This window comes from Balaenoptera physalus (genome assembly GCF_965194825.1).
Source record: "Balaenoptera physalus genome assembly, chromosome: 2".
NCBI classification, from domain to species: domain Eukaryota; kingdom Metazoa; phylum Chordata; class Mammalia; order Artiodactyla; family Balaenopteridae; genus Balaenoptera; species Balaenoptera physalus.
In genome coordinates, this window is record NC_138883.1 from 111565138 (window position 1) to 111709316 (window position 144179).

The window sequence follows — 144179 nt, forward strand, 5'->3', positions numbered from 1 at the left end:
GGGCAAACCCACCCGAGAAGCACACAGCACCCAGGTTCCTGCTGGAAACCCTGACCCTGGATCTAGTCTTGAGGAAACGTCAGACAAATCAAATAGGGTGACATGATGTGAGGCATCTGGCCTGGACTTTTCAAAAACGCCAATGGCATGAAAGGAAGGAAGAAAGAAAAGGTCTGGAGAACTATTCTAGGTTAAAGGAGATGCAAAAGGTGATGCTTGGCTGGATCCTGAGTAGGATGGGGAGGCTACGAAGGGCATTATTGAGACAATTGGACAAATTTGCATATGGAAAGTACATTAGATAACAGTATGACAATGTTAAATTTCCTAAGTGTCATCACCGTATACGGACGGTGTAGGGAAATGTCCTCATTCTGAAGAGATATTTGCTGAAATACTTAGGGAAGAATACAATGATGCCTGCAGCTAACTCTCCAATGGTTCAGAGATAAAGTAAATGTAGCAAAATTGAATCGAACAGAATGCCCAGCACAGGGCAGATCTCAGTCCTGGCGAGCCACTACCCCACCAGGCCTCGAGCTGCCTCAGCCCTGTCTCCTTTTCCTTCCACCCCCTCCCCTGAGCCGCCTTTCCCAGAGGAGGTGGCCACAGGGGAGGCTCTGGGAGAACGGCAGGAATCAGGCCACAAGCCGTCTCCCTGATATTCAAGGCTTCCCCAGACTCATGCTCCAAACAGCCTCATTCCACCTCTGCCCACACGCCCTGGACCCTCATTCGTTACAGACACACGTGGGCCATCCCCCTCCTCCAATCTGCTCACACAGTTCCCTTAGCCTACAAAGCCACCCTTCCCTTTCCTGTCAGTAAAATCCAACTTACCCTTCAAAGAAAGCCCACTTATGTGCTCAAAGGCCTACCTCTTTCCCAACCCAAGGAAGAAGCGTGCTTTCCTGGAATGGCTCCCCTTGGGCTGTTATCCCACTCTGCGATGCCCAAGTCGATCGGTCACCTCCATGAGCCTGGGAGCTCCAGTTCGCAGGGACCAGGATGCAACCACCCCTGTGTCTCCAGGACATATCGAGGGCCTGATCCATAGGAGACACTCTCCATGTGTTTACTGCCAAAGGATTAGGTGCCAGTACGGATCTGCTGCCATTTTGGAGACTAGTTAAATACACGTTGGTATGTTCATATAATAGAATACTATGCCGGTATCAAAAGAATGACTTGGATTGGTATGGAATAATCCAAGTTATAATAATAAGTGAATGCAGTGAGCTACTTACTATTTGTGTAAGAAAAAAAGCATGTATACTTGTAGTAGCAAAGGTTGCCTCAAGAGGGGGGCAGCGGGGGCTAGGGGGACGGGGAGGGAGTGAGAGTTTTTGAGTTTGTGCCTTGCATATGTGAACCTATTTAACAAATCTACATGATTTAGATTTATAATAGAGCACCCACTCTTTGGGGGAGGTTCAGGGAACCCCAGAAGTTGGGTGCTGAGGAAAGAGGGGAGAAGCAGGTGAGCACTGCCCCCGGTGGAGGAGGAGTCTGGACTGCTTGCCTGCGGCTCTTGCTGGAGGACCGTGACCTTGAGTCCTGAGCCAGCAGAGGCGGGCAGCAGCCTCCCAGAATCCTCAGCGCCATAGGCACCTCTCACTTATTCGAGTGCCATCCTCTGGGCCCTGCAGCATCTTATGCCATGACTTCACTGGAAATGTCCTGCCTCCATTTTCACGTGTGGAGTCCTACGCCCACCCAATTCCTTCTCTGGCCCAGTGTTCCCCTAAGGCCCCCGTCAGAGTCCTCCCTCTCGCCATCTTGCTCCCCGACGTCCTCAGTGTTTGCTCCGAAGTCCTCAGAGCTGAGCGGGCCCAACTGAGAAGGAAAAGGAGGGAAGGGCATCTAGAGATTTTGGCCCTGCTGGCCTTTCTCAGGCCCAAGGCTTCCTGCTGCCCAAGCCCTTTGCTTGTTCGTGTGTTGGGACAAAGGGCTGCCCACCCCAAGCCCACACTCCCCTTTCGCTACCGGGAAGCAGTGGGAATTTCATGCCTCCTGGGACGCCTTTGCACGGGGAAGGGACTGGAACGTGTATATAATAGGATGCATGGTTAAAGGAAAGTTATTCTGCCATTTGTTAAAATGGTTAAAGCAGGTAAGGAAGACTTTATTCAGGACTATTGCTATAGGTGTCAAGACTATCACAGTAGCGGGGAGAGATGAGGCTCAACATTGGGTACAGCAAAGACAGCCAGGGTTTATAGCCAACAAGCAGAATGAGGGGTCAGTGGATGGAAAATTACCAAGAGGAGACATCAAGGGGAGGGGCGATTCTTACTAAGCCAACTTAACAGGACTCTTGCTGAAGGCAGGCCAGGGTGATCAGATACCAAGCGTGGAGGAGCCTCACTAAACTGATTTAGCAGGATTCTTGCTAAAATTGGGTGAGGTAGGCCAAAGACAAGGCCCAAGGACAAGGCCTAGTTGAAAAGAGGGCTCAGAGGAGCTTGTCTGAAGTTTGGTCAAGGAGAGAGTCTTTGTCACATATTATAGGATCTGGGGAAAATTCCCCTTTTTACAGCTGAGGAATGGAGGCCCAGAGCAGTCATTTGCCTGGGGTCTGCTTTAATCCCCCTCACCCCCAGGAAGCTCAGCCCCAAGACTCCTGCTGCATCTGCCCCTGGCCCACAAGCTGTGGGTGAAAGGGCCTGAGCTCCAGCCCCGCTGTGACTGCCGACTCATTGCTGTGTGACCCTGGTTTAGTCTGGCCCATCTCTGGGCCTCGCAATGGGACCCAAGAACAAAGCCACCAGAGTCCTCTGGCCAAGCCATGGGAGCTCAGGGGAGCCGGGTGGTCCAGGCCTAGGACAGGCAAGGCAATAATTAGCTGAGAGCTCCTCTGGAATGTTAAGTACCCAGCCCTGGAATGCAGCTCCCGCTGGCTGCAAATACCCCCCACCATCAGACAGGCCCTGCAGTGAAGATAAAAATCAGGGTGGGCAGGCACTGGGGACCCTGTCTTGGGAGCCCTCCCCTACATTTCTCTGGCCTCTCCCAGGGTCTCCTCCATTTGGAATTCCCTCCATCTTAGGGCTCGCTTGGAACAAGCCTTTGCAGATGTGGTAGGGGCTTCTAAGATGACCCCTGCCTCCTAGATCAGTATAATCCCCTCTCCTTCAGTGTGGGCTAGACCTAGTGACCGCTCCTGACAAACGGAGGACAGCAAAGTGATGGAATGTCACTTCTGATATTAGGTTACAAAAGGACCACGCCTTTCATCTGGGGCATGCTTTTGCTCTCTCTGAGGGAAGCCAGCTGCCAAGTTGTGAGCTGCCCAACAGAGAGGCCCATGCAGCAGGGCTCCGGCCAACAGCCAGCGGGACCAGCGAGGCCAGCAAGGAACTGAGGTCTGCAGTCCAGCAACCCACGAGGCACCAAATCCTGCCAATAAGCACGTGAGTGAGCTTGGATGTGGAGCCATCCCCACGTGAGCTCAGATGACTGCAGGCCTGGCTGACAGCTTGACTGCAGCCTGTGACAGACCACGAGGCAGAGGGCCAGCTAGGCTCTGCCCAGACTCCTGACCCACAGAAACTGACTTGCCCAAGGTCACAGAGCCTGGGACTGCCAGGTCCAGGATTGGAACCAAGGTTTTCCAACTCTCAGCCCAGTGTGCAGGGCCCCAGCCCAGTGTTCAGGGCCCTAGACCAGTGGTTCTCAAACTTTAGTTTGCATCAGAATCATCTGGAGGGCTTGTGAAAACCAAGAGCTGGGCCCCATCCTTGGGGTTTCTGATTCTGTAGGCCTGGGTGGGGCCTGAGAATCTGCATTTCTGACAAGTTTCAGGTGGTGCTGATGTGGCTGGCAGAGGACCACACTTTGAGAACCAGTGCTCTAGACTCTCTGTCTCCCACATCACTCTCCTGATGGGCCCCCAAAGCACAGACCAAGGGCAATTTGCCACGTCCCGAATGCCTGTCTAGGCACCATTTCCTCTGAGGGAGTGGGGTGTGGTTGAAAGAACCACAGAGGGCAGTGCCCTGTCTTGTTCATCTTTGCAACTGTTTCTGACCCATAAAACCCACAGATACACGTGACATTCCACAATTTTATAAGGTTACATTTTGGGAAAAAATTAATTTCTTTTTATCAAAACCATACCAAAAATATTTTATTTTGTTCAGATGATCAAATATTATATGCAGAAATCGTTTTGTTAAGGAAACTACCAATGGGACCTCAATAGGAAGTGAAATAATTCTCTCTCTGCTGTAATGTTTTCCATGTTTTGCCACTAGGGGCTGGCTTTATCCATCATTGTATTTTACCTTTTGGGCACTAAACCTTCTTAAAGCTGTTGCTTTGGATACTAGGTCATTGGTAGATCTGTTGATATAGATATAGATTCATATGTGGATGTGGATTCAAATACAGATACAGCTGCAGATATAGATACAGATGAAGATGTAGCAGTGATGTTCCCTGAGGAGAAAGGACATGCTCCCTCCCTCTGCCCAGAATGGGGATGGGGGGGGCAGCCAACTTGGACACATCAAGACGGCAGAGCAATAAGGTGGAAGGGGCCTGGATGCCTGGACAAGCTCGGGGACTAGGATCACCATTTCCGTCCTGGACAATCTACCCCTAGGTCATCATAGGAGAGAGAAGTAAACTCCACTCTGCCGTGGCTCTAATACATCATATGCACGTGTCCCCCCAGCAGCCCACAAGCTCCTTGAGAGTAGGGCTAGAACCCCTGTCTTTCTTCCTACGGCTCTCAGAACAGGGCCTAGCACAGTTCAGTTCTGGTTCTGCCCCTTAGTAGCAGGCAACCCGGGGCAAATGACCTCCCTGGCCTCTTCTACAAAATGAGGCTAAAAAACATTCTCATAAGATTCTCATCAAGCTTAGTGAGATGATGTGCATAAAACACTTAGCCCTGTACGCCTAATAGGACCTAAATAAATGGTGGATATTATCAGCAGTAAGTTTTCAGAAATCGGATCCTGTCCCCTCCCACCCTGCTTTAAAACCCGACTTCCCTTAAGATAACATCTAACCTCCCTACCATGGCCCTAAGACCTTCTATGCTTCAATCCTGACCACCTCCCTAGTCTTATCACTCATACCGTGAACTCTACAGCCAGATAGAGTTGCTCTGGCATCCCGTCTTTTCCAGGGACTTGTCCAAAGGTCAGAGTAAAAGGTGAGAAATGGAAAGAAAAAAAAAAAAAAAAAAGTGAGAAACGTACCAAGTCCAAATGACCCTTGAAAATCCCTTAAACTGCACATAGGTACAGTATCCAGACGTAGTACCTCTCAGTGAGGCAAGTCCAGAACAGGTTTCCTCCAGTGTAGAAACAGGGGGCTATATCTTCAGTTGAGCCCCAGATAAAGTAGCTGGCTTGTGTTTAGGGGCCTCATGAGACCAAAAGTATGTGTCTTTCATCAGTATCACATTCAGAATGAAGCGTTCATTGGTTCTTCTCTCCTGTACTCCCAGTCCTTGTAACATGCACTGCCTCTTACGTCCAAGCCTTTGCACATGCTGTTCCTTTCGCCACCAACCCCCCCACCCTCCCTGCCTCCCCCTCCACTTGGCCTGGCCCATCCGCATTCCTCCTTCAGGCCTCTGTGCAGGTGCCACTTCCTCAGGGAAGCTTTTCCTAACTTCCATCCCCTGAAACTCCTCTGTCCTGTGCAGCAGGCCTCCCACTATACAGTCAGCCCTCCCTCATCCATGGCGTCTGCCTCTGCAATTCAATCAACGCTGTATGGAAAATATTCAGAAAAAAACTCCAGAAAGCTCTAAAAAGCAAAACTTGAATTTGCTGTTGGCCCGGCAACTATTTACATAGCATTTACATTGCATTTACAACTATTTACATGGCGTTGTATTAGGTATTATAAGTAGTCTAGAGATGATTTAAAGTACACTGGAGGACGTGCGTTTGTTATTTTGGAACTACTACCCCATCTTATATAAGGGACTTGAGCACCCCTGGATTTCGGTATCAACAGGGGTCCTGGAACCAATCCCCGCAGCCCTCACACGGGAGCGATGACTGTATATTTTTGCGTGGTTGCCTGTGGGTCTTTTCTAAGAAGTCTTTCCTTCTCTTTCGTTCAGTGCTCGGTCCCCAGCGCCTAGCACAGAATTTGGCGCACAGGCGATGCCCGATAAATGCTCACGGAATGAATGGGCCCATGAGGAAACGGGTGGCAGTAGTCTGGGATGCCTTTGCCTCCATCAGCCAGCATCCTGGGGAGGGCAGGAAGGGGGAAGGGAGCACTGCGGGGGCCTCTCCTTCCCCATCATCCTCCCAGACCCTTTCCCTGCCCAACAGGGCGCCACTGGCCTGTCCCACACCCTCTCTGCCGCCTGCCCAGTGACCTAATTATTGTTTTTTCTTCCAGCCCCGCGGAGGGGAAAACAGAAATTCCTGGTGGATGACACAGGCCCGGCGGCCGCCTGAGAGCCGAGCACGGGACCGGCTGGGCCGGCTTCGCCCGCCCTGAACCCACCGCCTGCCCCGCCACCAGGGCCGCGGGAACCCGTCATCAGCCTAAGTACAGAGCGGGCGGCCGGGCGGGCGGCCGGGAAATTGCCGGTTCCCACTGACCCGCGGGGCCTGCGGGCGCCCCGAGTCTGGGGGCCCGGGGCGGGCGGGCCGGGGGACCCCGGGGGGCAAGAGCGCCCGGGCTGGGTTGGCCCGTCCTCACTACCCTCCGCCTGGCAGGCCCGCGGAAGGGGAAGGAGCGGGGGTTCGCAGGGGCCGCGCTCGGGCAGCTGGGGTGGCAGGGGGCGGCGGGAGGCGCCAGCGCGGGGGTGGGAGGGGAGGAATTTGAGCGGCTCGGCCCAGGGTGCGGCCCCGGCGCGAGGCCAGGGCCCTGCGGCGCACAGCACAGCCCAGAGTGCTCTGCGAGGGCTGGGGGGCCTTCAGCACCCCTTCCCCTTTCTGGGCGCCGCCCCCACTCTTACAAGGAACATTGGGCTCGGAGCCAGACTCGTGGGGTCGCGCATCCCCACCCCAACGGGCTGCTTCATCTGCCATGTGCCATCTTTCCATCCGTGGGCCCTTGATGCTGGAGGGAACCTCAGTTTCCCCATCTGTGAAATGGGTTACCATCTAGGGATGACTGAGATGTGCGCGGGTTCACTCTCCTCTATGCCCAGCAGATAAGAGATGCTCCATTTTTCTTTCAGTTATTAAGGGAAAAGGCACTCAGTCTCTCATGCCTTCCCTCAGCAAATACCGATTGAACACCTACTCGGTGCTGTGTTAGGCTTTGGGTTATAGTGATGAACAAGACAGATAAAATCGTACATTCTCAGAGGAGACAAACAACAAGCAAACAATAAATGAATATTCACATCAGATAAGATAGTGCTTCAGATGGTGATAGGTGTTACTATAATGGGCTAAGGAGAGTGGGAGGAGTTGTTCAATTTAGACTCAGTGGTCCTAGAAGGAAGGTCTTCTTGGTCAAGTGCCCTTTGAGCTGAGATCTGAGTGAAGTGTGGGAGTGAGCAAGGCAGTTACCTAGGGGAAGGCTTTTTGGATAAAGCAGACAGCAGGTGCAAAGGCCCTGGCTCCCCTACCCACCTCTTGTTGGGTAGATTCTACCCAACCTTGTTGGCAGAACCCATCTCTCAGGTTCCTGGGCTTCTGAAGCACAAAATACTCCCCTTTCTACCTCAGTCCATGGGAAGGAAGCATGGAGAGCAGATGTGAAGTCAGACCTGGTTTTAAATCCTGGCCCTGCTACTCCCAGCTTTGTGACCTTACGTAAGTCACTTAACCTCTCTGAGTGGTAGTTCTTCCATCTGTCAAATGGGGAGAATAATGGCATGTTTCTTACAGGCTTGTGTGTGGTGTCAGTGAGGTAACACTGACACGCGGCAAGCCCAGACTTGGGCGTATGTATGTGCTCGAATGAATGGTCTGTGGGATCCCTAGGAAGACCTCTGTTTTCTTCATCTGAAAATTAGGTCTCTCTCTGACTTAGAGTGAAAAGTTTGGGCTAAACTTTTCCTGGTCTTGGTGGTGATGGGGAGACGTGGTAGAATTGTGAGCAGCTTGGGCAAACTCTCGGAGACAGTTCGTAGCTGTGGTCTGGTGTTGGTCACCCTCTGGGACTCAGAGCCCTGTTTACAGAGAGAGAAGCAGAACACAGCTCCCCCACTCACCTGCCCAGATTATCCAAAGCCCAGCCAGGCATTCAGTGGAGTTCAGAGAGGAAACGTCTAGCAAGCCCAGGTCAGAGCAAAGGTGTAACACTGGCAAAGTTCATATTTTATGTCATCAACCTCTTCCTTGGCTCCGTCTCCCTATATCCCTGGATAAACTTGTCCTTCCTTGGGAAAGAACAGGAGGTCAGTCATACCTGAGGGAGGATTTCAGTCTTTGGAGATAGTTCTGCCACAGTCCTGCATTTGACACATGGGACTCTGAAGCCCAGAGAGGGCAGGACTTTGCCAGAGAATACACAGCAGTCCTGAGGTATGAGAATTCATGCCAGCAGACCTTTGATCTAGGGCTGTTTCCTCACTGTACTTCATGGCCAAATTCCACCCATTTTATAGAAGGAAGAAATGAGGCCCAGGGTTGTAATGTGAATCAGCAAAGGCTTCCCAGACCAGCAAGTGGCAGTAGGGAATGAAGAATGTATTCTAGGCAGGGGTGGAAGGAGCTGGGAACCTTCCTGGACCCCTCAAGTCATTCATTCCCAGGCCCATCTTTTTTGAAGATGATCTCTAAGACCCCCTAAGGGAAAAGTCATTTGGGGGGATCTGTGACCACTGGCTCCCTCTTCTTACCCAGGAATCCTAAACTCCCCCATCCTGAAGGGCCAGCCCAACAGGTACCCAAGTGCACATTGGTGCCCTTGTCCATCTGGCTCCACTGAGAGCCGGCTGTGATGGCTGAGTTGCTGTAGTGCCTGGAGGCCACCAGGGCACCACCTCACCCCAGCCAATGGCTCTAGACCAACGCCCTGGCCTGCGGGAGCTTTATCTCAGAACATGAACATGGCAGCCGGATCTGGCACCAAAAGCCCCTCGTGGCCTGCGACTTGCCACCAGCTGCTCCTGGGGGTTGCTTTTCATTCATTCATTCATTCATTCAACAAGTATTTCTGGAGGGCCTATCAGGCGCCAGGCACTGTGCCACATATTGAAGGTGGAGCGGCACACAAGATTGTGAGGCCTGGCCCTCCGGAGGTCACATGCTAGCGTAGGGGACAGGCAATAAACAAATACACACAAAATATTAGGTCGGATGGAGGGGACAGCGTGTGATAGGGCTGCTCTTTTCAACTGGGAAATGAAGCAGAGGCCCAAAGAAGTGGGGGAGGGGCCACGTGGCTGTCTGAGGCAGGAACAGTTCTGAAAGTGGGAGCTGAAGGTGGAAAGGCCAGTGAGGCGAGACCCCGGCTGGCACTTTCAGGGTGTAGCAAGGAAGGCAGTGTGGCTGGAATGAGTGGGAAGGGAGAGGGAGGGTATGAGACCGGCGAGTGGAGGGGCCAGACCCTGCGTGTTCTTTACAGCTCTGAGTTGCTGTGCTTATTCTGTGTCTGCCTGGGAGTGGAGCTGTGCCCTCCCAAGGCGGCTTGGACATGCCAGGAGCCGATTACAGAGCAGGCTATCGGAGTCACCCCTTTGCTTCCCCTCTCTTTTGGCTCCCTCCACCCTTGCACCCCCTTCACCTGTTCTAAAAAGCAGGATTAGAGAGAATTTGGAGTCAGAAATCTCTGGATTCCAGACCAGGCTCCATGACTTAGTAATTGTGTGAGCTTGGTGAGTGATTTAAACTCTCTGACCCTTGGCCTCTATGTCTGTAAAATGGGGCTGAACATACCTACTGCCTAAATAGCTATGAAAGCTAAGCGTCCACCCACCCCTGACCCTGTGGGTGTGCTCCTAGGTACTTAACCGAGGGAGGTAAATGTGCATGTCCAAAAAGGCACGGGCAGGGCGATCCTGGGGGTTGGTCACAATAGCCCCGAAATGGAATCAACTCTGGCGTCCATCAGCAGAAGAATGGCTAAATGAGGCGTGGTATCGCCCTGCAACGGAATAATACTCAACAACATAAAGAAACTGCGGAGAGACGGATGCAACAACATGAATGAATCTGACATGCTGTTGAGTGAAAGAAGCCAGGCGCAAAGAATAGGTACGTGTTACTCCATTAATAAGAAGCTCAAGAACAGGTAAAGCTAATCTATGGTGAGAGAGGCTAAGATAGCGGTTATCCTTAGGGGTTGCGGACTGGAAGGGGGCTTGAGAGAATCTTCTGGCGTGTTGGAACTGTTTTTTGTCTTGATCTGGTTGTCACACAGGTTGATACGCATGTCAGAGTTCATTGAACTTGAGCTCCATGAACGATTTGAGATTCATGTGCATCGTGCTTTGTATATTTCAATGAAAAGGTAAAAAGAGAAAAGTGCACTACCTGGAAAGCTGGTGAAGAGTAAATGAGATGGAGAATGTAGTTGTGCGTGTCTCAGAATCGGCACCTGCGGACATTCCCTGCTTCCCAGTGCCACTCTGAGGGGCAAGGACTGCCTTCCAGCACCCGTGTCCTGTCATGGACCAAGCATTAGCTAGGCTCAGATGGTGCCGTGCTGTTAGAATTGAGGGATGGAAGGGGACTGGGTCTTTTTTTTCTGTTGCTTTGCTTTGTGATGAGAAGATTATAGTCTTTATCATTAAATGTGGTAACTCGCTGGTGCTCAGGTCCCCAGGACTGGTGTGCAGTGGAGACCCTGAAGTGGGGAGCGTTCCGCTTTCCTGGTCGGGGGCCGATGAGATGGCATTGAGAGCATCCCCTCTATTTGCAGATGGGCAAGATTCCCCAGAGAGAGCCTTGAGGACCCCGGGTTCACCCAGCAATGGAGTGACAGAGCCCCACCCTCACCTCTCATTGGCCCACATCCAAAATGCCCTCAGGATCAACTGGCTGGGGACAACTGTATCACTTCCATCCTTCCACCCTGTCCCGAGGTCACTGTCCCAAGCCCAGGGAGGGGAGTGACATCCCCAAGGCCACACAGGAAGTCTGCAGCAGAGCCAGGCAAGGCCATGGGCAGAGGGGAGAGTGAGAGGCTGAAGGCTTGGGCCACCAACCAACCTTCTCCCTTATGCCCGGGGGGACACGGCCCCTCCTGAGCAGAGGCTGGGGGTGTGTTCCTTCTGCTCTGAAGAGGGAGTGCATCTATAGTATTCATGCGGGGAGTACTTGGCATGAGGGGGGCTTCTCTGCCAGGTACTGTGGAGGGTGAACCCCAGCCCCGCAGCCCTTCCTATCTTGGGGCCACGATCCAGGGTCCACCTCCCCTTGGTGCCACTCCTTTGCCTGCTTCCAGCAGAAATGTCACAGACTGGCCCTGTTTTCAACCTGCATGAACTTGGTCTGACACAGGCACCGCGGTAGGTGTGAGGCGGGGGCAGCTGGAGGGAGATTCCAGAGATGAGTGACCCAGCCCAGGACCAGCCCGGGACTCATCTCTCACTTCTCACCTGCCTCCAAGTGTCAGTTTCAGTGTCACCTCCTCAGAAGGGCCTTCCCTCCCTGACCTTATGTCCCGCTTCCCGCCCTCTCTCACAGCCCGTTCTGCTTCTTCACCACCCTTGTCACTCACCTGTAGTTCTCTCTTCAGAGGTCTGTCTCGCCCCACAGGACTGTAGGCTCGTCCAGGGCAGGAGCTGGGTCTGTCTCATTCACCGCTAGGCCCCTGTGCCTGGCACATACGTGTAACAGTAGATGTTTGAGGGAAGGATAAATGAATGCACGAGGAAGAACTGCCGTGGCAGGGATGTAGACACCAGGGGAGGGAGTGCCAGGGAAGGAAGGGTTTGTTCTGGGGTGTGTGTGTGTGTGTGTGTGTGTGTGTGGTGGGGGGGCCACCTGGGCTGAGCTGTGTGACTGCAGGGGTTTCAGAGGGAGCTGCCATAGGTGGGGGAGGGCAGGAGGCCTCTCCTGCAACCTCTGGAACTCAGGTCCTTCCTTTATGAGCCAGAGGCCCCCTGCGAAGCTATGCCGAGTCCCTGCATCCGGGAGAGGCAGCGCCTGGGTCCACAGATGCAGGAAACCTGGGTCCCCTCCCTCCACAGCACTCCAAACAAGCGGAGCTGGAGAGACATTCCTCCCCCTGGGGGCGGGGGGGAGGCAGCCCAGGCCTTCTCCCCCTGGACACACTGGCCCTTGGACAGGGACTCCTCCCTTGGGGCTTCTCTCCCTGGGAGGCCTTCGAGGGCCCCTAGCCCAATCCTCAGAGAGGGCCAGAGGCCTGCCCTGGGTCACACAGGGAGGAGAAGCCGAGCTGAGACTCACTTCCGGCCTGGGGTCTCCAGCTCCCACCGTCTATGTTGTGTAAGGGTCTCATTCAGCTTGGTCAGCACAGAGCAGGCAGCTCTCTGCAGTCAAACTGGGAGCCCAGTGTCCCCACGCAGTCTCGGGGAGCAGGGCTGCTGCCGTCGGGGGGCATCTTCTCTGGCAGTGCCCCCAGCCCATACCTGCTCACCTGCACCATGCTCAGGATGCAGTGAGGGCTGACTTCAGAAATGCCTGTTCTCTGGGCCTTGTCTTCTGACCCCCAGGGCGGGACCTGTGCCTCCTCCACCAGATCCAAGACTCAAGGTCCCAATTCTCTGGCCCTTTGGCAGTGAGTCTCACCCAAGGCTGGCTAGCACCCCCTCACATACCTCCTACTCCAGGCCAGACCCCTCTATAGGCTGGGGGTGCAGGCCTGGGTCAGGTCAGGGTGGGGTAGATCTTCCAGCGCCCTCTTCCTGGAAGCTCCTATACTCGTGGGCCATGTCTTATTTGTTCCTGTGCCCCCTGCACCCATCCTAGAGCCCGGCATAGAGTGGGCTCATGTGACATGAAAAAGGTGACTCGGGATGTCATTTGAGGGGTTCTAGGAAGAGATTCCAGGCTCCCCCAATGCCCCTCCCCCAACTCCCCAGGAGCCACAGTCTGGAATTCCACTGAGAGAGGCGCATGGCTTGACATTCTCTTCATGGGAGTAAATGAGAAGATTATTCTGCTCCTGGGCCCAAAGGCCTCAGGAAATTCTGAGAGCCAGACTGAAGATACGGGCGGGGAGGGGTCTGCCAGCCTGGAAGAGAAGGGCTGAGACCCCAGGGAGGGGCGGACCTGTGGAGACAGGCCTGGGCGGCAGGGGCCCTTGGGGCTGGCGGGAACAGCAGGGCCCGTCTGGGAGGGAGCCTCTGACAGACGCTTTATCAGGCCCTGTCGCCGGCGTTATCTGTGGCTTCTCAGCAAAGAAGGAGCCACAGTCCTCAGCCACCCTCAGACCACTCCAGGCCTGGAACAAAGCAGCCGAGTCAGCTGGCAGCCCCATGGCTCCACTGTTAGACCGTGGGTTCTGCAGCCCTGGGGCCCACGTGGGGTGTTCAGGCGGGTGGCTGACCCGGCCTGGCGACGGCCCGTCTACTGGGACTCCCCCGCCAAGTACCGGCTGCCACAGGGACCCCCTCCCTGGAGCCTGTCTGCAGAATGGGGATGGGGCACCGGGTCACCCCAGCCCCTGCAGGGCCCGGCTGAAATGTCAGCCACAAAGGACGGGACACAGAGGGGCCTGTCCAGGAACAAGGGCCAAGTGTTGGCATGGGATGATGGCCGGGGCTGAGCTGGTCAAATGTTTACTTGGAACGGTTCAAGTGGACACCCTCCGGCCACGGGGGCAGCTGGCGTCTGGCACGGGGCCCTTCTACCCACCACCACAGGGCACTGCAAGAGTTCAGACCCATCCCAGATGGGCTCGAATCCCAAAGCACCCAGAGGGGGCTGACAGCACCTCCCCATCCCTACCCACTGTTGGGGAGAGAAAGAGCTGGGAGGGCAGATTCAACCTCCCTTATTCTGGAAGCACCCGCTTCTCTGGCCTCCTGCAGGGCTGCCGTGAATGGTTGGGCAGGTTGTGCTCTGCAACAGGACACCTTTGCCACTGAAGCAAGTGGACCTGAAATCCTTGCAACTGGGCGAGGAGCTGCATCAGCCCAGAGGGTGCTTTTTTGCAACTGTCTGCTAGGAGGGGGCACCTTTGTGTGCCGAGCGTTGTGGACATTAAGATGACAACATGGCTCTTTTGGTAGGACTAGCTCATAGTCGGTTACAGATGGGGTCGCCTGATATAACACAGGATGCCCAGTTGGAATTGAATTTCAGGTAAACAACAAATACTTTTGTAAAGGTATAATTGTGTCCCATGCCATATTGTAATGTCTGAACGTAATGGGTGAATAAAGTCTGGTCAAATCAGACTTCCCCCCAAATCCCCCTCAGCACATAGGGTTCTAGGGGTCATGAAGGAGGCTGTGGGAGGCTGAAGAGAGGCCAGTGTGGCTGGAGAGGAGCCTGAGAGGTAACAGGGGCGAGGTGGCGTGGACTTGGAGGCTGGGGTTCCCTGAGACGAGGACACAGGAGGGTTGGAGCAGGGGACTCACGTTGTAACAGGCTCCCTCTGGTGGTGGTGTTGAGAATCGTCTGGAGGGGCCCGGCCGATGCAGGCTGACCTGTGAGGTGATTGCAGCCATCCAGGCCAGATGACCAGGGCAGTGGTCGTGAAGCTGGAGACAGATGGCTGATTCTGGACACAGGAACTTTTTGTTACGGAAAACATCAAACATGTACAGAAGTAGTAAGAATAGTACAAGGAATGATACAAGGATGTCCCCATCACCCACTTTAACCATTATCAGCTCACAGCCAATTTTGTTCATGCAAACCTTTCACCCCTCTTGACAACTGGATTATTTTGAAACAAATCCCAGATATCATATTATTTCATCCATAAATATGTCAGTGTATATCACTGAAAGATAAGGCCTGGATATATTTGGAGGCAGGAGCCACCAGGAATTTGCCCCAAGACCTCAAGCAGCTATTAAGAGACAGGAGACCCCTGACCTCATGAAACCCATTGCTGTGCAGTTAGTTCCCCGGTCTTAAGACCACCTCTCCTAAAGCTTTCTCATGTTTTCCTCCTCAGGCATCCTGTCTCCCATCCTCCTGTCTGCGTGCACTCCTAGCATGATGTTCCTTAGGCTGGGGTCTTGGGACGCTGGCATTGACTCCCCGTTGAAAACTCCTGCCTTTTCCCCAGACCTCACAGCAGCCCGAAGCCTCTCCTCTTTCTGGTCTCTTGATAACAGGACTGTACAGTGTCTGGAACTGAGGCTCCCTACGAACTCAGGAAATGCAGGCACTCCGGGCGAATGCGAGGGAAGCCCTGGGAAGTCACAGAGTGAGGGACAAGGACAGAGATTCAGACATCAAGTAAGTTCAGGGAGGCTCTTTGCTTTCAGAAGGCCACCCCCCAGGAAGCAGCCTGGCTTTACCTGTAATTTACTTGGAGATTTTGCGTGGGTTCCTCCCCCTCTCTGGGCCTGGTCATGCAGGGCTTCTTTTTTAAAAAATTATTATTTTTTAAATTTAATTTTATTTACTTTTGGCTGCGTTGGGTCTTCGTTGCTGCGCGCGGGCTTTCTCTAGTTGTGGTGAGCGGGGGCTACTCTTCGTTGCGGTGCGGAGGCTTCCCATTGCGGTGGCTTCTCTTGTTGCGGAGCGTGGGCTCTAGGCGTGCGGGCTTCAGTAGTTGTGGCACGCGGGCTCAGTAGTTGTGGCTCGTGGGCTTTAGAGAGCAGGCTCAGAAGTTGTGGTGCACGGGCTTAGTTGCTCCGCAGCATGTGGGATCTTCCCAGACCAGGGCTCGAACACATGTCCCCTGCATTGGCAGGCGGATTCCTAACCACTGCACCACCAGGGAAGCCCCCATGCATGGCTTCTACCTTCTCCCCTCCTCTCAGATTCTGCTCCCCAAAGTCCCTGGGATTAGAGGAGTTGAGGGGCAAAGCTGGACTTGGGGAGAGGATGCTGGGAACATGATAACTTTGGACCCAGCCACACACACATTGAACCCTGTGATGCAGGCATAGTAGCCCCACTTTACAGAAGAGGAAAGTGAGGTGCAGAGAAGTAAAGACACTTGACTAGGATCCCCTAGTTTGTAGGCAGCACGACCGGGACTTGGGTCCAAGGCCAAATGCTCAGTGTTGGTGCCCAGGTGCCCCCATGTTTTTTGAGGCCCCACCCCAGGGCAGGGCCCTCCTCAGTAGGCCTAGTTCCTCTAGTGCAATCCAGATTCTGGCCATTCTGCCACCTCTGAGCCTCCTGAAGCCTGATGCTCCTCCCAGCCTCCTCATGGTGACACTGGGAGGCTGACCCACCTTCCTACTCCTATCATTTTCACTCACTTAGCCCTGCCGAGGGCTGGACTCCATGGACACCAGATACACCAACACGTTTCTCTCATTTCATCCTCACAGCAACTGAGTGGGGTGTTATGCCCATTTTACAGATGTGGAAACTGATGCCCAGAGAGGAGCAGAGGCTTGCCCAAAGCCACACAGCCCCACTGTGGTGGAGCCAGGATTGAGACCAGAGTTCTCTGACTCCACGTGCTCCATCCACTACATTGCAAGGAATTGGCTCAGAACAGTAACCCAGTGCCATTTTGTTGTCCTGGCTTCCGGCAGCCTTTTTTTTCTTCCCCAGATAACTCCCCCATCTTAGTTTCGCCTACGTAATCACACTCGATCTTTCTAATAATTGTGGGAGGCAGGTATGATGACTGGGTTTTATAGGTGAAGTGCCACACGTGTCTCCAGGGAGACTGTGTTCTGAAACTTCCTGAAATCTCCCCAAGGCTTGAGTTGCTCCCTTGAGCTGCCCACGGATGCTTACGTTCTTCTAGCACCCCCTGCAGTCTTTCAACGACATTGACTCACCCTGCTGGGTCATTTAGAAAGCTTTTCCTGCAAAGTTATCTTTCCCCTTTTAAGTCAATGCCTCCCACGGTTGCCACATCTGGGCCTTCCCCTCACAAGTTTGGACCCCCCCTTGTCCCTCCTTGGTCCCCATATTCAGCAACAGTTAAAACACATGTGCCTTCTGTAACTCCGTCTTCAAGAAACTAGGATATTAACAAAGACTTAACAAACTACGGAGGTTGTCAAGCTTGAGAATCACAAAAGTGAATCTGCGTTTCCACCTACCCAAGAGCTCTTTGGGGTGAGATCCGTGTTCTCCCATCAGGTTAGACTAATTGTCTTCCAGGGAAGGGGCAGTGTCTCCCGCAGGGTCCCCATGCCCTGGGTCGAGGCCCTGCAGAGCAATGACTCTGGCTGTGGGTGGAGAGAGGTGTCTCTGGGCTGCCCACCACCAAGCACGTGGGTGGCACTCCATGCCCAAAGCAGAAGGATGGGAGCCCTATGTTTCCTGAGGCTCAGGCAGGACATAGGAAGGGCAGGAAAGACCTGGGGGGGAGCCACTTTTGGCCCCTCTCTGAGCACCCGCCTGTCTCAGAACTCAGAGGAACTTGAACTTGGGCAGCAGTGGGACTGAATCCTTCCACGAGTGAGCAGGTTTGGACTGAAGCTATTGTTCCTGGAGGTGGCAGCCAGGGACTGGGCATTCACTGTGGGGAAAGGACAGGGTCAGGAGAGGGGAGGAGGAAAAAGGTCAGCTGATGTCAAAGGCCCATGGTCTCGGGGACTCCACCCTTGGTCACCCCCCACTCTGGGCTCCCATAGGTCCCCCAACCTCCATCTCAAACAGGCCCATTCCCACTCTCACCTACTGCTCTCTCTGGGTTCTCTTTGTTCACTCATTCATCCGGCATTCAATCAGCATTTAATTCATCATCTACCAAGTGCCCGGTTTTTGTCTGTTTGGGGGAGAGTTTATTGAGGTACAATCCACATATTGTATATTCACCCCTTTTTAGTATATGAGGTTTGGCAAATGTTTAACAGTAGTGTAAACACCACCATAATTAAGCTGTTGAATATATCCACCAATATTTCCTTCCTGCTCCTTTGTTATCAACACCCTCCCACTCCTAGTCCCTGACAGCCTCTGATCTATTTTCTGTCCCTATAGTTTTGCCTTTTCCAGAATGCCATGTAAATGGAATCGCACAGCAGGTAACCTTTTGAATCTGGCTTCTTGTACTCAGCATAAATGCTTTCGAGAGTCATTTGTGTTCTGTGTATTCGTAGTTGGTTCCTTTTTTATTGCCCAGTGAGTTGTATTTCCATTGTATAGATGTACGTGGTGTATTTATCTGTTCACCCATTGGTGAACATTTGGATTGTTTCCAGTGTTTGGCAATTATGAATAATGCCACTGTAAACACTCCATGTGTAGGTTTTTGTGCAGACATGAATTTTCATTTTGGGGGGGAAGCTACCTAGAAGTGGGGTTGCTGAGTCATATGTAAGTGTATGTTTTAACTTCAGAGGAATCCGCCCAACTGTTATCTGGAATGGCTGTACTAGTTTCAAAGTAATAATAAACTTTTAAAGTCTAAACTCTAACTTGAGTTGTCAAGACTGACAAATGCCAGGAGGAATTCTATTCCTAACTGGAAGCATCCCTTTTGGGGCAAATGTTAGTTTTCATTTCTCCAGGTAAATATCCAAGAGTGGGGTTGCTGGATCGTAGGTAAAGTGTATCATAAGACACTGCCAGACAGCTTTCCAAGATGCCTGCACCATTCTGCGTTACCACCAGTCATGTATGAGTTTCAATTTTTCCACTTCCTTACCAAATGCCAGGTTTGTTTTTTTTTAACATTTTATCATGAAAATTTCTAACATCTAAGAAAGTAGAAAGAATAGTACTTTAATGACCCTCCACTTACTCACCAGCAGCCTTCCGCTACCTCCTCATCAGCCTTAGATCTTGTTTCCTCACCCCTCCCCAACAATGACCAAATTATTTTTGAAGCAAATCCCAGATGTCATTTCATTTTATTCATAAATATTCAATATTATCTTCCCTGGAGAAAAGGGAACCCTCTCGCACTGTTGGTGGGCATGTAAATTGATACAGCCCCTATGGAGAACTGTATGCAGGTTCCTTAAAAAACTAAAAATAGAACTACCATACGTCCCAGCAATCCCACTACTGGGCGTATACCCTGAGAAAACCATAATTCAAAAAGAGTCACGTACCACAATGTTCATTGCAGCACTATTTACAATAGCCAGGACAGGGAAGCAACCTAAGTGTCCATCGACAGATGAATGGATAAAGAAGATGTGGCACATATCTACAATGGAATATTACTCAGCCATAAAAAGAAATGAAATTGAGTTATTTGTAGTGAGGTGGATGGACCTAGAGTCTGTCATACAGAGTGAAGTAAGTCAGAAAGAGAAAAACAAATACTGTATGCTAACACATATATATGGAATCTAAAAAAAAAAAAAAGGTTCTGAAGAACCTAAGCGCAGGACAGGAATAAAGACACAGACGTAGAGAATGGACTTGAGGACACGGAGAGGGGGAAGGGTAAGCTGGGACGAAGTGAGAGCGTGGCATGGACTTATAAATACTACCAAATGTAAAAATTTTTTTTTTAATTAATTAATTTATTTATTTTTGGCTGTGTTGGGTCTTCGTTTCTGTGCGAGGGCTTTCTCTAGTTGCAGCGAGCAGGGGCCACTCTTCATCGCGGTGCGCGGGCCTCTCACTGTCGCGGCCTCTCCTGTTGCGGAGCACAGGCTCCAGACGCGGAGGCTCAGTAATTGTGGCTCACGGGCCTAGTTGCTCCGCGGCATGTGGGATCTTCCCAGACCAGGGCTTGAACCTGTGTCCCCTGCATTGGCAGGCAGATTCTCAACCACTGCGCCACCAGGGAAGCCCCCCAAATGTAAAATTAATAGCTAGTGGGAAGCAGCCACATAGCACAGGGAGGTCAGCTCGGTGCTTTGTGATCACCTAGAGGGGTGGGATAGGGAGGGTGGGAGGGAGGGAGACGCAAGAGGGAGGAGATATGGGGATATATGTATATGTATAGCTGATTCACTTTGTTATAAAGCAGAAACTAACACACCATTGTAAAGCAATTATACTCCAATAAAGATGTTAAAAAAAAAACACATTAATGATGTCCCACCTAGCCAATCATTTTTTTAAATAAATTTATTTATTTATTTAAAAAAATATTATCTTTCCATGGTACCGTTATCACACCTAAAATGTGTGCCATTATCCCAGTTAATATCATCGTATGTCTAGTCAGGTCTCCCATTTTCCTGATTGTCTCCTGAATGTCATCATTTTTCTTTTTTTTTTTTTTTTACAACTTGGGTGTTTGAATCAGTATGCAAATAAGGTTCGGACATTGTGATTGGTTCATGTGTCTTTTAGTTACTTTGCTTGGAAGTCATTTGGAATAGTTCTTCTCTTTGTGGTTATATCACTAACTCAATGTATAGACTTGTTTGCTTCATTTTACTTCCATTTTTTATGAATTTGTTTAAAAATTTTAAATTTTATTTATGGTTCCAAAGTCTATCATACAGTATATATTTACAAAGGTCTAACTTTTATTTGTGCCCTCCTCATTCAATACCCCCTCCCTAGAACTGTTAATTTTAAAAAATTATGCTTTATCCTTACATTGATTTTCATATATACACACACATATATGTGTGTTCCTTACATTGATTTATATATATATATACACACACACGTGTGTGTGTATGTACATATAACATACACAGATGTCTCCACATATATTCGTATCCCTCCCTCCTTTTCTTAGTTAAGTGTGACCATACAGGCGCACTTTCCTCCACCTTGTTTGATTCATTGTACATCTCGCCCTGCGATCTCACCCACAGTGGTCTGTTGAGATGTCCCCTGGTCTTTGCCGCCAGAATCTTCCTTTGTGCTGAAAACCACAGTCCCCTGCTGGTGGACATTTTCCTTCTTTCCAGTCCTTTGCTGTTACAAATAGAGTTGCAGTAAAAAGCCTCACGCTTCCATCTTTCGGCGTACCGGTTGGAGTCGATTCCCAGCAGTGGGATTCCCGAGTCCCAGCTTGAACACACATAGTGATTTTGCTAGCTTTTGCCCAATTCCTTTGCAAAGGGATCACTCCGTTTTGCATTCCTGTTAGCTGCACAGGGCTTGTTTCCCCATGGTCTCCCCAGCAGAATGTGTTGCCAAACTTTTGGATTTTTGCCCATCTGATAAGTGGGAAACAGTATCTCAGAGTAGTTTCAATTTGCATTTCTTTTATTTGATTGAGGTTGATCGTCTTTTCATATGGCTAAGGGCCATTTGCATTTCTTTTTCTGTGAAGTGTCTGGTGATATTTTTAGCCCATTTTTTCTAGAAGGTTGTTGGTTTATTCCTTCTCTACTTTTATTTATTTGTTTATATTTTTTTTATATCTTCTAATTCCTGTACCTTTTTTTAAATATAAATTTATTTTATTTTTGGCTGTGTTGGGTCTTCGTTGGTGCATGTGGGCTTTCTCTAGTTGCAGCGAGCGGGGGCTACTCTTCGTTGCGGTGCGCAGGCTTCTCATCGCGGTGGCTTCTCTTGTTACGGAGCACGGGCTCTAGGCTCACGGACTTCTATAGTTGTGGCTCGCGGGCTCTAGAGCGCAGGCTCAGTAGTTGTGGCACACGGGCTTAGTTGCTCCGCGGCATGTGGGATCTTCCCGGACCAGGGCTCGAACCCTTGTCCCCTGCATTGGCAGGTGGATTCTTAACCACTGCGCCACCAGGAAAGCCCTCCTTCTCTACTTTTAGAAGCTGTTTATAAATTAGAAACATTAATCCCTTGTCCATGATAAAGGTTCAGGTATTTTCCCCACTTCATCATTGGTCTTATTTGTTCATTCATTCATTCATTCACCAATCTCAAGCCACCTGATGCTGGGGATGCAGCAGCTGTGAACAGGGTGGTCCTGAGGGACTCCACTGCCATGTGATGCCCAAGCCAGACCCTTGGACTGATCCTGGACAGTCCCTGCCCCTCCCCGTGCTGTCCTTTCTGCCCCCTGACCCCTCTCCTGCAGCCCAGTGACCGCCCTTCCTGAGTCCTGCCCTGCTCAGGCCCTCAGCACCTCCTAGTCTGTGCTCAGTGGGGGCCAGAAAGGGAACTGAGTATCTCTCTATCTCCCCCAACATGCCTGGCACCTGATGAGTGAGGGAGTGAAGAAAGAGCAAGTCAGTGAATGAATGACTCTTAGGAAGATGAAACAGCCTCTCAGCCCAGGAAGCCAAGTCAGAGGGGAGCTTGGAAAAGCACCTTTAGGGTCAAGATTTCTTAAGCCCTCACATTCTCTTCAGACCTAATTCAGGTCAGAATTGCTACTCTCAAATTGCTCTCAGCCAATATATAATACTGCTGCATTTCATGATTTAAAAACATGTCTGCTTATTGTAAAAAATGTGGAAAATACCGAGAGGTACAACAAAGAAAATAGAAATCACCCATTACCCAGAGTAAACCACTGTGGACATTTCATTCAACTTTCTTTTTTTACTTATTTTATTTTTACATCTCTATATTTACATATTTTACATATTATGTTTTTTACATATTTTATATTTATATATACATGCACAGGCACACAATACCCCTTAACAGTATAACGTACATATGTCCTCATGGCGTTAACCTTCAGCACGTCATCATGATTTTAACTGATTGTATAATATGCCTTGAAATGAATGTATCATATCCTATCACCATTACTTAACCTCTCTGTGTCTCAGTTTCCTCATCTATAAAATGGGGATAATAAGTGCTTCCTCGTAAGTTCCTTGTGAGGGTTAATTGTGATTCCATTCATGGTAAGCACTCAGGGGGTGTTAGACAATGCCATTATTATTATTACTATCATTTCCTAATTGTGGACATTTAAATTCTAATTTTATTCTATTGCAAGTAACACCGTAATGAACCTCTCTGCTCATGGGACTCCCACCTCCAAACTAAGCACCCCGGTGACAGAATATGAGCAAGGCTTGCTGGGGAGACCCCTTGGCTGAAAGTTAGGACAGCAGGCATTTGCCACTGGAAGCCTGGGGACAGGGCAGTCCAAGCAGGGGAACAGCATTGGTAAAGGCTCAGAAGCTTGAAAGATCGTGGGAGCTGTGATGTGTTTGGTTTGACCACAATTCTCGTCCCCATTTTACTCCTTTCTGGAGTAGCGGTGGTGTGAATGCTGGGTGTGCTGGCCCAGGGGGTACCTCTTTCTCAGGCTTAATCCTGTTGATTTTCAAGTTGAAGTTTATGAGCCATCTGCTCACATCCAGCTGTTGAGGTGGCCACTTCCTCCTCCTTCCCCTTGACCACATCACTCTGCTCTCTGAGCATGGGTTTCCTCATAAGTAAAACAAGGCAGGTGGACTTGTTGGTTTCTACCCTCCCTTCTGCCTGGGGTGGGTGCTTAAGCCCACTCTGGGTTCTCTCTTTGCTGGGATGCTGGAGGCGCCCTCTGGTGGCCAATATTGGCCATGCAACCCAGAAATGGGCTTGGCAATCTGCCTGGCCCTCTGAGTGGGTTTAAGTGTGCATGTGGGTGTGAGTGTGCCTGTGTATTGGAATGGTACACAGGGGATATGTGACAGCCTCATGATACATACAATTCAGAGCTTTTCTAACTCTCTGATGGCAAAAGATGGCGAAAATTTTCTGGGGCCTTCCAGGGGCACCCAGGGTTGCAAAATTTCCTGGGGCACCCATCTTACTAGTACACATTGAGAACATTACTCCTCTGCTCAAAATCTCATCCTTAAAAAAAAAACAAAAAAAACTCATCCTTGTCCCTCTGATGAGCAGGGTAAATATCAAACTCCTGGCCAGGACATTTAGGGTCCTTCAGAAGCTGACCCCTGCTTGTTACCAATGGCCCCTGTGGCCCCTTTTTTCACTCTTGTCTTTCTTTCCTGTCCTACTCCAGGCAAGCTACCTGACCCATTCCCATCTTCTAGTCTCTGCTCATGCTGGTTCTTTTTCCCAGAGTGTCCTACCCTCTCCTTTAATCCCCATAGCATCTTTCAAGACTTGGCTAAATGCAACCTCCTCTAGGAAGACCTCTTGGATTTTTCCACTTGGGTCTGAGCTCTCCTTCCTCTGAACCTCCCAGTAAATACATCTGTCTCCTGGTATACAGAGAACTAGGGCTTACCCAGGTAACTCGGGTTGAAGATATCCAGTTCAGTAGACCCTCAGATATGGCGCAGACTCCATGTCTGAGTCCTTCCAAACATTGGTATCCAGGCTGCCCTCTGCAGAGCCCTGACTCCCATCCTCTCCTCCACTTCCTCTGAGCCCTTGGCTTTAGCCAGAAGGGGCAGCTTTCGTGGAAGGAGGTCTGGTGGTAGAGGAGAAAGACATGAACCTTGGGCCAGACTCCTATTGGACACTGCCATTCAAAAGGCAAATGGCTGCCCAGCACACAGCCTCCAGCTGCTGAGCTGTGTGTGGGAGGCTGGTCTCTGGGTGAACGAAGGGTCAGATCCAGTCACTGCCCAGCTCTTTCCTTCAAGGACAGGAGTCATAACTGCAGCCCTAGCAATAATGCTCTTGGTTATTTGTAGAAGTCTGCTATTGTCAGTTTGTTGTGCTCTCTAACATGAAATTCTCATACAACCCATTTGTAGATGAGGAAACAGGGGATCAGAGAGGCTAAGTAACTTGCTCAAGGTCACACAGCTCTGAGTGTGAATGCTCAAACTCAGTCTCTGCTTTCCAAGCATCTCCAAATCCTGTGCAGTTCCTGGAATACTCTGCTGTCACTGTGTCTTGCACAGAGTAGGTGATTAATGAATTCCTGGATAACAAAACACGGACATAATGAACATATAGCTATCCCTTTCTGCTAGTCTTCCAGGCTGCCTCAGGTCCACATGTTCACCTTTGTGTGTGGGAAGAGTCCCAGAACTGGGATTGTCCGAGAGGGGAATGGATCCAGGGGGCTGAAGGGGTGGTGGTACCTGGATCCCAGGAGGGGTGAATTCCCTGCGTCTGGGTTTTAGGGGTAGTAGGTCTTGGGCATGGCGAGGACTGGCACCTGCTGGCCCACTGGCCCAGCTGGTGTATGGCCCATGGATGTTGCATAACTTCAGAAGCCACAGAACGGTGCTGTGGCCAGGACTGGCCTGCAGGGTAAGGACCTGGAATTAATCCAGATTCCCTGAGGAGAAGATACCAAGACAAACGAGATGTGCAAGAGATTTATTAGGGGACATATCTGTAAGGGGAAACGGGGAGGGAGCCAGGGGACCCTGGGAAAGCATCCGACCTTGATGCGGATCTGACCCCGATGTGAAGGAGGAAGGGAAGGGGAGAAGGCTGAAAGGAAGCATTTTTGACTGTAGAGGATTCTAAGAAAGTTCTCAAGGCCAATGGGAGTCTTCTAGCCAAGACGCCTGTCAGAGGGGTCCCACCTCTCCTCAAAATGGGTCTCCTTTGTATTCCTGCCACGCGCAGTCACTGGTGTGTGGGAAGCACAGCCTCCGCAGGCACGACTCATGATGTGCCTAGTGGTGGAAAGGCAGGCATCATAAGTGATGGTGAGAAAACCCTTTCTGCAGTGGTGCTGGTGTGAATGCTGTGTGTGTTGGCCTGGGGGTTCCTCTCTCTCAGCCTTAATACTACTGACTTTCAAACTGAAGTTTAAGAGCAATCTGTTCATGTCCAACTGTTGAGGTGGCCCTCCCTCCCCTTGACCACGTCATCCTCTTCTATGAGTCTCGGCTTCCCACATGTAAAATGGTCATTAAGGCCTAGAGCGCACCTGCTGAAGCCATTGGTCAGTTTCGTTCCCCAGGTAGAGATCTGAGAGGGGCTTTCTCACGGCCGCCGCACTGGCCTCCCGGGTCCTCCTGTCACCAGCCTGGCCTGGAGAACAGCCACAGGTGCCCACAGCTGGAGGGAAGGGGAATTTGGGCCCCTGGAAACCCAGGAGAGAAGCTGATTGGCCCAGCCTGGGTCAGGGGTCTGGCTCTGGTCCAATCAACTATGGCCAGCGGGTGGAGCCACTTGCCAGGCTGTCCATTCTGTAGGGCCTCGGGAGGCTGCTCTCTGAAGTGCAGGTGTCATTTATGGGGCAAGGGCACTGGCAGGGCAGGTGAGGCAGTGCAAGGTGTTGGTGGCATTCTTTTGCTGAATGTGTCAGTGTGACACATCCGGTGGCTCCATGAGGCCAGGAGCTGGACTTTTTTTTTTTTTTTAATTTACTTATTTTATTTATTTTAGGTTGTGTTGGGTTCCACATTGCTGCGCGCAGGCTCTCCCTAGTTGCAGTGAGCGGGGGCCACTCTTTGTTGCGGTGCACGGGCTTCTTACTGCAGTGGCTTCTCTTGTTGTGGAGCACGGGCTCCAGGCGCGTGGGCTTCAGTAGTTGTGGCTCACGGGCTCTAGAGCACAGGCTCAGTAGTTGTGGCACACAGGCCTAGTTGCTCCGCGGCACGTGGGGTCCTCCCGGACCAGGGCTCGAACCCGTGTCCCCTGCATTGGCAGGCGTATTCTTAACCACTGCGCCACCAGGGAAGCCCCAGGAGCTGGACTTTTGTTTGTCGTGGTGCTGGGGCCTGTGCTCTGCCTCTCCCCAGGAGGGTGTGGGCTGGCCTGACCCGCTATTGCCCACCCTGAATGGCTGGCCTCTGCTGGCCGGAACAGGCACTATGCCTACCTGATGGCCTCCACCCCAGGGAAGGAACTTCAGGATCTGTCTTCCCATTAGCCTGGAAGCCCCAGGTAGGCAGGGAGCACTGAGATTAAACAGCCCAGGCTGTAGTCTTGGGTTTGGGTCTGGCTCTTCTACTAACTTGAGCAAGTTCCTTCTCTCCTCTGACCTCAGTTCCCTCATCTGCGAAGTGGGTATCATCACACTGAGCTTGTGGAGAAGAGGCTGTGTGGTGTGGAGGTTTGGGGCTCAATGTTCAAGCCAATTTGAATTCAGCTTATCCAGTTACTTGCTTTGTGACCTGGGGCAAATTAATCACTCTCTAGAAGCCTCAATTTTCCCATTTATAAAATGGGAATGAAGAATCTCTCTTTTGTTCTTCAAAAGGTAATGTGCTCTGCACCAGCTGGGGGTACACTCACTCATTTCTTATCCTCTCCTCTTCCCGGACCCCAGCCCTCACAGCTCCCTGGCTAATGAGTCAAGCAGTGATCGGTGTCAGGCCCACAGTAGGGACTCAACCATGCAGGAAGAGTGGGAATGTACTGCAGAGCTCCTGCCCGGGGGGCCGCCACATCATCCATTCAGAGTTTATGGAGTACTTCCTGCCTGGCAGGTAAGTCCTGGCCCTGAGGGGTTCCCGGGCACTTCTGCACAGGGCAGGCTGTGTCCTTCTGTGTGAACACTCACTGCAGGCTTGAGAGGAGCCTGTCTTGGATGTCTGGACATCTGGACATCAATCCAGTCTTTGCTACTCAATGCCTGTGTGGCCCCCCAAACTAAACAAAGATTCCATGAGTTGGGGAGGGAGGAGACTCATGGGAAGTGAGAGGAGAGAATGGATCTCGCCGTTGGGTCTGGGGATCCAAGCATGGAGAGGCCTTGGGCCTCTGGGGCAGCCGAGGAGGTGGGAGGAGCCTGGACCTCCTTGTGCCATGACAGGTACTGGAGTAGAAGCGGAAGTCATCTGGTGGGCACGCCTAGGCGGATGGGCCTGATGTAGCCTCACAGAGCTCCCAGGAGCAGCACAAGGCTCCTGTGTGCCCAAGAGGGTTTCCCACCGCCTGGAGAGGTCTGGATTCAGCAGTGTGTGTCTGATATGGCCAAGAGTGGCACAGACAAGGCACAGAGGGTGGGAGGATCTGGAGAGGCGGAGGTGGAGCTCAGAGGGAGGCCTTTTGTGCTCAGTGGGCACCAATGTCTGATGTCCAGACATCTTGTGGTAGGACAGCAAGGCAGATGCCCAAGAACTGCATCTTCCTCGTGTTCCCCCTCCCCTGCCTCAGCACCACATAATCGCCAACCCCAACCCAAGAACTGAGATGTAGTCTTGACTACGATGAAGAGTGCTCCATCCAAGTGAAATGAGGGCTCAAAATAGAAATACAATCAGCTAGATAAGAAAGTTCTACTTCTCATGTACCTTGGTTTGTAGTCTGAGATTTGTACCTGCCACCCAGGGATAAAGAGGACGTGACACAGGTTCATACAGGTGAGAAGAGGTGGCTTTCAAAGATAATCGAACTAACATTAGTCTTTACATCTGTAATGCCGGACAACAAAACTTCCACAGATTATTAGGGAAAAGATCTGTGATCCAATTCTTTGTCCCAGTCAAGATACCATTAATTCTGTCAGGGCATTTTTGGGGCTCATGAAGACTGAACAAAATACTCAAAGAAATACTCAAACCAAATGAAACTGGGTTACAAGAGAGATTTCAAGATATGGGATGAAAAAGCGTATAGGAAATAATAGGAAGAAATGACTACATATAGTTAAATCTAAATGAATGATGATGTGATTAATAATTTGTGATTTTTTAAAGTATAGATTCTTGAAACAAAGCCATTCTGTAAGGGAAAACTTATTAAGAGTCAGAAATGAAATGATCGAAGTCCGCAGTATCCAGTGGGGCAGCCACTAGTCACAGGTGGCTCTTTACGTTTAAATTAATTAAAATTAAATACAACCCAATATTCAGTTCTTCAGATGCACTAGCCACTTTTCACGTGTTTAATGGCCACACATGGGTAGTGGTTACTGTATTGGCCATTGGACATAGAACATTTCTATTGTTGCAGAAAATTCTTTTGGACATCACTGGTCTAAATTATCCAAATAATATAACAAATCCATGGAGGGGAAAGGATGTTTTGGAGAGTAGAGAATAAAAGTATTCTAAAGATCTTTTAAAAGGATAGGGGAGAAGTAAACAGGCAAAACCAGCAGCAAAACTGAAAAGCAGAGTCGAAGTTCTAAATAAGCAAGTGGTGATGGTGGTGGTGATGGAATTTGACATAAGGAAGAAAGAGAAACTTGACCAAGCCAGAAAAGGCAAAGGAGAAAGAGGGAGAAAAATATAATCAGTGGTAAATATGAAATTAGACGGGAGAAATAAAACTAAGTTCATGGGCTTCCCTGGTGGCGCAGTAGTTGAGAATCTGCCTGCCAATGCAGGGGACACGGGTTCAAGCCCTGGTCTGGGAAGATCCCACATGCCGCGGAGCAACTAGGCCCGTGAGCCACAGTTACTGAGCCTGCGCGTCTGGAGCCTGTGCTCCGCAACAAGAGAGGCCGCGATAGTGAGAGGCCCGCGCACCGCGATGAAGAGTGGCCCCCACTTGCCGCAACTAGAGAAAGCCCTCGCACACAAACGAAGACCCAGCACAGCCATAAATAAATAAATAAATAATTAAAAAAAAAAAAAACTAAGTTCATTAGCTATCACAATAACCGTGATCTGGATGAATTCCCCTATCGGAAGTCAAAGATGTCATTTCCAATAGATATATAGAGAAAAATCCACTGGGACAGAATATCTAAAATGCTAGATAATTTATATCATAGCTTAGATGACAAAAAATAAGGGAAGTGTCAAGGTTCGGAAGCATCAGGAAATCTTGAGTCCACAGAGGTAAACATGTTTTGGAGCCAGCATTTGCCCAGAGGGTATCTGCCTATCTCTGGTGACTCAAAGTCTGGCTTTAACAGGCTACACAGCTCATGGAACAGAAGATAATTCCTGGGGCCCAATCAACGTGAGAAATAGGGCTCCTGCATAAAGCTAGGATCACAAAGGGCTAGTAAACTAGGAAAAAAAAGTGTCTACAGAGATTTGTCTGTCTCTATCTTCACTGGGGTTGGAGCAGAGGAGAGAAGGGTCTTCCCTGAGAATCTCTGGACAAGCCCAATTTCAAGTGGGTATGCTGCCAGAATCACACTGCCTATCTTGTTCCCCATGTTCCCCTCCTCCAAAAAATTAACTAAAAATGCAATCTAAAGTGTTCCCCAGATGCCTGATGAAGCAATTGCAAATGCTCCCTGGAGAAACACACTTTAAATCTAGGCTTCAAAGAATTCTCACAGATAAACTTCCAAGGAACAGGAAGTCATAGTGAAAAAAAAAAAAAATCATTAAACAGAAACTACATGAAATGAGTGTCAGCAGAAACAACATTGCTGAATCAGACCAACAACGATTGAAGATATTGGAATTATCTATTATAAAATATGAAATAATTATGTGTGGTTTGCTTAAAGAAGTTAAAGAGGTGATAGGATATATGACAGAAGAATGACAGTATCAAAACTGATCAGTTGAATTTGAGAAAGAACCAAATAGAACTTCTAGAAATGACAAATATAATTGAAATTAAAACCCAATGGTTAACACAACAATGTAAATCAACTATAACTGAATAAAATAAATTAAAAAAAAAAAGCCAATGGATGACAGACTAGCTCTGGGAAAGATGGAGTAAACACACACTGTCTCCTACTGAATTCAATTATAAACCCTGGATAGAATGTATGGACCAGCTATTTGAGGACTTGGAAAGTAAATGGTATCCAATAGATGAGAGAAGGAAACAAGAATTTGCAGTACAAGTGAACTGGGGTGAGTATCTCATTTTTTTTTTTTTTTCTTCCCTCCAGTATTGCCTGACCTAGACTCAAAAGCAGCCTGAAACTTGGAAGGGTGGACCAGGTAGGGGCAGAAAGAGCTTCAAGATAGAGCTTTTGGTCTGAAGAGTAGGAAAGGGGCTCCTAAGGATCAGAGGGAGAGCTTTCCTGTTTATTTTTTCTTTTCTTCCAAGATCTCCCATTCCAGCCTTCAGGCAATCTTGCAGTGGTGGTAGTGGCAATGGTGATGACACCATCAGCCAAGAAGGTACCTAAAATTCCAAGAGAAAGAAAACCTTCTCTCTACCAGAAGACCTGTGACTGCAAGAGCCTGGGCAAATTCTCTTTGCTTTTCCCCCCACTCTCTGTCCTCCCACTGCTTAGCCCCAGACACAGAGGCAGTCATAAGAAGTGCATAGCAGAACTGAGAAACTAAAGCCCCAGATTTCTGGCTGGGGGACTGGGAATGGAGGCCTCAGGGATCCAAAAAATGTTGGGGTGATTGTGAAAAGGAGAGAGCACAAGAGAGTAATCCCATAACTTTGTGTGTGAACTTCCGGGATCACCTCCAAACTGTAGATGTATGGATTTGATCCTAAACAGAATACCAAAGGTTTTGAGAACTGAACTATGGGGCAGAGCACCACCCAGATCCCAGACTGGCCACCGATGTTGCACATGTAGGATACGTTTGAACAGCACTGCAAAAGGCTTTGAAAACTTAACTGATATTGGAGCTGGAGCCCACAGAGAGTGGGTTGAAACGTATGGCCTGAACCTAGCCTAGGTCAATATATGTATAAATCAACATTCTCCTTAGTAAACAAGACCCAGAGTCACATAACATGATATACAGAATGTCCAGGATACAATCTAAAATGACTTGGGCTACAAAGAGCTAGAAAAATCTCAACTCACAGTAAAAAGGCAATCAATAGATGTCAACCCTGAGAACACACAGATGTTGAAATTATCAAAGACTTTAAACTATCTGGGGACTTCCCCGATGGCACAGTGGTTAAGAATCCGCCTGCCAATGCAGGGGACACGGGTTTGAGCCCTGGTCCGGGAAGATCCCACATGCTGCGGAGCAACTAAGCCTGTGTGCCACAACTACTGAGCCTGTGCTCTAGAGCCCGCAAGCCACAGCTACTGAGCCTGCATGCCACAACTACTGGAGCCTGTGCTCTGCAACAAGAGAAGACACCGCGATGGGAAGCCCACGCACTGCAATGAAGAGTAGCCTCCGCTCACCGCAACTGGAGAAAGCCCATGCACAGCAATGAAGACCCAACACAGACAAATATAAATAAAAAAGAAAGAAACTCAGCAAATTTCAAACAGGATAAACTCAAAGAAACCACCTCCCAGATGCATTAGAATCAAACTTCTTTAAACTAAAGACAAAGAAAAAAATCTTGCAAGTAGTCAGAGAGAAAAAGCACACATCTACAGCAGAACATATCTTTGAATGACTGTTGATATCTCATCAGAAACCAGAGGCTAAAAGGAAGTAAAACAACTTTTTAAAAAATTGAGGTATAGTTAATTTACAATGTTGTATTAGTTTCACTTTGCTGTACACTAGAAACTAATATATATAATATATAACATATAATATATATATATATATTCTTTTTCAGATTCTTTTCCATTATAGGTTATTACAAGATATTGAGTATAGTTCCCTGTGCTATACAGTGGGTCCTTGTTGTTTACCTGTTTTATATATAGTAGTATGTTTATGTTAATCCCAAACTCCTAATTTATCAGTCCCCCCCCCACCCGTTATCCCCTTTGGTAACCGTAAGTTTGTTTTCTATGTCTGTGAGTCTATTTCTATTTTGTAAATAAGTTCATTTGTATCATTTTTGAAGTGCTGAAAGAAATGAACCACCAACCCAGAGTTTTATATCTGGTGAAAATATCCTTTATGAATGCAGGTAAAATAAAAATATCCTCAGGTGAAGGAAAATTAAGAGACTTTGTTGCCAGCACACCTGTTCTAAAATAAACCCTAAAGGAAGTTCTTCAGATGGAACGGAGGTGATACCATAGGGAAACCTGGAACATCAGGAATAAAGGATGAACAACAGAAATGGTAAATAGCTGGGTAAACAGACTGTTTGCCTTCTCTTGAGTCATCTGAAATATGATTGACAGTTGAAAGCAAAAATTATGGCATTGGTAGATGAAGTTTTCAATGTAGATCTAATATATGACAGCTATAATATAAAGGAAGGAGGGTAAAGGGACTTACATAGTGGTGAGATTTCTACATTCCAGTTAAGGTGGTAAAGTATTTCTCCTAAGTAGACAGTGAAAAGTTAAGTATGTATATTGCAATCACAAAAAAATTAAGAATACAGTAGAAAATACAACAGATAAACCAAAATGGAATACTAAAAAATGTTTAACCCAGGGACTTCCCTGGTGGTGCAGTAGTTAAGAATCCACCTGCCAATTCAGGGGACATGGGTTTGATCCCGGGTCCGGGAAGATCTCACATGCTGTGGAGCAACTAAGCCCGTGCACCACAACTACTGAGCCTGTGCTCTAGAGCCTGTGAGCCACAACTACTGAGCCCTCATGCCACAACTACTGAAGCCCGCACACCTAAAGCCCACGTTCCACAACAAGAGAAGCCACCAAAGCAAGAAGCATGCACACCGCAACGAAGAGTAGCCCCCGCTCCCTGCAACTAGAGAAAGCCCACACACAGCAACAAAGCAGCCAAAAATAAATAACATAAATAAATTAATAAAAAAAAATTTAACCTGAAGAAAGAAGGAAAGGGGAGACAGAGGAACAAAAAAACAGAGCAAACAGAAAATAAATAATGAAATGATAGAACTAGGTCTAAACATATCAATAATTACATTAAATCTATACACACCAACTAAAAGAAATGATCAAAATGGATTTTTTAAAAAAGATATAACCATATGCTGCATAGAATTATATCGATATAATGATATAGATAGGTTAAAAGACTAACATACATGTACTAAAAATAATTGAACAATATTCTTTATTTTATTTATTTATTTATTTAATTTATTTATTTTTGGCTACGTTGGATCTTTGTTGCTGTGCGCGGGCTTCTCATTGTGGTGGCTTCTCTTCTTGCAGAGCACGGGCTCTAGGTGCACGGGCTTCAGTAGTGGTGGCTCGCGGGCTCTAGAGCACAGGCTCAGTAGTTGTGGCGCACGGGCCTAGTTGCTCCGTGGCATGTGGGATCTTCCCAGACCAGGGTTCGAACCCATGTCCCCTGCATTGGCAGGCGGATTCTTAACCACTGCACCACCAGGGAAGTCCCTGAACAATACCCTTTAAATTGGTGAATTTATGATATGTGAATTGTATCTCAATAAAACTGTTAAAAAAAGATTAAGATACACCATGGCAACACCAATCAAAAGAAAGTTGGAGTGGCTATATTAATATCAAAGTAGACTTCAGAGCAAAGAAAATTACTTTGCTTCAAAATGAACTTCAAAATGCATGAAGCAAAAATTAATCAAACTGAAAGGAGAAATGGAAACAGGACTTCAAAATGCATGAAGCAAAAATTAATCAAACTGAGAGGAGAAATGGAAAACTCCACAGTTAAATTTGCAGACTTCAACATTCCTCTCTCAGTAATTAATAGAACAGGTAAATAGAAAATAGCAAGGATATAGAAGAACTGAGCCATAAACCAGCTGGATTAATTGAGATTTGCAGTAGAAAACAAATTCTTTCCAAGTGTGCAAAGAACCTTCAGCAAGGAAGACCTTATCTTGGGTGATAAAACAAGTCTTAACAAATTTATACTGAAATCATACGAAGTATATCATTTGATTAAAATGAAATCAAACTAGAAATTTATAGCATAACAATAATTGGAAAATCTCTAAAACTTGGAACTTAACACATGTATAAATAATTAATGGCTCAAAAAGAAAGTCTCATGGGAAACTAGAAAATATTCTGAACTGAATCAAAAAATAAAACATACCAAAATTTGTGAGATGCATCTTAAGCATTGCTTAGAGAAAAATTGATAGTATTTTTTTTTTTTTTTTTAAATCTATTTATTTATTTTTGGCTGCATTGGGTTTTCATTGCTGCGCACGGGCTTTCTCTTGTTGCGGCAAGCAGGGGCTACTCTTCGTTGCGGTGTGCGGGCTTCTCACTGCAGTGGCTTCTCTTGTTGCGGAGCACGGGCTCTAGGTGTGCGGGCTTCAGTAGTTGTGGCACTCAGGCTCAGTAGTTGTGGCTCTCGGGGTCTAGAGCGCAGGCTCAGTAGTTGTGGCACACGGGCTTAGTTGCTCCGCGGCATGTGGGATCTTCCCGGAGCAGGGCTCAAACCCCTGTCCCTGCACTGGCAGGCGGATTCTTAACCAATGTGCCACCAGGGAAGTCCAAATTGATAGTATTAAATGACTATATTAGAAAAGAAAAAAGATCTCAAATCAAACATCTAAGCTTTCACCTTCAGAAACTAAGAAAAGAAGAGAAATATAAACCTAAAGCAAGGAAATAATAAAGAGCAGAATTCAGTGACATAGAAAACAAGAAAACAACAGAGAAAAATCAATGTAACAAAAACTTGCCCTTTGAAAAGATGAATAAAATTGATAAACTTCTAGGTAGACTGACTAGGAAAAAAAAGAGAGAAAACACATATTACCAACACCAGGAATGAAAGATGAGTTATCACAATAGACCTCACATGCATTAAAATGCTAATAAGGGAATAATAATACAAACAATTCTACAAAATAAATTGACAACTTAGATGAAATGAATGAAGTCCTTGAAAGCCACAAACTACCAAAAACTCATCCAAGAAGAAATAGATAAATTGTCCTATATTTATTAAAGAAACTCAATTTATAGTTGCAAACCATCTGAAAAAGAAAACTCCAGACCCAGAAGATTCCACTGGCAAATTCTACCAAGTGTTTAAGGAAGAAATCAAACTGATCTTTTCACATATGCTATCTTCCAGAAAATATAAGAGAAGGGAATACTTCTCAACTCATTTATTTTATTTTATTTTATTTTTTTATTTTTGGCTGCTTTGGGTCTTCGTTGCTGCGCATGGGCTTTCTCTAGTTGGGGTGAGCGGGGGCTACTCTTCATTGCGGTGTGCAAGCTTCTTATTGCGGTGGCTTCTTTTGTTACGGAGCACGGGGTCTAGGCGCGTGGGCTTCAGTAGTTGTGGTGCACGGGCTTCAGTAGTTGTGGCTCACAGGCTCTAGAGCACAGGCTCAGTAGTTGTGGCGCACAGGCTTAGTTGCTCCGCGGCATGTGGGATCTTCCCGGACCAGGGCTTGAATGTGTGCCCCCTGCATTGGCAGGTGGATTCTTAACCACTGCGCCACCAGGGAATTCTTCAACTCATTTTTTGAGGCTACCTTTATCTTGATGCCAAAGCCAGACAAAGATAATACAAGAAAAAGAAAGCTACCTATCAATACCCCTCATGAACATAGATACAAAAATCCCCAACAACATGTTAACAAATTGAATCCAGCAATATGTAAAAAATAAGTGGGTCTTATCTCAGGAATACAAGGCATTGAAGATCAATCAATGTAATCCACTATATTAACAGTCCAAAGATGAAAAACCACATGAGTATATCAATGCAGAAAAAGCATTTAACTAAATTCAACATCCATTCATGGACATCCATAAAATACTTCTATAATATCCACAAAAACTCTCATAAACTAGGAACAGGGGACTTCCTTAAACTGATAAAAGGCATATACAAAAAACCTATATTGTACCCAATGGTAAAGACTGAATACTTACGCCGTAGGATCAGGAACAAGACAGGGATGTTCATTCTCATCATTCCTATTCAACCTTGTCCTGAAACTCCTAGTCAGTACATTAAGGCAAGACAAATAAATAGAAGGCATACAGGTTGGAAAGGAAGAAATAAAACTACCCATGTCTGCAGATGACGTGATTCTATATAGAAAATCCCAAGGAATCTACAAAAAAATCTAGAGCTTATAAGAGATTTTAACAGATTTTATCTGCAGGATACAAGATCAGCACACAAAAATCAATCATATTTCTACATACTAGCAATGAACAATTGGAAACAAGTTTGAAAATTGTTATTTACAATAGCACCAAAAAATGAAATAATTAGTTATAAATCTTACAAAAGACTTGCAAGATCTGTGCTGAGACTGCCCCCTTTCAAGGGGCTCTCCTGGAAGTCTCATGCAACAATCTGTTGTCACATCTCATTGACTGTGTCACATGGGCACCCATGGGAAGGGTGCAAGGGAAGCTGGGAAATGCTCTGCATAAATTTTCACTGTTATGGTCCTGAGGTGGTTCCAAGACCACATAAGCAGAGACTGGCAGCTTCCTCTGGGCAATTTTGGGAATATTGTCTGTCTCAGAGTGGATAAGAGTGGATCACTATGGAGGACATTTTTTCCTTTCCAAGATGTCTGGCTGAATGGACAAGGAGAGCAGCTTCCAGTAACAGCTGAGGGCGTGAACGTCAGATGAGCAATCAGGAGAGAGAAGAGCTGCCTGGAGGAGGAGTCACTGAGGCCTGGCAGCAGTATGTGTGCTAAGTGGGCCAGGGCCACCAGTCAGTGCCCACTGAGGCCACAGCCAGAGTCCCTCCTAAGGAAAATGTCATGTGCTCCAGGTAACCTCGTTCTGTCCTGAGTGACCCTGTGCCACCCTTTGCCCCTTGGTCTCAGCTGATTGGACTAAAGCCTGGCACCTAACCCGTGAGCAGCCAGTCCACAGGAGGGCCAGCCACCCACACCCTTGCTCAAAAAATTATCTAGCCATTCAGATTGCCTGGTTCAGGAACTTGACCTGACTGTACAGAAAGAACTTGCAGGTGGGAGCAGAACAAAAGGATGTAGACACTGGGGCAACGTTCTGCCACTGGGGGCCTGGTCTTGTCCTGGATTCCTTGTGGTCTCTCAGCAGCCTGGCCCATGGCGCTCCAGCTCAGATTTCCATGAGCTTCCCTCCCAGCTCCCGGTGCAGTCATCCCCACCACCAACTCTCTCCACCTGAGCTAGAGGGTCTCTGCTGCTTGCAACCAAACATAGCAGCCCTCAGCAGTTTTAAATCAAGGTCCTCAAGTGTTTCCTATAGAAATTCAGGAGATTTGAATAATGGAATCAAAGTCAAGCTTTTGGGAGTTCTTCCTGGGGAGGGTGAAACATCTGACATTGTTGTAAATATTCTTGCAAATTCATTTAAAAAGTTCAGCATCGAAGATAGAATTCTTTGTGCTTGCAAGTATAAATATAAATTTTAGTAGAACGCAGCAGCATGGTAAAAACAATATTCATATCCAATTAGGAAATTCATGGAGCAGAAATGAACTTGGAATCGGTGTGGTGCAAATATAATTGAAAATTGGGATAAAACAAGCTGTGATGCTATATCAATTGAAATGGAAACTGTAGTTATCTGTATGTACACACACACATACATAGTGATTACACTACAGTATTTTCGTGGCAAAGGTGTTTAATATAAGACATATTTCATTATGGCCACAGGGCCAGGACTAGGGAGAGGGGAACAAGGCACCTGCCTCAGGGGCAAAGTTTAAGGGGCAGCAAAAAACTCAATAATCAAGACAAATAGTATTTTAATGCTATATGTATTTTAAAAATCAAAAATAAATGCAAAAACCATGATGAACAAAATATCCAAATTCTAAATAAACAGAGGATCAGTATTGTCAATTTTCTTTCTGCCTCAGGCTCCAGCATGACCTGGCAGAGCCCTGCACAACAGTATGTTTTCTCTTTTTGCTGTCTGTCATCAGTCACAATTTTTAAGTGTTTGATCCTTGGAAGAACTTTGTAAATTATTTTAAGTGTTTACAATGGAATTGGACATTTTGTAAATGAATCCTCTAAATTTTGTTCAAAAGCAATAGAAGACCTTTAATCAGAGTGTTCAACAAGGGTGCCAAAATAAACTTTAACTTTTATCAACTTAAGGTACTATAAACAAAGCTTTCATCAAATTTCAGTTATTTCACACGAGGAAACATTTTCATATATCCCTCAAAAGCAAGGGAGTTGCTGAACAAATAAAGTAATGAGAACGCAAACGGTGGCCAAGATTTAATTTAGAGATTCTCGAATTTTTCTTTGGAATGCTGGGATTTTTGGGAAGAATATTTTGATGGAGTTCCTATCATAAATTGGGAAAATTTATATTTTGTACTTGGATTGAAGGGAAGACAGAGGCTTATGGTTTTGCCACATTTACAACTGGCAAAATATTAAAAAGAATTATAAAGTCAACTTATATGAGAATTTTATCTTCTCATAATATTTGTTAAAGAAAGGTATTCTAAATGGAAATACACTGCGTGTGAAAATATTGGGGCTGAAATAGTTAACCATTCCTACCTAAAGAAATTAGAATTGAGAATGTCCTCCATTTAGCAGAATCTGCTCTGAGCTTATCAGGTACCTCTGCAGAAAAACTATATCCCTATTAAGAATATTGTAATCTATAGAGAAGAGTCCATGAAGGGTGTCAACAATTTCCATTTTATTAACCATAGTAACTTTGAAGATAATTGCATGCAATTCTTTGAGGGGGAAAAAAGAGACCATATTTCTTTTTTTTTTTTTTTGCTTATTTTATTTTTTAACATCTTTATTGGAGTATAACTGCTTTACAATGTTGTGTTAGTTTAGACCATATTTCTTAAAAACACATATTCTTTAGAAAAATACCAGTGACAGAATATTAGAAACAGATATGGCTAAGAAATTGATTAAAGTAAATGAATGTATAACCAAAGTTCTTCTTTTTATGTTACTTTTAATGCTCAGATAATAAACACAAAAGTTTAAAAAAATTTAATGTACATATTAAGTAACAATTTAATACATGATTTTAAAAATAAACTTTACATTTTAGAATAGCTTATAATTACAGAAAAAAATTACAAAGATGGTACAGAGAGATTCCATAAGTTCCACACTCAGCTTCTCCTGTTATTAACATCTTACATTAATATGCTACACTTGTTATAATTAATCAACCAATATTGATACATTCTTATGAACTAAAGTCCATACTTTATTCAGATTTCCTCAGTTTTTACCTACCATCTTTTTTTCTGTTCCAGGATTAAAGGTACATACTATCAACATAATTTATCATGGTTGATGTTGTCCTTGATCACCTGGCTGACATAGTGTCTGTCAGGTGACTCCCCTGTAAAGTTACTCTTTTCCCCTTCCCATCCTGCACTCTTTGGAAGGAAGTCACTATGCACAGCCCACACTTAAGGGTTGGGGTCTTATGTTCTCCTTCCTAGAGGGGGGAGTATCTACCTAAATTATTTGGAATCTTTTTTCCACCACAGATTTGTCTTGTCTTCCTTGTTTATTTATTTATTCAATCATTAATTTATAGCACTATGGACTCATGGATATATGTTTTATGCTTTGGGTTATAATGCAGTACTTCTTTATTTGTTTGGTTGCTTACCTTGTTCCAGCTCTGGCCATTCTTTTGGTTGGCTCCTGTGTCTTTCTGATATAGTCCTTGTGCGGTTTTCGTGGGAGCACCTGGATTGTAGCATTTTAGACAACTTGGCAATTATATTTTATATACTGATTGATTTTTAAGGAAGGAAAATTAAGTGTAATCCAGTCTAAGATTTTATCCTTATCCTTGAAAGTGGCTGGAGACCAATCCCACCGGGTAGTGCCCTCTCCAGAGCCTGGAGGAAGATCATACCTGGATGTCCCAAGGTTCTGGGACTACCCCAAGGGCTCAGCAAGCCCCCAGCAGCCCTCTGTGGGCTCCCTGTGGGAGCACTGCAGGGCCAGCCCTGGAAAGCCCTGGGAGGTATTGAGTCCAGCTCCCCAGATCTAGAGATGAGGGGCTGAGGCCCAGAGGGAGCAAGCTGCTTCCTCAGGGTCACAGGGTCCAGGCCAGGCCTTCCCCAAGCCATGCATTACACCGTGAAACTCACACTGAAACTGACAGAGGCAGGGCTCCAAACCTGGGCCTCTTTTCTTCCCCTCCCCAGGGCAAGGGGCATTTTAGAGGAGAAATCCCAGGAGAGCCAGGCCTAGGTTTGCTTGGAGTGGATCTCCAGTCACAGCCTCACCCAGGCACTCCCTTCCCAGGAACCGGGCAGTGTGGGTTACTGTTAGGGCCTGCACCCCAATCCTAGCTCCCCCATTCACTTACTTCAGGACCTTGGGCAAGTCACTTCACTTTTCTGAGCTTCAGACCCCTTATCTGCAAGTACAGGTAGTATTAATACTTCCCTCGTGGGGTTGGCAAGAGGGTTAAAGGCTCTAATGTGTGTAAAGGGTTTAGGATCCTGACGTGGAAGGTAAGTGGCACATAAACAATAGTTTGTTGTTACTGCATGTTTTATTATTACTAATAAATGCATTCCAAGGGGCACCTCAGTTTTGAAAGTAAATGATGTGATCATGAAGACAGATGGATTAGCAGTTTGTAAAACCCCCAAACCCAGCCAAACTACGATGGAGGAGGCTGGTGGTGCCCAGAATTGTGACCAAATGGTTCTCTGTGACTTCAGATGATGAACCTGCTGCAGGTTTGCTGCGGGAGCTCATAAAGTGCAATTGAACAGAGTGACTGCTGAGGGTGGGCTGAGGCTGCCTTCCCACCCAGGCCATCCACTGCCGGCACTGCCCAGCCTCCCAGCACGGGGCTCCCCAGCCCTCCCCTCCGCCCTGATCCCAGCTGGGAGGGAAAGGTTACCTCACTGGCTGCAGCTAGGCTGCAAAGGGAGGCTTTGAGGGGACAGCGGCAGATGGCAGCTGCACGCTTGACTGTGCTGGAATGCTGTGTGCATGGAGACGCCTTAGTTACCAAGCGCCCAGTTCTGCAGGCTCTGCACACACCCACACATGCACTTCCACGTGAGGTGGGAAGAATTATGGCCCCCAAAGAATTATGGTGCAAAGATGTCTACATCCTAATTGCAGAACCTGTGAGTATGTTACCTTACTTGGCAAAAAGGGACTTTGCAGATGTGATTAGGGAACTTGAGATGGGGAGATGATCCTGGATTATCCAGGTGGACCTAATGTAACCACCGGGTTCTTTACAAAGGAAAGAAGGAGGCAGGAGAGAGAGAGATTTTCTGTTGGCTTTGGAGATGGAGGAAGAGGCCACAAGGTAAGGAGTGCAAGCAGCCTCTGGAAACTGGAGAAGACAAGGAACAGATTCTCCTCTAGAGTCTCCAGAAGGACACAGCCCTACCAACCCATTTTGGACTTTTGACCTCGAGAACTGTAGAATAATTAATTTGTTGTTGGTTTAAGCCACTATGATTTAAACCACTAAATGTTTTAGTACACCTTTTATATTCAGCATTCAGATCGAGAAACAGAATGTTGCCAGCACCCCCAAAACATCAGCCATTCACAGATCACCTTCCTGATTTTTGCCTCGTCCACGTACCACTACATGCCACCTTTGGCATTTTTCTTACAATTATTTACTTAATATTTTTCTTTAAATATTTACACCTCTACTTAACCGGATCTATTTGAAAAGAAACTTTCTATCACTTTGTTGAAAGTTAAAAACCATTACAATGACCCATTATTTATGGTAAGTATTCTATTTGAAGGCAAGTATAAAAATAATTGTTACTAAATTCCAGCTAGACCCTCCTACCTGCTGGAGGCTCTGGACCTGAGGGCTGCTCTTTCTTTATTTAAAAGGGCAGTTAGGGACTTCCCTGGTGGTCCAGTGGTTAAGAATACATCGTGCAACGCAGGGGACACCGGATCCATCCCTGGTTGGGGAACTAAGATCCCACATGCCATGGGGCAGCTAGAGAGCCCACGTGCCGCAACGAAAGATCCCGAGTGCCGCAACTAAGACCCAACACAGCCAAAAATAAATAAATAAATAAATTTTAAAGAAGAATTCTTAAAAAAAAAAAGGGCAATTAGCAGAAGGATTTGAGAGGTGTTAAGGACTGACTTGCACCACGCCCAGGCTTTCACTTGTATCTGATCATAAGGATCGAAAGATAAATGAAAAGGAACTTTAGATAATGCCATTTAATGCCAAGTCTGCGTCTGCCCCTCTCACTTATGTCCCAGGCCACCAGCATTTACCCCCAACTCATGAAAAAGCAGAGGGCTCGTTTCTGACTCCTCTCAGAAAGACCTGCAACTCACTAGCTGTGCAAGCCCAGATGGGTGACTTAGCCTCTCTGAGCCATAGTTTCTTCACTAGCAAAGAATGAAAACACAGCTGATTCTCATTATTCGTGGTAGTCATGGTCTGTCAAGTAGTTGGGAACACTGAATACCGAGCCATTATTCCTAGGGAAAATACAGGATTAGGTTTCTTTGAGCCTCTGGTCACATTTTTTCAATTGATCAATACCTAACCTTGTTTTATGTGTATTTCTGTTCAGATACCTTATTTAATATATATTGTTGAAAATGAACATACCTGTTTTCTCTGTAAGGCACATCACAGCCTTCATTCCGTTAGGAATACTAGAAAGCACTCAGCACTATGCTTGGGGCCATTTAAAATAGCAGATTGGGACTTCTCTGGCGGTCTAGTGGTTAAGACACGCTTCCACTTCAGGGGGCATGGGTTGGATCCCTGGCGGGAGAACCAAGATCCCTCATGCCACACCATGCGGCCAAAAAAAAAAAAAAAAAAGAAATCACCAACAAAAAGCACAAAATTGTGAAGAGCTCAGCAGTAAACGGACCACGGAAAGGACACGTTAACAGTGCGAGCTGAAACAGGAAGGCGGAGCATCGATCGGCTTGCTGGACTTCAGCTGGGAACGTGCACGGGGGGCCACTCTGCGCATGTCCGCCAGCGACCCTGAAGGCACAGTGAGTATTGATTGGGAGTTAAAACACATTTCATTGAGCAGGCGCGTTGGCAAATCCGGGATCCGTGAACAATGAAGATGGAGGGCAGCACCAACTTCCCTGGATCATCTCGAGTGTTAACAAGGTAATAGAGGCCTTCAGCAGCTTCCCCATGGTGGGTCTTCAACCCAGGGAGTCTTATAGCTTGTTGTTTGCTGCTAGCTGGTTCTGTGGCTTTAGTGCGTCAGACTCAGGGCTGGGAGGTACCTGCTTTCAAAACGGGGGTGCTCTGAGGCCAAGTGACAGGATGTCCGGGGAAGCCCAGCACCGAGCTGGCACTCAGAGGCTTTGTTGGACCAGACTTGAATTTTCTGCAGCTCCTTTAGTTCAGCCTGAGCAGCCCATGGGTATGCCTGCTCCTGGGCCAGGGATGGTGGAGGATACCCAGGGTAAGTGCTGTGGGCTGGACCCTGAGAGCAAGGGCCTCCTTAAATTTTGCGCTCTGGACATCTCTCCCCTCAAACTGGTGCCGGCCCTGGCAGCTACCTGGACGGGTTTTCTAGGAAGGCTGGTTGAGGCCAGGTGGTGGAGGGAAGCAGGGTATAGGTGCATTTTATGTTTAGGGTAGTAGGGAGCCATGGAGGTTTGCGGAGCAGGCCTGTGGTCGGGATGAAGCCGGTATTCTGAAGGCAGCTTTGAGGAGGGGGGCTGCAAACAAGGCTGGGGGCAGCCTGCCTGGTGGGTGGGACAGACTGAGAGAAGGCAGCTGCTGAGGTCTCCTGGGTCTTTCGAAGCCTCATATTTCTCCCTGTGTGGTGGCTCCCGGGAGCCCCCTGATGAGGATAGGAGCAGTGGGCACTGCGGGCACTGCTCCTCTCCCTGGGGCTTCATCTGCCAAAGCCACCAAGCGTGCAGGCCTCCCCAGTGCTTGACAACCAGTCCTGTTCGCTGAATTTTGCATTAAGAAAACTGGTCACCAACGAGCAGCAGCTGGGGAAAGTTTCACCAGCACTGCTTGGGATGTGAACCAGGCAGACCCAGAAGCGTGGGGGTGACTCCCTCCAAAGTCTCCCACTGCAGGCGTACACTGGCCTGCACACATGCGTTTGTGCATAGCACCCCCGAGGGCCCATATGTAAGTGCACACCTATCAACACTGTCAGACTGATTCATAATGTATAACACACACAAGAACGCCGTGTGCCACACCCACAGGCTGACAGGACACAGCATAACTCAGGGCTTCAGAGTCAGATCTGCAATTTACTAGGGAGTTATTAATCTTCCCAAGCCTCAGTTTTCTCATCTGTAAAACGGGGATAATAATAGAACCTCCCTCAGATGTCTGCTGCAAGGGTCGAATGAGATTGTCCATGTACAGTGCTAAGCATGGCGGCCTCCCAAATGATAAGCACGCCATCAGTAGTAGCTGTTAGCATTTCTGTTATGATGGTGAGGACGTACACCACACAGACCAGCACCACGGACATCCTCCTCCTCAAACTCCTTAATCTCTGCCTCCTACCGTTTTATAACCTCTGCGTGGGGAAGGGCTTAACGGGAGGGCCTGTGGTTCTCTAAGCAGCTTTTGACCACTTACTTTTTTTTTTTTTTTAATGCTATTCTTGTCTGCTTACATTCTTTTTATGTATGTATGTATGTATGTATGGCTTTGTTGGGTCTTCGTTTCTGTGCGAGGGCTTTCTCTAGTTGTGGCAAGCGGGGGCCACTCTTCATCGCGGTGCGCGGGCCTCTCACTATCACGGCCTCTCTTGTTGCGGAGCACAGGCTCCAGATGCGCAGGCTCAGTAGTTGTGGCTCACGGGCCGAGTTGCTCCGCGGCATGTGGGATCCTCCCAGACCAGGGCTCGAACCCACGTCCCCTGCATTGGCAGGCAGACTCCCAACCACTGCGCCACCAGGGAAGCCCCGACCACTTACTTTTAAACTGAGCACAGTGGACTGTTGGTTTCTCACTTTGGAAATGGTAGATCTATCCTGTTAGGGGGGTGAACATAAACTTCCGTTATAAAATCCTGCAGAGAGAGGGGAAAGAAGCAGGGCTGAGAGATGAAGGGGAAGACCAGAGGGGGACCCGTTTCTGGTTTCAACCTCCCTGAGGCCAGCTGCCGCTCCTTGGGCCCCTCCTAAACCACATTCATGGCCTTCCAGCAAATTCCCCTTTCTCATTAAGTAGCTTTAGTTGGATTCTGTTATGTGCAGCCAAAACCAGGCCAAGGCTGGGTGAGCGAGATGTGGCTCCTCCCTTCCCAGAGCTCAGCCCAGTGCAGAGATAGGAGGCGAACAGGAAACGACCACCCTTCGGAAAGTGCTGGGACGGGGGAGGGACTCGGAGCCACGCTTGCCAGTGGGGAAGGGGTTTCTCCACGGAAATGTCCTCTGAGGTGAGGAAGGGGGGAGGAGAGGGCAGCCACAGCAGGGGGCACAGCTCATCAGACACCCGGAAGGGAGCCTGGCAACGGTTTAAACAGAACATCCGTATCTGTGTCTTTATCCAGATCACAAACATTAACAATCCCTGCGGCTTCACCGCCCCCAGTACCTCTCGCCTCCTGTGGTCGTGGTGGAAACAGTGTTATTCTCCCATTTCTAGGGGCAGAGCTCCAGATTCAGACAGCCCTACCTTTTCTTCCAGTAGATTCCTGCAGATACTCAGAACCTAGAACCCCAGGCTGGGGTGGTGCTGCAGCAGCCGTCTGAGGCTGTGGAGAGAAGGGGAGGACGAGGTGCCTGTGTCCTCGGCAGAGGCAATGGGGACAAGGGGACCCAGTTCAGGAGGCAACAGAAGGCCTCCTGAGCCGGGGTGGGGGGGGTGGCGAGGGGAGTGGCAGGGCTGAGGGGAGGATTGGAGGCTGGCAGAAGGAGCTGGGACTGCAGGGCACGTTAGGGAGGCTCTGGGGAAGCCTTTCTGGGCACTGAGGGCCTCTGGTCAGAGGCAGCGCAAGGAAGGGCCTGGGGGAGATTTGATGGCCTACTGCATATCCCCAGTGACACACCCCAAGTTGGCGCACCTGAACCTAATTGAAAAATATTTATGTCTACATCTTGGAGACAGAGAGAGGGAGAAGGCGAGTAATTACTTCGTGCACCAGGTGCCTAGCGTCATCTCATTTCATTGTTTCAGCCGTCCTGTGAGGCAAGTACTCTTATTCTCAGTTTTCAGATGAAGGAACCAAGACTCAGAGAGGTGATGCTACATGCCAAGGTCACACAAGTGGCCACAGCGCTGCCACGTCGTTGCCGAGCAAGGGCTCGTGTGTCTGAGGTGCAGAGAGCCAAACTCTGACAGCAGGGTTTGCAGCAAAGTGAGGGTTTATTTGCAGGGAGCCAAGCTAGGAGAATGGGCAGCTCATGCTCCAACGACCCGATCTCCCCCATGGCTTTCAGGCAAGGGTTTTTAAAGACAGTGTGAGGGGAGAGGGTCGTAGGAAGCATGATCAGCTCGTGGACCTTCTTCTGATTGGTTGATGGTGAGGTAACAGGGTGTTTTAGGAATCAAAATCTGGTTCCAACCAGTCTGGGGTCTAGTGCTTGTGGTCAGCATGTAGTCCCATCCTCCCTCCACCTGGGTGGGAGTCTTAGTTTCTATAGAACAACTCAAAGATATGCATCAGATTGTTATCTGTATGCCCTGAGGAGGCATTAGGAGGCCTGTGACCCTGTTGTCCTAATAGTTAACTGCTTGAGTCTGCTCTTTGGAACTCAGGGAAGCCGAGGAGACTAAAGCCTTTTTCTACAAACAAGAAACGGGGGATGTGGAGGGGTTTTTGTACCCTGGAGGGCCCCGAAGGGTCCTGCTTAGTTTCAATCCCCCCTTTTCTTTGATACTCCTCAATCCTGAGGGGAACAGGGGCGGGACAAGAAAGGGAATAAAGTTTTGGATGGAGAGGTTAATCATAAAATCAGTAGGGGAACTGGGTTTCAAAGTTATGGTAAAACCACTGCAGTCCTGCCCTCATCTCGTCAGCAGACCTGCTGAAACGCAGCCTGTGCTGCAGAGAGGAGCATGCGCCCTGAGCAGCCAGGAGAAGCCTGTTAAATACTCACATGCCTTCCTCACGAGCTCATCACCCAGGCAACAGCCCCATAGTATTATTATTATTTATTTATTTTAATTTTAATTTTATTTTTGGCCACGTTGGGTCTTTGTTGCTGCGCGCGGGCTTTCTCGTGTTGCGGTGAGCGGGGGCTGCTCTTCATTGCGGTGCGCGGGCGTCTCATTGCGGTGGCTTCTCTTGTTGCGGAGCACGGGCTCTAGGCACGCGGGCTTCAGTAGTTGTGGCTCGTGGGCTCAACAGTTGTGGCTCGCAGGCTCTAGAGCGCAGGCTCAGTAGTTGTGGCGCACGGGCTTAGTTGTTCAGTGGTATGTGGGATCTTCCCGGACCAGGGCTGGAACCCGTGTGCCCTGCGTTGGCAGGTGGATTCTTAACCACTGCGCCACCAGGGAAGGCCCCCCCATAGTATTACTGTCCTCATGATTCCCCACCTCCTTTCCCAGAACCTATTTACTCTTTGTTTATACATACTTCTAATAATCGGTGTGGTGGAAAGAGCACAGATCAGTCACAAGTCCTGAGGCAAGTCTGTTAGCATCTCTCTGTGTCTCTTCCCCCATCTGGAAAATTGAGATAAGAATAAGTGCCTCGGGACTGAGGTTTTCCTTCAGGTCAGAGGATCGTAAGGTCATGGTGTTCTTCATAGACCACTATGACATTCAAACATACATAATTCCATAATACAAAAGCACATTGATGGAAGAAAATATAACTATGTATCATGTCTGTAGGATAGTGTATTTTTTTTTTTAAGTATACATTGAACCTAAAATCAAGAAAATACCTCTCTTTAAATTAATTTTTTTTTTCTCTGTACACTGGGAAAGTCTCACTATATGATGTTTTAGGCAGGACACCCGGGTCCAGCTCATCCCACAAGTGCCAGTTTGAGAACCCCTGGGCTGGAGGTGGGAGAGTAGTCCCTGCCTGACCAATCACCTTGCTGTGTGACTTTGGACAAGTCACTCACCTGTCCTGGGCTTTTGTTTCTCCTGGATGCAGCAAGGGGGTGAGGGTGGCCTAGAGATCATCCGAGGTCCTTTTCAGTTCCAGCCTTCAAGGATGGAATCTGTTCCTGCATCTCAGTGTCACATTCAAGATCCCATGGACCAGGGGCAGCTGTGAATCCATCTTTTCCTCTAGTTCCCCATCTGTGCATCTATTCCTGCCCTATGGGAAACCATACATGGGAGTCTTGGGCCAAGGAAAGGCTGTTCCTTCCCCTCCAGGAGACCCCTAAACAATGTCTGAGGGGATCCAGGCTATTAAAGTAATTTACATAGTAATTAACAAGGTTCCATTAGTGGATTCCTGGAGCCAGAGCACTCTGCTTCCATTTCCCTTTAGGGGTCCACGGTCCTGGGCTGGGACTGAGGTTTGCTGGGGTTTGGCTGGTGGAGCAGTGAGGGGAAGAATTTTCCATGCTCACGTGTCCTAGCCCCACACCCAGGGAAGAGAAGCAGTGACTGTGCTCGGGCCCCAGCTGGCTGGGTAATGAGGTCTGGGGCGAAGGGGCACCTCGTGAACACTTCAGTCCTGAAACCCCAGGAAGAAAGGCAACCATGAGTCTCACAGCCATTTGTCTGTTCTGCAGCCCAGGGCCTAGTGCCTCCAAGAACTCCTCTTTCAAGATGACACAAAATTTCTCATGTCCTTCTGGGCCTCCTGACGACAAATTGTATGTGTGGCCACAGTAAGGTGCCAAGCTTCCCTGTTATCACCCCTTTGAGCCTCTCAGCAACCCTGTGAGGCAGATGTTAACTCTTCCATTGTGGGGTTGAAGAAACCTATGCCCAGAGAGGTGAGGTAACTTGTCCAGAGTCACACAGCCTGAAATAGCAGAGTGGAACTAGAACCTGGGTCCTCCGACACAATCCGGCTCTTGCCACTTGGCCAGTGGTTTCTAAACAGCTCTGTGGAGCCCTAGGGGACTCTCAGAGTGGTTTGCCTCAGGATAAGGGATCGTCGAGAGGACTGGCAACTCCACCCGTGTGTCCCCCACTTCAACCAGGGCAGTTATTTACATGTTAGACGTCTAGGTGGGATTTTGTTTGGCTTCCACAGTTAGAAAAGCTTTTAAAATCACTGCACTTTTAGAAAATTGTCCCAGGAAGGGACCTGTCACAGGGCCACTTCCTTGCTCATCTCTGACAGTGAGTGGAGGCCCGTGGAGCTGTGTAATGTGGCAGAATTGGCCTTCTGAGGCTCTGGTCTGGGGTCCCAGATCCCTGGCCTTGGTCTCCCCATCAGGCTTCCTGCAGGTTAAGCCCGCTACCCGCTGCCTGCCCAGCCCCTCCGGCTCCCTTCTTCTCCCACCAAGCCTGGCTGGCCTGCTGTTCCCCTGCCCCATCAGCAGCCTTCTCACTGCTCTGTAAGAGCTGCTCCTTGGCTCCGTTGTTTCCATGACCAACCAAGGAAAAAGACAACAAAGATGGGGAAAGGACAACGATTCTGGGGTCTCCACAAGTTTTGAATGATTTTCCTACACTTCTTCACTCAGCAAACATTTCTAGAGCTGTAAGAGCCAGCATCTGAGGATAAAAATGTCCCTGAAGGCGGTGCGACAGCCGCTGGAGGGCAGCGGAGGCGGCGCGGCCCGTCCTGTCCTCACCATGAGGCCACAGCAGGCGCCAGTGTCTGGGAAGGTTTTCATTCAGCGAGACTACAGCAGTGGCACCGCTGCCAGTTCCAGACCAAGTTCCCCACGGAGCTGGAGAACCGGATTGACAGGCAACAATTTGAAGAAACAGTTCGAACTCTAAATAACCTTTATGCTGAAGCAGAGAAGCTCGGGGGCCAGTCCTATCTTGAAGGCTGCCTGGCTTGTCTGACAGCGTACACTATCTTCTTGTGCATGGAAACTCGCTACTAGAAGGTTCTGAAGAAAGTCTCCAAATACATTCAAGAGCAGAATGAGAAGATCTATGCTCCCCAAGGCCTCCTCCTGACAGATCCCATCGAGAGAGGACTTCGAGTTATTGAAATTACTATTTATGGAGACAGAGGCATGAGCAGTGGAAGATACACCATAGAATTAAAGGCCCACCTCCAGCTGGGACCCTCATCTGTCCACCAGCCGACCGCAGAGTGTCCCCCACCTCCTCTCCAGAACATCATTCCTTTGTATCTGCTGCCAGATCCACGGTGCCATTCGCTCCAAGGACTGACTTTCTAGAATTCCACACGTGGAGTGACCTCTCGTCGCTCAGCATCCACTTTGTGTCTCCAAATTGTGGAGGACTCTGCAATCTTTTGATTAGTTTTTGAGAAAACGCAATGAAGCATATCACTTTTTTAATTCAAAGCCATTAATAAAATATGCAGTTGGTGAGCCCAACGCAGGTTATTTCTTACCTGCCACCAGTGTCAGTGGTTCTCGTCATTCCTTGGGTTTCAGCAAGTCGTAAACTTGCCAGTGCTCAGTCTTACCCCCCCAAATTCATAAAACGCTTTTCTCCAGGATTTTGGTGAAGGGTGGGCTGTGTCTGGTTTTGCTAATGCATCTCCCAGATTTCAGAGAATTACCAGTTTTGCCATGACTCAAAGCTTAAAGATCAAGTTCTGCCGTTCAGTTTCTCAAACTGAAGCTCATTGGAAAAATAATGTATAATGTTACTTGTTTTATTATAGCAATTCCTGATGAAAGCAGTATTTAATGCAATTTCCAGGTTTTTGTTTTTTGGGGTTTTTTTTTTTGAGAATTCTGTTATTAACTGCATTACCTTGAACATTGGGAAGATGTGGCATGTGTTGCTTGTCCCTTATTAAAATAAGTAAGCACAATAAATTGGATGCTAAACCATCAACCACAAATGTCCCTGCTGTGTCCCTGAATGAGCAAGTGTTAATAAATATTTTAATTATCGTTTTGTTATAAATATAACTTAAGAGAAAAAAATTTGATAGGAATAATACTATATATTGCTAATTTTTAACTATCCCTACTGGCAAACCTTATGATTCCTAGACTTTCCTCATATACGGTATTCAGTGCACAGAAATATTATGATTGGTTCAAGTTCAGCAAGTTAAGTGATTTCCAACTAAAACTCTCAAGTTTGGGTCACTGTTTCTAGTTCTTCTTTTCGGCTGTGTGTTCTTAATATTGGGGCTTCCTGTGCCCTTCATCTTTGGGGTTTGAGAGAACTGTATCTGGGAGAAAGTTAGGACATATACTAGGAGAGAATGAAACGGTTAAAAGTTTTACTTTCAGAGATATTGTAGGTGCTAATACTGGATTTAACCTTTCAGATTTAATTTCTTTTATGGGTCTGTTAGTTATTCAGTAAATCCCATAGCTCTATGTAATATTTTAATTGTATGAAACTTGTTACTTTATAGCCTATAATAGTGTGTCTGTCTGCCTTTTAAACCCGTTGCAATAACTTTGCTGAAATATTAACACATTAGTAAAACTTTTCTTAGACAAACAAACAAAAAAATGTCCCTGAGCCCGAGTCTGGCCCTTGGAGAGCTAATGGGAAGACATAGTAGAGACTCATCACGGTGGTTCCCGGGGGATGACACGCTGGGTGCAGTGCTGGAGGGTGTGCCAGACCCCGTGGAGGGGCAGGAGGAGTGGGTGACTCCTGACGGTGAGAGCGTGGCAGATGTCAGGGAAGGCTAAGCGGAGCTGGAGAAGCCTGAGCCCCTTGGAAGGCGGAGGAGGAGTTGGCCTGGGGTGGGGTCCCCGAAGCACTGTCTAGCTAGAGGGAGCGGCACGTTTGGGGGCTCGAGGCAGGAGAGCAGAGGGCATTTCATGTGGTTTCACCTACGCGTATGAGGCAGAGTGGAGGAGCAGGGCCTGGGGAGATGGGCGGCCGCCAGGTGAAGGTGCCGAGGAAGGGGGCCAAGGCCCCCAGGCCTTCTGCTGCCCACTCCCCTCTGCAGCTCCCTCCACAGGGCCCCTGTCCTCAGGGCATCCCGAGAGGCCACTTAGGCTGTGGGTAGAGGTCAACAGGGGATTCATAACCCAGGGGCACCCCGACATCAGTGCCTGACTGCCCCCGTACCCTGGGCCTTACCTACTGGCCTGCTCCTGGCTGCTCTCCTGAGACCTGGGGAAGAGGTGGGGAAAGTCACAGCTAGTGAGGTAGCAGCTTCTCCTTTTCAGGCCTCAGTCACTCTCTAGGTATAGCAAGGGGGTTGTCACAGATGATGGCTAAAGCCCCTTCTGGCCTGGATTCCTCCTTTACAGACAAGGAAAGTATTTCAGTTTGGCTCCCCCCAGGAAATGGAGCCCGAAACCGGATTTGGGTGCTAGTAGTTTATTTGGGAGGTGATCTCAGGAAGCGCCAGTGGGGATGTGAGAGGGGGAAGGAAAGGAGAGAACACAGGGTGCTTGATGTGCAGAGGACCCTGCAGGCGACCGGGGCTCCGTGTAATGCACACCTTCAGAGTTGTCCTGCTCAAGGGGCGTGCTAACATCCTAGGCTTGTTGTATCAGATATTCAGCATGATGCATGGCACCGAGTAGGTACTCAACAGCAATTTGGACTGCTGAAGAACGTTCAGGAAACCACATCGGCTGGCACGCCAGAGGGAGGGGTGGTCACGGTGGGGAGCCTGCAAGAACCATCATGAGTCAAAGGATCACGTCCCTCCCCCACCCTTCCCACCAACCATGCCCCCCTCCACAGGTCTGAGGTCGGGGTCAGGTTGCCCCCTCCCCCCTGCACTTTCCCGCATCCCTGAAGCTCTGAGTCAGGTTTCCCGCCTCCTGCGATTTCACAGCTCCCCGCCAGCCAAGCTGTTTTGCAGACCCAAGTTGGTAATGACAGATTCTTCTCTCCTGGCCCTCCGCTGGCGAAACCACGGAAAGTATTTGAAACACGCAGCCTGGGAATGTGCAAGCTTCCATTCGCCGGGCTTGGCAGGGGCCAGCGATTTCTCAGCCAGCACTTTTGACTAAGACGTTTACGGCTCAGGTTTCCCAGGAGCTCGTCAGCTCAGTTTTTCAACAGCATTTATACTTTTTTTTTTCCACCCTTCAGAACATTAACCCTAAAGTAGGTTCTGAATCATACAATCCCTGGAAGCATGGCTCTCTCTCTGTTAGAGGCATGGTTTTGGATGGGCCTCCTCAGCCTGGGACGGGGATCTCCTGCCCAGCAGGGCTCCTCGGGCCCAGGCGGCGTGAATCAGAGGATTCTCTGCTGAAAGGGATCCCCAGAGGACTTCCAGATCTTCTGCCTCTAGAGAGATCTGGTTAACCCATTCCAGGCCTCTGCAGCTTTGATTTTAAAATATCCTCTCATAGGGTTGAAGGAAGGGAGAGAGGATGCAAAGACCACAGACTCTGGACCTGGGTACACCTATGTGTCAATTAGGCATCTGCTCCCACTGGGTTTCATCATCTGTAAAATGGCAATAATACTGTAATACCCACCTCCAGGTTATCGTGAGGTTTAAATGGCAGCACAGGAAATCACCTAGTACAATTCCTGCACACAGTAGGTGCCCAGAGTAGTTTCCTCTCTTCCTTATTTCTTGGTCACTGATGCTACAATCTCATCCCAGAGTTGTTTGGTGAATGAATGAAGGTCTTGATACACCTAAACACCCCCTTCTTCTCCTCTCAAGGCAAAACTATGGAACAAGTATTTCCTGAGCATCAGTGCTGTGCAAAGAGCAGAACTAGGCCTTGTGGTGACACCCCGATGCCAAAGTCCCTGTTGTAAAGGAATTTCTGGTCTAGCGAGGGAGCAGGCACCACGGGAAAATGGCAGGTGGATAAAATGTCCACAGGAGAGACAGTCACAATGATTTTGCTCACTTGTTTACATACATTCACTCATTCCTGCAAGAGGCATTTACTGCAGGAGGAGGGCCTGGCCACCCCTTGCCCCTGGTGGTGATTCTGGGGGCTTCTAAAGCAAGCTCTTTCCACTTTACATCCCTGGTTCTGTTTGCTGTGACGTGATACTTGGAAGTGCTTTGGAAATTCAAGGGCTTGCTGTTCCCTCTGCCTAGAACACCCTTCCCAGCTCACCCACCCCTTCTCTGAGAAGCCCTTCCTGACTCTCTGAGGCACATTCAGCTGTCCTGTCTCTGAGCCCCCCAGCACTTTAGTCATAACAGGGGTACTGCCCCCTGTGCACTGTCTTGTGATAGGCTGTTTCCAAGTCTGCCTTTGAGGAGACAGCACACAAGCACCAGGTACTGAAAGGGAAAATGGGGTGCCTAGGTTGGGCTCCCTAAAAGCAGAGCCAGAGATGGAGATTTGGACACACACGGCTTATCTTTTTTACATTCTTAAGAAAAAGCATTTATTATTTGTCATCATCCTTATTTTCATAACTAGAAAAAAGGTTGGCAAATGCTTAAAGGAAGTATGTTGTATGCATCTGTGTGGCTGTAGGAATATGCATTGCCCACAATACACAGCTATTTTTATCTACTTAGGGCAATCACTTCAAATCTTTTTTTTAAATTTTAATTTTATTGGAGTATAGTTGATTTACAATGTTGTTTTAGTTTCAGATGTACAGCAAAGTGATTTGGTTATGCGTATACATATATTCATTCTTTTCTCATATAGGTTATCACAGAATACTGAGTACAGTTCCCTGTGCTGTACAGTAGGTCCTTGTTGGTTATCTGTTTTATATATAGTAGTGTGTTCATCCCAAGCTCCTGATTTATCCCTCCCCACTACGTTTCCCCTTTGGTAACCATAAGTTTGTTTTCTACCTCTGTGACTCTATTTCTGTTTTGTAAGTAGGTTCATTTGTACCATTTTTTTAGATTCCACATATAAGCGATATCATATGATATTTGTCTTTGTCTGACTTCACTCACTATGACAATCTCTAGGTCCATTCGTGTTGCTGCAAATGGCATTATTATTATTATTATTATTTTTTATGGCCAATATTCCATTGTATATATGTACCACATCTTCTTTATCCATTCCTCTGTCGATGGACATTTAGGTTGCTTCCATGTCCTGGCTATTGTAAATAGTGCTGCAGTGAACACTGGGGTACATTTATCTTTTCAAATTATGGTTTTCTCCAGATATATGCCCAGGAGTGGGGTTGCTGCATCATATGGTGGCTCTGTTTTTCGTTTTTTAAGGAACCTTCCTACTGTTCTCCACAGTGGCTGCACCAATTTACATTCCCCCCAACAGTGTAGGAGGGTTCCCTTTTCTCCACACCCTCTCCAGCATTTATTATTTGTAGACTTTTTTTTTTTAAGTTTTTAATTATTTATTTATTTATTTTTATGGCTGTGTTGGGTGTTCGTTTCTGTGCGAGGGCTTTCTCTAGTTGTGGCAAGCGGGGGCCCCTCTTCATCGCGGTGCGCGGGCCTCTCACTATCGCGGCCTCTCTTGTTGCGGAGCACAGGCTCCAGACGCGCAGGCTCAGTAGTTGTGGCTCACGGGCCTAGTTGCTCCGCGGCATGTGGGATCTTCCCAGACCAGGGCTCGAACCCGTGTCCCCTGCATTGGCAGGCAGATTCTCAACCACTGCGCCACCAGGGAAGCCCCCTATTTGTAGACTTTTTGATGATGGCCATTCTGACCGGTGTAAGGTGGTACCTCATTGTAGTTTTGATTTGCATTTCTCTGATAATTAGTGATGTTGAGCATCTTTTCATGTGCTTTTGGGCCACCTGTATGTCTTCTTTGGAGAAACATCTGTTTAGAGCTTCTGCCCATTTTACTGATTGGGTTGTTTGGACCCACACAGCTTATTAAGGGGCAAGTTCTCCAGAGAAATGAGAGAGGGAAGCAGGATGGGGCAGCAAGGATGCGGGTGCAGCTGGAGTCCAGCCTTAGCCTGGTCCATGGGGAGCTCTGGAGCGGGAACTGCACCCCAGAGCATGACCCCCAACCCCTTCAGTCCATGGGGCAAGACTCTGTACCCCTGAGTCACTTAGTCTGACGTCAGAGGGGCAGGCGGAGGTGACCTCCCAGGTGAGGTGGCTCCTCTTCGGCCAAAGGCAATTCTCTGTGGAAGAGGGTGGCTGTCAGCTGTAGCTGCCAACGCTCCTAGCGGGGGTGGGGGGGGGAATGGGGGGGCACCCACAGCATGGTTCTGGGAGGGGGAAGGGAGGGGAGGGTCAGGAAGGAGCATCAAGATCTCCACCACATCTTTTCCAAAATGGTGTACAAGTTGTGTGCATTTGTCCCCCATCCTCGTCGTTTGCTAAAAGGACTCACAGGCAAGGACAGAGGTGCACACCTACGGGTGGGGGCAGGGCCCGTGTCCCTGAGAGCTTTGGGGATGGGGAGGGGCAGCAAGGAGAGGGCGGGTCCTGGCTTGTCACCATTCACCTGACCGAGTGCCCCGCTGTCCTTTATGTACCAGTGGCCCTGACCTTTCCCGCCATACCCAGGCCCACCACGTCTTTCCGTCCTCTGAGTACCCTCCGCACTTGACCACAGACCAAGCAGGCTGTGAGCACTTGCTTTGCTTCCCTAAGGCAAAGCAAATTCTTAAAAGCAAAGCCTTCATCTTATTTTGATTTTCCAAGTGGCTGTCTCAGTGCCTTGGCACTTACTGGGTGGCCAGTAAGTATTATTGAGTAAATAGGCTAACAGAGGCCTTAATTTTCCTATGAGGTCGTGAAAAGGGCCAAGACCCCTTCTGATGGCAGCATTTGCCAAGGGTGCCCTCGTGCTCAGGCAGGGCCTGGGCTGTCCTTGCTCTTCCCACTCCAGCACCCCCAGCCCCAGCCAGGCCTGAAGCCTCCGCATGGCCCTACCCGCGTCCTGGGGGGCAGCCTCAGGCGAGGGTGGCCAGTGGGACATGGCGAGGGCAGGGAGCTCCTGCTGGCCTGGTGCACAGACTCCTTGGCCTTCATTTGTATGAAATGTGACTCCATCACTCAAAGCCTGCGCCTGGCCTTGGTCCGTGCAGGTAATGATGATACAGGCTCATTTATGCAAGATTATCCTTTTATCACATTTCCAGACTCATTTGTGAGGCTCAAGTTTCCCCCCGAGGGCGTCATCAAGCAAGTTAAGTTGTACTATTTCCCTCCTGCAGAGAACTGGCGGGGGCCTCCCTCGTTGACGGATGAGGCCCGCTGCCTTTGCCAAATAGGGTCGGCGTGATGGATCTTTTACTTGTGAATATTATAGCTGGAAATTAGCATGTTTATTGAGGTAGAATGTGTTTGTTTACATTCCACTACCCATGGCATTACCTCTTATGACCTGACTTATTTAGTTGAGGATAAGCACAAATGATCTGCATTTGGGCACCCACAAAATAATTAATGAACTTCCAGATACAGAATTCAGCCTTAAGTAAACACACCAGCGAGGTGAGTGGGGGCAGAGTGGCTGGGAAGAGCTCTGGGGTTTTGGGTGGTGAGCAAGGTGGAGCGTCTGGTACTCGAGGGATGGAGACAGGGCGGGGATGTGGGTTCAGGCGTCCTGTGAGGGGCACAGGACGGGTGCCCAGCCTGGCTGTCGAATGGAGGTGACTTCTGTCAGTGGAAGAGGGAGAGGACAGGCAGAGGACCAGGATTGTGAGCCGTTTTCCCAGGGATTCTCCTGGGCTCCCTCTTGATTGTCTTGATGCAGGAGTGAGAAGGACGGCCCAAGTGTGCAGACTAAGGGTGGGGAGGGACAATGCTTGGGCAAGGATGATGGAGACCCATGTGAGTGACGATGGGTCCCAAGAGGCCAAGTGACCAGCTGGAGTCTGCTCCCCTCCTAACACTTTCACCTTTAACAGCTTTGAAACCTAGCTTCTCTTTCCATCCCCCGGCTTGCCAGTAGGCCGCACAACCTGGGATGCAAACGCTCACTAACCCAACATCCTCTTGTTTTAGAAGAAGAATCTGAGGTTCAGAGAAGTGGAAGGACTTAGTTGCGGTCTTGGAGGCAGAGGGAAAACCGCCACCGCCTCCCTGTGGCTTTAAGCCTGATGCCTGCCTTGTAAGAAGGCGCAGAGAGTGTATCCTCTAGGGTGTTTCTTCAGGGACTCAGGAAAGCTTTGCCCCCTGTGCCTGGCCAGCAGAGGCCTCAAATTTCACCCTTAAAACCAGCTACCTTTGTAGTTTAATCCCCTTTAAAGAGCAGATGCTCCTGGGAAGGGCCTTGTTCTTGGTCCTTGCCTCCCCAGGGTGCCGAAGTGACCTGTGAGAGACCGAGGGAAGCAGGAGAGCTCATGGTTGAGGGTCAAAGCCCACAAACAGCATGACTGAGAGACCCAGGAACAAACTTTTCCCCCTGCATAAATTTTTCCAAGTGAGCAAAGCCATTCTCATTGTCCCCCAGCTCCAAACCCTGAACGTAAAGATGGGAGGGGTGTCCTGTCTGGACGTCAGAAGCAGACAGACCTGGGTTGTAATTCTGGCTCTACCTCTTCCTAGTTCTGTGACCTCTGTGACCTTGAATGAATCATTCGAACCCTGTGGTCTCCATTTCCCCAGCTAGAAAACAGGGAGGGGAGTTTTAACACCCACCTGTCAATGTCACTATAAGATTAAAAGAAGAAAGTATCTACCATGCTTAGCACATGGTAGCACTTGGTAACTGTCCTTGAATTAGTGGTCATTAGTATCATTATTTTCCTTCTCAAACAAGGTGCTGTAACCTACCCTGGCTTTCCCATAAGTGGGAATTGATGGAAGGGATTGAAAGAGAGGGAGAGGGAGACCGAATCCCTCCATAATCCCCATCCCTTTCCCCCTGTTGGGTCCTGATGTGGGTGTGTGGGCCCTTCCCATGGAGCCTGCAGAGTTCCCACATGGTGGAGTGGGACAGAGCCAGGTGCCAGACTGGAGTTTGGTCCATCTGAACCACATATCTCTCGGGGATCAAGGGAAGCGTGATGGTTCCAGATCTCAGTCTCCTCATTGGTGAAATGGGGCCAGCCTCACTGCTAACCTGGGAAGCAGGCAGGTCCACAGCTAATTTGTCTCCGAATCACCAGCACCCAGCAGTGTCAGGCATGCAGGAGGTGTTCAATGGTGGCGAGATGATGGGCAAATAGACTGGACGCTATAGATCAGGTTTCAGAAAACTTTTTCTGTAAAGGGCCAGGTAGTAAATATTTTAAGGTTTGCAAGCCATACAACCTCTGTTGCATCTACGCAACTCTGTCCCTGTAATGCAAAAGCAGCCGTAGACAAGGTGTAAACCAACGAGTGTGTCTGTGGTCCAGTAAGACTTTATTTATAAAATCAGCTGGTGGCTGGATTTGGCCATAGCTCTTGACCTCTGTGTAGTGAGGCCATGGCAGTCTTTGGATTCAGACAGCTAGGCTGAAATCCCAGTACCTCCACTCTTTAGCTGTGTGACCTTAGGCAAGTGACTTACCCTCTCTGAGCCTCCATTTCCTCCTCTGTAAAATGGAGGCCACTGGCCTGTGCTTTTTTGGTATTCCCCTCACCATACCTACTAGGGCTGGGCTCAGAGAAGGAGCTCAGGAAAGACATGCAGATTGGCTAAAAAAATGATCTCTGACAAGAATCACAACTCTTGATGAGTGTACTGCACATTCAACTTACAGAATGGGTACAGTATTGTTATTATTATTATTATGCTCACTTTATAGATGAGAAAACCAAGGTCCAGAGAGACTTAGAGAGTCATTGTCCAAAGGTCACTTTCCAAAGGTCACTGTCTTTGTCTATTTGGGCTGCCATAACAAAATGCCATAGACTGGGTGGCTTATAAACAACAGAAATTCATTTCTCAAAGTTCTAGGGGCTGGAAAGTCAAGATCAAGGTGCTGGCAGATTAGGCGTTTGGTAAGAGCTCACCTCCTCATAGATGGCTGTCTTTTCACTGTAACCTCACATGGCAGAAGAGGCTAGAGAGTTCTCTGGGGCCTCTTTCCTGAGGGCACTAATCCCATTTATGAGAGCTGTGCCCTCATGACCTAATCACCTCCCAAAAGCCCCATCTCCTAATACCAAAACATTGGCCCTTAGGTTTCAACATGTGAATTCTGGGGGGGACACAAACATTCAGTCTAGAGAGTCAAACAATCAGTAAGGAACAGAACAGGGATTCAAACCAGATATTTCAGCAGCAAATCCTTGAATTTTCCACTATACCAGAGCTGTCATAAATAAACCTCTTCCCCAGTCTGTCTCCTCCTACCGTGGACAATCAGCAAATGGACTCCTGTACAGGCACTTGGAAAGTATGTAGACCAGGGGCCTCTCTCTCTGTGAGAAGGGGCTACTGCTTATCTCCTCAGGTTCTGAGACTTACAGGCTAGAAATACGGGGTTCTTGGTTCTGTAGTGAAGATCCTGAGCTGAGGTAGCCGACTGGGGCTGGAGTCAGGGTGAGGGTAATGTGACATTGTCACAGTCTGAGGGATCTCTCCTGGTGCAGAAAGGGAGTGAGCAGGCAGTTTTGACTCACTCAGAGATCAAGCTTTTACAGTTCTGATAGAGAAGGAAACGCTGTATTAGTGAGGAGTAGCATTTGGCATCAAGTAACCAAGACCACCGAAAGCTAAGGCTTAACAAAAACAAAAACAAAACAAAAGATAAGGCTTATTTTTTTCTCATGTGCTGCAAAATCCAGGGAGGTCAGGGCTGGAGCAACAACTCCACAATGGCATCTTCTATCTTTCTGCTCGGCCAGGTGGCTCTGCAAGTGGCTTCCACCCTTAAGGTCACCTCATGGTCACAAGATGGCTGCTGGAGCTCCAACCATCAGGGTCACATTCTAGGTGGAAAGGAGAAGGGTGGAAGGGGTGCTTGCCAGGTGAGTCAGCTCCCTTTTAAAGGAGACTTCCTGGGAACCCCATCCAAGAAGAGAACAACTTTGACTTTCATCTCATTGACCAGAATTGGTCACGGGGCTAGCCCTACCTATAAGGGAAGTTGGGAAATATGGATGTAGTACATTGCTGCCCCAATCAGGACTGTGCTAGCAAAGAAGAAGGGGAGAATGGATATAGGGTGGCTAAACCTCAGTCTCTGCCTCCTTCCCCTAATTTGCCATCTGTGTAAAGACCAGGGAAGGAAGGAAGTTGCCCAAGACCACACAGAAAGCTAGGGGCATGCCTGAGACCAGACCCCAAAGTTTCTGACTCTGAGACAGATGCTTCTTCCACTGTCTCCATTGCTTCACTCTGTAGCCACACCTGTTCACGAATAATAAGGTTATTATAATTTATCAAGCATTAACTATGTGCCAGGTACTATGCTAAAGGCTTTCCAGGCATGTTCCATTCAATCTGCTACCAGTCATTTGAGGTGGGCATTACTATTATTCCCATTTTACAGAGGAAGAAGCTGAGGCTCAGGTAAGTGAGGTGACTGCTCCAGGTCCCAGAGCTCGTAAGGGTTGGAGTGGGCTTGAAACCCAGGTTCTCAGCCCTGGCTGTGAGCAATTCAGTGCATGTGATTGAAATGAACCAGGGACATCCCCAGTAGGCTGTTGAGTCAAGGTGGCTTTCTCAGTGACGCTGTACCATCAGGAACACCCGCAGATGACCCCAGTAGTCAGGCAGCAAGACACGCACCAACCGAGGGGGCTCCTGACTCCCCATCCACCTGGCCAGCCTCTGTCTCTGCAGCTCCTCATTCCAGCCAATTACCCCTAATGGAGTGATATGAAATGTAACTAACTTGGGGAAATATCTGTATACTTTAATTAAATCAGTTCACAATTAGCCATCTGAGTAATGAGGCTAAGGTGTTTTATTTCCCTGTGAGCCAGCGGGCCAGGGAAGCCAAAGGCAGGGGGCTTTTGTGCGAATAGCATGGTCCTAGTGACAAACTCCTTAGGGGTATGGAGGCAGGTGCTGGAAGCCCCAGGAGAGGATTTGGCCCAAATCTACTATGATTAAATAAATACAGCACCTCAGAGAGGAGCTACTAATTTGTGGGACTAAATTTTTAATGGCTACAGCTGGTTTTTCATACTAAAGAAATACCAGGGCCTTTAATCCAAACACCTCTTGGCAAAAGGCTAAAAATTACACATGTGCACTGTGTGACCCCGAAGTCCCCAGATGTGGTAAATGCTTGGCTGAGCAGGTTGGCCACTGTCCAGCAAGAGCTCCCTAAAGACCTCCAGGGGCAGGGTCAGGACCAGGGTAGGGCGGGTGAGGCCTTTGCATTGGGTACAAAATTTAAATGGGTGCCAAAATACTCAGCCATGAAATAATATTTTAATGCAACATATTTTATTTTATTTATTTTATTATTTTTTGTTTGTTTGTTTTGGGGTTTTTTATTGTTATATATAACAATATAAAATAATGCTTGTCACTGTCAAAGAGTAAGGAACAAGATAAAATCATCTGTAATTACACCACACAGAGATAACCGTTGTTTACATTTTCCTTATTAAATACATTTTTTTTTTTTTAAAGAAATTCACGTTCTTTAATTTATTTATTTATTTATGACTGTGTTGAGTCTTCATTTCTGTGCGAGGGCTTTCTCTAGTTGTGGCAAGTGGGGACCACTCTTCATCGCGGTGCACGGGCCTCTCATTATCGCGGCCTCTCTTGTTGCGGAGCACAGGCTCCAGACGTGCAGGCTCAGCAGCTGTGGCTCACGGGCCTAGTTGCTCCGTGGCATGTGGGATCTTCCCAGACCAGGGCTCGAACCCGTGTCCCCTGCATTGGCAGGCAGATTCTCAACCACTGCGCCACCAGGGAAACCCTAAATACATTTTTAATACAGTATTTCAGTTTCATTTTATTATTTTATTTTTATTTTAAAATATTTATTTATTTATTCATTTTTGGCTGCTTTGGGTCTTCGTTGCTGTGTGCGGGCTTTCTCTAGTTGCAGTGAGCAGGGGCTACTCTTCGTTGCACGGGCTTCTCATTGCCGTGGCTTCTCTTGTTGTGGAGCACAGGCTCTAGGTGCACGAGCTTCAGTAGTTGTGGCACGTGGGCTCAGTAGTTGTGGCTCGTGGGCTCTAGAGTGCAGGCTCAGTAGTTGTGGTGCACGGGCTTAGTTGCTCCGCGGCATGTGGGATCTTCCCAGACCAAGGCTCGAACCCGTGTCCCCTGCATTGGCAGGCGGATTCTTAACCACTGGGCCACCAGGGAAGCCCTAAATACATTTAAATAAAACAAAAATAAGATCAAATTATTTACTGTTTAAAATCTACTTTTCATTTAGCTATAAATCTTTAAAAAATCTTTCAAGGAATTATGTAGTCTCATTTCATTTTTCAAAGATACACAATATCACATTGTATTGATTTTTTAAAAAAATAAATTTATTTATTTTATTTATTTATTTTTGGCTGCATTGGGTCTTTGTTGTGGCACATGGGCTTTTCATTGTGGTGGCTTCTCTTGTTGCAGAGCACGGGCTCTAGGCGCACGGGCTTCAGTAGTTGTGGCACATGGGCTCAGTAGTTGTGGCTCAAGGGCTCTAGAGCGCAGGCTCAGTAGTTGTGGCGCATAGGCTTAGTTGCTCCGCGGCATGTGGGATCTTCCCGGACCAGGGCTCGAACCTGTGTCCCCTGCGTTGGCTGGCGGTTTCTTAGCCACTGTGCCACCAGGCAAGTCCCTGTATTGATTTCTTTATCCAATCCTCTGTGTATAATGCAACATATTTTTAAAAAATGAAAATGAATGTAAAAAAATGATAAAATTACAAAATTTAAATAAAGATGGGGTTAGTATCAATGCCATGCCATGCTGAGGCATATCAGAGTCTGGAGCCAAGGGAACAGTCAGTAACACTGATACTGTCTTTATTTAAAAGTTTGAGGTTTTGTTCATTATGGACTTTTTTGCATTGATTTTGATTTTTTAAAATATTACATTAAAATATCATGTATCTTGATTATTGTGGTTTTCAAGGCCTCCTTAAATTGTGTTCCCAGAGGTGAGGGCCTCAGTCTCCTAACCCTAGTCCCAGCCCTGCCAGCTGGGTTGTCCCTCAGAGTTTGTGTCTTATCTGGTAAAATGGCATTCTGTGTGCCACTCCAGGACCCAGCTGGGTTCTTAGGGCCTCTAAGTTGCAGACTTTATGGGTGGCTGAGACAGGGGTGACACTTGGAACCCTAGACCAGTAGAGCAAAGTGCAGCCTCATGATTGCTCCAGCAAGACCCAGAGACAGGAAGCAACTGGCCTGAGGTCACCCAGCAACTTTGTGGTAGAGCTGGAAATCAGTTTCCTGATTCCCTACAGGGCTTTTCTACTCATCAGAGGAGAGAAGAGCCTTTAAGATGACCCAGGGTGAAAGCCATCGTAAGCCACCCTTCACATTGGGAGGTCCTAATAACATGACCCAGGGTGGATGGTGCTGACTGGCTAACCCAGTCCCCACACACAACCCCTTCTCTCTCCCAGTGACTGGTGCAGAGATGGCCACGTGACCCAGTTCTGGCAATTAAGAAACAGAAATCATTGGGTGGGGCTAATGGGGACAGACCCAGCTGATGTCCCTTTGGCCTTTTTTGCCTGTTCCTCTTCCCCCTTCATGTCTTGAACTGGCCCTCTGTGTCTGGAGGTGAACATCTGCCCCGTGACCTTGAGGACAATAGCCAGATGCTAAGGATGGCAGAACAGAAAGAGAAGAGGAGCCTGGGTCCCGAGGCCCCTTTAACCCTCTGTTCCAGCCCTGGGCTGCCTACTGCATCCCTTTTACAGTGAGTTGAAATTAACGCTCTCTGCTCAAGCCACAATTAGCTGGATTTTCTGATGCTCACAGCTTGAATGCAATCCTAGCAACTCTATCACCCATGGTGACAAGAGCAGCTTTTGGTGAAATTCATTTGATATTCACATGGCTCACTCCCTGCTACATTTAGGTCCTTGCTCCCTGTCCCCGCCTCACAGAAACCTTCCCTGACCACCCTAACACAGCAGCTCCCATCACTCTCCGTTCTTTTGCCCTGATATTTTTTATGAGCCTTATCAGTCATTACCTGACATTACATTATGTAATTTTTTGTTTTTTGCCTCCTCCAACTGGAATTAGTTCTGTGCAGGCCAGGCTCTTCTGCCTTGTGTCATGGCTGTATCCCCAGTGCCTAGAACAGTGGTTGGCACGTAGTAGGTCCCCAATCAATATTGTTGAATGAATGGACGGACATACTGCAGACTGTCTTTACCTGTAGTTACAGAGAACACCACGGAGCCAGAGTATTCCAGGGAATCACCACATGTGAGGGACAGTCTGGAGAACCTTTCATGAGACCTGGAGAGGAGACTGGAATTGCCCAGTTCTCTAGCAGCCAGGGCTAGACTCCCGGTCTCCTGAGTCCCCAGTCGGGATCCTGTTCCCGACCGCACTCTGCCCAGACTCAGACGGTCATCCCTGCAGTTGCCCCCCAGTTCCCAGCGGAGTCAGGGAACAGGGTGTGGAACAGACAGTGAGTTGGGGAACCAGAAGAGGCAAGGAGAACCATGGCTGCGTGTGGTCAGGGAGATTTCCTCATGGATAAGGCGAGGCTCTGCCTGTGAAGAAAGGGCAGAGTTTATGGGCAGAGGGGTCTTTGTTATTCATGGAAACCAGTGGGTGCGTGAGAGGTGTTCAGAGGAAATTCATTCATTCTGCACAGTTTTGGGGGAGCCTTTATTATGTGCCAGATTCCTCACATAATCCATTTCTTTTAATCCTCACAACAACCCTATGAAGGAGGCAGTAGTTTTACTTCCATTTGGGAGTTACGGAAAGAGGTACAGAGAAGTTAATTTGCCCAGGCTTACATAGGAAGTGATAGAGTTTAAACCCAGGAGTGGATGTCTCCTTCTACTATAAGATATGCAAATTACTTATCATTGGATTCCTAGGAATGGAGTGTCAACGGATAGGTTTGTGGGTGGGCTTACAAGAAAGGGGGCCCTGGTATCCCTGGGCCCCCATCACAGTTGGGCCCTGACTTCCTCTTTCCTGTGAAAATCCTTCCAGTATTCAAAGAAAGCCTTCTGACCCCTGCAATCATTCATGCATTCATTCTTTCGACAAATATAACCACACCTTCTCGTCTCTCAGGTGCTTTAGTGGATATTGGGGATGAGAAAGTGAAAAGAATGTGGTCCTTTCCCTCAAAGTTGTCCACCAGGGACTAGATCTGTCCCAGTTTCCTTCTGTAGCTCAAGCTAGAAGGTTACTCATAGCAAATGACTGCAGCATCCTGACCATCTTGGTCACTCATCCCAGAGTACTTAGTGGGTCCAGCACCACCACCATCTTTACCACACTTGCACTAATACCACCTAAGCGGGCACTAGTTCCTTTAGCAGCTATATACCATCTTTAGTAAGGAATCAGCTTATGTATTATTGAAACCACAGAGAGGGACTTCCCTGCTAGCACAGTGGTTAAGAATCTGCCTGCCAATGCAGGGGACACGGGTTTGAGCCCTGGTCCGGGAAGATCCCACATGCTGCGGAGCAACTAAGCCTGTGCACCATGGAGCCTGCACTCTATAGCCGGTGAGCCACAACTACTGAGCCCACGTGCCACAACTACTGAAGCCCGCCTGCCTAGAGCCCGTGCTCTGCAACAAGAGAAGCCCCCGCAACGAGAAGCCCGCGCATCACAACAAAGAAGCCCCCGCTCGCCACAACTAGAGAAAAGCCCGTGCGCAGCAATGAAGACCCAACGCAGCCAAAAATAAAGTAATTTAAAAAGAAAAATAAATAAAAATAAAACCACGGAGAATTTCAAGAAGAACCCGCTGTCAAACCAAGTATTTCCCATCCTATGCTTAGCCAATTGACTGAACTTAAATGGAAAACTTTACATTTTTGTCTGTTAAATGTCACCATAATGCATTCAGCCTATTTTTCATAGGCTGTTAAATATTTTTCCAACCTATATTTTGTCACTCAAGTGTTTCTGCCATGCCTGGAAATGTGGAAAGTCTGCTTTTAAGCGTCTTCATTCAAGGCAGTAAAATGTAGAGTAGAACAGAGTTAAGGATGGGCCCTACAACATTTCACCAGAGGACTCCCACTCAATTGTGCCATATTCTTTGTGTGGGGTTGATTAACCAGCTGTGAATCTGTATACGTAAACTCTCGTCTTGCCCCATCTCTCCATTTTGTTCAAAGGCTAACAAGAAAGACAAAATGCGGGAATCAAAATGCATTGTGTGTAAAGCATCCCATCAGAAGGGAAATCAGGTGAGCTTGGCATGGCTTTTCCTAGTGAATCCCCACTAATTCCTAGTGGTCTCCAATTCTGTTTTTCTAACTGCTTGTAAACTAGAGGAATATTATCAGTTGCAAAAGGAAGTTCTATAAAGGGAAGCAACAACTTTGCAGACCAAGGATGACATGATTCCATTGCAGCAGGAGACCCAGCTTCCCCCACGAGCAGCAGGAGGAAGTACAGACATGGTAGATACTAGCAAAGGAAGCTACGTCAGGGCCAGTGTGCCAAGAACAAAACCACAAGAGGTTTTCCACAAGAGCACGATTTAAAAACCGAAGCTGCAAAAGATAGTAGAAACAGAATGAGCTGGAACATTTGCTCTCATCTCGGGATTCAGCCCATCCAGGACTGCTAGGACCGAAGTGTGCAGCCCTGCACCGAAGGCAGGTTATATACAAGAAGACATCATGCAGCACTGGTTCTTCTGGGATCTAAGGGTACCAGAGGGAACATGACAGCAGCCAGAGCTGTGGGGTGTCTTCAGGAGCAGCTCCCCTTGCCGTCACTGAAAGGAGCTGGCTTTTGAATACAGCTGTGCCCCCTCAAGTCCTGGTTAATTGCCACCTAGGCATCCTACCTGCAAATCTCACTACAACTGCCGGAGGCGGTATTTGCCATAATTGATAGAGGTTGGGTTTTCCAAAACACACCACCTGGTGGCTGCTGTTGGAATCACAGGACCAGGGTTAACAGATAAGCATTGGTAAGGATAGCAATGCAAAGGATGAAACGTTCCAATTACAAGCGAGCATGCCAACTTGCTTTAGTGTTTGTAGAGTCACAGTAGCCATAAACAATTCCAGGTGGTGAGAAAAACCACTTGTGGAGGGGAAACAAAAAAGACCAATGGAAAGAAATGTAATAGGAGTGTTTGTGTGTGTTGGGGATGGGTGGAGGGGTTGTCCAGACAAGACAGAAGCCAAGAGGGAGAAATTTAGAAGGAAAGGAAAATGGACCAACTTAAGGAGATTGGAGGAGTTCCCGATCTGTGTTAGACCTCAGTTAATTCTGTTACTCTTAAGGGTCTCCCTCACTTTACCACTTAATTTAATTCAACTTAATTTAATTCAACAAGCCTATATTGAACACAGAAGTGCTTCACAAGAGGTGGGCGGTCCTGAGCCATCAGGAAGAGCTGTCTGCAGTTCTTCCTCAGGCTACTCAGAGAGTTTAGCCCCTGAATTCTGTGACATGCTTGGGGTTTTGGGGAAGATGTCTTCCTACCTCATGCATTAAAAAAAAATTTTTTTTAATTGGGTAAAATACATATAACGTAAAATTTACTACCTTAACCATTTTTAAGTGCATAGTTCAGTAATTTTAAGTACATTCACATTGTTGTGCAGCCATCACCACCATCCATCTTCAGAACTCCACTCATCTTCCCAAACTGAACCTCAGTAACTATTAAATACTAAATCCCCATTCCCCCCTCCTCCCTGCCCCTGACGACCACCATTCTGCTTTCTCTCTCTATGATTTTGACTATTCTAGGTACATCGTATAAGTGGAATCATACAATGTTTTTGTGTGTGTGTGTGTGACTGACTTACAGTCACAATGTCTCCAAGGTTCATTTATGTTATAATTTGTGTCAGAATTTCCTCCCTTTTTAAGGCTGAATAACATTCCATTGTATGGGTATATCACATTTTATTTATCCGTTCATCCCTTGATGGACACTTATAATTTGTGTCAGAATTTCCTCCCTTTTTAAGGCTGAATAACATTCCATTGTATGGATATATCACATTTTATTTATCCATTCATCCCTTGATGGACACTTGGGTTGTTTCCACCATTTGGCTGTTGTAAGCAATGCTGCTATGAACATGGGTGTGCAAATATCTGTTTGAGGCCCTGCTTTCAGTTCTTTTAGGTATATACCCAGAAATTAAATCACTGGATCATGTGGTAATTCTATTTTTAACTTTTTGAGAAACCACCATTACTGTTTCCACCACAACCTCATGCATTTTTGTGAGGAAACGCCAACCCTACTCAAGCCAAACACAAAGTCCCCCAAGGAATGAGAGTTGGAGAATTCCTGAGGTGGAACTCCATCTCCAGGTGGGAAGGAAGGGCTTATGTTTTTCCAGATTCACCTCTTGCTTCTCTCCTTTGTAACGCCCACCTTGGACATGACCAAACTTCAAATCCACCAAGGCTGGCTTGGAGAAGAACCTTGACTTTCTTGGTGGATTGGAAGGGTTAGGGGCCCAATTAGTTGGTGATGCCCTCTGTCCACATGAAGCCTAATCCTCTTGACCCTGGGGAATTTGGGGTCCATACTGAGGACTCAGCAGAAACAGAAGGAAAATCAAGCCTTAGTGTTGAAGGAAAGACTCACAGAACTATTATCTCCTGCCCTCACAGCACCTGCCTTGCTGGTGAGGAGGACAGATCCTCTGGGAACAAAAAAAACCCCGGAGCTCATTCCTGCCATTGCTCAATTCCCCTGCAGAGGGCAGCCTGGCACAAAGGAAAGTCCAGCTTTGGAATCAGAGAGACCTGAGTTTGAATCCTTCCTCTGGTGCTTACTGGTCATATTACCTTAGACGTGTTTCTTAATTTCACCAAGACTCATTTCAGAGTGCACAAGACCAGCGATGATCATGTCGACTTTTTCACCGTCGCTGTAAAGATGACATGACACGGCAGGTGTCGAGTGCCAAGTGCAGCCCCCAGAACATAGGGGTTCCATGGATGTTACTTTTCTTCCTTCCTTCCTCACCAGTCTTTTCTCAATTATTGACTTTGTTCATGTTCCTCCAGAGTTTTCACCTCTCCAGGCTACCAGGGCCAGTCTTCGGGGGCTGTTCTCACCACCAGTGGCTCCCCCTTCGATTATTTCCAGTTGAATTCTTGGTCCAGCTGGTCTTCTCCAGATTAGCTCAGACACATCTCTCTCAGGCCTCCCAATTCAATGACTGACTGGGGCGTGGGGAGGGGCACCGCCCCCTGTGGGGCCTAATTCCAAGGTAAGGCACGTGCTCTTTGCTCCAGTGTCTCCTCTGGCTCCCGGCTCTGTGTGAGGGGAGGTTGCCCAACCCAGGTGAGCACAACCCGCCCAGCCCCGACCTTGTCTGGCTTTTGTTAGATTGTGTTACAACCTTAACGTTAGTTAACCGTAGAGGACTTTGGGGGTGTGTGTGAGTGTGAGTGTGAGTGTGACTCTGTGTGTTAATAGCAATTTGTGATAGATGCCATTGGCTCCCGCACATTCAATAACACCCACGCTCACAAAAAAAAGAAGTGGGGAGGGGAGTCATTTTTATGGGAGATAACATAACTGCTTGCAATTTGGCTATTCATTGTATCTTTGGCATTTTATGTACTGCATTAGCAGAGGCAATTTCATGCATATGGATATAATGCATTAAGTGGAGGCATTTAAATATAGTGAAACTAATTTTATGATGATTAGTTGAAGGAAAACATTGCGTTCGTATCATCTATATAGAAGCCAATTTGCATGAAAATGCCCAAAGTTGCTATGCCAACATTTTCTGTGCTGCTGGTTGGGGTCGTCTCCGAGTCAAGACTTTGTATTAAAAATCGGTCTCCAGTGCCCATGTCTTTTAATTCATTGCAAGCTGTAGGCCATTTGCTCACAAAGCGCTCGCAGTAAAACAAATGAATAGCTAAAATACTCATTTGCATGATTCCCGTTTGAAAACGATTCCCCTGAAATTAAAAAAGCGTGTTACTCAGTTGTGAAGATGGATGGGCCAGTGAGGCAGGCAATTAATATTTTCGGCGTTCTCTTTAAAGCCCTCCCAAGACTGAGAACAGCACATGCCAGACAAATTGGGCCCCAGAACAGTTTTAGGGCCTCAGCGGCAGCAGCTTGCTTCCACTGTCTCCCCTTTATTGTCTCACTTACATTATGCAGTAATTAAAACTATTTACCATTCCTACTTATCCGCCATCTGCTACCTCGGGAGGTTCCTCTTCTTTAGAAAGCTTCTTAAAGAGCAGCAAGAAGAAGGGGAAGGCTTGGCCCTGACTGCGGAAAGGGGCTTCAGGGGGTCTTTCCTCTCCTCCCGGCGGTGTCCACCTGTCCCTCTGTGGGAGGAATGAAGGAATGATGGAAGAGGTCGTGTAGTGATGCTGAGTTTCTGAGTGAGTTGGTCGTCGGTGGTGGAAGGGCTAGAGCACAGCTTCCTTCCTCTTTTGGCGGGAGTCCTGGGTTAGATCTGGGGTGATCTAGGGGGAGCAGAGGCCTGGATCTTCTCACCAATAACTGCAAAGGTCTGGGGGTTTTGGCCATGTGGTTGGGGTCTGGGGCAAAGCCACCCACTACAGTTGTTCAAGTTGTTCACTGCACAAGTGTGCCCAGCCCAGGGGGCTATAAAGGCTGAAGTCTCTCCTGTGATCCATGCACCAGTCTGACGTCCTGCAGGGCCGTGTCTGCCCCAAGGGGGTGCCTTCTTCGGATTCACACAAAGGTACTCTAGGACCTCAATGTGGCCTCGTCTGAGAGAAGCCATTTTGAAAGCAACCAAGTTGCTGCCTCTATTCTGTGGTGACAGATGCCTCCCAGACTGGTTCAAGCCTGGGACCAGCCCTGCACGGGCTTAGCGTTTGTTTGCCGAGGCTGAGCTAGGATTGTCCAAAGAGCTGCGTCTTCTGCGAACATTTCCATTTCCTCCTGGGCCCGGCCCCCAGAGCCAGCACAGACAGAGGAACCAAACTCGGCAGGAAATGCGGACTGACTCTCTCAGCAGGACAAAGGGTGGGCCCGGAGCTTGCAGACTTGTGGCCACTGGCTGCCCCGGGAGGACCGCGTCTGCATGGAGAACGCCTGCTGCTTCCTCTTCTCTCCAGAGCCTGCCTGGTGCTGGGCACATAGCAGGTTTTCCAAAGTACTTGTTGAGTTAAGCCAACAGTGAAGCTTTCAGTTTTGACATCACTGCCCAGTCACGAAGCCTCCTCTGAAGCTTTATCTGGGCTCACATCTTGCCTTCTTGATAGTGTTTTTCTGGAACTTAACCAGAGGGTTTGGATTTGCCTAGAACTCGGCCCCTTGGCTGTGACTTTTCTGAGTCCACTCTTCACTGGAGGCCTCGGGGCCATGCACGCAGCACATGCGTCTGCCCTAGGCCTGGTACCCCCTCCCACGTCTTCTCTCCTGTAACTTCACCTCTGCTTTTCCCCGTTCCTAGGACATGGGACCTTGCTTGCCTAGGTCCATAGAGACAGCTCTCTTGGCCTCAGCTAACTTTCGTGGGTTGGCACTTGGCCTAGCTGTCACAGTCTCCCTCTCCAGGTGACTCTGGAAGCTCTTGGCATTGGGCAGATCAAGAGCGCATGCCTGGCCATTCATAAGGAAGTGATAATGCTTTACAGACAGTGTTGGTTTGGGTTCCACCAGGAAAGGTCAATTTCAGACCAGAGCTTTGTCCAAAAATGCTGTGGACTGTCTCTGAAGTTAGTGAGTTCCATGTCCTCATCACTAAAGATACGATGGCATCTGGGAGTCACACACTGGAGTCTCCACCCCTAACACAAAGACCCCTGCCAGGCACTGGGAGCTCTCCCGCTGTCTAGACTAACCAGAAACTCATGCTCACTAATGGGACAGAGAAGGACCGTTGGTGAACGGTGTGGGTTATATAATTAAAATAAATAAACACATATGTGGGGAAAAGGACAGACTTAACCTGGAGGACACTTCTCTTTAAGGCTTGGCCACAGTCAGGAAGGGAACCAGGGGTGCTTTCTGGGGCCTTTTAAATGCTGTCACATCAGCAGCCGTTTATGCCACCAACAGGAAACCTGCTTCCTGCCCAAGCCTCAGCCACAATCTCCCTGGGCTCCTATGGACTGGCCAGGAAGCCCGAGGTGGCCAGTGTGCTAGAAAGGGCACTGACCTTGGAGTCCGTAGTCCTGGGTTGGAATCTCTCCTCAGCCATCAGCTGTCTGACCTGAGAGCAGTCATCCAAACTTACTGCCAGTCTCGGTTTTCTCTATTAAATGGGGTTTCACGCCTGCCTTTTGACAGGTTGTCTTTTTTTAATAATCTTTTTTAAAAATTAATTAATTAACTTTTGGCTGCGTTGGGTCTTTGTTGCTGCGCGTGGGCTTTCTCTAGTTGAGGCAAGCGGGGCCTGCTGTTCGTTGTGGTGTGCGGGCTTCTCGTTGCAGTGGCTTCTCTTGTTGCGGAGCATGGGCTCTAGGTACTCGGGCTTCAGTAGTTGTGGTGCGTGGGCTCCGTAGTTGTGGCTCGCAGGCTCTAGAGCACAGGCTCAGTAGTTGTGGCACACGGGCTTAGTGGCTCCGCGGCATGTGGGATCTTCCCAGACCAGGGCTCGAACCCGTGTCCCCTGCATTGGCAGGCAGATTCTTAACCACTGTGCCACCAGGGAAGCCCTGACAAGTTGTCTTGAGTCCATCAGTTAACACTGTATTTCAGTGCCTAGTCTGTATCCTCAGAGCAGGTGTGTGCCTTCCTGGAGCAGGTGGACTCATCTTTGTACACTGGAGAAGCTCTGCAGGCTTAAGCATGTGAGATGTCAGCTGCCCTTAGCTTATGCTTGAGCATCATCGAGCTCTGCAATTTAGAGCCAGGCACTTGAAAGACAAGACCTGGGGTGGAGGAAGGACAGTACAATTATACCCGTATCTAACATTGCTGAGGACCCACTGTGTGCCAGGCCCTGTGCTAGGCCCTTCATGTGAGTGACCGTCTTGAATTCTTAGGGTCTTTATTCTGTTAATGGAAAAATTGGGGCTCAGAGGATCCGGGTTGAGTCCCAGAGTTCAGTGCTCTTCCTAACTTGCTGTGTGACTTTGCTCATGTTACTTGCCCTCTCTGAGCCTCCACCTCCCCGTTTCTAACCCACAAGTGCTGCAGTTCTCCATCCCACACTGCCTTTCAAATCCTCCACTGGCTGCTATGCTGTATCTCCTGGCAAATCATTATAATTATTACTGTGAAGCTTTTTTATTTTTTATTTTAATTAATTAATTAATCAATTAATTTATTTATTCATTTATGGCTGCTTTGGGTCTTTGTTGCTGCACGCAGGCTTTCTCTAGTTGTGGCGAGTGGGGGCTTCTCTTCGTTGCTGTGCATGGGCTTCTCATTGCGGTGGCTTCTCTTGTTGTGGAGCATGGGCTCTAGGCACGTGGGTTTCAGTAGTTGTGGCACGTGGGCTCAGTAGTTGTGGCTCACAGGCTCTAGAGTGCAGGCTCAGTAGTTGTGGCGCACAGGCTTAGTTGCTCCGCGCCATGTGGGATCTTCCCGGACCAGGGCTCGAACCTGTGTCCCCTGCATTGGCAGGTGGATTCTTAACCACTGTGCCACCAGGGAAGCCCCTGTGAAGCTTTGTTATTAAGACGTGAGCAAGAGAGAAGCATTCCTAGTCGCTGAAGTAGACATCAGTGAGAGTAAACCGGGAAGCAGGAATCAGGAAACAAGATGGGGGAAGGGCAGAAAATGCAAAATCAAACCCAGGGAAACCTTCACCTGCTTCGAATTTGGAGGGATTGGCCAGAGGGAAAGGAGGAAAAGCCAGCCCCACTTAGTAACCACCACTAAAGATCAATACTGGACCAAAATAGAATCCCACGTAGGAAACAATCTTGCCTCACAGCCCCAGGAAAAAAAAAATTTAACATTGAGAAGCCATTTAAAGCAGAAAAAATATTTGTATGTGAAAGGAAATATTTTAGGTAGGAGTTGAATACCAAATGATTTTGGGTCTCTGTGGGGAGTAATGAGGCATAGCAAACACACAATTCTATATGCATGTAATATTATCATCGCACGCCTTGGAAAGCTTTTAAATCACAGAAATGCAGTTAGGGACCATTGTACAAAATAAACATCCCACTTGGTGTGTTGCCTGCCCTAAGTTCCTTGATCTAGAGCGGCACTGCCAGATTTTTACAGCCCCATAAGTTAACGTGGTGCTGATTTGATTGAGCTAAATTAATAAGACTTGTGCTTTGTTGCAAAATAACTATTACAGTATGTTGTGGGGATGCACTGCCGATAAGGAAATTGCCGCCTTTAACAATCCCACTGAAGTTTCATGGAGGATTTCAAAACCGATTTTAATTAAAACAAAAGCCAATGTGTGGCAGTAATGTGGGCGTTAAGGAGAGAAAATGCAAAATGTCTTTTTAAATCCATTTTAATATGTCTTAAGGACTGGATGATCGATGTGGTAAGAGCCGGAGGCTGACACCGCGCTGGTACCCAGCCTGTGCTGCGTGCTTCAGCGATGGTGGCACCTCGGGCCCAGCCTCGGGCCTCTGTGCTGGCTCTCCACTTCCGGCTGAGGGCTCATCTCCTGAGTTGGGGCTCCAGGGGGAGGACTCCTTTTGCAGGTGCTTTCTCAGACCTTGGCAGAGTCCTGTTCTCCTGGCCACTCCAAGCTGGAGTCAAGGCTGGCAGGGCCATGGCCCCCAGGCCTGGCTCTGGCCTTGAAGACCAGGCTCCCTCCTGCTCCTTGCTCGCCTGTGACCAGCTGCCGGTGCTAAGGTAGCCTCTGGGAACCCTGAGGAGCAAGGGCTTTAAATAAGAAAGAGCTGGAGTATGGTAGCAAGAGGTAGGGCGAGTGCTTGAGGAAACCGGGGCTGAGCGGTCAGGCCAGGCACCTGCAGGCAGGGCATGCTAGGGCCAGCCCAGGAGGACTTCTTGCCAAACAACCACCACCCTATCACCCCACCACCCAGTCACCCCACCACCCACTGGACTGGACCATCCCATTTCTTGTTTTGGTTTCTTCGATTGTGAAAACACCTGCTAATGGCAGGTTGGGTTATTTAGATCAACCCTCATGGTAGAAACAACTAGAAATGCTGAATAAAATGAAAAATACTTTCTTAAAAGCATTAAAGAGCTGACAAGATGATAAGAAGCTACAAGGCCAACAGCTAAGTGAGAGTGGGAACTCCGAAACCACTGGAGCTATAATACTTGTACCCTGTGGGCATTTGCCCAACCAACAAACTTTAGTTTCAGTCTTGACGTGGCTGAGGGTATCTGGGGAGAGAAGATAAAACTCAGGGCTCACCAGAGATGCAGAATCTAATATTGATAGGATGTCCTCCTTCATAAAGGTGAGACTCCAAAGGAAAACCCTTAGGGTAAGTGTGAATCAGAAGAAAGACTGCCTTACCCCTTGCACACCCAGGGACTGTAAGAAGGGTTGCCTTAATTCTGAGCAGGGCAGGAGGGAAAAGAGCCATTCCTGAAAAGTGAATTTGCAGCCCAAGTCTGTATCGCCTGAATGGTCAGAATACCTATAGCCATGAACTTAATTCAAAGTGTCTGGGCTTCCCTGGTGGCACAGTTGTTAAGAATCTGCCTGCCAATGCAGGGGACACGGGTTTGAGCCCTGGTCCGGGAAGATCCCACATGCCACAGAGCGACTAAGCCTGTGCGCCACAGCTATTGAGCCCACGCTCTAGAGCACACGTGCCACAACTACTGAGCCCCTGTGCTACAACTACTGAAGCCTGCGTGCCACAACTACTGAAGCCCGCATGCCTAGAGCCCGTGTTCTGCAACAGGAGAAGCCACGGCAATGAGAAGCTGGTGCACCACAAGGAAGAGTAGCCCCCGTTCACCACAACTAGAGAAAGCCCGCACGCAGCAACGAAGACCCGATGCAGCCATAAATAAATAAATAAATAAACAAATCTATCTATCTGTCTGTCTATTAAGAAACAAACAAAACAAAGTGTCTTGGATTGGTAATGTCTTTATGGTACCTGGCAGAAGTAAATACAGATCTTCTCATCCCAGACCTCAAAAAATTACCAAAAATAATTTTCCAAGGAAAATGAACAACTCAGACAAAAAAATAACTGAGTACACAAGGAAGCAAGGCTCCAGAAATGAGACCTGAGGAAACAGCAGAAACAGATCTACATGATTTCAGATATTGGAATAATCAGATACAAAATATAAAACAATGGTGCTTACTATTTGAAAGGAGTAAAAAGATAATATCTTCAGGGAACAGAGAAATGTTAAAAAAGAGAGAGAGAAACTTAGGTTCTAAAAAGAAGGAAATATGATATTTAGAAATAAAATCATAATAATTGAAGTAAACACTCAATGGGTGTGTATAATAGCAGATTAGACATAGTAGAAGAGAGAGTCAGTGAACTAGATGAATGCAACAGAGAGAAAAGGAGATGGGGAATAGGAAAGAGGAATTAAGAGATATGGGAGATAAAATGAAAAGATCTAATATACATGAAATCAGAGTTCCAAATGGAAAAGAGTAAGAGAATGGGGAAGAGACAATTATTCAGGAAATAATGGCTAAGAATTTCCAGACCTGAAGAAAGATATTGATTGATAGCTTTAGAAGCTGAATGAATCCCGTGAAGGTCAAATAAATGAAATTCACGTGTAGATTAATCATAGTGAAACTGGAAAACACCAAGGACAAAGAAAAGCTTTCTAAAGCTGCCAGAGAAGGGAAAAAACAGGTTACAATCTATTCAAAAGAAATATCTAGATTAGCAGCTGACTTTCAGCAGCAACTGTGGGAGCCAGAATAATAGAATAGCTTAGCATATGTTGATTTAAAACAACCACTGACATAGAATTCTGTAGTCAGTGAAAATTTCTTTCGAGGATAAAGTAATATTAGGGCTTTTCAGATAAAAAAGAAGAAAAAAACTTGCCATTAACAGTGCTACCTCTAAAGGCAAAGCCAAAGGTTGTACTGAGGGGAGAAAGAAAGTGATCCCAGAAGGAACTAAAGTGTATAAAGAAATCAAGAGCACAGAAACTGGTAACTGTGTAGCTAAGACTCAGTGAACATCAACTGCTTTAAGCTATAATAATAGTGTTGTGTGGGATTTTAAAATGTAGACTTTAAAATATAAAAACACATAAATCAGAGGTAAAATGGATTTAAAGTGTTCTAAGATGCTTGTAGAGTCTAGGACGAGGGTAAAGGTATTGATTAATAGTAGCTATTGATAAATTTTGAACACATGTTGTTGTAATTTCTAGGTTAACTATTGAAAGAATAGGAACAGAATATACCTTTTGAACTAATTAAAAGAGCAATTCTGAATGGTCAGAAATATTCCATTAATCCAAAAAAGGTAAGAAAGGAAAGTAAAAGAAATATAGAAAAAGTGGAGTAAATAGAAAGCACAAAATAATGTAGTAGAAATAAATCCAAATATATCAGGAATTACATTACATGTAGGTGGAGTAAATGTTCCAGTTAAAAAACTGAAGATTATCAGGCTACTTAAAGAATACTAGAAAAACATATAAAGTGCAAGAATACATCCAAATGGATGAAAAAAATCATATCATGCAAATGCTTACTGAAAGAAAGCTGGTACAGCTATATTAATATCAAACAGCATAGTCTTTAAAGCAAAAAGTATCATTAAAGATAAAGAGGGCCTTTGAACAACCAAAAAAAATGAACAAAATACAGCTACACGCAAAAGCATCTATGAAACTCACACATTTACATGAGTGAAAGAAACAAGACACCAAAGAATCATTACAGTACAATTCCATTTACATGAAGCTCAAAAAACAGAAAACATTAAATTATATTGTTTAGTGGCTCACAATTGGTGGTAAAATGATAAAGAAAGGCTAGAAAATAAAAAGCACAGAAGTCAGCATAGTGGTTATATCTTGGGGGAAAAGCAGTTGTAATCACAAAGGGGCACACGAGTTCAGGGGTGCTGACGAAGTTCTAGGTCTAGTAATCTAGGTGGTGATTGCTCAGGTATTCATTTTATAATTACACTGCTTTACACTGTATATGTGTATTTAATGTATGTTTGCATGATTTATTTCCCAATTGAAAAAAATTGGGCAATCTGAGTTCTAGACCCTGTTCCATCATGTGATGTCCATGGATTCTTTGGTATTCCTCCCTTCAAGAGATAGAACCAAATTCTCCTCCCCTTGAATATGAACTGGACTTAGTGACTTGTTTCTTACAAATCAAATAAAATGGATGTGATGATATGTGACTTCAGTGACCAGGCCATAAAAGGTACTGTAAATTCCTCATTGTTTGTTTTCTCTTGGATCTCTTCTTCTGGGGGAAGCCATGTCATGAGGAGACTCAGTCAGCCTATGGAAAGGTTCATGTGATGAGGAACTTGGGCCGTCAGCCAACAGCTAAGTGAGTGAGCTTCCTTGGAAGCAGATCTTCCAGCCCCAGTCAAGACTTAGATGACTCCATCCCCTGCCAACATCCTGATTGCAATCACATGGGAGACCCTCAGTCAGACTAACCAGCTGAGCTGTTCCCAAATTCATGTCACACGGAAACTATGAGTCAATAAATATCTGCTGTTTCAAGCTGTTGAGTTTGGGGATAATTTGTTACACAGCAAGAGATAACTAATACACATCACTAATTTGCAGTGTAGCCAAGCTGCATTTCCTTTCTGGGTCTCAATATTCTAACCAGCATGGTGGAGAAATTGGACTAGATGATGAATGGCAAATATATTTCATCCTGCCATAGAAATGCCAATCAGTTGGTGCAGTGTGAAGGATTCTGAGACTTGCCTTACATTAGGGTGTCCAAGTGCATTAGTTAACTGGAGGAGAGCAGGAGAGTAGCAGCTAGTTTACCGTGTGTATTCTGCCCTAGACTAAAGGAGCACTAAGTCCACAGAAGGGAAATCATCTCAATTTTTCCCCCTTACTAGACACAACTCTGTTGGAAGTCCCAAATCCTTAGCACAGCAGTGATAAAAGAAGTCAGTTTCCTTCTAACACAGGTGCTTTGTCCTCCCAAGTCCTCATGTCTGAAATCACTCAACTAAGAAACATTGGCCAGGGCTCTGGAAATGAACCTGGGATCAAATCTTGTCTGTCACTTAATAGCTATGTGACCTTCAGTGACTTACTTCATCTCTCTTAAGCCTCAACTTCCTCACCTGTAAAATGGAGATTTCATCGAGGATTGAATGAAACTCATGGTAACTAGCCAATCTGTTCATCTGGAGTCATTGGCTCAAACACCATGAGCCCATCCTTGAGCTAGTGATTTCTCGAGGGGTATAAAGAAGTGGCCCAGAGTCCCTGCCTTCAGAGAACCTGCTGTCTATTTGAGGAGACAAATCCTGGCTACATGCTACTATCAGAGAACCTTTCAAGCCAGTGCAAGCACAGTGCCTAATTGGCTGCTTATGCTCTAGTAGTTCTCAAAGTGTGGTCCCCAGATCATCAGCATCAGCATCACCTGGGGACTTGTTAGAAATGCAGTCTCAGACCCCACCCAGACCTATGGAATCAAAAACTCTAGGGGTGGGGGCCAGCAATCTGTGTTGTAACAAGCCCCCTAGGTTATTCTGATGCATGCTCAAGTTTGAGAACCCCTGCTCTAGGAGTTCAGGAGACAGAGGGACCAGGAGAGGACTAATGGAGGAACTGGAATTTGAATGCTTAGGAATGATTAGAATTTGGATAGACGGAAGAAAGGATGAATGTGGTTTCAGGTAAGGGCAACAGCATGAGCGAAGGCAAGGAGATGGGACAACTTGGCATGTTCTGGGCCCAGTGGGGAAAGCAGCTGGATGGTACAGAGTACAGATGTTGGAAAGAGCAAGAGCTAGGGTCGGATAAGGGGGGCCTGAAGTGCCAAGCAAGGAGCTTGGCCTGGACTGAGCAGGCCACAGGGAGTCCTTGCAGGTTTTTGAGCAGGAGAATGACCACAGGTTGGCACCCCATTTAGACCCACCAGCCAGAGTCCTTCCCTAAGTCTCACTGGGCTCCTGATGCAGAGCAGTGCCTCCATCCATCAGCATCCTCTAAAGCCAAGGAAACCCTGCTACCAGGAAGCAGTGAGGAGGCTGTAAGGGAGGAGGTGGCCCAACAGCAGCTACATGGCTCCCACCTGCAGAGGACCTCCCAGGCCCCAGCCTAACATGGGCCTTTGCAGGTATTGAATTATGGATGCAAGTTGCCCAGAAATAATTGCAAACATTATCGCCTCCCACACGTGTGTCCTCTGCAAGGCTGCAGCAATAGATTTTGTTGCTTCAACTCTCCAGGGTCGATACAAATTAGAGCTCTCACATTAACAGTGGGGCACGGAACCTGCGGAGAGGGAGAATCCCATCTGAAAGGCCTAAAAGGGACAGACCCCCTCAACTGTGTGCATTGGTTACCCTCAACTTTTCCTTTTGCTTGATCTATTCCACCCGTCCCTATTAAATAACTAATTATTTAACATCTTTTAAAGCTTTGTTATATATTAGAACAGGCAGGACACAAATGAGTGCTTTTAATAATATAAAAGCCCATTAGCTTCATTTACTGTTAATGTTAAAATAAACATGAGGCAATTTAGATATACTATTCCAATTTCACGGAAACTTTGATGTTTTTCTTCTCTAGTCACATAATTAAGGGAAAAACTACTAATGATATTAAGTTTGTACAGTGTTAATGACAGAAACAGGCACAAGCTGAAATTGCAGCCATTAATATGAAAAAATAAAATATTTAACAGGGGAGATAGATGAGTGCAATTTTAATAAACTAAAATGAAGAAAATTCATTTTAGTAAGTTCCGCAGTCTTTCACATGCTACCATTACACAAGCTGTCTAACGTATTATTTTTGTGGTCTGGATTATTTGTCGATGGTCCAGAGGAATGCCCTCTGGTTTTTGCGTATTGTTTTGTGGGTGATGAAGATTTTGCCTTTGTTTAATTCTTTGCCTTTTCCCTTTGCTCTGCCACCAGGCCCCAAATGGAAAAGGCTTTATTTACAGTGTGTGCTTTGACAGACAGACCTTACCAGCAACCTGTAGGTGAGATGCAAGGGGGGCATCATGTAACCTCCTGAGAGGGCCTAGCAGTGGCCGCTGACCGCCAGGGCCTGGGTGGTTACAGGGGCTGAAATATTGGGGTTGCCTCCCAGGTGACTGTTGTCTCCAGAAGGAGCCCTTTTGTCTGGGCGGGGCAGCTGCTGCTCTATCTTCAGCTTTCCTCTCTGGATGTGGACCTTGCCACTTGTAGCGGGTTGAACAGTGTCCTCCCCAAATTCGTATCCACCTGGGACCTCAGAATGTGACCTATTCAGAAATAGGGTCTTTGTAGAAGTGTGACTAAGGTGAGGACTGAGATTGAAGTGGGCCCTAAATCCAATGAGAGACAGAACAGACACACAGAGACACAGAGGCAAAGGCCAGGAGAAGACAGAGTGGAGATTGGACGGGTGCTGCCACAAGCCAAGGAATGACTGGGGCCACCAGGTCCAGAGGAGACAAGGGCTGTCCCCTAGGACCTTCAGAGGGAGCGTGGCCCTCCTGACACCTTGATCTCAGACTGGCCTCCAGAACTGTGGGAGAATACGTGTCTGGTGTTTTAAGCCACCAGGTTTGTGGTTATTTGTCACAAGAGCCCTAGGAAATCAATACACTGCTGAAGAGCAACTCCATGGAAGTAAGCGCCCTGATCCATCTCATGGAGGCCATGGAGTGTCCAGGGACGGGGAGAGGACAAGCTGCTGGGAAGGCAGCAGAATGCAGAGCAGGACCATTTGCGGCTGCAAGGAAGGGAAGTCCAGGCTGACAGCAGACATGGCATCTGCAGGTCATGTAGCACATGTGACAGAGCCGTGGCAACAAGAAGGTGTCTCCCTGACCCGGAGACACAGGGAGGCGGCCTGGGGGCAGGCACTAGGCAGGTTATGGAGCCAGTGACCGGAGGGAGGCCAGGGAGGTACGGCACGGAGCCCGGCTCTACCTGTGAGGCACGGGGTGGAACTGGGTTCTTCGGGAGCCAGTTCGAAGCCCATTTGTCAAAATAGGAGCGTGTGAGCTGATGACTGATAACGGTAGCCAGCAGAGGGCTTAGTGTATGTGAGGGGGGCGCGCATCAGCACCAACCCGGACCCTCTGGCTAAGTCTGCACCGGGATCCAATGAGACACCTGCTCTTAATGCCCTCATCGTGTAGACGAGGAAGTGGAGGCTGGCAGCGGTGAAAGCGGGCCTGAAGTGGCATATGGGGAGCAGAGATGGAACCCAGGAGTCAAGAGTCCCGGCCCCTGGGCACCGCACTGGCTGCGCGGGGCTTCAGTTCAACCTCATCAGTGTTTTCAGTCGGCAGGGCCCGCACTAGGCCCTGTGGGGGAACAGAGCTAAGACCTCTGCGGCTGTACACATGCTGGGTCGGTTACAGGAGCAGCTTATGCCCAGGGACGTTATTTTCTCTCATGACAGGAAATCTGAGGTAGGGCAGCTCCCTGGTTGTTGTTGTTTTTTAAAAAGTTAATTGGGGCTTCCCTGGTGGCGCAGCAGTTGAGAGTCTGCCTGCCAATGCAGGGGACACGGGTTCGAGCCCTGGTCTGGGAAGATTCCACATGCCGCGGAGCAACTGGGCCCGTGAGCCACAACTACTGAGCCTGCGCGTCTGGAGCCTGTGCTCCGCAACAAGAGAGGCCGCGATAGTGAGAGGCCCGCGCACCGCGATGAAGAGTGGCCCCCGCTTGCCGCAATTAGAGAAAGCCCTCGCACAGCAACGAAGACCCAACAACAGCTATTAAAAAAAAAAAAAAAATTTAAAAATTAATTTATTTATTTCTGGCTGCGTTGGGTCTTCGTTGCTGTGCACGGGCTTTCTCTAGTTGCGGCGAGCGGGGGCTACTCTTGGTTGTGGTGCACGGGCTTCTCATTGTGGTGGCTTCTCGTTGCGGAGCACGGGCTCTAGGCACGTGGGCTTCAGTAGTTGTGGCTCACGGTCTCAGTAGTTGTGGCTCGTGGGCTCTAGAGCACAGGCTCAGTAGTTGTGGCACACGGGCTTAGTTGCTCCGCGGCATGTGGGATCTTCCCGGACAAGGGCTCGAACCCGTGTCCCCTGCATTGGCAGGTGGATTCTTAACCCCTGTGCCACCAGGGAAGCCCCTCCCTGGGTTTTTACGTCAGTGTCTTAGCGCTGTCTTCCAGGATTCAGGCCCTCTCCGTTTGTATCGGTTCTTAGGCTGTTGTCTCAGCTCTGGACACACCCTCCTACACTCCGCTTTGTGACTCAGGGACTGGAACGCCACCAACCCCATTTTTGCTTTGCCAGCTGCTCCCTGTCAGAGTCGGTCAATAGTGGGCGCTGGAGGGAGCCCACAAGGCTGGAGGAAGGACTTCCTGTTACCTTCCCGAGGGCTTCCCACTCCTGCCAGCATCGCTCCGGCAAGGTCTCTTCACCACGGCAGAAGCCATTCCTCTGAAGGCTGAATGAATTTGCTGTTCTTCTGACTCTCACAGATACAGCGTCATTGCATCCCCTCCTCAGAGCCTGGGTCCAGACCCCGGTGGGTTCGTCCTTCGAGCTCAGAGATGCCAGCACCAGGCACGCAGCAGCTCCTTCCCAGAGGTCTGCATTTCAGCTCCACGCATCCCTCCTCTAAGTAAGTGTTAATGATTCCAGCCTCTTTCCTTTGTTCTCCCAACCCTAAAAGTTGTATCTTGCTACCTCTCTTTTTATCCTCTCTGTTGCTTAGTTAACATTCTCTAGTTAAACAGTTGTTCACCATAAAGTCTCCCTAACATAACTAGTATGGTTCCTACCTCCTGCCTGAACCCTGCCTGATAGCGCATCTTTCTGCCCTCCCACCCCCAATGTGTAGGTGATGTCGCTCCTCAGGGTTACAGGGTGGCTGCAGCAATTTCACTTGACAAATACTGACGAGCAGGCCCAGAGGCAGAAAAGGACCTCTTTCCTCTTGTCCCGGTCCCACGTCTTTTTAAGCACAGAGAAACATGCAAATTTCCCCTCACATTTCATTGGCCAGAATTAGATCACATGCCCCTTCCCCAGCCAACACCTGGGGAGGGAATGGGTTACTGTGATTGGTGTAAACAAATCAGGCTTCATCTTCTTGGAGCTGCCCTGTGGTTCTGGCTGCAGTCACTGACGTGGCCAGGCAGAAAGGGGTCAGCTGAACAAAACCTGGGATCTAAGAAAGGAAGAAAAAGGAGGGATGGATCCAATCGGCACTGACTGCTCCACCATCCCGCCGTCCAGCCAATTACAGATCTGGGTGTTAGGTGCTGAGATGCTGAGTAGGGCGCTGTGGGAGCACAGAAGAGGGCACACGAGTTCAGGGGAGGCCTCAGAGAGCAGGTGTGGTTTGAACTGTGAAGGACGAGGTGGGTGTTACCAGGTAGCAGGTAAGGCAGGACTCTCCAGACTTAACTTTGCAAGTTATGGTCCTTGCAAAGGCACGTGGAGGTGGGGAGAATATGACACAACTGGGAACAACGTTTTTGGGTGTGATTTGAGCACCGGGGGATACAGGGGAGTGGTGAGTAATGTGGCCTTCCAGGTCAGCAGGAATGGAGCAGGGAAGGTCTGGTAGGGTACATGGAGGCCTGGGATGTGTGCCTCCAGTGCCTGCCTCAGGCCAGGAGAGGGTGGAGTCAGGACCGCGGATCTGGAAGAAGGGCCCATGGGAGATGCGTGCTGTGGTGGCAGAGAAGCGGATGGACCCCGCAGCTCCCATCTCTGAACCTGGTGGGCCGCTGACCCAGAGGTGCCCTTCCCTTTCTCCTCCCCTTCTGTCCACACAGGCATTGCCTTTGTTGGTATCACTGAACAGAGTCCAAAGAAGTAAAAAATACAGGCCCTGCCCACAAGGAGCTCAAAGCTTAGGTTTATTTTTTTTTTCTTCAGTTTTTTTTAATTGTGGTAAAATAGGCATAACATAAAATTTATCATTTTAACCACTTTTAAATATACAGTTCAGTGGCATAAATATAGTCACATTGCTGTGCAGCCATAACAGCCATCCGTCTCCACAACTCTTTTCATCTTCCCAGACTGAAACCCTGTACCCACTAAGCAATAACTCCCCATCCCCCTCTCCTCCCAGCCCCTGGTATCCTACATTATACTTTTGTCTCTATGTATTTGACTATTCTGTGTACCTCAAATAAGTGGAATCATATAATCTTTGTCTTTTTGTATCTGTCTTATTTCACTTACGTCTTCAGGTTTCATTCATGTTGTAGCATATATCAGAATTTCATTCCTTTTTAAGGCTGAACAATATTCCATTATATGTATATACCACATTTTGTTTCTCCATTCATCCATCAGTGGATATTTGGGTTATTTCCATCTTTTGGCTAATGTGAGTAATGCTGCAGTGAACGTGGGTGTACAAATATCTGTTTGTGTCCCTGCTTTCACTTCTTTTGTGTATATAGCCAGAGGTAGAATTGCCAGATCAAGTGATAATTCTATGTTTAATTTTGTGAAGAACTGCCACACTGTTTTCCACAGTGGCTGTACCATTTTACGTTCCCAACGGCAATGTAAAGGTTCCAGTCTCTCCAGCGTCCTCATCAACATTTATTTTCAGTTTTTGTTTTTGATAATAGCCATCCTAATGAATGTGTAGTGGTACAGCTTAGCTTTTGAGCGCGTGTGAAAATTAACCAATGATAATACATTGAAAGCATCAACAACCATGAGGAGAAGGCAGGGGACACGCAGATGGTAGAAAGAGGAACGTGTGAGGTGTGAAGGCTGCCGCAGATCCAGGAGGACATGACATCCCGGGAGGTAGGGACCTCAGGGGAAAGCCTGGCCTTGTTACTGCCTGGTTGGGGGAGTGGCAGGTCATGGGTGTTGAGGACCAGAGGGGAAGGCCATGAATTCGTGGGTGGGACCTGGGCCTGAGGGCTTGTCCCAACTGAATAGTATTCCCACCTGACTCACCCAGCTTGCACCCTCTCTCTGGGGCCTCCCCGTCCTGGGGCCCTTCTCCATCCCTCTTCTTTCTCCCTCTTCTGCAGTTATATTCCCTGTGCCCAGCCCAGAGTCTGTACACACCAGGAAGGAAGAGACGATGGGTGGAAGGAAGAGACGATGGGTGGAAGGAAGGTTATTAGCCCCCATTTAACAGACAAGGAAACTGAAAGGGGAGCTAGATCTCATTCACAGAGGTGCCGCCCAGGCCGGGTTTCCATGATGCTCATGAGCTCCAAGCCTCACCCCTGGCCCTGAGAGAGGAAACCACCCGCTTCCGATGTCTGCTGCACACATTCTGCCCAGTGACCATCCCACTTTCCCACTCTGAGCACTCCTCCTTGGGCCATGCCGATCGCTTGTGGCTTCTCAAATGAAACTCCCCATGGAGAGAGGGCGTGAGGATTTTCCCTGTGCGCACGAATTACGGGAAATAATTGATTACAGGAATCAATGAATTAGTGACAGGAGATATTTAACTGAGTAAATTACTTTCACTTGCATGAATATAACTGCTTGTTTGGGGGGCTCTGCGTGCAAATGAGAGGGTGCAAGAGAGGGTGAGGCCTGCCAGGCAGCTCGAATGGTGGGCACAGAGTCATCTGTCTCCTCCACTCTGCCGTCCATGAATCAGACTCTTACCTGGAGAGCGGGACCTCAGTGATGTCAGTGCGGCATGTAAGCTGTAACGTGTAACAGGGTGGCCGCCGTATCCCTGACTGTTGCCAAGACTGATCCACAGGCCGAAGGGAAATGCATTAACCAATTTAACTGTCCAGAAATCCAGCATCATGAACATCCCAAGGTGTCTTATTACTAGCTCACTGTTGCTTGCCTTTACTTATTTGGTAATATTTACATTTTTTCTGAAGTTAATTCTTGTTTGGGAATACTTCCACAAATGCAGGCCTGGGAAAAGGGCTCAGAATCCTGCAGTCAGTGACATGTTCAAAGTCTCAAAGATCTGAGCCATCTGGTGTTTTTCAAGACACTGCTACTGAAGTGTTCTTATTAAACTGTGTCAGGGAGGTGGGGCAAGGATGATTCTGAGGCGTGACAACAGGGGTGAAGAGGCTATGAGGGGCGTGGTGACAGAAAGGGTCCTAGTTGATGCCTCCAAAGACGGGCCTCTCTTTTCAGGCTGTTGCTAACTTGTGGTGTGACCCAGAGAGAGTCCCTTCACCCGCTTCGTGTCTCGGTTTCTCTAGTAAATGCTGTCAGCGCCCCGCCACCCAGCATCCCCTGGAAGCACCGTGTCCCTATGTGCTCGCTGTCTCCACACACCAAGGTTTCTCAGCCTTGACGCTCTCGACATTTGTGGCTGAAGAAACCTTTGTGTGGGAGCTGTCCTGTGAACTGGAGGATATTTACCAGCCTCCTTGGCCTCCAGAGGCCAGCAGCCCCTTCTTACCCCTCCACCCCAGGTGTGACAACTGAAAACGTCTCCAGACATTGCCTGGTTTCCCTGGGGGCAACATTGCCCCGTTGGGGACCACTGATTTATACGTGGGTGTGGGCTCTGCGTGCGGCCCCTCGTTCATTTCTCAAATGCTGTGAGGCAGCTCCCCTGTGGCCGGCGCTGGGGGTGCAAAGTGCATTCTTTTTTTTTTTTTTAAACTTTGGGTTTATTTATTTATTTATTTATGGCTGTGTTGGGTCTTCGTTTCTGTGCGAGGGCTTTCTCTAGTTGCGGCAAGTGGGGGCCACTCTTCATCGCGGTGCACGGGCCTCTCATTATCGCGGCCTCTCTTGTTGCGGAGCACAGGCTCCAGACGCGCAGGCTCAGTAATTGTGGCTCACGGGCCTAGTTGCTCCACGGCATGTGGGATCTTCCCAGACCAGGGCTCGAACCCGTGTCCCCTGCATTGGCAGGCAGATTCTTAACCACTGCGCCACCAGGGAAGCCCCAAAGTGCATTCTTTACAGCGCTTCTCCTCATGCAGTTCACAGTGCAGCAGGGGAGGCAGGTCATCACGGTGGTGATGCTCGAAGAGTCTTTGTCTGAGTGGCCCCTGTGCCCGTGAAGCACCGTCTTGAGTCTAAGTCCTGTAGTGCTCACTCAAGGGTCACCTCGTCCTGGAAACCAACCCTAGCACCACTGCCGAAGTGAGCTCTACCTCCTGGGACCTCTCCCAGCCCATTGCCTGCCCCCTCTAAGGACTGAGTTCTCTCCTCTGGCATTAGCCGTGTCTTCAGCCTAGATCCATGGCAAGACTGCAGCTGCCCGAGTGCTGGAGTGAAGTGTAGTTGCTCTTGCAACGCATGGTCAGAGGTGAACGCAGTGAGGGTTTGTTTCTGGAACTACTGAGTGACCGTGGGCAGAGGCAGGGGATATCTGACCCTGTGACCCAAAGCAGGGCCCAGTGGGTGTAGGGAAGTGGAGAATGGAAACTGACACCTAGCATTAACTATGTGGTAGCACATAACTCAGAGCAACCTTTGGAGCCTCTGTTGTAACCTCATCTGACAGATAAGCAGTGTAGGCTCAGAGATGTTAAGCTACTTACTCAAGGTCACACAGATAGTAGGGGCTGAACTGGGATTCAGACATCCATCTGTGTGGTTCCAAAGTCCATGTTTGTCAACTATGCCGTGAATTGGTCTCAGAAAATCCACAGTTCTGGCTGTGCTGTGTAAGTCAATGTGCGGCCAAGATTTATCGCGCTAAATTTTGAGGTTATCTGGTCCAGCTCCTGGTTTTTACTGCTGGTAAACTGAGGCCGAAGGAGCAGAGAAATGACTTGCCCGAGGATGTGGCAGGGCCAGGGCCAGACCTCGAGTCTGGGTGACATCAAGGCCCAGTCCCTTTCCCCTGTACCAGACTCAGTGGAGCGAGAAAGCTTCTGGGCTTGAGTAATCAGGAGGCCATCCTAGAAGGGAAGATCCTTGACGTGGGCAGGGAAGGGAACCCTACCAGGCATCTGCGTCACGCCAGCAGGAAACACACCATCTCGCGTAATCCTCCCGACAGCCCTTTGTATCATCCCCGTTTTACAATGTTAGGAAAAATTGTGGAAGTCTTTGAAATGAGCAAAAAAAAAAAAGATTGCTTGACATCTTGGTTGGCTCCTTTCTGGGTGATCTCTTTGTATTGTTTTTGAGCTTTGTTGCAACTCCAGAAGTTGTAGCAAACTGATAATAATGCAAATGATTCTTGTCCAGAGATGCAAATAAATTTCGCCTGCTGGAAGGCCAATGACTATTGCCCTGAGGTTATTGACAGTTTTGCACAAGTTTATAACTTCATTTCAGATTGCCTTATGTGTGTGAGGTCTTTGAATTCTCCTTTGAACCAGTATTTAGCACCTTACTGGTTCCTTCATTAATTAGCTAAATAAAATCTTTCTGACATTTGTTCATCTTTACATTTGTATTAAAGTGGTTATTTTACATTTTTAAAAATTTTACATTTAAAAAATTATCCTTTAACATAGATGACAAGACTTAAAATGTAAATATCTTGCCCAGGGTCGCAGCTTATAAGAGCTACAGTACACTTCAAAACCTTACATTCTTTCTGCTACCGACCCCCATCGCCAGCTTTAGCAGCTCATAGCTCCTGGTTTACAAGGGGTACAGCTGTGTGGTCCCTTTCACTTCTTGGACCTTCAGTTTCCTCAGTTGTTGGTTGAGGATCTGAAACCTTCCCCGCTTACCTCAATTAGTCAGACAGAGTCACGTATGTGGAAGCACTCTGAGAAAGATGACAGCCAAGTGGTGTGTTATACTAGAGGAGGCCTGTGGGCTCTGGACCTGGAATTAGAAGATCTGAGGGCAGATTCCTGCTCCTCTACTTGGCAGCCCTGTGATCTTTTTCAAGTCACTCAGGCCTGTCTTGGACCTTCCATCCCCTCAATTGTCAAATGGGCTTGCCCTGCCTCCTTTACAGACGTGTTGTAAGGACGGAGGGACATGATGGATGGCAAGAGTGTTACAGATTAAGTGCCGTAGTGAGGTTAAGCCTTAGGTTGAGTGTGACTGCCCTTGTGGTTGTCCCCATGCCAACTGCTCTAGACAGGATGGGTGGGGAAGTCTGAATCCGCGACTTCTCTGGGGACAAACCAGTGCTGCTGGGCTGGGGAGTTGGGGGAGTGGGAGGGGGCTCCCACCTCCAGCTCTCCACCCCTCACTCTCCTCTCGGCGTCCGTCTCCTCTCTCCAAGCCAGGCACAGTTGTGGAGTCCACCTTTATCCAGAGGCGCTTTCCCAACAAAAGTTGGACAGGGATACATTTTCCCTTCAGACGGCTGCTTCAGACGGGCCCTTCAGACGGCTGCTAAGCCAGTGCAGGTGTTCCACGACAAGATCATTCACAAAACCCTCGCGTCAGCTCATAGGCATTTCCCAGTTTATTTATAGCTACTGGATGATTCTGGAGCCCTGACCACCTGGATGCTTCCCCGAGATGACTTTTCACCAGGTGTGAGCTTCTTCAAGCTCAGCCAGCTGAGCGGCTGTGGAGCTCCTCTTTGTTCTGGCATGAAGAGAAGAAGGAAAGGCAGGTCTCCCACCCTTCCCTCCACCAGGATAGAGCGTCACAGAACCTCAGGGTCAGAGGCAGGCAGAGATTTCCAGTCCAATAGCCTCTAAATCTGGCTGTTAGTTTATCAGAATCACCTGCGGGGCTTTAAAAAACAATCCAGATTTGAGGACCCAGGCCCTTTAAATCAGAATCTGAAAGTGCCAGGCACGGCAAGCTTTATTTTTATTTTTATTTATTTATTTGTTTAATTTTATTTTTTATTTTATTTATTTTTGGCTGTGTTGGGTTTTCGTTGCTGTGCGCGGGCTTTCTCTAGTTGTGCATGAGCGGGGGCTACTCTTTGCTATGGTACACAGGCTTCTTCTCATTGCAGTGGCTTCTCTTGTTGCGGAGCACAGGCTCTAGGCACGCGGCTCCAGTAGTTGTGGCACGCGGGCTCAGTAGTTGTGGCTCGTGGCCTCTAGAGCGCAGACTCAGTAGTTGTGGTGCACAGGCTTAGTTGCTCCGCGCCACGTAGGATCTTCCCGGACCAGGGCTCGAACCCGTGTCCCCTGCATTGGCAGGCAGATTCTTAACCACTGTGCCACCAAGAAAGCCCAAGCTTTATTTTTAAAACCTCCCCAGTGGCTTCTGGTGTCCAGTAGCCTGGTTTGGAAAGGCTTTTCCAAAGCAATCTTCTTTCTCTGAACAAGGAGGAGCCCTTGACCCAGGGATGTGAAGTCAAGTGTCAAGGTCACCCAGACTACATGTATCCCCTTTTGGATCCATTGTTCCAAAGGGACAGGTTCTTAGGAGGTTGGCATTTTCTTTGAGTGAAGCTGCTTGCAGGAGCTACTGCAGGGGGTATGGAATGGGGAAGGAGCTCTTTGCTGCATTCCAGAACAGATCTGGCTGTGAACAAACGAGGAAGAGCTTTAGTGTAAGCCCGGCTGAATGGATAATTAAACAGACAGCAAAATGGAATGCTGTTCCACACACCTCCTGGGAGCTGGCTGGGGGAGATAATATGCTTTCCTGTCGTCAGAAGGCACAGGAGGAAAAACAACTGGGCCTGGCTGTTGGCTATTTAACAATATTGCTTTTGTAAACAAGTTGAAAAATCCAATAACTGTAAAACTTATGGCATGTCCTTAAAAGCCTGTGTCTGTATTCCCCGTAAATGGATGAGCGTTTCTGACCGAAGGTGTTCTAATTAAACAGTCCACATCCCCAGAGGGACGAGGCCATGCTCTGGAAGGAGGGTCTGATCTCTTCCAGTGGCCTCAGGACCGGAGGTAGGGGTGGTGAGCTTGGCGGGCAGCCATGGCAGTATGTTACAGCTGAAAACTCTCCTCCTCCTTCCTGTGCCCGACCATGAGAGGTGCCTTCAAAGGACAATCCTGCACCAAGTCAAGGAAGCAAACTCTTAAGATGGAGTTTGCTCCACCATAGGGGCCCCCTGGAGGCCAGTGCTTCGGACTGGGAAAAGGAGGGCTGTTCAGTTCATCCACAAAGAAATCCTTTGGTGGTGGAAGCAGCAAAATAGTAGAAAGTGTAGTTCCAGGCCTAGAGGAGCTCACAGCTTTGTTTTTTTTGTTTGTTTGTTTTTTGGGGGTTTTTTTGGCTGTGTTGGGTCTTCGTTTCTGTGCGAGGGCTTTCTCTAGTTGCGGCGAGCGGGGGGGCCACTCTTCATCACAGTGTGCGGGCCTCTCACTATCGCGGCCTCTCTTGTTGCGGAGCACAGGCTCCAGACGCGCAGGCTCAGTAGTTGTGGCTCACTGGCCCAGTTGCTCCGCAGCATGTGGGATCTTCCCAGACCAGGGCTCGAACCCATGTCCCCTGCATTGGCAGGCAGACTTTCAACCACTGCGCCACCAGGGAAGCCCTAGCTCACAGCTTTGATGGGGAATGAACACACACACACACACACACACACACACACACACACCCTGAAAAGGACACAGAAAGGAGGGAGTCAAGTGGCGAGTGAGTGGAACAGACGGGAGTGTGGGCGGGGCTCGGGGTAGTGTACAGTTCCGTAAAGTACATTCGCATTGTTATGCAGCCCATCTCCAGAACTCTTTTCATGTTGCAAAACCGAGACTCTGTACCCATTAAAAACCAATTTCCCATTCCTCCCTTACCCCAGGCCCTGGCAACCACCCTTCACTCTCTGTCTCTATGAATTTGACTACCCTAGGTACTTCCTTCGCGGAATCATAAATATTTTTCTTTTCGATGACTATAGTTGCATTATAGCAAAAGGTTACAAATCCAGACAAGCCAAAGGGAGAGACACATAGGGCGAGGTCTGGGAGGGTTCCAAATGCAAAGCTGCTGTCCTCCTCAGGGGTGTGTCACATGTGTTACCCTCCGCATGGAAGGGTGACAGACTCAAAGCGTATTGCCAACCGGGGCAGTTCACTGAGCTTGGTGTCCAAAGTTTTTACTGATGCTTCATTACGCAGGCACGGTTGGTCAAATCACTGGCCATGCGATTGAACTCCATCTCCAGCTCCCCCCCACCCCCGCCACCCCCATCCCAGGTCAGGCTGACATCACTGACTCAAAACCCCAACCCTCCAATCACATGATTGGTCCTTCTGATCTAGCCAGCCCCCTACCCTGAGCCATGTTGGTAGCATAAACCGTGGAGAGGCCCACCGTGGATCACCTTGTTAGCATAAACTAGCAGGTGTGGTCTGAGGGACCCACAGGGAATAATGGAGACACGCCTACCCTTGGGGAAACACCAAGGGGTTAGAAATCACCTCCCAGGGACAGGGGACAAAGGCCAACCAAATTCTTTATTATACATCATCCCAACACTGCTGCCATTGTCCCATTCCTCCCAGAGGCTTTCCTAGAAGACCACTGACTCATCCACTGGTGAACAGCCTGGGGACCCAGTTCTGGGCGTGGTCTGGTCATTGAGCTCCATGTGGCCCTGGGCGAATTACTTAACCTCTCTGTGTGACACCTCAGTTCCACGAGGGCAGAGATGTTTGTCTTGTTCACTGATAAATGATCCCCAGGGCCTGGAACAGTGCCTGATAGGCACAAAATAGGTGCTCAATCAATACTTGTTGAATGAATGAATATACTTCAGTCACTTTACCTGAATCATTAGGATTGTTGCTAGAGTCCGATGTATGGGGGCCCTTGGGGAGCTGTGGGGCGTCGGGCAGGGTTGAGGGGCAGTAACTGACTCCTACCATAGCTGTGGTTGTGGCTAGGTTAGCCCCTCCCAGGTAACAGGTGCAGCCTTATCAGAGGAGCCTTCTAGAGACCTCATGCTTTGATTCAAGGGAGTGACTGGGAGCCAGAGGCTGAATAAGGTCCTATGACCTTCACGGGGGACCTGGGGGTGTTTTACTAACAGTTCACCAGGCCCCACTGCCTCAGTTCGGTTTCCAAAAAGGCCTTAGTTCCCTGGAAAATGGGTAGGAATGTCAACCTGCTTTTTCTCTTAAGGAGCAAGAAGCTTTAGGACAACACGTTGCCTCCTGATATTTGCCAGGCCTTTTTGCCTAAGTTACTTACTCATCCAGGTCTCTGTTTGGCAGATGAGGGTGCTGCAGCTCAGAGGTCAAGCTTCTTGGGGGCCAGTGGGAGAGTGTCTGTGACTCCAGGCCCTGCCCCTGCAAGAGCCTGGGCTGGGCTGGGCTGGGGTGAGCAGAGGTCCTGTAGTGGCCTGAAGAGTGGCCCCCAAAGATATGTCCCCGTCCAGGAACCTGTGAATGTGACCTTTTTTGAGAAAAATGGTCTTTGCAGATGTAATTAAGTTAAGGATCTCGAGTTGAGGTTATCTTGGATTACCCAGGTGGGCCCTAAGTACGAAGACAAGTGTCCTTATAAGAGACACACAGAGGAGAGACATTGGGAAGAGAGGGAAGGCCATGTGAAGACAGAGGCAGAGACAGGAGGGATGCTGCCACAAGCCAAGGAACAGCTGGAGCCCCCAGAAGCTGGGAGAGCAAGGAAGCCTTCTCCTCTAGAGCCTTCAGAGGGAGTGTGCCCTGGCAGACACGTCAGCTTTGGGCTTCTGACCTCCAGAACTGTGGAAGAATCAATTTCTGTTGTGTTAAGCCACCAAGTTTGTGGTGATTTGTTACAGCAGCCCTAGAAAACAAATAACAGAGACTCTAAATGTTACCCTACACTTACCATGGCCTCCCTTCAGGGCTAGGAGGGAAACTGAGGCCAGCACCCAGGCAGAGGGGACAGTGAGAGGTTGTGGCAGATGTGGGTGACAGCCCAGCCCATAGACTTTTCCCTCTTCATTCTGGTGGGAGAAGGCCCAAGGCCTCTGGTGTCCACCTTCCTCTGTGCAGGGAAGAGACTCCCTCTTGAGTAGTCTAAGCCAATTATGCTGAGCCTTGTCTCCTTTGCCAGTGATTGGTTAAGGGGTGGGCATGTGACCCTGTCTGGGCCAATGAGATGTGAAAGGTTTCCTGGCTTCTAAAAAGGGATGGGGGCTTCCCTGGTGGCGCAGTGGTTGAGAGTCTGCCTGCCAATGCAGGGGACGCGGGTTCGAGCCCTGGTCTGGGGGGATCCCGCATGCCGCGGAGCAGCTGGGCCCGTGAGCCACGGCTGCTGGGCCTGCGCGTCTGGAGCCTGTGCCCCGCGGCGGGAGGGGCCGCGATAGTGAGAGGCCCGCGCACCGCGATGAAGAGTGGCCCCCACTTGCTGCAACTACAGAAAAGCCCTCGCACAGAGATGAAGACCCAACACAGCCAAAAATAAAAAAAAAAAAATTAAATTAAAAAGGGATGTATGGGACCAGACAATCCCTCATTCTCTCATGGACTTGTCAGGGGTAGATGGAGCCCCAGTAGCCACTTTGTGACCATGAGGACAGTGAGCTGGCTTATTGAGGATGGCCGAAGGCAAAGGGAGAAAGGAAAGTACCTGACTCCCTATGATGTTGTCTGGCAGTTGATTAACCAGCCCTGGAGGGGCCCTGCCCTTGGACTTCTTATAGTGGTGATAATAAATCTTGTTGAGCTCGTTTGGGTCAGAGATTTCTGCACTTGCGGCCAAAGCATCTCCAGTCAGTGGTTTTCAAATGTTTTATCAAATCTCATAGTGAAAACATTTTATTTTATTTTTATTTTTTAAATTTATTTTTTGTTTATTTATTTTTGTCTGCGTTGGGTCTTCGTTGCTGTGCGAGGGCTTTCTCTAGTTGCGGTGAGCGGGGGCCACTCTTCATTGCGGTGCATGGGCTTCTTACTGCAGTGGCTTCTCTTGTTGCGGAGCACGGGCTCTAGGCACATGGGCTTCAGTAGTTGTGGCACGTGGGCTCAGTAGTTGCGGCGCATGGGCTTAGTTGTTCGTGGCATGTGAGATCTTCCTGGACCAGGGCTCGAACCTGTGTCCCTTGCATTGATTGGCAGGCAGATTCTTAACCACTGCGCCACCAGGGAAGCCCGTGAAAACATTTTATATTGGAACCCAGTACACGCAGTCATGTATTGATAGAAAATTGAAACAAACAATTCACAGGATAGTATGTTCAACACATTCTGGTAATTTCTATTTTATTTTTGTTTGCTTGTTTAATTGCTGGTCACATTCTAATACATTGATTTCATGACCTACCAACGGTCATAACACACAACTTGAAAAACACTATTCTGAAAATATACAGAAAGATATGCCAGAGAGAGAGAGAGAGAGAGAGAGAGAGAGAGAGAATTAGAGGGAAGGAATCAAGCAACTCCAAGGAGGCAAAGTCACACAGACCTGGCCTCAGATCCTGAGATGTTACAGACGTCACTGAGGTGGCTCGGGCATAAAGAGATGGAGAGGGAGAAGCAGGGAGAGAGATGGGCGGGAAGGACCAAATAGAGCCACTCACCCACAGATGCCGATGTGACACCTCGAGAAGGGCAGAGAAGGAGACAGGTGAAATCAAGTGGAAAACACAGAGGCCCAGGGATGGGGAGTTGGAGACAGAGAGACAGGAAATTAGCAATGAGATGCAGGGACAGAAACACACACAGGCTGGGAAACAGCGATTCTAAGACTGAGATCAGGGATGCGTTGCAGACGGAGCTGAGAGGATGGAGACGGGCCTGTGTGAGAGCAGTGGTCCTGGAGAACAGAGGCTGGGTTTGGGGCTGGGATCGGTCACTAATTGGCTGTGTGGCCTTGGCTGCGGTCACATGGCCTCCCTTGGCCTCTGCTTCCTTCTCTGAGATATGGAGAGATGGCCTCTGCTTCCTTCTCTAACATTCTTTTGCACACGAGTGTGGAGAAAGTCACGATGGGCATACTAGGACGGTCCAGCCTCTGAAGAGCTGTCCTCACGGACCCCTGCCCTTGACCGGCCAGAGAGTCTTTAGCTGCCACACACCTGAGGCGTCTCCAGTGTCCCTCCCCTGATGGTCGCCTCCCCCACTCCTCTGCCCAAAGGAGGGAAACGCGTTTCCCTGGGAACAGCTGTGTTTCCTCCACAAGCAAATGTTCCCTTAAAACGTTTCTGAGGAAGAGCGGATGGTAATGAATGCACATCTGGCCCATCGGCACACTTTTGTTTTGGCAGCTCCAGAGCCCGCCAAGTGACGATTCCCTAATGTTCACCACGTCCCAGCACCTGCTATTCCCAATCAGGCTCGTACCAGTGCACCTCAATTAGGAGCAGGTGGGGGGCTGAGCGAACGAAGAGGGAGAAGCCCCCTTCTCCAACATCCCTCCGCTCTGCTCAAAAGCCAGAGAAGAGGTCTGGGAACCAGCGAGGGCACCCGTTTCTGCCTTTGCCCTTCCTTCCTCCCTTCCTCCCTTCCTCCCTCTCTTCCTTCCTCCCTTCCTCCCTTCCTCCCTCTCTTCCTTCCTTCCTTTGCTCACCCAGCTACCTGTGCTGTGTCCTTCCGGGATGCAGCTCTAAATGACACATCCTTGCCCTCAAGTTTCCCACAAGCTCCTAGATGGGCAAGCTCCTAAAGATGGACAAGTAATATGGGGGTTGGCAAACTTGTTTTGCAAAGGGCCAGATAGTAAATATCTGGCTTTGCAGGACACACAGTCTGTGGCACAACTATTCTACTCTGCAGTTTATCGCAAAAGCAGCTGTGGACAGTACATCAATGAATGAGCATAGCTGTGTTCTAATAACATTTTATTTATAAAAATGGTGGCAGGCTGGATTTAGCGCCTGAGTCATAATTTGCTGACGCCCTGCTATAGTCTAAATTCAGGTAGTCACACCTTGCGGTGTCTGCCTTTACTATCCCTCCCACCCACTGTATAACATGAGCCCCACCTCCCCTCCCCCCAGCTGCTGAGGGGCACAATTGATTGGACCAGGGTGACACCTGGCCCAAGCTGGGCCAATCAGAGTCTTTCCCCCTGGCTTGGCATTTGGGCTAAGAGGGTCAGCTTGCATCTGGAGCTGATCTCACTGGGAGCTGAAGTGTGGCGTCTTATTTCTGCCCCCTGGACAGAGAAGCAGAAAAGGCCGGGCTTCAGAGCATGTGGATGAAGCAGCCCACGTGCAGAGAGGCTGCCTGGGTTCCCAATGCCCTTCCGGACTCTGCAGCATCCCTTTCTGAGCCCTGACCACATCTCCCTCTGTTCCCAGAAGCACCCCCTGCATCCTTATTATAATGCCTGCTTTTCCGTTTACAGCAGCTTAGATTGGTGCCTGCTTCAGCTAAACAAGCAAAGCATCCTGAACCACTTTCTTCTTCTGCAGGCCATTCACGCAATTATTTGACATTTGTGCCAGGGCTTGCTGTACGGTAGATACAGACATGAGTGGGTCATGTCCTTGCCCTCCAGCAGCCGATAGGGTAGGTATCCTATCCACAGGGGAGATGGACATCCCTGTTTCTCACCCTGGCACAACTTGCAGTGGACTGATTAGGACCACATCACCTGCCAGGGAGCGAGGGGTGGGGAGGAGGCAAAGGAATATGAGGGCCTTGGCTGCAGAGGGGCCATTTGTAGGACTTAAAGAATGAGTTGACTGTCACTGGGCAGAACAATAAGGGGAGATGGCATGAGGGAAGAGCAGCATTTTCCAAAACAGTTTCATCGAACACCAGTCCCAGGAGTTGTATGGGGTTCACTTTCCTGTTCTTCCTCACCCAGAGACCTCCAATTCCATCTGGTTGGTAATGGGCCCTTGAAATTACTCAGCCTTCCAGGCTCCCTTGCAGCTACGGTGCTCACGTGACATGCTTCTGGCTGATGAGACGTAGCAGAAGTCTGCTGGGGGCAGCTTCTGGGATATAAAGGTTCAATTCACCTTTGCTCTTTGCCTCTTCCTGCCTGCAGTGTAATTGTGGTGCCTGAAAGGGCTGCAGTCATTTTGCCACCGGGGGGATGGAAGCTACATGTTAAGGATGGCAGAGCAGGAAGCTGGAAGGAGGCTGGGTCCCCAGTGCCATGTCTGAGCCACCGCATCGGCCCTGGACTGCCGATCTCTGTGCTGGTTCCTGGCTACTACCGGGGAACTGTTTCTCTACCTGCAGCTCAGCACATTCCTAGCTAATACAATGTTTTGTGATAAAAGGGGGACCAAGTAAGTGTGAGCACACCTGTTTCCACTGTCAGAGATTCAAAAAATAGATTATTACAGCCTCCGAGAAGTCTTAATGCAAAGATGGCTGTCTAACCCAATGCTTCCCAAAACGTTTGTCCACCGACATCTGCCCGTCTCCGCCCTTTCCGAGACAGCAGTGGACATCCCATGGAACACGCTTCGGGAAACAAGCTATAGAGGAAAGAATATGGGCTTTGGAGTCGAGGAAGATCTGGGTTGGACCTCTCTGAGCCAGAGATTCCTACTCCGTAAGATGAGGGAGGGTCATATAGATTAAAGGTAATCCAGATAAAGCACCTGGCACTGTACCTGCTTCCTACTCAGTCGTCAGCAATTCTCATTAACTACGGATCATGTTTTGGAAAGAAGATGGCATTAGAGACGAAGATCCTAGCTTGAGGAATAGTTCTACCACTTTCTTGAGACCCTGAGCAAGTGACTTCACTTCTCAGGGCCTCTGTGTTCTGAACTGTAGAGTGGAGATTATGACGTCCTCTTGGGGGAATGGAGGTGTGTGAAAAAGTCTGACACAGAGAGGTCTCACCCAATGTCAGAGGCGATGTCTGAGTGGAGCTCTGTCCATCAGACCCTGCTGCCAGACCCTTCGGGCCAGCTCTACCCCCAGCCTCCCCACAGAAGGCTGTGTACACACTGAGCAATTAGGTGCAGGAAGTCGGGCAGGATGGCTTTGGCATTTTCATTTTGTCAGGTGTCCACCTTGCCTCCCAGCCCACCTCTCCATCTTTCTCAGGGTCACCATTGGACCCCCGGGGGCTCCCCAGGGCAGACCTCCACTCCAGCCCAAGCCCGCAGAGCTCACTGCAGCTCCCAGCCTTCGCCCAGCCGGCTTCCCCGGATCACAAGATCCAAACCACAGATGTGGGGGTGGAGTCTTGATGCTGCCACGGGGACCTTGGGGAAATCACTGCCCCCTCTGAGCCTCAGTTTCCTCCTCTATAAAAAGAGGGGGTTGCAATGTATGGTCTCGAAAATGAAGTTGAGGAGCTGATAAGACTTGCTTCACAGAGTTGTGAGGAAGACTGAGGAAAAAACTGTATCTGTGTGTTTGTAATTGATGCTGTGCGATACTCATGGTCACTACCGTTCTCCTTTGTTGTCCCAGCTTCTCTCTTGAGGCCTTTCTTTTTTTTTTTTTTTTTAATTTATTTATTTTTGGCTGCGTTGGGTCTTCCTTGCAGCGCACAGGCTTTCTCTAGTTGTGGCGAGTGGGGGCTACTCTTCGTGGCGGTGCACGGGCTTCTCATCGCGGTGGCTTCTCTTGTTGCAGAGCACGGGATCTAGGCGCACAGGCTTCAGTAGTTGCAGCACGTGGGCTCAGTAGTTGTGGCTCGTGGGCTCTAGAGCACAGGCTCAGTAGTTGTGGCCCACGGGCTTAGTTGCTCCGCGGCATGTGGGATCTTCCCAGACCAGGGCTCAAACCTGTGTCCCCTACATTGGCAGGCGGATTCTTAACCACTGCGCCACCCCGGACGTCCCTTGAGGGCTTTCATTGTCCTTAGATGCCCTCTCCCTGCTCCAGAGCCCAGAACTTCACTTTTTCTTTAACATTGGTGGCGTGCTAACTGCTAACAGCTGCTTTCCCCCTACTCACTCCCCAAGGCTCCCAGACCCAGAGCATCTTTCCATGGTTCCCTGTGCCTTCACTCCTGCAGCCACCACTCTTTCTACCACCACTCTTTCCACAAGAAGCCTTTCAAGTCTCACCATCTTCAGCAGGCCCCCCAGCCAGTCCTGAGTGCATTTTCTTTCTTTAACAATCCTTGGTGCTCTATTCTGCGTGTGCCCCGTGCTCAGCGCTGCGCCGGGGGCTGGGCTCTTCCTGGTGCCTCAGTCCTGCCGACAGGTGGATGAGGCAGCTACCCTCTTGCCCATCCCAGGCGGAAACCCAAGTCCAGAGCTTGGGAGGAAACACACCCGAAGTTTCCCGGCCACCCAGCGGTTGTGACTCTTGTCCCAGCACTTTCTGCTCAGGGCTGCCCACTCAGGCCACGTGGAAAAGGTACTTTTTCCAATTGGCTAATTTCATGGGGAAAGTCGCGGGGCATGTTTGGGGCAGGGAGGGATTGGTGGGAGAGAGGGGTGATGGACTTCGGCGTCTCCCCAGGAAGAGAACGCACAAGGCCGAGTGAGCATACCCAGCTCTGAGAAAGCAGACGCCCAGGCCCCTGGAGCCTGTCCCCCGGCAGGGCCAGCTCTGCAGGGCCTCCCCTCTCTGTCCTTCACCCAGGGTAGGGGCTGCAGGGTAGGAAGACTCTGACCCTCTGGGCGGCGTGGAGGGCCCTTCAGCAACAGGCGGAAAGCAGAGGAGAGAAGACAGGGAACCAGTGGGAGAAGGACACTTCCGTAGAGTCCCACCCCCCCGGCCTCTCTTCCCTTCTGGATGTTAGAGCCAGAGGCCCAGGCGCCCGCCCGCAGGCCATCTGCTGTGGCCCCAGACCCTGGGCAGGAGGGGTCCGCAGGCTGCCTGTGTCTGTGTCTAACGTGCGAGGGGCTGGCGGCAGGGAGGGATGGTTCCCAAAGATGCGCAGCTGCCAGACCAACTTCCCCACTTCGGCGCCCCTGGAGGCTAGGCGAGGCTCTCGGGTCACTGCTCTGGGCTGGGCTGTCAACCTGGCACCTCCACTCCCCTCCACAGTTAGCTCAGAACTGCCTTTCCCAGAATCCCCTTCCCTGCAGGGTTTGAGTCGGTGAGATTTGCAAGATGGAAGTGAAGTCCAGAGTTTGGGGTCAGGCCAGACACATGGAGGTGCCGGGTGGGCCCCAGCTTGTCACTACTCCCCTCCTGTCCCACATCCAGCCTGTCGTCCTGACAGCTTCAACCATCAGCGGTCCCCAGGCCACCACCAGGCACTGTCACAGGGCGGCCTCCTCAGACCTCTCCACAAACTGTCTCTCCATGGCCCCATTTTGCTGATTTTCCTTCAGGCTCGGGCCTGCCTACCACACCAGGGCCCGAGTCCCAGAGATGCACAGGGAATGAGGGACAGAGCTGGACTATGTCTCCTCCCAGAGAGGCCGTGGGGTGTCGTGGCCAGAAGGCAGACACACTAATCCCAGCCCATCACTGACCCACCTGGGAGAGCTCGGCAGAGCGACCGTCCCCCAGGGAGCTTCCGTTTCCCCATCTGGAAAATTGGGGTAATAGTAGTTCTCTACAGAGTGGTTGTGAGGGTTTGAGATCACGTTCTCAATCCCCTGGCCGTGGAAGGTAACCCCTAAATGGTCAATAGTACGGTGACCTCTTACATGAACATTCATATTATTTTCTGAAACGTATGCCCTTTTCACATAAATTTAAAAAATAGTGATAAAGAAAAATGAAGCTTTAACTTCAGATATCTCTGGCCCCCAGCTCCCCAAGAGCCTGGTCCCTTTCTGAGGGGCTTGTTTAGTGACTGGTCTGAGGTCTTCTCTACACTTGGATCTCAGAAACCTCACTGTTCTTTGCTTTCCTAGATCAAGCTCAACCTGAATCCACACGCCTCCTGAACCCGTCATAAGGGCCAATTTTGTGTATTTCTGTAGCACCCTATTTTCCATCCCTTTCTTAGGTCCTATAGCAAGTCTGATTACATGGCGTCTGGGGACAACGGGCAGGGCCTGGCCTGTCGTCTGGGCTGTGGCTGTTGGCGTGGCCTCTGCACATGACTGCGTGGGGCCTGGTCTTTCTCCTCTGTCCCCTGCTGCGTGGGGCTGGCTGCACTTACAGCACTGAAGACCCCTGTCCACCCCCCTAACCTCCACCACCAGCCCGTCAAGCCCCCGTCCACATGGGGGGCAGGGCACAGGACGCCACCTCGGAACTTACAGCTCCCACCCCTCCCAGCAGGGTGTGGAGAGGCACCCACCATCTTCTAGGTGCCAAGTTACCGCCTCTCTGACCCTCAAGGCTCTCTAGCCCCCAGACTCTCCCCCCACCCCCTGGATGGACCAAACCTGGTGACGGGCCCTGAAACGTATCAAAGGCTGTCACCCTACCCACCTCTCCCTGACCCTGGAACTCAAAAGTCCTGGACTCCCCTTCCCGGGGAGATGGTGAGAGATGCTTTCATTTTCCTCCACCACAAAAGTATGATATTAAATTTTTTTTCAATAAATCACGTGTAACCTAACTTCCCAGGCCCCTGGGGCCCACCTGCCTGCCCAGACTCCTGGATTTCTGGAGAAGGAGCCAGTTCCCTGCTAGCCAGTGCCCAGCCACTTAAGATGGGCTTAGCTCAGATCAGGATTTGTTTTCTGTGATTCGTTAAGGGTGATCTAGGTGAGGAGAAACCATGGCCTGAGACAGGGGACTGGGTGAGATGACCTCTGAGGCCGAGAAAATCTGGGAAAGAGTAGCAAAATCCCAGACCCAACCGAGTGCGGGGGTGCTGCATTGTACCATAAAAACCACAAGAGGGCGCCCTTGCACCAACAAAGACAGATGCCGTATAAAGTTCTCCCACGGCTGCTGAGCCAAGAAAGGCCTCACTTTATGTTACTTGTTCGATTGTTTTTAATAGTTTCCTTTTTGAAACAATGTCATACATAAAGAAAAGTTGCAAGTACAGTACAAGTCGTTTTTTTCCCTGAACCATTAAGAATAAGTTGCTGAAATGATTCCCCAAGTACACCGAATTCTTGTGTGTTATTTCCTACAAACAAGGACATACTCTTAACCACACTGTAGCCCTCAAAATCAAAAACAAGTTAACACTGAAACATCTCTGTCACCTAATCTGCAGCCTCCTTTTATGTTTTGCCATGATATTCTTTGTAGCAAAATACCCAGAACAGAAACATGCTTGCATTTAGTTGTCAAGTCTCTCCTCATATTTCTTTGATTTTCCGAAGTACCAGGCTGTTGGAGGATGTCCCTCAGTTGGGGGTTGTCTGATGTTTCTTATGACTAGATGCAGGTCCTGCGTCCTTGGCAGGAATTCTGGGCTCTTCTCTGATGCTGTCTTCTCATGGCATCCTACCAATGGACAGGATTCAATTTGTCCAATTCCTGATGACATTCACTTTGATTACTTGATGAGGGTGGTGTCTGCCAGATTTCTCCACTGCAATGTTATTCTTTTGCCGTCTGTAACTGATAAGTATTTTGTGGGCGGTACTTTGACATCATGTAACTATCCTGTTCAATTTATTTATTTGTATGAGTATGGAGTCAAGGTTTCTGATTCTGCTCAATGGGTTATAATCTGTTACCAACATTACATAATTTGGTGCTCAAATTGTCGCAGATTTGCCTAGTGGGAGTCCCTTCCAGGTGGCACCTGTGTCCTTTTGGCACGTTCCCCTCATTCTTTGAGCATTTCCTTGCTTTCTGGCACCACAAGGTGTTTCAGGCTCATCTGGTACTTTCTCTGCCCCAGTTCCGGAATCAGACATTTCTCCAAGGAGCCCTGGGTCCCAAAGTGGAGAATGTATTTAGAAGCCAGAATCTGGGTGCTAGGTGTACTTGTTGCTATTGGGGTGCTGGTGCTCCCAGGCCCTCTCTGTGGTTGGGGCTAGGGGATATATGTGTATTTATATGTGTTTACATGTTATATCAATACATAATGTGTTTATATCCATCTATCTATCTGTCTATCTATCTGTCCATCCATCCATCCATCCATCCACCCATCCAGTAGTTTAACCTGAAACTTCTCATTCCAGTCACCACCCCAGTTCCATCTAGTTCTGTCCCTTTTCATATTTGTAACTCCCTTTTCTGATGGTGAGGAACCTACCTCCCATTATCTCTAATATATTTACTTACCTGATTAATCCTTCTTTATGTAACCAGTCTCCCACCTCTGCCACCTGCCACCACTGATGCCCCCCCTCACCCCACCCAGGCTTTGCCACCCCTCTGTAGGTCACTGCAGCCACTTTCCTCCACAGGGATGCTGTCCTCCCCCTCACCAGGCTGTCCCTCAGTGGGGGTACCCGCCTCACCTCACATGGTTTTCAACACTCTTGTGTAGCCGCTACCCTAGTCCCTGACCCCAAGAAGACACCTGTTATCCAGCTCCACCTAATGACCTCTGAACTGTTGAGGAGGGGTCAGAGGAGAAGGGTGAGGAGGAAGAGCTACTTTTATATCTAATCAACTGTTATTTTTTTATAGTATCCTGTTTTTGTTTCATGATTGTAATCTCGTCTTGTATATTTCTGAGGGTATTAATGACAGCTTTTGCTTGTTTGTTTTGCAGTTTCTTCTAACTGCAGAGTCTGATTCCTCCACGTTGCTTTTTTTGTTTGTTTATAGATAGATAGAGGTCTTTCAGGTCAGGGGCTCTCTTCAGTGTCTGGGGACCCCTGGCCGCAGGCTCACATGTCATGGTGAGGAATTAACCAGCTCACTGGAAGCTCTGAGAGCTCATCAGCTATGAGAGTCCCTGTGGGCCAGCCGCTGGGTCATTTGGTTGGGGAACTCCTGATGTCAGGACCTTTAGACCACTCTTCTTGAGCAGCTTAGATTCTGCAGAAAAGTCTTTTCCAGTCTCTGCCTGGAGGAGGAAGCCTGGCTGCCAGGGCTCTGGGGGCTGAATGGGGCAGAGGGTTAGGGTGGAGGTGGTGTTGGCAGTAACATGATACGCTCACGCCAGGTGGTATGTACCCTTACCCTCCACTTCTGCTGGTGCTGCCCCATCAAGAGACCCTCCGATGTTACCCCCCAAGAAAATAACCCAGCTGTTGAGATGTGGAGAGAGAGAAGCCGGGCCTGTCTTTTTCTTAGACTTTCCCTCAGTTCTCCTTTTGTCAGCCCCTCTCTCCTCTGCCCCTCCAGAGCTTCTGGAGCCTCCAGGTCCTCAGCCTTTTAAAGATTCTGCAGTGCAAGCTGTGTTGGTGCTTGGCTTTCCTCAAGTAACACTACTGTGTTACTGTTTCGTTGTCTTGGGTTTCTATCTCCCAATGTTTTGTTGACATTGTTTCTTCTCCTGTCCCCCAATCTTTATACTTTAAAAAAAAAAAGTCACCCTTTCTGGTTTTTGTGGTGAGGACTGAGGGGGCAGCAAAAGAAGATGTAGGTGTCTAATCTGCCATATTGACCTACTCCCCTTCCCTCGCCCCTACAACAGACTGACGTTTGGGCTGTCATCTGCGTCCATCCCTCCTCCCCAGCTGGACTGTCAGACTCTAGCTGGACATGTGGGAGAAACTCAGTACCCCTCTGATGGACAGAGGGGGTCTGTGACATCTTACCACCTGTCATTCACTCAACACTCCACAAATGACAGCACCCCCACCAAGGCTTCGACCCCAAGGGCCTGTTGACCACATCCTATCCCCTGAAGATTCTTCAACCAGCTCCAGGCAGTTCCTGGACCCTGGGCAGCCCCTCTCAGGGGAAGGATGGTGCCAAAGAACACACCCAGCTTTGCAGTGGTCAAGTGCAACACCTCCCAGCCCAGCTGCTCCCTTGCATGCTCCTGGGTGGGCTTCTAACTGCCATGCCCACAGATGTAAGATGGGGATGATGCGTGCTATTTTCCTCCTGTTGCCAGGTGTTTCTCAGCACCTGTGTGTTTGGGTGGGGCCATGTGACTAGTTCTTGCTGATGATTTGTCAGCTAAAATGATGTGTGTAACTTCCGAGCCTGATTGTGTAATCACCGATGCAAGGCCCTCCAGAACCTTCTTCGCTCTGCTGCCATGGTCAGTAGTATTTCCAATGGTGGCTGCTCTGTCCCTCTGGGTCTCAGAGTGAGAACAAGAATGAAGTGGAACAGATGTCCCAGCCAGGCTGCAAGATCATAAGTGAGAGACAAGTCTGGTGTAGACCATGAACTGTGAGGGGCTCTTTGTTACTGCAGCATAATCTGACTTCCCTGACTGATGCACCTCGTAGAGTTGTGAGGATTGTGTGGTAACATAGGTGAATGTGCACAGCCTTTGCCTGGAACTCAGCAGGTACTCAACAAATGTGATCTCTTTGGTGACTCAAGGAGAGCTGAGAGGGAGCGTGTGACTCGGGCAGCCTGTTCCACATGCAGACACAAGAGGCAAAGGTCTCTAACGGGGTCGACATGGCCACCTTCGGGGGCAGTAAATGTACAATTATTCAGCTCCCAATTCAGTGTATTGAGCCAGTACTGTGTGGCAGGCCTGCAGGCCAGTGCTCATCATATGAAAACAGGGAGTCATGGTCTGGTTGGGGTCACAGACACAGGGGGCCAGCTCATGTGATGAGACAGTGACAGGAGGTCACAGAAGTAGTTCTGACACTTTGGGGGTGCTGGGCCCCTTGGAGACTCCAGCGAGCGCTGTGGGCCTCCTTTCTGGGAAGTCACACATGAGCATCTGTACATACACCCCCGCATTTTGCGTACACTTTCCGGGGGTTCCAGGCCCAGGTTAAAATGCCTGTGCTGGGGAAGCCCAGAGGCCTGTGCAGCTGATGGGCACCTGGCCACCTGTGGCCTCAGGGAAGGCTCTTTATGCAGGAACAAGCAGGGCTAAGAGCCCGGGTCCCTGTCCCCAGGAACCCTCAGTCTAGGCATGCGGGAGAAAACCCACCACCCAGCTAAAGAGAAGTGGCCTCTGGGAACACTGGTGCTGGCTTGGGTTTTGGGGGGACTTCAAAGGTGAGAGCTAAGCGGGGACAGTGCATGAGGAACAACCACCTGGAATTCACTCACTACTTGTCCATCTGTAAAGACCCCGCGTCTCCATATGCTCAGTTTGATGCTGGCTGGGGAGGGGGCACAGCAGCTGCTGAGAACCCCACTCCACGGGGGTAGAAACCGAGGCCCAGGGAGAGGAGCAATATCCTCAATTCGGTTCAATTGGACAGACCTTTCCTGACCGGCTCCGGTGAGCCCAGCCCCGTGGCAGGTGCTGGGGAACTGAGCATCACCGGGTCCAGACGTGTAAGTGGTAAATTGACAACAGGGATGAGCGTGGAGCTAGGCGTGATGGGGTTCAAGCCCCGAACCCACCAGGGTAGTCCCTCTGGCAGGAAAGGAGGCTCTCATGGAGTCAAAGATGGGCAGAGGGAAGGTGTTTTTGGAAGGAGGACCAGCAGAAGCGAGAGCACAGGGATGGGCCAAGTGTGGGCAAGAGAGGGCATGTGAGGACGCAAGACAGATTGCAGGGACCGCTGGGCAGTGGAAGCTGGGCAGGGCCCCACAGCAGGAGGGTGGTGGCTGTAGAGGCCGGGCTGTGTGGCAGTCCCAGCATTTGACCTGGAGCCCTCACGCAGGGCCTCCCCACCCAGGTCCGTGGCCAGGTGCTTGCATTTGGTTCCACATCCCATTCTTGTGGCCCCGTTGCCTCTGCAATGCCCCGTCCCACCTGTGACGGCATCTTGACATCTCTCCTCCTCCTGGCATCATTGTGAACAGAGAACAGGACCTGGAATTAAGTCCAGGCTCCACCACTAACTGGCCATGTGACTTTGGGCCTCGGTTTCCTCATCTGTAAAATGGGCGTGATAAACACGCGCTCTGCCTACCCCACAGGAGCCCTGTGAAGCTCAAATATGAAAGTGGGTATGAAAGGCCTTTCCAAACTTGGCAGTCCTTTAAGAACATAAATTTATTTCAGAGTGAAATCTTACCCTTCCTTGGGAGCTAGGCAGAGCAGCTAATTTTATTCCCATTTCACAGATGAGGAAACTGAGGCACAAAGAGATTAAGTGATGTACCCAAGGTCCCACGAGCAATGAGTGAAAGAGCCTGGGTCACAATCCTGTGAGTCTGAATCTAGTCTCTGCTTCACCAAGCCATTTCTCTACAAAACCCCCATGAAAAGAAAATCCCTCTGGATTCCACCCTACAGGAACGGACTTCTCCAGGCCTGGGGGTCCACTGTTCTGGGAGCAAATGAGCAGGTAAGGTGACATCACCCAGATGTACAAACAGGAGGATGAGCCTCTATCCACCGTGACACTGGAATTCAGGGACAGAGTGAAGCCCATGATGAGTTGAAGCTGGAAACTGACAAGATGTGGCAGAAATGGTTAACATGGCTGCACATCCTACCAGGGTCAGGCCCTTGCTGATCACAAAAGGGACTCTGCCCTCAATTCCATGTGCCAGGGAGCTGGGTGACTCATGGTGCCCTTGTTCTGTGGTTATAAAATATGCCATCCCTCCATATGCTCCCCAAACTCAGCCCCTGTGCAGCCACCTGTGACTAAGCCCGCCTTAGTCAACAAGCAAGTGAACATGCTGGGGACATTTGGTGGGTGAAAGCTGTCGAGGATATCGGGGGACTGTGTGTTTTTTCTGGCACCAGGATCAGGGTGACTAAGAGCGACATGCATAACCATAGGAACAACCCCTCCTACTTATGCAGTCTCAATAGTCTTCAAAACATCTTTGTACACGTGATCTTGCTGATCCCTGCAGCTATTATGTAAGCGAGGGAGAGCAGAACTATTCACCCTGGGGCTTAAGAGAGCAGAGATAGCAAACAGTCTGCTCTTAGGCTGCTCTCCTCTATTCCCTTGCTCATGGCAGACATTATTAATCAATCACACCACTCTTTACAGTTCAGAATCTTTCTCTACACAGACCTTCAAGTAACCACTACCAGTCGATTGATGATCACCATCCCTGATGTAGCGGATGGAGGTCAGTTACCTACACAGCTGGGTGACCTGGGGCAATTCTTGTCATTTTTCCCATCTGAAAAACAGGAAGATAGATTAGAAGTTCTGTGTTTCTGTGGAATGGTCTCTTTTCCTTCTCTCTTCCCTGCAATGCTCCGTCTTGTGTTACCTCTGCAGGGACCCCATGCAAGTCTCCTCTCTGGGCTCCAGTGCATTGTGACAACTTGGCAGCATGCTCTTCCTAAAGTTCTCAGCTCAGGAACTTCTAAAAGTCCTCCGCAGGCTTCCCAGGAGAGTCCAACTTCAGAGTGTCTGTGATCTGGCCCTTCTGCTCATCTCCAAACTCAATTTCCAGACTACTCTTCACTCCTGTTAGGTTTCAGCCAAGGTGAACATAGGTTTGTCCCTGTATGGGCCACACCATCCCACCCGGGCCTTTGCCCATGCACCTCCCTCCATGTGGGGTGCCTGCCCTCACCTCCACTCTCCATATTGACTTCTCAAAACCTTTTCTGTCTTCAGAGGCCACCTTAGTTAATACTCCCACCTCCTTGATGACCTCACAGTTCCCCACAATAGGGCGTGCTCTCTGCCTCTTCTATATTTTAGTGCACTGGGTTTTTTTCTTATTCTCTTTCCACATGCCTACCCCTTCCCCTTCCTCTACCTTCTGACTCGCTTAGGAAATTCCAGGTGACTCACAGCCGGCACTCTGGGCAACAAACAGGAGCAGCACCTGGTCTGTCTCCCTTCCATCCAAACAGAAGTCGTAAGGAAGGCATTTTGTGAGACCCGCTATGTGCAAGGTGCTGAAGGGGCCACCCAGGGCTCTTGGTGCCCTCAGTTGTTCTTTTCCCCTAGAGAGAGCTGCAGACATCAGAGGGGTAGCTTCGGTTCTGAAAGGGGACCACCTTTGCAAAGTCTGCACCCTGATGGGATAGGGAGGGAGAAGAGGAAGACAGGCAAATCAGGGGATAAGTCTCCTCCCCTCTTCTTCCCCCTCTCCAGGAACCTTCATGTTCTGTGCATACTTACTGAGTACTTCCTGGCACACAGTGAGGACCTGGGCTCTGCCCTAACTGTGGGGACAGGACACTCACAGGCCTCTGTACTTGTGCTCAGTCTGTTTCCACCATTTGGGCTACACTTCCACTCCCCCTGCCCCCCCACTGCCGACCCTGTTTGGATCCTCCCAGCTCACCTCCTCCAGGAAGGCCTCCCTGATTGCCCCACCTGGAAATGACCTCTGCCCACAGACTCCCTTAGCCCTTTAACCATGCTTCTCATGGAGTGTTCCTCTAGCCCCACCTTGCCTGCAGTCACTTATGCTTGTGACACCGCCCCTCCTAGTTCAGGGAGCTCTTCGAGGCCAGGGTCTCTTTCTGAGGCTCTCTGACTGCCCCGAACTTAGACATCCTGACTGATGGGGACCCACAAAGATCTGTCCCTCAGAATGAACAATAAGCATCTGGCTATAAGTGGATATTTGGGAACATAGGTCTCCCGATGCCCTTTTCTGAGAGGCTGTCTAACCCTGGCACCATCTCCTGAGGAAAAGGTCCTGGAAGAGCAGGTTGGGCCTCAGGGAGCAGCTGAGGAAGATTAGGGCACTCCCCCTGCTGGGATGGGCTAAATACCTTCATGCCGAATTCAAGGGCATGATAATAAGAACCAGCCTCTCCTTGGTATGTCTAGGCCTGGACCCAGGTGTCCGGGCTTCCCCACAACTGCCCCTGCACCTGTGACACTGAAGGGCCTCGGCTGTTCCACCAGAGCAGGGACGGCTCGTGAGGCCTGGCTGAGTCAGAAGGGCAGCGTGGGCCTGTGCCGACAAAGGCAGCCTGCGCTCCGGTGCTGGCTGTGTCATGTAGTAGCTGGTGACAGTAGGTAAGTGGCTTAGTCTCTCTGGCTTCCATCTCTTTGCTTTAAAATGGTGCTAGTAATCACAGAAAGACAAAAACCGTCTGATTCCACTTACACGAGGTGCCAAGAGTTGGCACATTCAGAGACAAAGTAGAACAGTGGTTGCCAGGGCCTGGGGGGGGGAAGATGGGTAGTGGGTGTTTAATGGGCACAGAGTTTCAGTGTTGCAAGATAAAAGAGTTCTAGAGATTGCACAGCAATGTGAATGCTCTGGACACCACTGAACTGTACAGTTAAAAATGGTTAAGATGGTAAGTTGTACTTCGTGTGTACTTCACCACAGTTAAAATTTTTTTAATCTAAAAAAAAAAAAAAAAATGGGGCCAGCAAGAGATCTTACTTCATGGGGTTGTTGTGAGAATTAAATGAGCTGGTCACCTCCATCGCTCTGTACCGTGTGTGAAGTGAAAAGGACACTTAAAAAATCCTGCGCCTCCTTCGTGTCCCTTTTCCTAAGAGGGGTGGTCCTTGGAGCTGAAGCTGCAGTGGGTGTTAGATGCAGCTGTAGCTGCTGGAAATGCTCGTGGGGTCAGGGCTGCGGTGGGAGGTGGTGAGCTTCTCGGCAGAGGTGGTGTACAAGCGGAGGTTGGCGGCCCAGCGTTGCTGTGGGAGTGGTCTCTGAGCTCCCTTCTCCACCAGGGATTTGGTTGGTGTCTGAGCCCTGTCCCACCACCATCTTAAGCAGCTGTGCTCACGTCCTGGTCATTCTGCCCTCGCACCTACATCCCATTCAGACCAGGTCCTGAGCACGGGCCACGGGCCTCCCCAGGCAAGGCCCCGGCCCTGCAGGAGCTTCCGGTGGGTTCAGATGAGCAACAGAGGAACCAGCTGACAAGCTGCCACGTGGAAGGGAGGCGGTGGGGAGAGAAGGAGCGAGAGGGAAAGAAGGGCAGTAGAGGGTTAAGGCCAAAGCCGGGGGTGAGACCTCCCTTCTCTGAGCCCACGTCTTCCTGTGTGAGAGGATGTGATGACAGCATCTCTTTCGTGAGGTCGCGTGATGCGAAGTGGCAGATGCAGGAAAGTGCTTGGAACACAGTGAACCCTCGACAAAAGTAGTTTATTTAAATTGTTAGTTTTTGAGTGTTGAGTAGAGTGTGCATAATTTGTTTTTGAGACAGAGGGACTGAGAGAGGGAGAGGCAGAGGGTCCTGCTGGCATCCTTCCTGGGGTGAGGTGCCTGCCACACTCTGTCCCCCTCACCCCCTACACCCCCAGCCATGACCCCCATCAGAGCAGGGGCCAGAGGCCCAAAGACCCAGCTCCCCAGAACCCCCAGGGCCTCCAAAGGACCCTCCTCCCTCAGCCAGTGCCCCCCCTCCCCATACAGAGGCCTGGAGGGGGGCAGGGACCCCCAGGACCGAGTTTTCAGCTCAGGGCTCTCTCCTCAGCCCAAGGAGACGCCCCTCAAAGCCCACTCCCCACACAGGGTCTTTGGCTCTGCCCACCCCTCCAGGTGTGGCTCGCAAGCTTGCTCCATTTCCTCTGTCCCAGGGGAGCTCACCCAACCGTAGGAAGCTCTCAGTAAAGAGGAAACCTCGGCCAGTGGTCAGAAGACAATTTAGAAGTGATGAATTCCCAGGAGCAGTATTGGAAAACGCATCCCAGGGTAGCCCTGGGTCTCACCTGGCGGGGCAGAGTGGAAAACACTGTGGAAATCAATTCTCTAACTTCCCGTGAGCCTTCCGGGAGAGGAAGCCAGAGGCCATGGCCCAGGCGGGGTTAGGGTTCAAGTGAGAGAGAAAGGCAGGATGAGTCCAGGTAGTTTTCTGTTTATACGATGACAGTAATAATCATACAGTAACAACAGTAATCATAATAATTTTAAAAAAGAGCTAATAATTAATGTGCACTTGCTGTGGGTCACAACATTCTTCTAAGTGTTGTGACCTAGATTAGCGTTCTCAGTCTTTACCATGACAATAGTAGGCACTATTATTATCCCATTTTACAGAGGATGAAACTGAGGCTCAGAGGAGGGAAACTGAAGCCACAAAGCTAAGTGGGGAGGTTGAGATTCGAGTCTATCTCTCAGTCCCTCTAAAGACACAGTGGGCACAGGATATGAACCTCTGGCCCAGGCACTTCTTGTGGGGGTCATGTGAACCAGTGTGTGTAAAGGCACCCAGCAAACTGTAAACGGAGTTATTAGTAAAATAACAGCCTCCCTCTCTAGATGATCTCAGAACATATAACCAACCCTCTTTTTGTTCAAGAACAGTCAGCAGGGTCACACTTTCCCAGAGGAGGCCAAGGGAGAGGCCATTTCAGTGAGAACAGCTTTAGAGCAGAAGAAGCAGGCCGAGCTGGACCCCATCTGGACTCAATGAAACCAGTCAGCATTGCTTTGATCTGAACGGTGCTGGTTTGATCTAGTTAGATTTAGCCAGAATCTACTTTAAAAGGACTCCATTGGTGTGATCCTATCAGATCTCACATTGGACCAGTTTTCATCCTGATCTGGTCAGAGTTGGAATTAGCTAGAACCTGCTTGGACTGGTTAGAAGTGGTTTGAGCCTGTTGTGACCAGTTTAAAGCAGCCAAAACCTGTCTGACACAGTCAGAACCCCTGGCTCTGGTTTTTTCAACAGCAAGAGCAGCTTCAAGAACATATTAGAAGTTGGGGTGCAGTGTGATGCATGGTGGGGACGTGGGTAAGCAGGTGCAGGTGGGGAGAGCCAGGCCTGGCCCTGCCTGGGGAGGGCCTGGAAGGCTGAGCTTGAGAGCGGATGATGGCACATCCATATTCACGCCATATGTAACCCTCCAGAGCTCTGCACAGACCACATGCCTGTAAATCAATTAGCCTCTTGCCCAATGATTAATGGGTGGGAAGCTTTCATCACTTGTTCAGGATAAATTATTGCATATGGAAGCACATCTTTGATTTTATGTGTTCTCGCTGGTGCATAAAATTTCTTGGAGGAGGTTCCCTGAGGAACGTGGAGCCCCTGCAGTGCCCCCCCCATTCCCCGTACACGCACACACATCCCACTCCCTGCTTCCTCTTGCCCCCACCCACCTTTGTATCTTCCCAGACCAAAGGGCTCATAAGAGCCCAAGAAAGGAGGGCTGGGGGAGGCAGGGTTCACCAGACCCAGGGCCAAACGTGCTTTGTAAATAACAAGTGTGGTGGAGAAGGGAGAGATGGCAGAGCACAGAGACTGACTTATAGCCGCCCCGAACCAGATATGATGCTCACAGCCCAGGCCAACCTAAGGACAGGAAGCTGGGAGGAGAGAGGGGCCAGGCCATACAAGAGGTTTCCTAAGGGGCCTACAAAGCCATGGGTGGCTCCAGATATGAGTCCAGAGTAGAAACCCAGATGGTCAGGAGTTCTAGGGAAGATCCTTCAGAATGCACATGGGCTAGACCCTCATTTTTCCCAGAGGCCCTGAGTGGGAGGGACTTGCTTCGGGCTCCACCACCAGGACCAGCTAGTCAGCACTGCCTCCCTCGGTAAGTGATGTCTGTCTCTTGGGCTCTTCCATCCAGCCTTCCCACACCTGGAGCACCAACCTGCAGCCCTCAAAGCACCCCCCTGCTGGGCAGGGGGTTCAGATCACCCCAGTGTTTAAGAGCACAGCCCCTGCAGGCTCTGGAACCTGACAGACCCGGGTGTGAGTCTGTGACCCTGCTTTATTAGCTGAGTGACCTTGGGCAAGAGTCATCACCTCTCTGAGTCTCAGTTTACTTGTCCACAAAATGGGGATAATTCTAGAAGTCAGCTCATAGGATTGTTAGGAAGTTTAAATGAACTAATATGCAAAGTTTATGACACAGCGCCTGGCCGTTCACCTAGTGATTAATACTAACTGTTAGCATTTGCAGTACTAATAGTCGTTATTTTCATTGAGTCCTTGTTCTTGGTCATAGAGGCACTGGAGGAGGACTCTGAAGACCTGGCTTAGAGGACCTGCTCAGCACTATCTCGCTTGATGTGCGGCCTCAGTTTGCCCATCTGTAAAGTCGGGTAAGTACCTCTGCTCTGCTTGCGCTCCAAGGTGGTTGCAAGATTCAAGAGATGTGTAAGTGCTGAAAACTATGCTGGTGGACACAGAGATGACCGCCCACTTCCCGTGTTGCCAGGAGTGGGGTCAGTGGTCAGATGGCCTCCAACTGTCAGCGCCTTCAGCTGGTCTCAGCTGCAGAGACCCGCCCTGCCCGAGATCATGCCCTCCCCAGGGGCAGGCTGCAGCCAGGGACGGAGCAAGCTGGGGGCATAAAGACCCAGCCGTGTGGGTCCATGTGGGACACTCTGATGGGCACTGGCCAAGCCTTCATCATCAGACCTGCATCGAGGTCACCTCGCCTCTGCCCACTCCTCCTTCCTCCCTTTTCCTCTCACACGTGTTGATCCTTCATAACATCTTTTTTTTTTTTCTAATTGAGGTGTAGTTGATGTACAGTATAAGTTACAGGTGAACGACATAGTGGTTCACAATTTTTATTATAAAATATTGGCTATATTCCCTATGTTGTACAATCTATCCTTGTAGCTTATTCTATACATAATATTTTATACCTCTTAGTCCCCTACCCTTATATTTCCCCTCTCCTCTTCCCTCTCCCCACTGGTAACCCCTAGTTTGTTCTCTATATCTGTGAGTCTGTTTCTTTTCTGTTAAACTTACTAGTTTGTCGTATTTTTTAGATTCCACATATAAGTGATACAGTATTTGTCTTTCTCTGTCCGACTTGTTTCACTTAGCATAATGCCCTCCAAGTACATCCATGTTGTTGCAAATAGCAAAATTTCATTCTTTTTTTATGGCTGAGTAATATTCCATTGTATATATATACCACATCTTCTTCATCCATTCACCTGTTGATGGACACTTAGGTTGCTTCCATATCTTGGCAATTGTAAATAATGCTGCTATGAAAATTGGGGTGCATGTATCTTTTTGAATTAGCGTTTTCAGGGCTTTTTTGGATATATACCCAGGAGTGGAATTGCTGGGTTATATGATAGTTCTCTTTTTAGTTTCTTGAGAAACCTCCATGCTGTTTTCCACAGTGGCTGCAACAGCTTACATTCCCACCTACAGTGGATAAGGGTTCCCTTTTCTCCACATCTTTGCCAACGTTTGTTATTTGTTTTCTTTTTGATGGTAGGCATTCTGACAGGGGTGAGATGATAGCTCATTGTGGTTTTGATTTGCATTTCCCTAATGATTAGCAATATTGAGCATCTTTTCATCTGCATGTCCTCTTCGGAAGAATCTCTATTCAGGTCTTCTGCCCATTTTTCAGTTGGGTTGTTTGCTTTTTTGATGTCGAGTTGTATGAACTGTTTATATAATTTGGATATTAACCCCTTATTGGCCATATCATTTGCAAATATTTTCTCCCGTCAGTAGGTTGTCTTTTCATTTCGTGGATGGTCTTTATAACATCTTGCACCCCAAACTTCACCTCCAACTGCTTCAGGGGAACCTGGCCTGCAAAAGCTATGTAGTAAAAAGGGTTATCTTGCTAACACGACTACCCTTATTACATAGAGAATACAGTCCCCAGGGCCTGAAGCACCCATCCCTGAAAAATCGGGCCTTTAACACCTGGCTCAGATTCCTGCAGATCTGGAAATACAGTTCAGTTTGGATGGAGGCTCTCCTGATAAGAGTTGTTAGAGTTGCAGGAAAGATAAGATGCAGGCTGGAAGGTGAGAAGGGCTACATGCCCTAACTCACACCTCTTTCTAGAAGACCCCTGACGGACCCTCAGACGCGTTTGACGCACAGCAGTGACCTGATTCTTGGTGGGCCACCAAGGCAATGGTCAAACCACTGACCTCTGCCGGTGGCAGTAGAATTTTCACAGTTCACAATGAAATGAGAAAAGTGGGGACAATACAGTGAATTTAGGGACGTGACCGCTGATCGTAATTTTTTGCTACTAACATGACTACGTAGTGCTGATAATAGATTGTAGGGTTAAAGAAAATACCTTTACTTGGCAAAGGAGCAAGCAAAAGAAGCTCTGCACCCTGGAAATCTAGGTCTGGGGACCACTGACAGGTCCCAAGTCACCCCAGGTAGGCTCCTCCCTGTGCCTTTGGCTAAGAGGCCTGATCACAGGAGAGGATTAGCAGACTGCTGACTTCAGTCTAGGAGGCAAGCTGGGCACCTTGGGCCCTGGCCACATCTGGAACTGCTGATGGCTTGCTGACAGCCCTTCTTGGGGCCTCGGACCCTCTGTAGTGAGCTGTAGGGGCGGTGCCCAAAGTGAGATCCTCAGAGAACTCAAAGAGGAGGGGCTGGTAAGGACAAGCCAGCCTTAGGATCTGCCCCTCAGCCCCCTTCCTCACGCCCTGCTAGAGGGGTAGTGAGGTCCAGGGTGGGTCAATAGTGCTCCCCAGATGAGCTGTGAGACCCCACATCATCACTCCTGGACTAACTGCCCCCCTACCCACCCGCCAGGTGCCTGCCTGTGCGTCTCCCCGGTTCTGGGGCCGCTGCTAAAGACATGTTGCAGCAGCTTTACGAAGCGTGGCTTGGAACAATTTTACACCTCATTTGATTTATGTTCTGGGATTCGCTCCTCTCTAAGGCTCCCTCCCCCCTGGAGGGAAGCGTATATCATCCACCCCGGCTCTCCTGCACTCCCACAGAGCCAGTGCCTGGGCCAGGAGGGGCAACATCGGACAGACCCTAGGTCCAGAGCAAACAGCGCTGTGACCTGGCCCTTCCTCCTGGGCTTTCTCTCCAGGTGTTCCTGAGCCAGGACATCTGTGACTGAGGCCTTCAAGTGTGGGCTTGGTAATGACCCAGAGAATCCCAGAACAGGGAGAGTCCTTGGGGATTGGTCAGCAACCCTCATCTCCCCCCTGTTGGAGAGAGTCCCCAGGGCCCTTGAGACCCTTCTGAAGGCCCCATTGCCAGTGTGTGGCAGACACCTCCCTCCCCTCTAGCAGTAAAGGGCGGGGTTGGCATGGGGAGTCACCGGGTCAGCTGTGAGCCGGCCTGCCTGACAGCAGAACCCTCTGGACTGGACTCTTTGTCCAGCAGTAATGTTGACCTAGGCTGAGGAATGGATAAGCTAAGAAAGCATCTTGTCCACCTCCTTTATTGCAGGGGGAGGGAAGGCAGGTTCAGAGAGGGAGAGTGATTCCCTGCAAGACACACAGCCAGTAGGATACAGAGTCAGGGCTAGAACCCTGGCTTCACAACTCCAGGATTTCATCACCTTCTCCCTAAGAGGCAAGATCATTTCTACAACCACATCCTCTCAACCATTCAGTTTTGAATGAATGCCTCCCAGGAGCCAGGCTTGGTGTTCAAAGAGCTTCCAGGTTGGTGAACACCTGCATGTGCTGGGATGTCCACATGGGAGAGGCAGAAACACCTGCTATTGGGACCCTCCTGGACCTTCTGGACACCTGCTCTTGGGACCCTTCTCATCCTATGTACTTCTTCAACTGGCTGTTCCTTTAAATGCCACCAGGAAATTTAAGTGTTTCCCTAAATTCTGTGAGTTGTTATAGCAAATTATGGAACCTGAGGAGAGGATCATGGGAACCCTCAATTTGTAGCCAAGTCAGACAGAAGTATGGGTTACCCGGACACCCACCACTTGTGGTTGGCCTTGGAAGTGGGGGCAGTCTTGTGGGACTGAGCCCTTAACCTGCAGGGCCTGCATTAATGTCAGAATTGAATTAAATTGTAGTACACTCAGTGGGTGTCTACAGAAAACTGGAGAATTTCTTGGTGTGGAAAATCCACACATCTGGTGTCAGAAGTGTTGTTGGTTGAGAAACCGTTTTTCTTTCAGAGACTGCCCTTGTTTTTGATGACCTTGACCAGTTTCTAGGAGTACTGGTCAGGTATGTTGCAGGAGGCCCCTCTGCTGGAATTTGTCTACTGTTTTTCTCATGATTAGACTGAGGTGATGGGTTTTGGGGAGGAAGATGGCCTAGGTAAAGTGCTGTTTTCATCACTCCGTATTAAGAGTACATACCATCAGCATGATTTACTGTAGTTGATGTTGGCCTTATTCGTCTGGCTGAAGTAGTGCTCATTAGGTTTCTCCACTGTAGAGTTATTCATTCTCCCCACTCACCCCTTCCACACTGTACTCTTTGGAAGAAAGTCACTACGTGCAGCCCACATTTAAACAGTGGGGAGTTGTGTGCCTCCTTCTTTAGAGTGGAGGATCTATGTAATTTATTTTAAAGCAACTTCCAGACATCCTATCATTTCACTCATAAATACTTCAGTATATGTCTCTAACAGATACGGACTTAACAACCACACAAAGAGCTACATTACCACTATGCCAACCTACACCACCAACAATGATTCTTTAATATCATTTAATACCCAGGCCATATTCAGTCTTCCCTAATTGTCTGAAAAAGTATTTCTATGGTTGGTTTATTCAAATCATGATCCAAACAATATTCACCCATTGTATTTAGCTAACATGCTCTTAAATGACTTTCCATTTCTAAAAGTTTTCCTTCTTTTTTGGTTTTGTGCCTCTTATTTCCTGAGGCATTATGGTCAATTTTCCTAGGGAATCTTCTATGTTCCAGTCATGGCTGATTGCTATCTTATAGTTTTGTTTAACTTGTCTTCTGGCCTCTGTGTTCCCTGGAAACTGGTAATTACCTCAGAAGCTTGGTCAGATTCGGGTTCATTATTTTGGTAAGGTGGTGCATCAGATCAGGATTCATAAATGTCCAGACGTCCACTTTTCATGGAGCTGAAATTGGTCAGGTGTTGACATGTTGTTAACATTTCTCCCATGGGCTTAGCACTTGTGGCTGATTGATGCCTAGACAAATAGCCTCTTCATAAATTCCTTTCCTTAAAGAAAGAAGTCAGTTTCTATTGCTTGCAACTAAAAACTCTGATGGATAAATCCAGGGTACCCAGTCTGGTGCTGGAAAATGCCTGATTAAGTGCCTACCCCTGATGTGGACATAGCATGGAAGTTGGGAGAGGACTCTGGAACCAGAACTGCCGGAGTTGTGGTCCCACCTCTACCACTGACTAGCTGTATGCGTTGGGCAATTTTCCTCAGTTTTCTCATCTGTAAAATGGGGATGCTGCTGATGATAGCAGTGCCTAGCCCATAAGGTTATAATCAGAATTAAAGTACTTAATATTTGCAGGGCCTTTAAAACAGTACTTAGCACACAGTAAGCAGTCAATTAATTGTTAACTGATATTACAATACTACTAATTTTTAATTCTATCTTATTTCCTAGTTCTCTTCTCTTCCTACCTCACATCTTTGCCTTAGGTAATTTCACCCATTCCCATGAATTTGGCTATCATTTTCCCTAATACCTCAATGCCAAGAACTAACTTAACTGAAAGATATTCACCATTGATATAATAGCTTTGTTTTGTTTTGTTTGGGGGTCAGGGAACCTACAGTAAATGCAAACACTAAGACATACATCAGTTTCAGAATTGATAAAATGGCAGGTGGTTGGGATTTGTGCTTAGCACTGAGAAAATTAGAAATACTCTGACAACTTCCTTAGCTACACTAACCAAAACAGCTCTCTACCCTGGAGGTTAGGGATGTCTTGGTTGTGACCCTTCCTACTGATAAACTTGATTTGCCTACGGCCTCTGTATCCTGGGGAGAAAAATACGTGAAGAGGGGCCTGGGCTTTTTGCTGAGTGCTCTGGGTGTTGGAAACTGGATGCTACCAGGACAGGGAGGTAGATTTGTCCCTGCCACCCTTGGGGAACATCCCTGGTGGAAAAAGAGCTCATTCTTAGATGAAAGGGGTCAATAGACATGGTCTCTGCCTTAGGACCACCAAGATGAAGCTGAGAAAGCAGCCCAATGTCTGGGTCATTGAGTGGCTGTTCCCAGATACAAATCTGCGGGGTTTGGGCACTTTCTATAATTCTATTATAATTGCCATTAGGGAGTTCATTAGGAATCCCACCATGAGGGCATGTGGAGAGAGGTCCACGGGTAAGGGACATAAGAGCTGTACTGAGGCCACTGGTGGCAGCTCTCCAGCACTATAGGTCCACTTAGAGATACCCTGAAGGACAGTAGTGAAGGGAAATCCTCCCAGTGGGCAGAACTTCGAGCAGGACACCTAGATGTTTATTTTGCCTGGAAGGAAATATGGCTAGGGGTTTGGATCTATGTTCATTCACGGACGTGGCTAATGGTTTGGTCAGGGACTTGGAAAGAGCACAATTGGAAATTTGATGGCAAGGAGGTCTGAGAAAGAGGTATTTGGATGGGTCTCTCAAAGTAGGCTCAGAGGTGAAGATATTTGCATGCCAAGTGACCACTCATCGAAGAGCAGTCTTGGCACAGAATGATCCTAATCATCAGGTCAACAAGATGACCCATTCTGTGTGTGTCAATGGGCTCATAAACAAAGCAGCCATGACGGCATGAATGGAGATTTTGCATGGGCCCAGTAACATGGACTTTTACTCACCAAGACCAATCTGGCTACAATCACTTCTGAATACCCAACCTACCTACCATAGCAGAAACCAACACAGAGCTCCCAATATGGCACCACTATTTGTAGAGACCAGCCAAACACCTGATGGCAGGTCAGTTACATTGGAACACTTCCATTTTGGAAGCACTTTTTTTTTTCTCCCACTGGGGGAGATGAATATTCTGGATATGGGTTTGTCTTCCTTGCCCACGATGTTTCTGCCCATATCACCATCCATAGACTTACGGAATATCTTATTTACTATCATGGTATTTCACACAGCATTGCTTCTGACTGGGGAACTCATTTCACAGCTAATGAAGTGCATCCATAGGCTTGTGCTCATAGAATTAGCTAGTCTTACCATGTTCCCCATCATTCTAAAACATCAGCCTAGTAGGACAGGGGGAACGCTATTTGGAGATCTGGACTTGGAGTCAGACAAACCTGGGTATGCATTCTGCCTCTGACATGTACAGTTGGGTAGATTGGGTAAGCTACATGTCTGTTTCCAGATAAAGTAGAGTGAACACTAAAAATACGGTAACTATTATCATCACTCTTTTTTCTTTTTGGTTTGCTTGTGGTACATTATCGTCATTCTTAACAAATAATTACAGGTGCTCCCAAAGATTCAGCTGTGTGGATGTTCATCTTAGTGTTGTTTATAGTAGTAAAAAGTTGGAAACTACCTAAGTATCCATTAACTGAGAATTGTTTAATTCTCAATTTATCACCGCATCAGTTGAATTAAATACTCTGTAGCTATGTATGTTTTAGAAGAGTATTTATTAGATATTCATGATACACTACTAAGTGGAAAAGGCAAGTTATAAAATAGTATATGCTGGATGATTTTAGTGTTTTTTAGTGTTTTTTAAAAGCTATATATCATGCATAAAAATAATGCTTGAATTATATAAAGTATAATGGACATAGTTACTGTTATCTCTGGGAGATGGGAAATGGGGTGAATTTCATTTTCTCCTTTTGCTTGTCTATAGTTTCTAAATTGCATTTGTAGTATAAGAAAAAGTACCCCCCCTCCAAAAAAAACCACCCCAGTGTTTTTAATGTAGACAGGCAGAGGGAGAGACTAGGTGAGGTCTGAAAGCCACATCCTAGGCAGGCTTATCCTACATTTGGGAGGATACTGGCTGGCTGGAAGGAGATTTCAGCCACCTCATTTCTGTAACCTCCAGAGCATGAGCCTTCCTTGGCATGACTCCATCCTTCCTCTGGCAGCCCCTAGCCTCCCTGTAATGACTGGGAGAGAATTCCTTAACCCTATCCACTGATAGGATGGGAGAATGTCACAGCAGTAGCCTCTGGGACCAAGACCAGATATGCCATATTCAGGACATCAGACAGGAATATGGCTGCCTGGGACAAATGGGCCTGGATCCAATACCTGGACTGTGTGTATTGGCTGAGGTTCACAAAGACGCTGGACTTCAGGCTGGCAGATTGAAAATATTTTTCAATGGAGCCCCAGTATTTGACTGGAGAAACAATATTCCTTCTCTGGATGTCAAACATCCGGATAAATAGAAGCCTTTTTTTCCACCTTCGCTCTTCCCCAAGTGTTACAAAGGATGCTCTGACATAGGTTTTTGGAAGGGAGTCACCTCACCAGGGTGAAGGCCAACTTGAGCCACAGGGAGTGCTTATTTTTAAAGGAGAGGGAAACGTGTGGCCCATCACAGGTTTGCTCAAAGGGCCTGGCTTGCTCAGGAGAAAGGGGTGTGGGCTAGCAGGACCTGTCTTCTTGACACAGAGGACTCAGAGAGGGTGGTGGGTGGCCAAGCCCCTGCCCTGGCAGGAGGCTGGGGCAGGGCAGGACTGAGGAGGGGTCTGGCAGGGAATATATCCCACCCAGAGCTGGGCTGTGGGTACAGCCAGAGTCAGGGAGCTGTGAAGGGGTCAGGAGAAGAGAAGGAGGTTGAGGGCAGACATTAGTTGAAGAACTCCCATTATTTTTACTGAACTGGAACCCAGGGACGACCAAGCCACAGAAAGCCAATCTCACCCAGCAGCTGGGCAAATCCAGTGGATTTGGCTAAACCCAGAAATTAAATGAAGGCATTCCTAGCGAGTCTTCCCCCAAATACGACCGGCACTTGGGGTATCCACAGGGGAATTTATGGGAAAGAGGGTAGAGAGGAGAATACACCTAAACCTTTCTCAAGTTGGAAAATGAATCATGAAAATGTCCCCAATTCCTTGGGTTCCGTTGAGCAACATCTTAGCTCCATTCAGCCAGTGACCCCTAGGCTGGGCTTTCTGTCCCCTAACTCACTGCTTATCTCCACCTTGCAGGCATAGCCTGCTTCCTGACACATGGCCACTCTGCCTGGATATCTGGACCCCTCCCCTGGGCCAGGATAAAAATACCTCCTTCCAACCATTCATCCTGGTCCAGCTCATCCTGAGCCAATGGGCAGCTCTGTGGGGCAGACCCACTGACCTGTCTTTTCCTCTCATGGGACATGGTGACCCTGCCCATCTCAGTGTCAGGCCTTTACTCTGTAATAATCATACCTTTACAGGCAGAACCAGCACTCACTCAAGTAGCCTTCTGTCACAGATGCTCAAAATGAAGACTCAACTGCTTTGACTTGGTGGCATAAACTTGAGCCTCTTCATCAGGATCTTTTTGGAAAATCTAGTATAGGGCCTCCCTGTTCGTATAGACTGGATTCAGCCCAGACCCCCAGGCTTGTATGGAAATCCCAACTCCTCTGCAAAGGCTCCAATACTGAGCCCTCTTGATTCCATTGCCAATCTGTCACTTCCTCTCCACCTTCACTACCTCTCCCTGGTTCAAACCACCTTTCTCTCTTCTGGATTACTGCAATAGCCTCCTTCCTCTTTTCACTCTAGTCTCATCCAACCCCCTCACTACACAGAAGTTCCCCTGCTGAAATCCTTTCCCTGGTCCACCATCGCACGCAGAAAACAACCCAGGCTCCTCTGCCAATGACCCCGACATCTATCCTTGCTCATAGCTCATCTTCACCTGGAGTCCTCTGTACCTTGGTGTGCCACACTGGCCTTCTCTGTGCTTCTCTCTGTGCCCACCACCTTCCTGCCTCAGGGCCACCCCAGTAATGTTCCCACTGCCTGGAACACCCTCTCCTCACTAGGCTGGCTCTTTGTAATTCTTTATCTATCAAGTCCACGTTTTAGAGAGACTTTCTCTGACCATCCGAGCCAAGAAAGTCCCTCATGGCATTCTCCCCTTTCCTCATGGCACTTACTGTACTTGAAGGTGGGTCTCTAATTGTGCCTTCACTTGTTTAATGTCTACCTTGACCACTGGACCATGAGTTCCATTAGGGCAAAAAGTACCTCTGCACTATTCATCCCTGTCTGGCATCTCCCATGTAATAGATGCTCAGAAATATTTCCTAAGTGAGTGAATAGGTAAAAGAAAGAGAGAGATGTTTTGGAAGATGCAATCGGCAAAGGGTGCCAGGAGGCCGTGTGATTTAATAACAAAGGGTGCACCCTGGGGTTGGATGGTCCTTGACTGGCACTGGGCTCTATGGCATCCTAACTGTGTGATGTGGGGCAAATTACTTAACCTCATTGAGCCTTAGTTTCCTCATCTGTAAAATAATGATTATAATAATTTCCTTTCTGGGTGGTTTTGAAAGTTAAAGGTAATGTATTTAGAGAGTCTGACCCAAATGCCTGGCACTAAACAGGTCTGTTTATCCAAAAAATCCCACATATTGGAAGTACATGTATATGAAATAGACAACAAGGACCTACTGTATAGCACAGGGAACTATATTCAATATCTTTTAATAACCCATAATGGACAAGAATCTGAAAAAGAATATATATATTTACACACACACATCTATATATATGGAACTGAATCGCTTTGCTGTACACCTGAAACATTGTAAGTCAACTATACTTCAATAAAAAAAAAAGAAAGTACAGAGTGGGCCAGACCCATGCTGGGGCCAAGGGGCTACACAGGCCCCGCACTCAGGGAAGATACCATTTAGAGGTTCTATAAATCTCAGCTATTCATAGTAATAGTCCTACTGCTACTACTACTAATAAACAAAATGTTAGGAAGTTCTCTAGCCAGAGTGAATGAGCCAAGCCCCATGAAAGCCCGCCTGGGAGAACCAGGATATGAGAGAAGGGAACAGGGTGTGAAGAAAAAATACAGGAGCGAGTGTGTGGTTTACTATAAATCGTCCTTTGATCTTTCTTTCATAGTTGACTTAGATTTTCCACTTAACTGAGTTCAAGAATTCTGTGACTAAAGTATTCATTCACTGAATGGATATTTGTGTGTGTGTGTATGTACATATATATATATATAAATTCAGGAGGGAGAGGTTCAGAGGCGAATTTGACATAAATCCTCTGTCCTCAAGAGGCTTACATGGGAACAAGATACACACAAAAAATCCTATCCCAAGGCAGACTTTAAAGAGACACAGATGAAGGACAATGGGGATGTGGAGACAGAAGTAATAGACTTCATGGGGACGTGGCGTTTGAATAAACTTAAGGACACATGAGCGAGAGAAGGGAGGAAGGAGTGTGTTAACAGGGAGAGAAATAGGACCTGTTTCCAAACCCTGGCTTACAATTTGCACCCTGAAAAGTTGGTTTCTCTGAGCCTCAGTTTTCTCATCTGTGAAGTGGGGATAATACCTCTGCATTACTGTGATTATTTTGTGTGGTCATCTACACACACACACGCACATGCATATACGTGCACAGTTTTCCTGGGAAAGGTCAGAGCCATGGGGCTGAGAAACACCTCCTGAGGTTCTGGGGAGCTCACCAGTGAGCTCGTCCTCACTACTCTCCTCCCTGCAGGGGCAAGCTAGATTCCTTAGGCCTGGAGGGCATGTGGTTAATGATGGTGTTTGGAGAAAGTGGTGATGGCAGTGGTGCCACATCCTGCCTGGCTCGCTGCTCCACACCCTTCCACCTAAACCATCTGAGATAGAAACAGCACTTCCTGAAATCCCAACTCACTCCCATTCCCAGTGAGAGGACTTTCAGGAACCCTGGGCTGGGCCCAGCATCCAAGCCAGCATGAGCCACGACCCCAGGTTGCCAAAGATGCCAATGGGCTGAAGTCGGGCATGGCAGACACTGGCCAGCTGTTCACCCAACCCACTTCCTCATCTTCCTGGGCTCACAGCTAGACTCCATCCTTGTAGTTGGGCAAGGCCATGCAGCATAGCTCTCATCAATGAAAAATGAGAGATGTGTCCTCTTTCCAGGCCTGACCAATAAAACCTTTCCATACTCCTTCTCTTGGTCATCTGATGGTGATCCCCCAGCCTGAATTTGGAAGATGTTTTAAAGATGGCATAGCTGCCATCAGCCAAAGTCTCTGACTACATGGAGAAGGATGGCCCCCTTCCCCATTCACCACCCTTGAACTCCAATCTAGGACTGCGCTGGACTGTTAGATGAGACATGAAGTGAACTTCCTTTATGTTTATCTATTATATGTTGGGGTCTATTTTCTTTTTCTCTTTTTTTTAAATAAATTTATTTATTTTATTTTATTTATTTTTGGCTGCATTGGGTCTTCGTTGCTGCACGCAGGCTTTCTCTAGTTGTGGCGAGCGGGGGCTACTCTTCGTTGTGGTGCGCGGGCTTCTCATTACGGTGGCTTCTCTTGTTGTGGAGCACGGGCTTTAGGCACGCAGACTTCAGTAGTTGTGGCACGTGGGCTCAGTAGTTGTGGCCCGCAGGCTCTAGAGTGCAGGCTCAGTAGCTGTGGCACACGGGCTTAGCTGCTCCGCGGCATATGGGATCTTCCCGGACCAGGGCTCGAACCTGTGTCCCCTGCATTGGCAGGCAGATTCTTAACCACTGTGCCACCTGGGAAGCCTTTGGGGTCTATTTTCTACAGCAGCAATACCTAACTAATACACCAGAGTAGGGGCTCTCCCATCTGAGGAGGACCGAAGCAGGAAGGGCCAAAGGAGCAGTGCTCAGTCGGCATCCTTGGAGGAGGCAAGATGTTGTGACCAAGGTGCCTAAAGATGAAATGAAAGCTCTGTGGGGTGAAAATGGAGTTGAGGGTTAGGAGCTGGGCCAAGTAGGGTCAGAGATAGAGGGGGATGGGTCACGGGGGGCTGTTGAAAGCAGTGCAGTTAGGCCTAGCTTGTTCTTGTGAGTTGAGCTGATTTGAAGGTTGCAGCCATTGCTCTTGCAGTGGAGCTTGCCTCACACCTGGCTTTTACGTCCTGCCCTCGACCCAATCCCTGCCTCAAGCCCAAGGCTTGGTAACTGGGATCCCCCTGATTGGTACCCACTCTGCAGCCTGATGGCCCCATCTGTTTTACAGATGAGGAAAAGCAGACCCAGAAAAATGAAGAGACTTATTCATAAAGCCCAAATTGATCTTTCTACCTGGTCTTTGCCAGAGAGCACAATTTCCAGCAAAGTCCTACCTCTTTAATGCCCTGGTCAGAGCCTTCCCAAAGGACTGCTTCTGGAAAGCTAGATTTCCAAGCCTGGCCATTGAGAATGAAAAGAAGCTGGTTTCTTCTGGTCCCCAAGATAAACAAGCTGGTCAATTTTCTGTCGGTCCCAAGGCAGCTCTTCACTGCCCTGGAGCCAAGCAGACACTAGGCAGTCTGTGTGCAGGTCTGAGGCTGTAGCACCCCTTGGCTCGTAACAGCTTCTTGACTTCTCGGAGGGTGCTGGCCTCAGCTCAGACCACTTGGGTGGAGGGAGAAGAAGTTGAAGACACAACTGCGCTTCTCGTAAAGGTCTCTAAAAATAAAGGCAGAGTTAACCTAGTGAGAGTCTGCAGGGATGCTGGTCTGAGAGAAGTGTATTAATCTGAATTCTCCAGTTAAACAGAACTAATAGAATATATAAATATATATATACATATAAATATATATGTATAAACATATACATATGGATATATATAACATATACATGTAGATATATAACATACATATAGATGTATAACATATATGTATATATATAGATATATACAGATACATACGCATTGATACATATGTGTAATAAGGAATTGGTTCACACAGTATGGAAGCTGAGAAGTCCCACTGTCTGCAGTCACCAAGCTGGAGACCCTGGAGAGCCTATGGTATAATTCTAGTCCAAGGCCAAAGGCCTGAGAACTGGGAGAGCCAGTGGTGTAAGCTCCAGTCTGAGTCTGGGTCCAAAGGCAAGAGAAGACCAATGTCCCAAGTAAGGACAGGCAGAGAGAGCAAATTCTCCCTTAGCCTGCCTTTTTGTTCTATTCAGGCCTCCCATGGATTGGATGAGGTCCACACACATTGGGAAGGGCAATCTACTTTACTAGGTATACTGATTCAAATGTTAATCGCATCTGGAAATGCCCTCACAGAATAATGTTTAACCAAATATCTGGGTACCCCATGGCCCAGTCAAGTTGACACAGAAAATTAACATCACAAGAAGGGATGCAGCCAGGCAGAGGTTCCTGACTAGGGCAACCAGACTAAGAAAAGAGTGCAAAGCAAGCCTTCTCCTAACAAGATCTGCATCCCAAGAAGATCAAAGCTTTCAGCTTCTGATCAATCTTATTTTAAGGGGGGTTCTGAGGAACTGAAGACTAGACTCAATCTAGTTAAACAATAAAAAGAATGTATTGGTTTTTGTACCTGAAAATGTTAGAAGTGTGAGCAGCAGACAAAGCTTGATCCGTGGTTCAAATATGGCACTAAGAGGGCTTCCCTGGTGGCGCAGTGGTTAAGAATCCACCTGCCAATGCAGGGGGACAGGTTCGAGCCCTGGTCCGGGAAGATCCCACATGCTGCGGAGCAACTAAGCCCATGCGCCACAACTACTGAGCCCGCACGCCTAGAGCCCGTGCTCCGCAACAAGAGAAGCCACCGTAATGAGAAGCCCACGCACCACAACGAAGAGTAGCCCCCGCTCGCCACAACTAGAGAAAGCCCGCGTGCAGCAACAAAGACCCAACACAGCAAAAAATAAATAAATAAATTTATTTTTTAAAAAAATATATGTATGGCACTAAGAATCCAGTTTCTTTCTGTCTCTCTTTTCTGCCTTCCATGGAATCACTGGGTTGTCTGAGTTAGCGAGAAAGAAATACAGGCTGTCTACTTAAATTTGAATTTCAGATTAACAATGAATATTTTTTTTTAGTATAAATATGTCTCATGCAACATTTGGGGCCTATTTATACTAAAAATTATTTGTTGTTTATCTGAAATTCAAATTCCTCAGGGTGTCGTATTTTATGAGACAACCCTATCCTAAGCCTAGCCCCACCCCTCTTTGTTTGGTAGCTCCTATAGATAAGAGGGGACAGTTCTTTTCCAGAGCCTCAAGCAGACACCTCCCTGTATCTTCTTGGCCTGAAATGCCCGTTTCTGAACCAGTTTCTGTGGCCAGGGAATAAGATGAATTGATTGGCTTAGTAAGGAGGCCAGAGGCCTTTGGGGAAAGGAGAAGAGGATAATGGATGTTTTGGGGGGCACCCAAAAGATGTCTACTACATTGGACTTTCCAGTATCAGTCACAGAATCCAAGGTCCTCAAGGTTGGATGGGACCCTAACGATCACTTAGTCCAACCTGTGATATGATGCCTGAATCCCCCCCATACTATCCCAGTCTTTATGTTCATATCTCTAGTGACAGGGAATTCACTTTCCTCCAAGGAGCTCATTCCATCAGCAGCCTTGACTGTTGGAAAGTTCTAGCTGAAACTTTCCTTTTCTTGTATCTTCCATTCATTGGTTCCAGTGCTAACTAGAGGTATCTGCAGGGCAGTTTTCTAAACCAACTTGGGATGAATGAGTACATAGTATGCACCATGCACTTGGCTATGTGCTTTCACATTTCATCTCATTTCATCCTCCCAACGCCCTATGAAATAAGCTAGTCCCTTCTAATGGATACAGAAACTTGGGAGTTAAGCCCCTTGCCCTGATTACACAGCTAGTGGCCGAGCTGGATTTGAGCACACATTAGCCCTGGTGTCCCACCCACCTGCCCCTCCACCCTGATGAGGAAACCACAGACTTTCACATATTTGATGACAGTGTCCCAGCTCCCTTGTTCTCTTAGGACCTTGCTCTCAGGGACCTTCACTCCTTAAAGTTGGTATCCCAGACAGAACACGCTGTTCAGATGTGGTCAAGGGTGAAAGAATTGTGGAGGAGGAGAAGCAAGCAGTCCAGAGAGTTTTATATACAAATCACTCATCGGTTGATTTCATTCAGTTGTTGGCAGAAGCTGAGTGCCTGGTATGTGCAGACACCCTGTGAGGCACTGAGGATGAGGAGGGAAAGCAAGAGAGAAGATACAGTCTGTAACAGTCATGCCCCAGAAGGGGAAACAGATGTGAAATCAACAATTACAGTAAAATGTGATATATACATACTTGACTATATCAGCATGGATAGAATGCTGTGGGTCTGGTTACAAGAAGTCAAGGGGAAAAGGGCCCTAGAGGCAGGAGGAACAGCCTAGGCAAAGCACAGAGTGGTGAGTTCCTGCCTTCAGACAGAGAACTGAGGGAGAACCTAGATGGGAAGGTGCTTGGTTGGAAGACCACTGTGTCCATGTACCACTGGGATTCTAATAACATGAAGAGTTTTTACTCCTGGCCTGGGCCTTCCTTCTTGAAACCCCATACTGTTTCTGCAGAAAACACTCTCCATACATTTCAACAAATTGGAGATTTATTCCCACAGAGGAAACTGGGTTTTGGCATTTGAAAACATCATAAATGGGCCAAGGACACAGGCAGTTCACACAAAAGGAAATATGGTTAGTAACCCAACGTGAGGAAACACAGTCGACCTGGCCAGGAATCAAAGAAATGCAAATTGAAACAACGGAGGTGCACACTTCCACCTATTTGATTAACAGCCATGACAAAAAAGGTTTAGGTGGTTAAACCTTTAGATGGTTAAACTGTTGTGGAAAGCAGGGACAGCTACAAGATCTTCAGGGCTCAGTACAAACTGAAAATGCAGGATCTCTTGTTCAAAAATTGTTAATAATTTCAAGACAGCAACAGCAGAGCATTAAACCAAATGCCGGACTCTTCTAAGTCCTTGTTGGATGTTGTATAAATGAGTACAGCCCTGTTATGGGAGAAGAGGTGTCCCTTCTTTGACCCAAAGTCCATCCCCTTACCTGTGTTTCATCCCTCCCACCTGCTCAGGGACTGTATTATCTATTGTCACTTCTCTCCTGCTCGCAACCAAGTTTTCCCACCAGCGTTCACCATACACACAAGTCCTCCTTTATGAAAAAAAAAACCAAAAACCCACAAAACCAAAAACCCTCCCTCAAGGTTTCACCCCATCTCTTCCAGCTACTCTCCCAGTTCTCCATCTCAGCCATGCTTCTGGAAAGGTCTGTACAGACATGCTATCTCTGTGCCCTTATGTCCCATTCATTTATCCAGGCTGCTTGTCCCTCCATCATTACATGTCTTGCCAAGGTCACCATTGATCTCGACTCATTTGCTGGGACCTTTCGGCAGCATTTGACACTGGTAACCACTCTCTCCTTCCTCTACCACTCTTCCCTTGGCTTCTGTGACATCATGTCCTCCTGGCTTTCCTCCCATGTCTCCTTCAGTCTTTTTGACCAGCTGTATCCCTCCATCTGAAAGTGAAAGTTCCTCGCTCACCTGGTCTAGACTCTGTTCACCCTCAACCTTTCTCCTTAGGCAAGCTCATCCATGCCTGTGGCTTTAGTCACCATTTGTCCGTTGATGACTCATGAATTCATGTCTGTAACCCAAACTGTGGTCTGAGTTTCAGACCCATAGTCTAGCTGCTCACTTGACAGCTCCACTTGCCTATCTCAAAAACACCTTGAACTCCTTATGTACAAAATCACCCCCATACTGGTCCTCTTCCATTGTTCTCTGGATCTGTGAAGGGCATCACCGTTCATCCTGTTCCTTACACCAGAAATCTAGCAGTTGCCCCTCATATACCCTTCTCCTTCCTCTTCCCCACACATCTTAAATCTGCTACCAAGTCTTATCAATCTTACCTCCTCAGTATTTCCTAAATATGTCCACTTATCTCCATTTCTATCCCTATTCACATCATCTAAGCAACTATCACCTTTCACCTTGACCACCGCAACAGCTGCCCATTGGTACCCCCATCCCTTCTCAAACTACCTCCCCCTACATACTACAGCCAGATTGAGTGTTTCAAAGCCCACACCCAGTTCAGGAGGGTCCCGTTGCTCTCAGGATAAAGACCAACACCCTTCTGATGGTCTGCAGGCCCTGCCTGATCTTGCCTCAGGCTCTCCCAGCAATTTGAGCTCCATCTATTGTGGTCTCCTCAGCTCTGCCGAAAGGCATTTGTGCGCGCTGCTCCCTCTGTCTAGAATGCTGTTCTTTCCTCCCTTTTGGTCAAATTAGCTCTCAGTCATCCTTATTCCCCAGCTCAATCACTTTTTCCTTCGGAAATCCTTCCATTAACCACCAAGCAAAGTAGGGTTCCACCATGAAATGCTTTTATAGCTTCGTGTCTCTCCTTAGTAATGCTTAGCATGGTTATAATTTTATCCATCTGTGTGATGACCTGATCGCGTTCATGCCCCCAACTAGAGGGTAGGGCCCATGAGTGTAGACTGTATTGTATGTTGTTCCTCACTTGTAACCCCAATGCTTAATCAGTGTCTGGCCAGAAGAAAGTGCTCAATAAATATTTGGTGAATGAATGAATGGACATGCATTTAACAGTATATGTTGAGAACTATAGAAATGTTCATGTTTTGATCCAATAACCCCACTTCTAGGAATTTATCCCAAGGAAGTTATCCAAAAAAAAAAAAAAAAGAGGGAGAGAGAGAACATTTTTTATAGATGAAGATATTACCACATTCTTTTTTAGTAGAACATTTTTGAAAGACATATAGATGTCCAGCAATATGGGAAATGTTATAGAGTAGTAGATCCACAAAGTAAACAACATGGTCATTTAAAAACAATTGTGAAACTAAGTAGCAAGATGGAAAACAGTTTACAATATTACAATTGTTTTTCAAAAGCTGAATGCACAATTGGAGTTTTACAACTATGTAAAAATGTTTTATGCATGCAGACAAGTACCAGATGGGAACAAGGAAAAATGAGTTGATTTGTCAGAAAAAGTGGATCCTGATTGAATTTTCCATTTCATTTTGATTCCTCTTAGTGTAGTTATATTGGTTTTGCTCAAATAATACCTTAATGTATTCTGTGAGTTTCATCTATAATCATAAGCTGAATGAAATGTCCATGTTAAGCTGAAGATCCATTAAAGCACAAATGAGTGTTATTGGGGCTTCCCTGGTGGCGCAGTGGTTGAGAGTCTGCCTGCCAATGCAGGGGACACGGGTTCGAGCCCTGGTCTGGGAAGATCCCACATGCCGCGGAGCAACTGGGCCCGTGAGCCACAACTGCTGAGCCCGTGAGTCTGGAGCTTGTGCTCCGCAACAAGAGAGGCCGCGACAGTGAGAGGCCCGCGCACCGCGATGAAGAGTGGCCCCCGCTTGCCGCAACTAGAGAAAGCCCTCACACAGAAACGAAGACCCAACACAGCCATAAATAAATAAATAAATAAATAGTGTTATTTTAGAACAACCTATTAACCACTTTTAAAATAGATCCCATGATAATTATACCTTATATTTATAATATTTTATGTGTGGACATGTGTTTTGTAAACACAGGAGTAAATGAGATGTATTATATGGTAGGTGTGTGTTAAACTTTTATTTTCCCCACTTTTGTGAACCAGTTGTTATTTTATTTAAAAATAATGGTTGTATCTATTTAAGGTATACAACATGATGATTTGATATACATATACATATTTTTAAAATTTTATTGAAGTATAGTTGATTTACATATGTTGTGTTAATTTCTGCTATACAGCAAAGTGATTCAGTTATACATATATATTCTTTTCATATTCTTTTCCATTATGGTTTATCACAGGATATTGAATATAGTTTCCTGTCTGTACAGTAGGACCTTGTTGTTTATTCATTCTGTATATAATAGTTTGCATCTGCTAATCCCAAACTCCCAATCCTTCCCTCCCCCATCCCCCCTCCCCCTTGGCAACCACAAGTCTGTTCTCTATGTCTGTGAGTCTGTTTCTCTGTGGTAGATAAATTCATTTGTGTCATATTTTAGCTTCCACATATAAGTGATATCATATGGTATTTGTCTTTCTCTTTCTGACTTACTTCACTTAATATGATAACCTCTAGGTCCATCCATGTTGCTGCAAATGGCATTATTTTGTTCTTTTTTATGGCTGAGTAATATTCCATTGTATATATGTACCACATCTTCTTTATCCATTCGTCTTTTGATGGACACTTAGGTTGCTTCCATGTCTTGGCTATTGTGAATAGTGCTGCTGTGAACATAGGGTGGTGTACATGTACATGTTGAAATGATTACTACAGTCAAGCTAGTTAACATATCTCCTCACATAGGTACCTCTTTTTTTTTTTTTGGTGTGACAAGAGCACCTGAAATCTACTTTTTTGGCAAATTTCCAGTATTAAATACATTATTATTAACTCTAGTCATCATCACGCTGTACATTAGATCTCTTGAATTATTCATCCTATATAACTACAACTTTGTATACTTTGACCAACATCTCCCCATTTCCCCCACCTCCCTGCCCCTGATAACCACTATTCTAGTATCTGCTTCTGTGAGTTTGACTTTTTTTTTTTAATTTATTTATTTTTGGCTGCATTGGGTCTTTGTTGCTGCACTCGGGGTCTCTCCAGTTGCGGTGAGTGGGGGGCTACTCTTCATTGTGGTGCCCAGGCTTCTCATTGCGGTGGCTTCTCTTGTTGTGGAGCACAGGCTCTAGGTGCGTGGGCTTCATTAGTTGTGGCACACGGGCTCAGTAGTTGTGGCTCATGGGCTCTAGAGTGCAGGCTGAGTAGTTGTGGCAGACGGGCTTAGTTGCTCCGTGGCATGTGGGATCTTCCCGGACTCGGGCTCGAACCCGTGTCCCCTGCATTGGCAGGCGGATTCTTAACCACTGTGCCACCAGGGAAGTCCCGAGTTTGACTCTTTTATTTAATTTATTTATTTTTTTAACTCCACTTGTTTATTTATTTATTTATTTATTATTTTTAAACTATTTATTTATTTGGCTACGCCAGGTCTTAGTTGCAGCACACAGGATCTTTAGTTGTGGTGTGCGGGATCTTTTTAGTTGCAGCATGCGAACTCTTAGTTGTGGCAAGTGGGATCTAGTTTCCTGACCAAGGATTGAACCCAGGCCCCCTGCATTGGGAGCGCAGAGTCTTAGCCACTGGACCACCAGGCAAGTCCCGAGTTTGACTCTTTTAGATTCCATATATAAATGAGATCATGCAGTATTTGTCTTTCTATGCCTTGCTTGTTTCACTTACCATAATGTCCCCCACGTTCATCCATGTTGTCACAAATGACAGAAAAGGGAGAATAATATTCCTCTGTGTGTGTGTGTGTGTGTGTGTCTGTGTGTGTAATCTTTATCCATTCATCTGTTGATGAACACTTAGGTTGATTCCATATCTTGGCTATTGTGAATAATGCTACAGTGAACATGGGAGTGCAGATACCTCTTCAAGTTACTGATTTCACTTCTTTTGGATATATACCCAGAAGTGGGATTGCTGGATCATATGGTAGTTCTACTTTTAATTTTGGGGGGGGAACCTCCACACTGTGTTTCCATCATTTACATTCCCGCCAACAGTGTATTACAAGGGTTCCCTTTTCTCCAGCCTCACCATTTGTTGTCTTTTTTTTTTTTTATAATGGCTGTCCTAATAGTAGTGAGCTGATTTCTCACTGTGGTTTTTTAAAGATATTTATTTATTTATTTAAGCTGTGCTGGGTCTTAGTTGCGGCACGTGAGATCTTTGTTGTTGTGTACGGGATCTTCATTGCGTCATGTGGGCTTTTTAGTTGTGGCATGTGGGATCTTTAGTTGCGGCATGCATGTGGGATCCTGTTCCCCGACCTGGGATCGAACCCGGGCCCTCTGCATTGGGAGGGAGGAGTCTTAGCCACTGGACCACCAGGGAAGTCCCCTCACTGTGGTTTTGATTTTCATTTCCCTGATGATTGTCAATGTTGAGCATCTTTTCATATACCTTCCAGCCATTTGTATGCCTTCTTTTGAGAAATGTCTATTCAGGTTCTTTGCCTATTTTTTAATCAGGATATTTATTTTCTTGTTGTTGAGTTATTGAGTTCCTTACATATTTTGGATATTAACCTCTTATCAGGTGTATGGTTTGCAAATGTTTTCTCCCATTCTGTAGGTTGTCTCTTCACCTTATTGGTTGTTTCCTTTTCTGTGCTGGAGGTTTTTAGTTTGAAGCAATCCCACTGGTCTATTTTTGCTTTTGTTGCCTATGTTTTTGGGGTCATATCCAAAAAAATCATTGCCCAGACCAATATCAAAAAGCTTTTCTCTGTTTCCTTCTAGTAGTTTTATAGTTTCAGGTCTTACATTTAAGTATTTAATCCATTTTGAGTTGATTTTTGTATATGAAGTGAGATAGGGTAAAATAGGGACCAATTTCATTCTTTTGCACATGGATAACCAGTTTTTCCAACACCATTTATTGAAGAACTGTTCTTTCCTCGTTGTGTGTTCTTGGCATCTTTGTCAATGCCAATTGACCATGAATGAGTGGGTTTATTTCTGGGTTCTCTAGTATGTTTCATTGGTCTATATATCTCTTTTTATGTGTTTTGATTACTATAGTGTTTTATTATATTTTGAAATCAGGCAGTGTGATGCCTTCAACTTTGTTCTTTTTGCTCAAGATTGCTTTGGCTATTGACAGTCTTTTGTGGTTTCATATTAATTTTAAGATTGTTTTTTCTCTTTCTGTGGGAAAATGCCATGAGAATTATGATCGGATTACATTGATTCCGTAGATTGCTTTGGGTAATATGAACATTTTAACTATATTAATTCTTCTAATCCATGAATGTAGGATATCTTAAAATTTATTTCTGTCTTCAATTTTTTTTTTAATCAGTGTTCTGTAGTTTTCAGTGTATAGATCTTTCGCCTCCTTGGTTAAACTTATTCTAAAATCTTTTTTGATGCTATTGTAAATGGAATCTTTTTCTTAGTTTCTTTTTTGTATTGTCCCTTATTAGCATATAGAAACACAACTGATTTTTATATGTTGATTTTATATCCTGAAACTTCACTGAATTCATTTATTAGTTCTAACAATTTTCTTGGTGGAGTCTTTAGGGTTTTATATATATAAGATCATGTCATCTGCAAACAGAGACAAATTTAGTTCTTCCTTTCCAATTTGGATGACTTTTACTCATTTTCTTGCCTAATTGCTCTGGCTAGGACTTCCAATATTATGTTAAATAGAAGTGGCAAGAGTGAGCTTCCTTGTCTTGTTTCTGATCTTATAAGAAAAGCTTTTAGCTTTTCACCATTGACTATGATGTTAGTCATGGGCTTGTCATATATGGCATTTATTATGTCAAGGTACATTCCTTCTATACCTAATTTCTTGAGAATTTTTTTCACAAAAGAATGTTGAATTTTGTCAAATGCTTTTTCTGCATCTTTTGAGATGATCTGATGGTTTTTATCCTTTATTCTGCTAATGTGATATATCACATCTATTGATTTGCATATGTTGAACCATCCTTGCATCCCAGGGATAAATCCCATTTGATTATGGTGTATGATCCTTTTAATGTGATATTTAATTTGGTTTGCTAGTATTTTGTTGAGGATTTTTGCATCTGTGTTCATCAGGGATATTGGTCTGTCATTTTCTTTCCTTGTAGCGTCCTTGTCTGGTTTTGGTATAATGGTAATTCTGATCTCATAAGGAGGAAGTTCTTCCACCTTTTCAATTTTTTGGAAGAGTTTGAGAATTGGCATTAATTCTTCTTTAAATGTTTGGTAGAATTCACCAATGAAGCCATATAGTCCTGGGCTTTTCTTTGTTGGGATGTTTTTGACTACTGATTCAATCTCATCACTCATTATTAGTCTGTTCAAATTTTCTATTCTTCGTGATTCAGTCTTGGTAGGTTATATGTTTCTAGGAATTTATCCATTTTTTCTAGTTATCCAAATTGTTGATGTATAAATGTTCATAGTAGGGTTTACTCTTTGAATAACTGTCAAACTGTTTTCCAGAGTGATTTACCATATTACATTCCTACCAACAGTGTATGAATGTTAGTGGAATGTAAATGTTCCACTTTCTTGCCAACACATGGTGTGATCAGTCTTTTTAATTTTAGCCAACCTAATGGGTGTGTAGTAGTATCTCATTGTGATTCGAACATACATTTCTCTAATGATTAATGATGCTTATTTGATATCTGTGTGTAACTTTGGTGATGTGTCTGTTCAAACCTTAGCCAATTTTAAAATTGAGTTGTTACTCATTTTAATATTGAGTTATAAGAGATGTTTATATATTCCAAACAAAATCCCTTATCAGATATATTTTGCAAATATTTTCTCCCAGTCTGTAGTTTTCCTTTTCACTTTCTTAACATAAGATCATATGGAGAGAAATTTTAAATTTTTTGATGAAGTTCAGTTCATCAATTTTTACTGTTATCATTTGTGATTTTTTAGCCCAAGGTCACCAAGATTTTTCTCCTCTGTTTTATGGAAGTTTTATAGTTCTAGTTCTTACATTTAGGTTTATGACCCATTTAGAGTCAAGTTTTGTATTTGGTATGAGGTAAGGGTCAAGACTCCTTTATTTATTTACTTATTTATTTAATTTATTTTTTTTAACATCTTTATTGGAGTATAATTGCTTTACAATGGTGTGTTAGTTTCTGCTTTATAACAAAGTGAGTCACTTATACATATACATATGTTCCCATATCTCTTCCCTCTTGCATCTCCCTCCCTCCCACCCTCCCTATCCCACCCCTCTAGGTGGTCACAAAGCACCGAGCTGATCTCCCTGTGCTATGCAGCTGCTTCCCACTAGCTATCTATTTTATATTTGGTAGTGTATATATGTCCATGCCACTCTCTCACTTTGTCCCAGCTTACCCTTCCCCCTCCCCATATCCTCAAGTCCATTCTCTAGTAGGTCTGTGTCTTTATTCCCATCTTACCCCTAGGTTCTTCATGACCTTTTTTTTTATTCCTTAGATTCCATATATATGTGTTAGCATACGGTATTTGTTTTTCTCTTTCTGACTTACTTCACTCTGTATGACAGACTCTAGGTCCATCCACCTCACTACAAATAATTCAATTTCGTTTCTTTTTATGGCTGAGTAATATTCCATTGTAAATATGTGCCACATCTTCTTTATCCATTCATCTGTTGATGGACACTTAGATTGCTTCCATGTCCTGGCTATTGTAAATAGAGCTGCAATGAACATTTTGGTACATGACTCTTTTTGGATTATGGTTTTCTCAGGGTATATGCCCAGTAGTGGGATTGCTGGGTCGTATGGTAGTTCTATTTTTAGTTTTTTAAGGAACCTCCATACTGTTCTCCATAGTGGCTGTATCAATTTACATTCCCACCAACAGTGCAAGAGGGTTCCCTTTTCTCCACACCCTCTCCAGCATTTATTGTTTCTAGATTTTTTGATGATGGCCATTCTGACTGGTGTGAGATGATATCTCAGTGTTGCTTTGATTTGCATTTGTCTAATGATTAATGATGTTGAGCATCTTTTCATGTGTTTGTTGGCAATCTGTATATCTTCTTTGGAGAAATGTCTATTTAGGTCTTCTGCCCATTTTTGGATTGGGTTGTTTGTTTTTTTGTTATTGAGCTGCATGAGCTGCTTATAAATTTTGGAGATTAACCCTTTGTCAGTTGCTTCATTTGCACATATTTTCTCCCATTCTAAGGGTTGTCTTTTGGTCTTGTTTATGGTTTCTTTTGCTGTGCAAAAGCTTTTAAGGTTCATTAAGTCCCATTTGTTTATTTTTGTTTTTATTTCCATTTCTCTAGGAGGTGGGTCAAAAAGGATCTTGCTGTGATTTATGTCATAGAGTGTTCTGCCTATGTTTTCCTCTAAGAGTTTGATAGTGTCTGGCCTTACATTTAGGTCTTTAATCCATTTTGAGTTTATTTTTGTGTATGATGTTAGGGAGTGTTCTAATTTCATACATTTACATGTACCTGTCCAGTTTTCCCAGCACCACTTATTGAAGAGGCTGTCTTTTCTCCACTGTATATGCTTGCCTCCTTTATCAAAGGTAAGGTGACCATATGTGTGTGGGTTTATCTCTGGGTTTTCTCTCCTGTTCCATTGATCTATATTTCTGTTTTTGTGCCAGTACCATACTGTCTTGATTACTGTAGCTTTGTAGTATAGTCTGAAGTCAGGGAGCCTGATTCCTCCAGCTCCATTTTTCGTTCTCAAGATTGCTTTGGCTATTTGGGGTCTTTTGTGTTTCCATACAAATTGTGAAATGTTTTGTTCTAGTTCTGTGAAGAATGCCAGTGGTAGTTTGATAGGGATTGCATTGAATCTGTAGATAAAGATGCTACCAGAAAACTACTAGAGCTAATCAATGAATTTGGTAAAGTAGCAGGATACAAAATTAATGCACAGAAATCTCTTACATTCCTATACACTAACGATGAAAAATCTGAAAGTGAAATTAAGAAAACACTCCCATTTACCATTGCAACAAAAAGAATAAAATATCTAGGAATAAACCTACCTAAGGAGACAAAAGACCTGTATGCAGAAAATTATTAGACACTGATGAAGGAAATTAAAGATGATACAGATAGATGGATAGATATACCATGTTGTTGGATTGGAAGAATCAACATTGTGAAAATGATTCTACTACCCAAGGCTCCGTTTTTTTAAAAAAATGGATATTCAGTTGTTCCAACACTATTTGCTGGAAATATCCTTTCCCCATTGAACTGCCTTGAATATCCTTTCCCCATTGAACTGCTTTGTCAAAAATCAATTGAACTGGGGAAAGGATAGTTTTTTTTAATAAATGGTGCTGGGACAACTAAATATCCATGTACAAAAGAATGAAGTTGGAACCCTACTTCATGCATATACAACAACTCAAAATGGACCATACACCTATATGGAAAAGCTAAAACTTTAAAACTCCTAGAAGACAACATAGCAATAAATCCTCATTACCTTTGGCTAGGCAATAGTATCATTAGTCATTAAAGAAATGTAAATCAAAACCAAGATAAGATACCACTTCCCACCCACTAGGAGGGCTACAGTAAAAAAAAAAAAAAAAGGTGGACAATAACAAGTGCTGGTGAAAGGAGAAAGTAGAAGTCTCATGTATTCCTGGTGGAAATGTAAAATGGTGCAGCTGCTTTGGAATACAGTTTGGCAGTTTCTCAACAAATTAAACATAGAGTTATCATATGACTCAGAAATTCTATACCTAAGTATAGACCCAAGAGAAATGAAAATTTATGTCCACACAAAAATTTCTACATGAATGTTAAATAATATCCTTCAAAGTGGAAACAATCCAAATGTCCACCAGTGATGAAGAGATAAATAAAATGGATATATCTGTGCAATGTAATATTATTTGGCAATAAAAAGGAATGAAGTACTGATACATGCTACAATGTGGGTGAACCTTGAAAACACTAAGTGAAAGAAGTTAGTTGCAAAAGATCACATATTATATCATTTCATTTATATCAAATGGCCATAATAGGCAAATCTTTGGAGACACAAAGTAGATTAGTGGTTGCTTAAAGCTGGCATTGAGTGCTGGTGGAAGGGAATGGGGAATGACAGTTAATGGGTATGAGATTCTTTTATTGGGGATGAAAATGTTCTATAAATATATTATGGTGATAGTTGCACAACTGTGAATATACTAAAAACCACTGAATTGTACACTTTAAGTGGGTGAATTATATGACATGTGCATTATGTCTCTGTAAGACTGTTTGAAAAGTCAATTTATCGTATATGTGTAAATCTATTTCTGGACTGTCTACTCTGTTCCATTGAGCTATTTGTCTATCGACACCCATACCACACTGTCTTGATTACTGTAACTTTAGAGATTTGGAAATTAACTAATATAATTTCAATAACTTTC

At 47.7% G+C, this 144179-nt stretch overlaps 1 pseudogene across 1 annotated transcript; it reads left to right on the forward strand.

Moving 5' to 3' along the window:
• Nucleotides 1–3048: 3048 nt before the first annotated feature.
• Nucleotides 3049–51771, forward strand: LOC309653675 (golgin subfamily A member 7-like; annotated as a pseudogene). Its single transcript, XR_014268847.1, has 6 exons — nucleotides 3049–3413; nucleotides 6376–6528; nucleotides 7662–10136; nucleotides 26950–27109; nucleotides 43328–43410; nucleotides 49897–51771. The product of XR_014268847.1 is annotated as a golgin subfamily A member 7-like (transcript).
• The last annotated feature ends 92408 nt before the right edge of the window (nucleotides 51772–144179 follow it).